Source organism: Scomber scombrus, chromosome 1, assembly GCF_963691925.1.
Source record: "Scomber scombrus chromosome 1, fScoSco1.1, whole genome shotgun sequence".
NCBI classification, from domain to species: domain Eukaryota; kingdom Metazoa; phylum Chordata; class Actinopteri; order Scombriformes; family Scombridae; genus Scomber; species Scomber scombrus.
This window is the reverse complement of record NC_084970.1, coordinates 14,213,499-14,357,677: the sequence shown is the minus strand read 5'-3', so window position 1 is coordinate 14,357,677 and position 144,179 is coordinate 14,213,499. Positions and strand designations below refer to the sequence as shown.

The 144,179-nt window shown below is 38.9% G+C and overlaps 6 protein-coding genes and 1 non-coding gene across 9 annotated transcripts in view; 5 read left to right on the top strand and 2 right to left on the bottom strand.

The window, feature by feature from the left end:
- Window positions 1-10,385: 10,385 nt before the first annotated feature.
- Window positions 10,386-36,247, top strand: LOC134004351 (ras-specific guanine nucleotide-releasing factor 1-like). 3 transcript variants are annotated; one of them, XM_062443786.1, is made up of 27 exons: window positions 10,386-10,661; window positions 16,725-16,831; window positions 18,298-18,445; window positions 19,269-19,361; window positions 20,759-21,012; window positions 21,129-21,208; window positions 21,390-21,583; window positions 22,372-22,481; window positions 22,695-22,813; window positions 23,949-24,109; window positions 24,713-24,776; window positions 26,220-26,362; window positions 26,540-26,622; window positions 26,945-27,193; window positions 29,283-29,656; window positions 30,150-30,266; window positions 31,674-31,844; window positions 32,571-32,677; window positions 32,866-32,978; window positions 33,689-33,749; window positions 33,921-34,027; window positions 34,290-34,374; window positions 34,538-34,735; window positions 35,259-35,338; window positions 35,446-35,563; window positions 35,767-35,835; window positions 36,155-36,247. In XM_062443786.1, exons 1-27 carry the CDS (start codon window positions 10,386-10,388, stop codon window positions 36,245-36,247), a joined length of 3,774 nt encoding a protein of 1,257 aa, XP_062299770.1. The 3 variants fall into 3 exon arrangements, with proteins under 3 accessions (XP_062299770.1, XP_062299605.1, XP_062299687.1); XM_062443621.1 differs by having other exon boundaries at window positions 26,909-27,193; XM_062443703.1 differs by having other exon boundaries at window positions 23,949-24,116; window positions 24,699-24,776.
- Window positions 36,248-38,241: 1,994 nt separating this feature from the next.
- Window positions 38,242-42,214, top strand: LOC133979737 (pro-cathepsin H-like). Its single transcript, XM_062418327.1, has 12 exons — window positions 38,242-38,317; window positions 38,754-38,785; window positions 38,888-38,993; window positions 39,121-39,191; window positions 39,282-39,386; window positions 39,997-40,083; window positions 40,262-40,317; window positions 40,408-40,489; window positions 40,579-40,647; window positions 40,973-41,079; window positions 41,917-42,045; window positions 42,139-42,214. Exons 1-12 carry the CDS (start codon window positions 38,242-38,244, stop codon window positions 42,212-42,214), a joined length of 996 nt encoding a protein of 331 aa, XP_062274311.1.
- Window positions 42,215-43,814: 1,600 nt separating this feature from the next.
- On the top strand, window positions 43,815-49,058 carry wdr76 (WD repeat domain 76). The gene is made up of 14 exons (XM_062418537.1): window positions 43,815-43,934; window positions 44,025-44,111; window positions 44,348-44,440; window positions 45,102-45,160; window positions 46,004-46,121; window positions 46,271-46,372; window positions 46,727-46,767; window positions 46,922-47,075; window positions 47,459-47,617; window positions 47,760-47,875; window positions 48,035-48,133; window positions 48,238-48,390; window positions 48,488-48,541; window positions 48,780-49,058. The coding sequence occupies exons 1-14, from the start codon at window positions 43,827-43,829 to the stop codon at window positions 49,033-49,035; spliced, it is 1,599 nt and encodes a 532-aa protein (XP_062274521.1). The 5' UTR covers window positions 43,815-43,826; the 3' UTR covers window positions 49,036-49,058.
- A 4,636-nt stretch (window positions 49,059-53,694) lies between these two features.
- Window positions 53,695-128,578, bottom strand: LOC133977933 (FERM domain-containing protein 5-like). Its single transcript, XM_062416236.1, has 14 exons — window positions 128,477-128,578; window positions 71,461-71,565; window positions 69,752-69,794; window positions 69,498-69,576; window positions 65,158-65,255; window positions 62,810-62,933; window positions 59,478-59,565; window positions 59,144-59,232; window positions 58,443-58,506; window positions 57,940-58,031; window positions 57,765-57,839; window positions 57,537-57,605; window positions 57,283-57,389; window positions 53,695-54,281 (listed from the first exon to the last, which is right to left on the bottom strand). The coding sequence occupies exons 1-14, from the start codon at window positions 128,576-128,578 to the stop codon at window positions 53,695-53,697; spliced, it is 1,722 nt and encodes a 573-aa protein (XP_062272220.1).
- A 1,949-nt stretch (window positions 128,579-130,527) lies between these two features.
- Window positions 130,528-130,599, bottom strand: trnah-gug (transfer RNA histidin (anticodon GUG)). Its single transcript has one exon. It is a non-coding gene; the product is annotated as a tRNA-His (tRNA).
- Window positions 130,600-131,072: 473 nt separating this feature from the next.
- Window positions 131,073-134,823, top strand: cry5 (cryptochrome circadian regulator 5). Its single transcript, XM_062421165.1, has 11 exons — window positions 131,073-131,155; window positions 131,745-131,960; window positions 132,106-132,300; window positions 132,418-132,536; window positions 132,640-132,794; window positions 132,939-133,079; window positions 133,255-133,422; window positions 133,512-133,652; window positions 133,741-133,892; window positions 133,976-134,196; window positions 134,312-134,823. The coding sequence occupies exons 2-11, from the start codon at window positions 131,746-131,748 to the stop codon at window positions 134,371-134,373; spliced, it is 1,569 nt and encodes a 522-aa protein (XP_062277149.1). The 5' UTR covers window positions 131,073-131,155; window position 131,745; the 3' UTR covers window positions 134,374-134,823.
- Window positions 134,824-139,967: 5,144 nt separating this feature from the next.
- LOC133979730 (alpha-protein kinase 3-like) overlaps window positions 139,968-144,179 on the top strand; it is an 11,028-nt gene continuing 6,816 nt past the window's right edge. The window contains exons 1-4 of the mRNA XM_062418315.1: window positions 139,968-140,119; window positions 141,837-141,958; window positions 142,283-142,400; window positions 142,619-143,858. Coding sequence (XP_062274299.1) covers window positions 139,968-140,119; window positions 141,837-141,958; window positions 142,283-142,400; window positions 142,619-143,858 — 1,632 coding nt within the window. The remainder of the gene's footprint in view (window positions 140,120-141,836; window positions 141,959-142,282; window positions 142,401-142,618; window positions 143,859-144,179) is intronic.

Below are 144,179 nucleotides of genomic sequence, written 5' to 3'. Positions count from 1 at the left end.
AAATAACTTGACTCAATATGTGGATACATCAATCACAAGTAAAAAATAAAATAAAAAAATCTATAATTGAGCATGCAGTCCTGTAGCTGGATAGAGTTAAAGAAATGATACCCGTGTTACTTTTCAGATACTATATTAAGTGGAGTTGTGTTTGATTTTCATTGTTAGAGGAAATGTATAAGAGTCACTGTATATCTTTCTTGTCATTTCTAGATGGACCAGAGAGCACTCAGTTGCCATGGCCACACAGATCACATGAAGTTTGAGTTATGTGTCCTTGATAACACACTACAGCTTTCTGTTTGTGTGTGTACCTTTTTGAGACATGTAGCGTGGTGGTTTGTTGGAACTTCAAAACCCACTGGCATTTTCTGATGCAACATCTTGGGCAGAGATACTGTGTGTACTCTCTGTGAGGTCATGTTGAAGTGTGACCCAAATGCCTCCACTAAAAAAAAAAGTAGAGATTGGAGATCAGTTCATTTACAAATATGCAGGTTGTACTGCATATTTGACTTATATTCCTTTTCTGGTCACATTCAGTCTTTGAGAATTCTTTAGATCTCGTGGGGTGTAAAGTGATCTAGTCATATTAAGTGTATACTGAATATACACAAAGCTTTCAAAACACGTAAAAAAGTGATGTTAGATTAAGAATTGAGAATTCAACAGTTTGAGTGTAAATAAATATTTTTTAAATGAAGGTTACTTCAATGTGTGCAACTGACATTTTTTTCTAAATCTAAAATTAAAGTCTCCAAATAACGGATTATCACTCCTCATTCTGAAATAACAACTCTATATTTATGTAATACAAATTTGTGTAAGAATCCAAGTAATATCATTATATTACTGTGTGGGAGAAACAACACATTAGAAGCTCTAGTTTTAAGCATGTAGAAAGTAATCTGTAACTGATAGACTTTGAGAGCAAGCCTATCAACCTCGCTGGGACCTGAACAAACGAGAAGCAACACGGTGGAGCTTCCAGAGCTGCTGCTGTTGTTGTGCTGTGCTACACCCCTGCTGCTCACTGAAGGGTGAAATGTGATCATGGAGGGCTGCCAGCACACATCAGGACCTGGCAGTTGAAATGGCAAACTCAGCGAACTGAGCTCTAACGCGTCTTTACTGTCACTGTCTGCTTCTGAGCACTAGAGGGCGAGCACAGCATTCACTACTATTACTGTCAGTGTCACTGGCAGAGAGGATACTGCGATACAGTCAAAACATGAAAATATGACACAGAGAAAACAATACAACATAGTAATACATGAAAAACTGGAACTAAAAACTCAATCAGTAATATCCAGCTCTTTAAAGCCTAGAGTGTAAGAAATTAAAGGTTTTTAGATGACGGTCAACAAAAGTCAACATGAAGGGACAGACTGGTTGCCCAGCAGGAGACACTTACCATGTTGAGTGTTTGAATCTGGCCAACAGTCTTTGTTCTCTATCACTGTCTCCCATCTCTGTCTAAAACCATGTCTGAAAAACAAAAATACATTTAGTAGGCCTATAATAATTCTAGAAAGATCACAGATTGATTTACTGTGTATTAAAATTGCAGACAGAGAGACTGATGCAGTCCCATCATTGCTATGGTGCAACACAGAGGAGTGGATTTCAAACCTGATTTGAGTTATTGACTTGTGGCTTGATAATTTTTAATAAATTATAGCTTAAGCACATGCAGACTGAGCACAACTGTTACGTTTTGAGAGCAAACACGTTTTTCATTTATATTAGGGCTAACAGTTGTTTATTCATGTTTGAGAAAATCATAGCAAAAAACAAAATGAAATCCTCTATACTCAACATGTCTTTCTGCATCCTCTGATTTATGAATTGTGAATCAGTCCGTCTGACAAACTGAGGATAAGAGTCTAATGAGTCTCTCTTGCTGGCTTTGAGAGTGACTGAGGCACTTTTAAATGTCCTCTATTTGATGACACATTTGGGTCACACTAATGTGAGCAACATCTACATAATATCACACATGGTAAACAAAATTCAGTCCACTTAACCTTACCCAACACATTTAAAGCCTCCGTTTTTTCAGCGGTTTTAACTTGAACCCCAGACACAGTGACCTCTTGTGGCAGTTGGGTAATCTCTAGGATGCTGCTGAATTGAGTATAAATCGCAGTAGCTGCATATTAAACTACAGCTTAAACAAGGCCTTCTGACTTGTTCATCACAACACAGGTTACCACTGATCTGCAGCTCTATCCACAGTGCTGCAGGACAACAGCCTAGTTGTTTTCCAGACATAGTTGTGCTACACCTGACCAGCGGTATGAAGGCATTTTTTGATTCATGCTGCTCTCGTGTTACTTTACATCAACCTGTAGTGACTTGTTGATATGATGAGACTATATGCTGATCCTTCATAATTTGTCAGTTTAAAAAAGAAGCGACATGAATTGCCTGCAACTAGCTGTCTTTACTTGTGTAACTTGTTTGACATGGATGTGTATTCCAGCTAAGATAATATATCCTGTCAAAGGAAGGTTATTGCTTGCCAGTGACTGCTGAAATACAATGCCCCTCCTTAGCATAATGAAGAAAATGGATTGCACTGCTCCATATACAGTAGCATATTAAATTCATCTTGACAATAGAAAAAAATGACCCTGAAGGAAAAGAGTGATATGAAAGATTAATTTCAACATGCCCTCAGAAATAATCTAATTATAGATCCAAATGAGTTGCCTCATGCAATGTTAAAAAACTATTTAAACTACTACTCTTAAGCATATTATTAATTATATAGGGGAAACAGGAGATCATAATGTTCTTAATAGCCATGCTTTTTGCTCAGAGATCATACTTTATATTAAAAAAGAATATTGTGTCTTTCAGGGATGGTTTCTACATGAGTTTTTAGGATTTGGGTAATTTCTCTTTCTTGGGCTCAAATTCAATGACTGACAAAAAAGGGGGTTCGTATATAAGTTGAATGAAACAGCATGTTCTTTTTAACACGGATCAGACATCTATTCCTTCAGTTACGTTGACCCTCAGCACTGTGCCTATTCCAGTTTATCAGTATCTTCATGCACTGTTGTGCACTGCAGGCGGTGAGTGCCAGTTCTGCTGCAGTTTTGAAACTAAGCGAGGTATACTCTGGGAGGTTTATTAGTCCCCCCTCTCTCCTCAGGGCATGGCAAAGGCAACTGTGGAGAGACACTGCCACAAATAAACTCTCTAAATATGGAGGGCTTCAGTCAAGAGAAAACGCATGATCGAATTTTTGGCCTCTTCACCAAACATACTCCATGAAAGGAACAAGAAAAAAAGCGAGGCTGAATGCTTGATACTTTCCACTGAATGTGTGTGTTTTGAATGTTTGTTGCTGTGTTTTAACATGCCAGCTCACACCTCCATATATAGCTACAGTAAATGTGCAATCATCAGTACTTGTGAAGCTAGCTTTGTCTTTGTAAAATTTGTTTAGATGACATTTTCTTAGTTTGCACACATGTTTTTATTTGATGCTCCACTGTATTAGTGTTAGTTCTAACAACAAATAACTCACTGGTTTTGCCTTCATCCAAATTATAAGAAGCTCTCACATTTTCACAGGTGATGATCATTTGCAAATCTATAAACTAGTGGTCAAATAAATTGCTTATACTGTACCAAAAGGGCAATGTTTTTTTTTTCTTTTGGTTTTTACTAATATCTGAACTATTCAACTTGAGACAGAAGTCTGTCAGCATCCAAATAATTCAATTTGTAATTTCCCACTGAGAAATGGAGAATTTAAAAGTTGGCAGATGGATGGATCTAACTTAAGGGTGTCCCAGGCTGGCACCCATACAGGGTCCAAAATCAACATTAACAGATGCAAAGATCAATTCAGTAACAGAGCACATAACAAAAAGATCTCAAACTGATATAATTGATTGATAAAAGGACTATAAAGGGCAGATGTCTAACTGGGTGGTTTTGTACATATCCAAGGTCAGTACTTTGGTCTCTACCAGTATTACAAAAGTTTTTATATTCTCAGTTATAAAAGAAAAGTCTTGCACTTAATGAAATAATGGGGAATGTACACTCAGCAGGACCACAAAGACTCATCATGTGTCACAAAACGTCATTGTTACAGGTTTGGACCCTTGAGATTCCACACACTGTGGCTCATAAAGTTCTGACTGTAATTAGAGCTGAGAGGATTGTGGGCGATAACGCTTCGTCAAATTGGGCCCAACTGAACATTTCAAGCTTAATTTTTTTTCCACACTCTGCTTTAAATCAGTGTTACAGATTTCCAGAAAGTGTGGCTGGAAAACAGTTTCACCATACATGACCCCTGGACACTTAGTGACATTTTAACTGTAATAGACACATGTGCCAAAGTGGGTGAGAACCTTCTTCCTCTTGGTTCCTCTCACACTGCAATGGGCTATATTGCCCTGCAGTTGACCCTATGCTCCTACTCTGTGTTTGGCACATTGTGGGCAGTGAGGAACAAGCACCAGGAAGTATTTTGTGTACTGGGGAACTGATAACCTTGTGGACAACACTTCACATTAGGGAACAGTGAGACAGTGTGAATCTACCACTCAGTCACATTTTTTTCTGACCCAAAATATGATCAGCTAAAGATGCTTCCACACTGACTATATTATAATAATGAACACATGCCTTCATGAGTCAGCCTCCTTCATCCCACAGCTAGGACTGTGTGTGTGCGTGTTTCAGTGGACAGTGTCTGTAAGGGCAACTATGTGATTGTGTGCTCGTTGATGAGCACATGCAACGCCGTGTGTGTGTCTGTGTGGCCACGTGTCACAGCAGATGTTGCCTAAAGCATCAGCAGTGTCTCCAGTGATGCTACCCACTGACCTTCAGTAACATTTGAAGATGCGGCGGCCTGTTTGTCAAGGATAGTGCACTTCACTGGCTGATTATTATGCTTTGCTTTCATTAACATGCCTCACCTCCAGATTGGTTATATGGCATTTGCATGACATTAACATATATCTTTTGGCCAGCAGTTTTTTGCCGCAGTGAGCAGAGCTTGTGGGAATGACACCTGTTAGACAGAGAGGCAGATGCCAGTCTGGCAGGGGAAGTCTGTGTAGGTTTTGGTAGAGGGGTTGAAAGTGGGAGACAGTTCTTTGGGCTGGTAACAACTTTTAAGGCATTTCAACAATATCTATATATATTCATTGTTATTTCTATTTTTATTGTCTCTGAGTCATAACCAAAAATATTTTGAGCTTTATGATTTGGGGGCAGTTTTCTTCAATAGAGGAACCTAAGGAAAATCTTTTCTGGAGTTCAACAGTTCGAAAAAACAGTTTTTACCTGCATTATTCCATGTGTCCAGGTGTAATATGCACCTGACTGCAACATCCACTGGCTGTCATCACCATTTCCTGGGGTTTTGGATCTGGTTCCCCACCCTGCAGGAGTTCAGGCTCACCTCATTTCTCTTTCTCTGAATGATGCCTTTATCCCTTTCTCTCTCTCTCCTGTGTGAATGATGTCTTTTCTTGTCTCTTCTCCCATGTATGTGAAGGGTGTTGGTGGAGGTTGCATGGCTCAGGTCCTATTGTAGTGGCACCTGGAAGCTGCTTAGCATCCGCTTCATTTCATTCTTTATACATATTATTAATCCATTGTAATTTTTTTCACCCTTTTCAATGTTGTATTCTGTAATTGTTTGTGTTCTGTTCTGTACACACAACATCTATTGCACATCTGTCTGTCCTGGGAGAGGGATCCCTCCCGTATTACTCTCCCTGAGATTTCTTCAGTTGTTTGTTGTTAAAGGGTTTTTTAAGGCAGTTTTTCCTTATTTGAATCAAGGGTGTAAGGACAGATGATGTTGTATTTGAGTATAAGCCCACTGGGTCAAATTGGTGAATTTTGATATTGGGCTATACAAATAAAACTGACTTAACATGGTCTAACAGCAGTAGGACTGACCAACTTTTTTTCATTTTCGAAATTAAATAGTTCGATGTGGATGTGTAAAAATAATTTTTCGTTCAATCTAAAACTTGGAAGAAATATATTAAAATGTTGTCAAAGTTGTGTTGATAGTAGCTTACATTGTATAATATAAAAACTCAGATGGGGATGTGTCATTAAAGAGGAATATTTACAACTCAAAATTGCAGAATGTCATAAGATCTTTTGGTCACCATTCTGAAAGATATATTTGCAATTGTGCTGATAGTATTTAATCTGAAGGCTGCTGAACTACATAGCAAAATTCCCTCAAATGATGCCTGGCTGGCAAAATAAATATTTAGTGCCAGAACATTATGACACTCTCAAGGATAACAAAAATCAAGGACAACATCTTTTACTCCATTTTAGTTGTGTTGCACTTACAAGGTCTGAGTTATAATTTGACTTTGTCACTCCACACATTGAGTTTGTATTTGTTGGGATGGAAAGATAATAGGTGCGAGAGTTGTGGTTGTGTTTGTAGTGTCTTAGACTCAGGCTTTTGGTCAGTTATAATGTTGCTCAGCCTGACGATGCTGCAGCCGGGTGGTGACCCTGCATGCAGTACCTGGCACACAGCAGAGTGGGTAGAGCGGCCAAATCCCAGAGTCTGCCCACACTGGCCAATCTGCCACCCAGGAGAGTGAGCTGTGGACACTGTCGCTGATACAAACATTTCAACAGGAATATAAAAAGCACACCTTTAATGTGTCATAATGAGGCATCATGATTTTTAATTTGTGTATTTTTTGTGAAAGGATTCGAATTGTAAGTCTGAAAAATTTTACTTCCAAGTCCTTTGAATAATCTGTCATTTTCACAAAACAGGATATTTCTGACTGACATTGTACTGGTACTGATCTAAATAAGCACACACTGGTATAGTAAATTATATTTTATATGGACAAATGTCATCATGTCAGTGTCAACAAGTCATTAACCCTTAAAAACTGACAAGGCCCGCATTTGGATGTGACATCAGATAATCATTGTGATTTAATGGATGCAGGCCTGAGTAGATTCCTGGTGTTCAGTCTCCAAATGGGCTCTCAGAAAGATTACAAGAGCTTGACAAGAAACAAATATGTGCACCCTCTGTCAGTATTCATAGGTCAGTTTACATATAAATCAAATAAACATTTAGCATTATTTTGCTAGATAAAGACCATTGTTAATCATCATCTAGAAAACACTGATGATTTAAGGCATTAAAACATCTAGTCCTGGAATCTTGTGTAAACTTTTATCAGCTACAGCAGACTGAATGAAATAATATAAATGATCAATTCTGAGAACTGAAACTGCAGCATATGAACATGCAATACATAATCAGTTTTGGAGCTGTAATTTAACAATCAACAATCGAACATGAAACAGATACACAGAACCTTTAAAAACTAATATAACTAATATAAAATATAACAGGCTCTACATGCAAATCAATTCAGTCAATTTTATATAGTGCTAAATCATAACAGGAATGATCTCAGGGCACTTTTCACAAAGAGCAGGTCAACTCTTTAACTCTTAAACGGCAAAAGCTCTGACAAACCTTCTGCATAATGTCTGCCCAACACTGAACATCAAACAAAGTGACTAGCTGGTGAGGAAAGTTGAATATTTTTCTCAGGTGTGGGTGGAGACCAAAGCAGACCTACACGGGGATTGAATAATGCACTTATATTTGTCAGGAGGCCAGAAATATGACTCCAAGTTACCAATGTTCTATGTCAGCTGTATGTACAATTAAAACTGTTTGGAAATCCAAAATGCTACAGCAGCTTTATAAGGTGATAATATGTTGTAGCTGTTAGCTTTTTATGTCGTTAAGGTGTTTCTCTGTCCCCAAGTGTTTAAAAAAACATGCAGATTCACTAATTAATGTGATAACCTGAGCCTTCTATTAGCCCCCTTTTATCTTAACTTTGTCAATTCACAGCAGTGATTTATAGATAGCTTGATGTTTTATACACAGCAACCCAGACACCCAGAAAGGTTGCCTCAAAATCCTGTTGCACAATATGACTAAATCACCTCCAGCTGTGGGCTCGGCCCACTGAAAGCTGCTTTCTTTTAGGCCACAGTTTTGTGGTTTTGAATCCCTTTCATGACCTTTTTTGAAATCAATCACTACGTCTCTCCAATCTTCTGTGTCACTTTCAATTTTACACCATCTGTAATAGGAAGCCATAAATATAATCTTTACAGTCGGTGCCAGTCAGAGATGAGAATCACCACTTCATTAGCACCCATGTCTGAGGGGCTGCTTATGGGATGGAAGGAGGCCGACAACAGAACTGAGCCTGGGGCATCTTGATGGCTCAGTCTGCTAATGGCTGCATGGGGTTGAATTACAGCTCATTCCACACTGTTGCATTATTTTCCACCACTTTCTTGCCACTTTTCACCATACCTGTAACAAAAATTAAAAAAACAAAAGCAAAAAGAAATGAAAAACTTGAGAAAAGGCAGATTGTCCTCGCTCCTTTTCAATAAAAGCTGTTTGAATCTAGCAATGAGAGCAGTCGAATCTCACTCAATTATGCCCTGTTACCTCCCTCTATCCTTTTAATGATCCCACACAGACAAAGCACTGTGATCCCTCTGTGAAACACCCTGTGATGAAATAAACCATTGTGTGTGTCCTCGCCCCAATATGCTAATCCAGGATTAATTATGGGCCAACCCTAATGAGTATCTCTCTCGCCCTCTTAGATATGTAAATGCACCAGCAGTGGACAGCGTTGAGAGGCATTTGTTAACTCTGTGCTCTCTGTGTTCTATAAAAGAGACAGAACAGGACGGGGAGAGACAGGGACAAAGGTTTAGTGGCTAAAGATTATTTCAAATTATATCATTGCTGGAATAAAACAAAGTCTATTCTCACTGGGTCAAGCAAGTAAATGAGTATTGATGCCTATAAATCAGTGCAAACTCAGGGTGAAATCCGACTTAAACCTGTGGGGCTCCAGTAAGAGCAGATTACTATAAACAGAATGCGCAAGTTATACACAACTCTGCAAAACACAAACTGACCAACACCCGTTTAACATGTCTGTTCCCAGATTATTGCCGTACCAGTCACAATCAATTGGTACCTGTCTCCCTGAAAGCATGGGTGGTGAATTGTTTTTCAGCCTAATAATTACACCGGAAGTGTGAACATGGTCAGAGCCAGAGGATGTATGGTCTTATAACGCTTTCATCCTCTTTACTTGAAAGGTGACAGACGAAAAGAAAAAAAGAGAGAGATTTGCAGTGGCAGCATGGAAAGATTTTCAGCTTTATAGCTTACCACAAAGAAGAAAATATGCTGTTTCAAGTTCAGGAGATGCTGGCAATCAGACTCTTATGCAATTTTAAAGGGGTCATTATAGATGTATTTCAACAAGGCATAGTCTGCCACTGTTTGGAGCTGATGTAGGGTCAGTTAAATATTATGCTTAGATACATGTTGTACATGTCACAGTCATTTTCTGACACCACTTTTATAGCAAAAATAAGCATTAGCGAAAGTCAAGTACATTATCCCCAAGCCAGAGCTGGTGAAACTTCCTGGGAAAAAGATTCAAAGGACAGTAAAAGTATAATAGTGTTAACTGATGTTAATCAACGCCACCACTGTCACTGTAGTTTTTTCAGTTTGTCTTATACATTTACAACACTGTGTCAGAAAGGAATACGTGAATATCAATTGTCTGCTTTTGACTTTTCAAAAAAAAGAAAAGAAGAAATAGTCAAGGGATATTATCATATACCTCAATTTAGAATGATTTAGAATAAGTAAGTAAGTGAATTGCGTACCATACACAATTTCACAATTTAGTGCTGGTGATTTTAAGGGTACAACGACCAGTTTGACAATGTCAGACTCTTTCCAGACTTGTGTGTGTTTGTGTTGTCTGTGTGTGTTTTTTTTTGTTTGTTTGTTTTGTTGGGCGGGTGCTGAAATCCGCTGCTCTGGGGACAGGACACATGACTGCGCTTCCTCCTTCTGAGAGAACAGGGATACTGTGTTTGTGTGTGTGTGCATGCGTGCGCGTGCGCGTGCCTGCATGTGCGCATGCCAGCATGCGCGCACGCGTGTGTGGGCTATGCACGGACACTTCAATCCTCATCATGAGCGGTCGGTTCACTAGGATGGCTTTCTGTAAGACGGACTACAGACGGTTGCTGTAGTCTGCTCGCAGCATGGAATCCGTGCAGTTGAATGCGTATCTGTGACTCTTTGCGTGCATCCTTTTTCTTTTTTTCTTTCGCCGTTGCAAACATTTGTGTGGCAAATGTGGATGGGCACACAAGAGTGGGCTGCTGCCCACCAAGTCTGACTGTGTTTCAGAGGTGCTGAGGAGAAGAACATGTAAGAATCCGCAGGCATCCCCCCTCCAGATCCTTTCGGATTCACAGCCAAAATGCAGAAAGGGATGAGACTCAATGATGGCCATATCACCTATCTAGCTCTTTTGGCGAAGAAGGATGGGACCAGGCGAGGCTGCCTGAGTAAGAAAAGCTCAGACAACACAAAATGGCATTCAAAGTGGTTCGCTTTGTTGCAGAATATGCTGTTTTATTTCGAAAACGACTCCAGCTCACGCCCCTCCGGACTGTACCTGTTGGAGGGCTGTGTTTGTGACAGGGCACCGTCACCAAAGCCATCTCTCTCAGCAAAGGAATGCTTAGAGAAGCAGGTGAGATATTGATCACACGGAGAGCTCGCAGAAGTCTGACTGACTCACACTATCAGGACGCACGCATTCATTAATGCTGCTTTGTTGTGTTTCTCTTTTTGAGACAAACTTGCTTTTAGCAATTTGGCTTCGAGTTAAAGCAACAAGAATCAGAAGGGGGCGTTTCATAGAATGCAGCAAGATGCAAACGACACAGTTTCTGTCTTTATTTATCCCAATATCTATTTATCACGCAAACAATTTCCCAGAGATGCTTTTGCATTATAGTTCACTTGACGTTCAGTGTTACGTAATGGCGTCATTCTAACTGATTTATTGTCTCGATTCTGCACTAAAATAGCCTCACAGCCTACCCCAAAGGCATCCCATCAAATGCACTAGATAAAAACAAACAAACAAACAAACAAACAAAACAAAAGAAACAAACAAACAAAACAAAAAAACCCTCTGATTTAATAAGATAAAATACAATGCAGAAAAAACTCCAAACAGAAGAACTGTTTTACTTTCCTCTTGTTCTTTTCTTGTGATAATCTATTTGTTGCATCATCCATATTTAAGATACTTTTTTTAGGTGTCTGAGATGTTCAGGGAATGCAGCACATATGAGAGAAGAAAACTTAAACTGCATCCAAACTTTGCAGGTTGCCATCTTGCGGAGGAGCGCTGCCCCTTCCCTGTCGTTTTGACGTATTGATTTAATTCCTTGTCTTGATATTAATAGCATCCTACCTTGGCAACTGCGTCTCTCCGGTTTATAGCGGCTTGGTTCATTTGATTGCTCCCTCATTATCATGGGGTTGTTAACGACAGACATGAATGAAAACCAAATGATGTTCCAGGCATGCATTTGTTTCCCAGTACATCCCCCATTCGTTTTTAATTCCTCGGGCATTTAGTGCCACGGATTAACGTGAGGGGTGAACATTGTCCACTGTTTCGTTTTTATGCCAGTGTGACACAGTCAGAAAGAATACCGGGAAAACGCATGGCTGTTTTGAGAGGCAAGGGAGGCTGCTTCTGGAAGAAGTGAACCTTGTGGCATAGAAGGAGATATAAAAGCCAGATAAGTGGTCAAGCTGCTGTGGGCTATGACTGCAGTCACCTTCTGAAATCTGCTCTGCCAGCTGCAGTCTCCTCTGCTTTCCCTGCAGCAGAGGTACTAAATAACACAAGTCAAAAGTCAAACTGATTGGTCGTTTTATCTGTTCAGTAATCCCAATCTTTGTTTGTGTTGTTCTTGGCTTTTACCCAAGTGTCGCAAACATGGCAACTGTACCAGTGAAAACCTGTCTCCTTTTTAATGTACAGTATGTATAAATGTCTCACTCCACAGTGGTGGTATACATTTAATCAAAGTTCTATCCTAGAATATTTCCATTTAATGCTACTTTTTAATTAAAGTCCACTACATTTCAGAGGGAAGTGTTGTATGTTTTACTTCATTACATTTCATTTCACAGCTATACAGTAGTTACTAGCTTGATAGTGAATCAGTCAGTTATAAAATACCTAAAAGTCATTAAAATAGCTCTAATTTGACAACATGAAAATGCTGATTATATTATGCTATATGTAAGTATATGTATATGTAGGTACATTTTGCGTTCGCTTGTGGTGGAGTACTTTTTTCATTGTGGGATTGCTTGTTTAACTTTAGTAAAAGACGCCAGTACCTCCTCCACCACCTAAACACAAACACCAAAGACACATTTTCCTGTTAAATGTAAAAAGCAATTTGGACGATTAGGGATTTACAGAAATGTTACACTTCTGCTTCATTATCTGCCATATTACTTCAAAATCATAAGCAAGAAAATTTCACTTAGCAAGAAACTTCACTCACGATAATTGGTGGAAAGACTCATTTGAGTGCCCTAGATTCTCTAGTTTTGTGTTTCAGATGTTTAAAGTAACTGCAGGCTTTTAATATTCTTATATGAGAAACTGTTGGATACTATAAGTTATCTGCTTACGAACAGTGTTTTAAAAAAATCCTGTAATACAATATTTGTATTTTACTGTGTAACCGTTAAGGAAGGGTTTACTGACACATAAAGTATACATGAAAGGTGAATCCATTATGAGTGACTATTACACTGTCTTCAGTTCCTGGATTTGCCTGGTCCATCAGCTGGTATGGTGTCGCTGTCTGTGGTGCTGAACTTTGCTGTCATGTCATGTTCCTCAGACACTTGCCCTCTGCTTTCTGTTGGCAGAGCTGTCATGATTAGTATCAGTGTCACTATGAGGGTGCTATACAGATGTGCCAGCAGAATTTGAACAATTAAGATATGTATGCCAATATTATTTTAACCAAGATAGCAGAAAAAACAACTCAGATCATTTGATCATAACATGACTTATTGTAGGTGTTTCTGTCTGTCCTGATTTTTTTTTTTCATTTTCTTTAATGATAATCTTTCCATAGCTATATTTTAAAGTAAATGTAAACTAGACTGTAACCAAAGGGGTGACAGATAGTAAACAAATATGATTAAAAGGGTTGTATTGGGAGACACTGCTAAACAAGCTACTTTCTATGATATGGGGACTAGTTGGTCACTCGCATGGCCTAGACTATTTAACTTTGTTGACTGTGAAGCCTGTTTCTTAGGAATCATGTCAGTACATGACACATGCATTAATCTGGGGAAGAGATATGGACTGAGTGACATCTACGATGACAGCTGTTCATGCAGGCTGCTCCAGTCAATTTATTTCAACAGTGAATTAAATGAATTTGAAAGCCTTCAATTAGCATAACACAGTCTTCTGTTCAGCACGTGTCCCTTTATACAATAAGTGTCAGGAAAAAATTGTCTCAGTTTTGCATTATTTGTGTAGGGGCTTGAATTTTGGTGGATTAAATGTGAACATGTATGTGAACTTCGGATGTGTGCAGTTTCATGTGTGACAATTGTACACGTTGTAGTGTGCAATAAATCATTGCTTGTTTACATGTATTTATGTGCCCATGTCTGTACATCTTGTATTACTGTGTGCACACCTTGAATTCTATATTTGTCTCACTGTGTCCTCCTGCTTAAGCTGATGTCGATCTATAAAACTGAGCAGCTCCACGGAAAGGTGAAATGAGGACAGAAAGAGTAATCAATGCTCCAGGTGTCTGAGGGCATACAGATTTCCTTTTCACTTTCCCTACTCTGGAAAAATAAAGAATGACACTCAAGGCAATGAGCAGACTGCAGAGGTCATCTGAGGCAATGCTACTGCACATTTCTGACTTCAACCTGTTACATAGCAGATCATAGCAGATTCCAGATATTTGTTGAGCGTGTTAGTGGTTAGTGGTGTGTGTGTGTGTGTGTGTGTGTGTTTGTGTGTCAGAGCTGCAAAGGGAATGGCTGGGCGAGTGCTGGATCTTATCTGTGTGCGATAAGGAGAGGGACAATGCAGCGAATAGATGCCAAGCCAAACTGCCACCTAGCAGGGCTACAGTGCTTTTTATAGCCTCACTCCTCAAAAAGGCAAAGATCTTTCGCTCCCTCCCTCGTCGTCTAGATCTCTCTGTTCTTATTGTATTCTTTGGAGTGTTCTACTTTTTAAATGTTCTTATTCCCCATTTAGAAGGCGAGCTACGTTTAAGCCCACAGTTACTATGGCAACCCCTATTTGCATCTGAAAAAGTGCATTTGAAGGGGCCAACAAAATGTGCAACAACATGCCTCGGCATTGTGCTTCTCTTATCAAGTACAGCAAATATGGGCATATGAGAATTATGAGGTGGGCCGCCTGAGATTCCGAAGTGGAAATACTTGATTGATGATGTATTTTTGGTATTACTGTCTTATTTGTTTAATTTCTATTTATATAGGCTTAAAAAACAAGAGAAAAGGATCATGATGCAACAATGGGATACAGAACAAAGATCCACTCCAGCATCATCTCCTGTATTCCCAATGATTTCTCACTGTCTGCATCACACTACATCTAGGCCAAGTGAAGAACTTCATTTCATTAACCTTTTTGTAGAAACTCCTAATTGTTTGTATTTTCTATAAAGCTACAGTGAATCCTCTGTCTATCCAGAAAAGAGGAATCCTCTTTGCATCCAGAAATATATGTAATGCCATTACATACATGTATATCTCTGGATTCAAGGTTATAGGCTATAATATTGAAGTAGCCTTGGCTTGACAAGATAACGTTAATACTGTATGTCTGAAAGATTAAAAACATATCTTTTAGGAATTAGGGGGGCCCATACAGCAGATACTATCAATATTTCAATATTTCTGGCAGAGAGTTGGATGTACTACTCTCATATCTTTGCGTTAAATATAAGGCTACAACTAGCTGCAGCTTAGCATGATAGCTCAGTTATTTAATCTATTCAAACGCCAAATAGTAAAACGACAAATTGTCATTTTATTTGTCCCACCCTTTCTTGATTTGGAGCAGTTGTCAGGCAACCAGCGGGGACTCTCCATGAAGTGAACTGCTTCCAGAGATTTTCTGGCACATAATTATAATAATAATAATTGCCATTTTTGAAACAATTGAGACATACATTGTTATTTGTGAGCTTTACAGGTGCGGACAGGCAGGTTTTTTTTTAACTTAAGTCAGAGCCGGACTGTCTGTTTCCATTGCTTTCCGTTCGTTATGGTGTGCTAAGTTAAGCTAACCATTGCTTAGCTTTGAGCGTGTTATTTTACCCATTTTTAACTTAGATTTTACTTGCATCATGTTTCATTTACTGCATTTGGTTGAAATCATGCATGAACAAACTGTACTATAAGTCATCTACTTATTTCCTGTTAAAAGGGAGTATGTGTGGATATATTCTGTAAAGTATAGACTTACATTCATTATACTATCTTCAAAAAGCGAAAGATATATTTTAATGACTTTTTAAAAAATCCAACAAAAGCTTTTAGGGTTTTTTAAAAGTAGGGAAAATGACGGTGAAATAACTGGCTAATTGCCAATTTAATCTCTACTAGATTTTTTTATATTTTATTTTATTGAATAAAACCAAATCAAAAACACTTTTTAAGATAAAATTGCTCTGCTGTTTAGTAATTGAAAGCCACTCTTATCATCATTGCATAAGTAAATGTGTCTAATCTTTTCTATTTTTCCCCCATTCAGATTCAGAAATTAAATAGTTTTTATACATAGATTTTAAACAAGGATTTACTACAGGCTATGTTGTCTCACTTACAGAGAGATAATGTCTCTGTGTCAAAAAATGTAGTGACGTCAAGCTAAATATAGCTGCCTAAAAGGCTTGACACACCAGCTCACAGGAAGCGGGAGATGGAAAGCACATTATTGACAAAGGCCTGTTCTGCTGCTCATCAGGAAATATGGAACATTACTCCCCTTCACAAATGATTTGCTCTTGGCATTTCGGAGGGATGAAAAATCCAATATATTGGATTTGTAGGGGTCTATTTACAATGCATCAGTGTTATATAATTTGATGTGTTTCTACCACAAATAGGCTGTCTGTACTATTGTTGCAATGACCACCACTTTGTTGATTTGAGGAGTTTATCTGATAAGCCTATTAGAAAACAATTTGACATGAATTTGCCATAATTGCCATAACTGAACGTGTAAGGCTGTGGGGTCACTGGAGATAATTGGTAAGAGTGTGTAAAGGGGTGAGGACCCAGAGGTGTTTGTGTTACTAAAATGCAGCCAAATCATTGGGACAAAGCAAAACAAAACATGGCGTCAACAGAGAGGCTTCCACCAATTCAGAGGTGAGTTGCCAGGTTACAGACAGAATGCACAGAGTCTTTATAATGAATCTCTCAAGACTTTCCCCTTAGGATCACTCTCTTTCCCACTCATTCATACACATGGGTAAGCATTTGCGTACATACAACTGCAGTTTCATCCAAATGTAAGATTAAAAGCTGGTCAATGATGACCAACGTGTGAGATTTACCCTTGTTCTCCCTTTTTTTTAATCTAATCTAGGAAACATTCATTATCATTCACTTTGAAACCCTGTTATATATTCCCATTGTCTCATTATAAGTCCGACAAATACTTGACTCTCTCTCTTATGTTGTCATTTTCCAGTATTACTTCACTGTCACTTTCAATCATGACAACCAGAAGGCTTTGGAACTGCGCACAGAGGACGTCAAGGACTGTGATGAGTGGGTGGCTGCCATCACACAGGCCAGGTACCTCTGACACATGACCACTCACCTACATATACATTCAGCTAAGGATATAGTGAGGATGTGTTATGGAAAGTCAATAATCTTTTGTCATAGATTTAGTAGATGTAGTGTTAATCAGTATAAGATAGGCATAAACTCCTAGCTCACCATAAGACAACACCAAATCATGGTTTTTGGGTGAAAGCTGTCTCTTTACTGTTTGCTTTTTAGGAGCTAAGAAAGGGGCTTTGAGAAGAGTTATTACATGTTTAGCCGCTTGCAAAAATGCATCAGCCTACAGAGGAGCAACTCACTTCAATTTATTTGACAGCATTAAAATGACCAAAACTGGAAGGTTTTGACTTGACAACATCAAAGGTGTCAATTAGTAGTAATCATGGTTTATTACATTTTGTAAAGCAAGGCACAAAATGTAATAAGCCATGATTTGTATTCTTACAAGACTAAGAGTTGACAACCATGCTACTGACTCTGTGAGACTGTACTTATGCACAGTGGTGCTTTGAAACATCCTCACAATTGTCATTGTAACATGCAGATGTTTAGTAGGAATATAAATTTTATTTAGCACATTAGCATGCTAATATTTACAGATTACCACTAAAAACTAAGTGCAGCTGAAAGTGATGGGATTGCTGTTAGTTATCCACATCCTAGATAAGGTGAAAATTTTGACCTGACCTGACCTAGAGGGTATGTCAGGGATCATCAAAGTCATTAGGATTCATCCTATTGGAACCGCCTCTTAATTTGTTATGTGCAGTCCTTAGATGTACTGTATAATGAGGGAAATTCCCCATTAAAAATAAAAGATGAAAGACGGTCATGAAAGCCCAACAATGCAATCACTCTAAATGTCAGCAGCCAGCATTTGTATAGTGAAAGGTCAATTGATTGGACTCATTGAAGATTACATTGATTAGTGCCCACTCAAGGCAGTTGCACTTACTGTACAGGAGTAAGTTAGCCTGTAAACATGTAATACACAGCAGGGCAATGAAGATCTGTTTTTACATATCACAATAACACTGTGTTTAGCAGTCTCTGCTATTCTAATGCTTTGTATCTCCTTTTTACCATTTATTTATTGCAGCACATTTTCACGCTTTCAAACAATCTTTTCATGCGAGGAAGAATCAAAATAGTTGGAGGCCTGATTCACATTAGCTTGAAGGAGTTGGCTGTACTGATTTCAAACCCTGCTTAGCATGCACATATAAAGTGTTGAAGTCGGTAATGTACGGAATTACTGCTCATGCAGAAGCAGCTTTTACACATGGTTTACTAAGCCCACAAATATTTGAAGAATTGGTTGCGTAAGTGCCTCTGCTTTGTGCGCACAGAAGGTCTGTGTTTCAAACATATGCTGATCAGAGGTCTGCTGTTTCTTTGATAAATCTATGGAGAGTCCGTGAAACATGCGTTAATGAGGTCCTTACAGTGTCTGTCTGTGTGTGTCTGTGTAGTTATAGGAACCTGGCTACAGAGCATGAGACCCTCATGCAGAAGTATCTCCATCTACTCCAAATAGTGGAGACTGAGAAAACGGTTGCCAAGCAACTTCGACAACAGATAGAGGATGGGGAAATCGAGATAGAGCGGCTAAAATCAGAGGTAACTTGCCTTGTAATTCTATGCTAGTAATACCTGTTTGTGTGAGTGTGTCTTACTGTCTTAGTGGATAGTACACAGAGGAGACCAAGCTAGGAAAAGATGGAAGTTAGAGTAGCACTGAGAATAAAGGCAAAAAGAGTTCATGGGACAAAGGTCACTACCCAGATTCTAAACCACGATACTGTGAGTTTGATGGTGAGCGCTGTAGCTTGCAGCACCCCCACATGGCCTTGTTACAGACTCTGCAATACTGTTGAGTGTTTTGTATCCTAATTATTCAGTCTAAACTAGATCAAATGCATCTCTCTTTAATGTGCTAATGGATAGCACCAATTGAACAGAATGTTTTCAATATGCATGAATCAGCTTCTATTGTACCCGATACAGCAGTCTGTGCCAAAAAATCTACTGTCTCACTTTTAATGCTAAAACGTGTTTAGTAGTAATGGATTTTGGGTTGTTTTGTTTCATTTATTTCCTTTATTAAAAGCTGGATATCTGGAGTCTATTCTTATTTGTAGGCTATGTCATTGTGATGGGAGTAAATGAAATAGGATTGAATATGATAAAATAGGTGCAATTTTGATGCAGCTGGCAAAATTTGTCATTCATATATAAGACTCTTTGAATCCGGCTAATGGATGGTAACATATTTGAACAAAAAAGCTAATAAAAACATTGAATACAACTTTCATTACCATAATAAAACAGAGAGGGAGAGACAATATGACACAGCAAAGACCATGATTTTAAACAGTGTGAGGTTTTCATTTTAGTTCCCTGAGTCAGCACAATAATTGGTTTGGTTTGTGTTGAATTTTAGATTGCTGGACTGCTCAAGGACAACGAGAAGATCCAGTCCAATCCAGAGGTACCTCCCAGTGATGATGACACAGAGATCAAGAAGATCAAAAAGGTGAGCTATGAATGCATTAATGGTGTGTAGTTTAAGGTTCAGATTATGCTTGACTCACTGTGTAGTTTTCTTTAACGAAAATTACTAAAGAAGTGCAAAGAGGTGCATGTAGGAAAGGCAAAGGTGAGGAGGACGGAAAAGTTTGATGTGTTCCAGCAGATATACATATGCTTTCTGAGAACACTACATCATCTCCAGGCATCTGAACATTTTATTTTTAACCTTAATTTTACGCAGGGAAGGTTCAAACTGGCATTTAGGCCACAGAGCTCTTAACCCACTACAACAAACTGCGTATACTGCACTTATCATGACTTTTAAGAATGGAAAAAATGATTATGTGTAATGAGAAAGATTTTGCACATCGTGGTGATGAACTTAAAGATAATCGTTTCCTAGCTCTGGTGTTCATCTCAGGTCTACACAGTATTTTAGTGTCATTCAGCTCATAGTTTTGGTTTTCTGCCCTGTACCTTTACTATTTTGGCTCACTGTGACCTCTCTTATCGACCTTGTTTCCATCAGTGGTAGGCAGCTGTTTTCACACTATTTGCCCAGCACCAAACAGCAAAAAAAGTTAGTCACTAGCTGCTAAACTTAAGGTTTAACAAGTAAAGAGCTAGATATTTCCCTCAAGAGTTGGGAAAGACCAACCGAGAACTAGAGGGAGTGTGGAGATTGGACTTAAATGCATCAGGTCAGCAGAAAGATGACTCTAAATGAATGCTAATGTTCGTTCATAACTGCTGGAAGTATAAGCAGGAAACTGTTTTGCTACTGTAACACTATATCTCTACTTTACTGTTCTCTATAAAAGCTTACTAAGATAACAATATGTCAGTGTTGTGTTTAAATTTCACTGCACCATCCCCCAAGTGGCCCAAAAATCAATTAAGACGTTTTCCTGCAGTTGTCAACATGTGACGTTCTGAACCAAAGCACATCTTTTTGGGGCTGACAGACACAACTATAGCTTCGAGATATTCAGGCAGATCGTTGCTTTTTTTCCTACCAGGAAGTTGCACTCAGATGGCTGACACAGTTATGAGTGCCAGTACTGAGTTTTCACTTCTCTATAGTAATAATAATAATTATAACAGCCAACAAACAATGGAGTTTGTGTATGTCTTCCATTTTCTACATTTTGCAGGGGCTTTTTCATTGTTCCACATCATGTGACATTTTATCAGTGAAGTGTGACAGATTGACATTTTCTAAATAGATCTCCACATCTCTCGTACATTTTATAATAAGCTGAAGGACAACATAGTCTTTTGTATAGTAAAATGCATTCTACTTCAAAAAACCTGTTGGACTATCTCATCCTGTCACAAATACATGCACACACATACACACTGGTCAACTTAACTCATGAGCGCTAATACTTTTCATCACAGGTTCAGAGTTTCCTGCGAGGTTGGATTTGCCGAAGGAAGTGGAAAACCATCATCCAGGACTACATTCGTTCACCTCACGCCGAAAGCATGAGGAAGAGGAACCAGGTGGTGTTCAGTATGCTGGAGGCTGAGGCAGAATATGTCCAGCAGCTCCACATCCTGGTAAACAACTTCCTGCGGCCGCTCCGCATGGCTGCTAGCTCCAAGAAGCCGCCCATCACCCATGATGATGTCAGCAGCATCTTCCTTAACAGGTGGTTGGTGGTGAGACTGGTTGTGACAGTGGTGTGACTTGGCACAGTGGGAACTGCCAACACCTTATGAAAAAACAATAGCTCATGACCACCCTTCTGCTTTTTCATTTTATCAGTGAGACCATCATGTTCCTCCATCAGATCTTCTACCAGGGCCTGAAGGCCAGAATAGCCAGCTGGCCAACACTGGTGCTGGGTAAGGAGGACAATGATCCCTAAGTCACCCACACAGTTCAATATTATTATTATGTTATTTTTTGGAAGATTTGTTCAAGTAGTAGTTCACCAAAAACATTTTTACCACTTACCCCTTAACCTAATTTAATGAATTCAACAGAACATATCACATCCATCAAGATTTCTGCCTCTCTTTACAGCTGACCTGTTTGACATCTTGCTGCCGATGCTGAACATCTACCAGGAATTTGTGAGGAACCATCAGTACAGCCTGCAGATCTTGGCTCACTGCAAACAGAACAGAGACTTCGACAAGCTGCTGAAGCAGTATGAGGCAAAGCCCGACTGTGAAGAGAGGACACTGGAGACCTTCCTCACTTACCCCATGTTTCAAGTAAGATTGCAGGGATACCAACTCCTCCAACACACTCCCCTATTTATTTTTTTATTACAAAGTATACTGTTTCATGTTCCAAAACAAAACAAAAAACCCTGTAGCAGCATTAGCTTTTTATTTCCCACAAAACAACTCACATGTCAGGTCTTATTGCACCAATGTTTTCATAAAAAAATACATTAAAAGTGTGATCATAAATGAGGCCCTTCAGATTTGGTGTAAACTTTCTAGAAGATGGCATCAAGTATAAATATGTTGACTATTACTGTTAATTATGGCTCCCATATCAGGACAGCAGCTGTAAAATTTCGTTTTTATAATAATCAGATAATTTTTTTAGGTTTTGAAGTGTGGAAACACCAAAGATTAGACCATTGTGATATTTTATATAGTGTAACCAGTCTGTGTTTCCTAAACTTCAGTAATAACATAATAGTATCTTTTGAGGTGGAAATGATAGCTGAGGTCTTATACAACACTCTTTAAATAAGGACTGAGATTCTCAGAGAGCCATCACAAGCAGGCAATGAAGCAAATACTCTCCGTGCTTAAAGTGAAGACGTAGAAGTGGATCTTGTTTTTTTTATTTTAAAGATGATCTCTCTGCCTTTCAGTCAGATGTCACTGGACCAAGTAATTACTAGTCCAAAGCTAGTAAATATGCTTGACACTGCTTTTTCAAAAAGTGAATCAATATGTGCAAAACCTTTAACTTGTTTGAATTTTGAGCTTAAAGTGTACATTTCAACAGGAAAAGATAAATATTTTTTCTCTCTCTCTCTCAGATTCCACGTTACATACTGACCCTTCATGAGTTACTGGCTCACACTCCCCATGAGCACGTGGAGAGAAACAGTTTGGATTACGCCAAGTCAAAACTTGAGGAACTTTCTAGGTACATAGTATGTCAAAAAACAACTGAAAATGTATTTGTTACAACTTAAAGAAACCTATAGGGATATTTATCAGATTCATACAGTGATTTTGTAGTCAGTCCTTTCAGATTAAGTGAGGGGATGGTGGTCCAAACACAAGAAAATTAGCAATACAGAAATACTGTATTGTTTATTTTCATTTTCACGTCTCATGAGTACTTATTATATTTCAGAATCATGCATGATGAGGTGAGTGAGACGGAGAACATCAGGAAGAACCTGGCTATTGAGCGGATGATAGTCGAGGGTTGTGAAGTGCTGCTGGACACCAGCCAGACATTTGTAAGACAAGGTAAGTTTGTTTCATTGTCAGATTGCATCACTGACATTGAAAAGACAAAATCCCAATGATTATGAATTCATAAACATTCATTTCTATGTTTTATTTTAGGAAATGAATACCTCAAATCCAGTAATTTTCTCAAGGCAACACATTTGTTTGCAAAAACTTTTTTTTGGAATAAATTAATTTGAGAAGTAATCAAGGAATACACTATGTTGTACTACAATCCATCAAGTTGAAGAGCAGTAACCAAGTCTTTGCTCTTGTGATAGATTTATTAAATTCTACACAACAGAACCCGGCTGATATACAGTATCAGAGGATATTAGCTCATTGCAGATATATTGGATAATATATGATAATACAATAATATAAGATAAGATAAATCACAAGAAACTGAACTACAGTCACCATTTTATAGTTTGTCCACAACAGAGATGTGACACATTTATTTTATTTAGGAAAAATGTCATGCCCAGCACATTTCTTGGTACCAACTGTTAAAAAGGCCAAATATAAGGTAACCTTATCAAAAATGTTTTTGTATGAGTTGTATAAAGAAAATGTATATTGTATTGTATTATATTGTGTTGTGTATATCATAATCTGATTTTTGAAAATCTCTAATCTTGTAGCGGTGTACATCGTTAAATGTGCAAAACACTGTTTCCTAGGAGCAGGTGTCACACTGACACATCAGTGTACTAATATATTACATTCTTCATCATAAATTACTAAATATCATCCTCACTCATTTCTTTTGCAGCCTTTACAGTTTGACGCATCACATGTATTCTCACCCAGATGTTTAACACCTTCCTCTATCTCTGCAGCATTTATCACTGACACAAAAACACATGACTATTATACTGAATATTATTTTGTAACTGCAAACTACAAACAACATCAGAACTTAAGATTTACAGATATGGTAGAAGTTCACATTTTGTGCATTTGTCTTTTAACCAAAAAAATGCTAATATAAAGGTGTAGACCTTATGTTTGAGCTGAAAGAGTGTTAGTTAATTAATCCTGTACAAAGCTGTCAAAGACCAAGGCCAAAGTCAGACCATTTTTACAATTGGAGAGAAATATGCATGTGTTTATTGTACACACAACATACATGTGTGCTGACACTCCACAGGTTCTCTGATCCAGGTGCCAATGAGTGAGAAAGGGAAGATCACAAGAGGCCGATTGGGCTCTCTGTCTCTGAAGAAGGAAGGCGAGAGACAATGTTTCCTCTTCTCCAAACATCTTATAATCTGCACCCGAGGCTCTGGGGGAAAACTACACATCACTAAGGTACAGCAGGAATATAATCAAGACTGGTCCTTAAAAATAACAACCATGTCAAATTGTATTTATAGCTCTTATAAAGCAGACCAAACCTTTCTGCAAATCAGTCCATTGCTGTGTGAGAAATGTGTATCTTGCATCATAAAACATGTACTGTTTATATCCTGAAATAGTGAGCAAACACTTTCACCACGTCAGTGATGTATGGACTGACCTTTGGTGTAATCTCGGTTTTTACTAATTGGACAGTGACTTTAGAAATGTTTGTACATATCTCAAATAGCATTGTGTATAAGAGCACCAATGTATTTTTAATACAGGTAGTTTTTGTCATTTCATTTTTATTAGTCACAAATGTTATAGCTGTACATTAATTTATTCCATATTTAAGAACTGCAAGTCAAAACATTTGACCCCAAGAAGACTGACTTGATGTTCTTATGGTACAGGTGAAAATAATGTACTTTACTGCATTGTTTAAATGTAGTAAACTAAATCCGTACTGTTTTGTTAGAATTTTGTTAATATTGGTGAAACAAAATACATTGAATTGTTTGTTAGTGAGTAATCTGCTCTATGCATCCTCGTTGCCTTTCAAACCCCTCACAGAACGGAGTGGTCTCTCTCATAGACTGCACACTGATGGAGGAGCCAGAGGGAACAGATGATGAGTGTAAGTTACCACATACAGTTTATTCAAAAATGAATGTAAGTGTAATGTTTAACTGTAACTTTTATGTTTAACAGTTACCAGTTACTTATAGTTACCTAACAAAATATAATATAGTCAAAACATATAGTTATGCAGTTTTCTGTTAATATAGCTCCAGAACATCTTCTCTGAATAACTGCAAACTTTGCAAAATAAAAATGTGTATATTTGTATATGTACTGGTTATATATATTTTTAGTTTAGGGTTTAGATGTTAGTGGAAGACAGGAAAAGAGAGCAGAAGAGAGAGAAGTGGGTACAAAATGCAACATAGGTCCCTTGCCAGATTCGAACGTTGCATATATATGTGTAACCACTCAGCTACCAGGGCGGCATTAAACTGAATTCTAGTTTTGGCACCAACTTTTTCCTTTTTTCTCACAGTAACTGGTGTGTTGGGGGCAGGGTTAGGGTTTACTTAGTGTGTGGTTAAATAAAATAAATTTACTGAAAGTACAATTAAGTTGCATTTCATATTATTCTTCTGGTAAATTAAGTCGTTTGTTCGCACCTTTGGAATGGAAAAACTGGCATGACTATCCAGAGAGCGGAGTGGATTTTTTTCTAGAAAGATATTGTTGCTTGCCTCAGTCAACACCATCAAATTTAACTAAAACAATCACAGTCAAAGTCATTGTTGACTTGTTGACTGGTTTTGGTTGTGTATGATTTAATCAAGGGAGTCACAATGGATCATCATGCGTAATAGTGCTGTGCTTTCACAACACACTTTTCAAATTAGAGGCTGCAGACTGAAAACACATATCTGTGCTGCTGCCTTCAGATGACTGCAGGGATTTAATCCTCTGAATGAGAAGGCTTTTATGCAGTTTAAAGGCTGTTTCCTGTATCAGATACTGGCATAAACAGTCATCTTTAGCTTAGTATTTAGAGCATGTATTTTTAATGTTGATCTCAGTATGTCACTCTTTTGGAGAGTGACTACAATGTGGCTCAGTACTGTCAAGGCCATCCTAAAAGCTGCAGCCAGGCTGCATATTAAATAGCTCCTTGATCATTTTCTACCCTTTACCTCACCATGGAAAGACCCTGGTAAGATAGGATGATTCTTCATTTTCAGTCCTTGGTTTTTTCCAATACAAATTAATTTAATTAATGATTTAATTTTTTCCAGTTCAGTTGTGACCGAGACACATGTTGATTTAGTGCTAAATGTTCCTGGGTGTTTAAATCCATATTACCTGAGAACTATACTGTACATGCCACAGAATTAGATTTAAAATTGTATTATGCTTTGTCAGAGCTTTGTGCTATACTAACTAATAGGTAAAAATGATTTCTCCTTCTAAGGGTAACTATTATACAGTTTGCTGTGTATATTTTTACCCAGATACAGTAAAAAATTAATAAATAAATTAAGGTTGTTGAATTTGTGCCTTACAGCCAAAGGGGAGCGGAGTGGCCAGGACACAGAGAACCTGGACTTCAAAGTAATGGTGGAGCCTAAAGATGTCCAGCCTTACACCGTCATCCTGGTGGCTTCGTCTCGACAGGAAAAGTCTGCGTGGACAAGCGACATCAGCCAGGTTCAGACTGAATATTCTTCAAATGAACCCCTGGGGGACTGTGAAGAGCTGATGTTACTTATGAGAGAGAGAGACTACACTTAAAATTTGAGCTAAAACTGTGGGAGTGGAAATACATACAGTATCAATAATTACCCTAACCCTAACCCTTTCTCTGTTTGTCTGTCTGCCCTACAGTGCATTGATAACATCCGCTGCAATGGTCTGATGATGAACGCCTTCGAGGAAAACAGTAAAGTCACCGTGCCACAGATGATTAAGTGAGAGTCGGACACCACAACATGCATTATACATGCACAAACAGAGATTAGCTTTAGCATCAGACAAATACATTCATGAACAAATGTGCACAAAGTCACACTTGCACATGTTTTTACTTCCATACTTGTGAAGGCCCTCAATAACATAACACATCCCCTGACCCCTAACCTCAACCACCATGAGAACATATCAAACCCCGACCCTTATCACCCCTACCTCAAATATAATCATACATGAATATAGCTAAAGAAATTGTTTCCTTCTGTGTGAATGTATGTTCTGTAGGGCAATATTCCCATCTTCTCTCCCCCTCCAATGCAGGTCAGACACCAGCTTGTACTGTGATGATGTTGACATCCGCTTCAGTAAGATGATGAACTCCTGCAAGGTGCTGCAGATCCGCTATGCCAGCGTGGAGCGCCTACTGGAGAGGCTGACCGACTTGCGTTTCCTCTCCATCGATTTCCTGAACACCTTCCTTCATTCCTACCGTGTCTTCACCAGCGCGGCCGTAGTGCTGGACAAGCTCATCACCATCTATAAGAAGCCTATCAGTGCCATCCCTGCACGGTGAGTGATTGATTTCAAGAGTTTTAATATTGGAATTTGTGAGCTCACTTGTATGAAATTGTCTTCAGTTGCCATATTAAATATAATAATAAAAAATATAAATTGCTGACTAACAGAGAAAGTTTGAAGATGGCACCTTCCTGTGAGACCAAAGCAAATGTTATCAAACTTTATGTGTATCAAACAAAGAAACTGTATAATTATTTAATTTGTAAAGATAAAAGCCATCACAGAAAAAGTACCAATCTACCATCAGAAACTGCAGATCTTCATCTGGAACTAACCTGCAGAGGACCTGTGTACGGGTTGCTCCTGTAGATTTGTAGAGGTGCAGTTGTAATTACAGTAAGTTTCTTCAGAGTAAGTCCTCTTCCTGAAGCATTACTATAATTTTGTCTATGTCTGCACATTTCAGCATTTAAGTGAACAGCTTTAGACAGCGGAGCTAAAATGGTTTGTTACACTAAATTCCTCCAAGCACCTCTCTGCAAGGCCAATCCCTGCAGCTTATGACAACTGAAGAAGGAACAAAGTTTGAGATTTCCACATATTTTCTCTTAAGGATGCAGCAACAGTGCTGTAACGGTGCAGTGAAAAGGTGTCTGGGTTTGTCTTTGCTCTTGTGTGGACTGTCTGAAAGCAGCCTATCAGGATATCCCACCAGGTTATCCTGTCCAGGTGAGAAGGGACTACAGGAAAGGCAGTGATAGGTCACACCAACATATCCACTCCTCTGTCTTCTGTCTTCCACCATTACAGATAATTGGGTCCTGTGTCCACCCACCTTTCCCTAACACCCCCCCTGCCTCTTTCATTCCTATCTTTACCTTTATCCATCCTCTCTCTTTCATTTTTCTTTCCACAAGTCTGACCATCCCTCTCTCCGCTGCGCTGTCACCATGGCAACCCTTCACTCTGCTGCAGGACCCCACCCTCTCCTCTCCTTGTCTTCTCCCTCCCTCTCCCTCCCTCTCTCTCTCTCTCTCTCTTTCTCTCTCTGTCCCTCTCTCTCTCTCTCTCTCTCTCTCTCTCTCTCTCTCTCTCTCTCTCTCTCTCTCTCTCTCTCTCCCTTTCTCCCATCATCTGCAGCGGCTCTATGGTATTAAATATTGATGGTGCTGTTTTGCACCCAGACCCTCCTCTCCTCTCCTCTCCTCTCCTCTCCTCTCCTCTCCTCTCCTCTCCTCTCTTGCTTAATTATCTCCTTTTGTCTTTCTCCTCTTTCATGCTTTACTTGTGTCCTCTCTTGACTCCTGTTTGCTGTTTGTCCTTTGCCTTTTTTCATTTTCTTTTTGCCTCCCTCTGCTCTCCTCGCCCCTGCTCACCATCCCTCCCCTGTACTACCTCTTTTTTCTCCCTCATCCCCAGGTTTGCTCCTATCATCTCCTTTCTTTTTACTGTTTAGCAAATTTAGTCAAGGAGACACAACATGGCTGCATATAACACCATACAGGGCTGGAGGCTTCCCATTCGCCCACTCCAAGCCAGCAGCCTTCGCTGTGGTGGAATCCATATCCACTATGGTGCTCTCTCGCTCCCTCCTTTCTGTCTCACTGTTTTCGCCCCTGCTTTTTTTTGTTTTTTTTGTAGTGCACCTCTGTCTCTTTCTCCCACTTTCCCTCTGTCTCTATCTCGCTCCCCTTTTCCCTTTTCTCTCTGTTTCTCTCTCCCCATGTCTCTGTGGGCCTCCCCTGGGCTGGTTGCTGTTGGCAGCACCCGTGCCTCCCACACTGTCACTTGACATGCTATTTATAGGCCTTCAGAGGGGGTGGCTCTCAGTGCAAGGAGGATGCTGTCTTAAACAATGTAGCTTAAATAAAAGAGGCAGGAGCTCCCAAAGAGCCCTGTGGTTAATGTGTTCCCTTTCTGCTTCTGTGTACAGAAACCAAGTGTATCATGCACCCCCCATTATTACAACTTCTCCCCTTTCCACTCACTCCTATTCAAGTTACAGGATTTCTTTTTACCCAAAATGCAAAAGGTGTCTTTTTCAGTGTTGAAAGATGCTGTTGATGATTCTCATCCTGCTTTCTTTTTCATCATTCCTTCCTTTTTCTCTCTCTCTCTTTCACTAAATCCTTTCCTGTAGTTCTTTGGAGCTTTTCTTTGCTAGTACCCAGAACAGCAAATTCCTGTATGGCGAGCCACCCACGTCGCCACGTGCCAGCCGCAAGTTCTCCTCCCCTCCTCCTCTTTCCATCACCAAGACGTCCTCGCCCAACCGTCGTCGCAAGCTTTCACTCAACATCCCCATCATCACAGGGGGCAAAGCCCTGGACTTGGCTGCACTCAGCTGTTCCCCTAATGGCTATGCAAGCATGCATTCCACCATGTCACCCTTCAGTAAGACCACCCTTGACATCAACAAGCTCTATGTGTCCAGCACCATGGCCAGCAAAATCTCAGATGAGGGAGAACCCAAAGCCGAAGGCAAAGCTGAGGAGTCTGTCCTCAACAAGCAAGGTCAGAATCACTGTCCGACGGATTTTGCTCAGTTTTAATGAGTGTACTGTTGGTACCAGTTTTATAAGCCCACTGTCATGCTTGTATTTTGTAAGCATTCTCTATTCATATAGAGTAACTTTAATTGTCTTTTCCATTTAAGTTGTAAAGTGGTACTGATGTATATTTTGGGTATATTACAAGTATAAAGGGAAAAATAACAATGTCCTTTAAACAGTATCCTTTTGGATTGACCAGCAATAGAGCAGCTGTCTCAAATGGGGCATATGGATGTACATATGGAATCAATCGCAAAACATATATTTTTCAAACTTAAATCCAATTGGTATTTTTGTGATAATTTTGTTATCAAATTTAGCAGACCATGGTTATCAATCATAATGGTTTTAAAATGTATGCTGTTTTAGCCTCAACCCAATAATTGTGTCTTTGAATTTCTTGCTTATCTCCTTCTTTGCTGCATTTCCTGATTATGAAAACTGTTTCTGTCCAGATCTGTCGGTTAGAGAGGAAGGTGATGAAGACCCAAGTCAGAGTGACGAGACAGAAGCAGAAATGTCTCCTCCCAAGTCACCATCAACACCCAAGAATGTCAAGTCAAAAAACTCTGGTACAACTCTGTCCGTCATTTTCTAAGCTGTTCTATGTCAGAGGCTTGTTAGAACATCTTGTGATCTACTTTTAAATCCCAACCCACCAGTTAAAAAACAAATGAGCTGGCAGGAATGTTAAATAATTTGGCACAACTGTGAGAGTTGGCAAGCATGTAACTACAGTAGCTTAGAGTTTATCACTAGTGACATACAGTACTTGCCAGCCGAGTATTTTGGAGAATGAAAATATAATAATATAAGATAAATGATAATAGATCTTGTCAATAACAAGCACCAACATGAAACACATTTATCATGGGCTGCTTTTCCTCTTTGACCACTGGATTGAATAGTTCTAACTAACAGATTACATGACTAAAGTTGTCAGAAACCAAGAGAATTTGAAATGAAAAAATTAAACTGAAATGAGATGAAATTAAATGAGTACAACTGTCCAATGGAGCTGCACCAAAAAGACCTGTAGCAAATGCAGCATCAGTTGGCCTTTACATAACGTAGTTAGGCAAGAGTGTCAGTTGTCGCTTCACAAAAGTATCTAGCTTCATGTATTTGAAATATTTAACTTTCCATCAAGGTTTTGGATCTTAAAGATGTCCATAAGGCAGAGCACACCAAGTATTTGTTGCATGTTAATAATAACAAATGCTGCATAAAGTGTCAGTGTAACTTTTTACCATCCAGTCAAGATCCAAAAAAGTACAACAGAGTTAATTTGTGCATGTGAGCAGTATAAGGAATTACAGCCTCAGTAGACATACAGCAAACTTTTTATTTAGAAAATGACAAGTGTAAGTATAGCCAAATAAGGCCTTGATAAAAACCACCCACAGCCTCCTGGCCCTCCCCATACTGCACAGAGAGGGAGCATCCACCCTGTAGATAGTCAGGCACAATTCATCCCCAGTGTGTTCTCTTCCCACGGTGCTGGATAGAAGGGAAGCCAGTGCCGTGTGTGAGTAGGTGGAAGGAAACCTTGTACCTTAGCAACGATGTGCGTGTTCTTCTATACCGCCCCCGGCTGAACGGAGGAAGGCAGGGAGGAAGGGAGGGAATGAAGGAGGGAGGCAGCGAGGCAAACACAGTGGAGTGTACACCGTCACTGGCACGAGTTGCAGGACACACTATGCTGGGTCTGTTTTAGCTCTCTGTTGCCCTCCAATGGTCAACAATATAGTTTGGCAATACACATAAAGTAATAGGCTATATCTCAAAAGCACTTTATGCAGACAATCAAATTATCTATAATCACATAACCAGTGAGGCACCAGCAATTTTCATTTCTATTGCAAACTAAAAGTGTTGACAGTTGCCAAAAAATATGAACCGTTTTTAAATTAGCTGAACAGTTCCATAACAATAATGAAGGGTTTAACTTTAAATCTCTATGTCCCCCCCCCCAACAGAGTTTTCACTGTTTTCCTTCAACAATGGCATGGTGGTGTCATCTTGCCGGGAGCTGGATAATAACCGCAGTGCCCTTTCTGCCGCCTCGGCCTTCGCCATTGCCACCGCTGGTGCCAATGAGGGCACACCAACCAAGGAAAAGTACCGTCGTATGTCGCTTGCCAGCACAGGTCAGTAAAATATGGGGGATGGGCTGTTGATGGTTAGAGAGGCTTGTTGAGGACTGCCTTACCGTCATTGCTATTCTGGCAATTATATTTGTAATCTACTGTCTACTATCTATCACATCACAAAAACAATAGCTAAAATCCATGATAATCAACGCCCAAAATACATTGATCAGATGACTAGATGATCTAATCGCACTTCTGGGGAAAATACATTTAGATTACGCCATAGATTAACCATCATTTGTCCAGTTGTGCATGAGCACATCATAGTGCTGGATGGCCACCAGGAGGCTTCAAAAACAAAATTACATTGGTTTTACAAAATTACAAAATTGTTACACTGACAAAATGTAAGCACCCTTTTCAGTAATGTTATCTTTTGAATTGTTTTTATAATCACACTTTTATTAAGAATGAAACAAAATGATCATTATTTTGTCTTTATTTGTATGTTATATTGTTATACAAATATAATTCAGGTTAGGGCTTCAAACTTTAAACACTTAACACGCTGTGTTACATTTATACTTCTTGAATAATATTTGACTAGTTGTTAACACTGATTAAGTGTCTTTAAATATTCAAATAAACTGCTTTTCTCTATATCTGAAAGCATAATAAAACACAAAGGAAAGAATCACTACGTTGATAAAAGCAATGATGTTATATCACACAGCTGATTGCTATGTTGGGTAAGAATTATGTTTAAATGTAACTTTGTTCCAGGTTTTCCCACAGACCAGAGGAATGGGGACAAAGAATTTGTTATCAGAAGAGCTGCCACAAACAGAGTCCTGAATGTGCTGCGTCACTGGGTTTCCAAACACTCCCAGGTACAATTCACCTCTCTCTTTCTTTCTTTCTTTCTTTCTTTCTTTCTTTCTTTCTTTCGTTCTTTCTTTCTTTCTTTCTTTCTTTCTTTCTTTCTTTCTTTCTTTCTTTCTTTCTTTCTTTCTTTCTTTCCTCCCGAAAAACAACACTTCTGTAATGACACTCTTGCTCTTCCTGTGTTGGTCCTCAGGACTTTGAGCTGAATACAGACCTGAAAATGCGGGTAATTGGCTTCCTGGAGGAGGTGATGCATGACCCGGAACTCCTGACACAGGAAAGGAAGGCAGCTGCTAACATTATTAGGTTGGTCTCCCGCTATCATTGCTTGATTGCACACAGTCATATAAGACACATCTGTTTACCAAAATTCTGTAAAAAGTTTCTGCAAGAGAATTTCTGTAGTCAGTCATGTAAAAACAGGAACTGAAGACACAGTGCATCAATCAAGATCCTGTCCAATATCGAAACCCTTGGGAATAAAAAGGAGTATTTTTGACCTGCTCAAAATGTATAGACACTTACAGTGGAGTACAGTCCAAAGTTTTTGACACACTTTCTCTTTCAAGTGAATGGGAAGGTGAGACAGGGGCCAGGATCAACAGTCCCATGTGCAACAGCACCTGTGCCATATCTATGATTTCAAACACACATGATGATCTGCACTGTCCTTGGTAGCCCCAACCAAGCTCTCTGGAGTTGTTAGAAGACGGACAGCTAGCCACATAGTTAGCAAACTGTTTACCCTTTCTTCTTGGCAGCTGGTCCTGAATATCCCTGAAGTGTTTTCTGTTTCCATGGGGGAAGACAGAACACAATTTTACGTCTGATAATGGAGCTGGAACATGCCAAAATTGGAATGAAAAGTGCAGGGTTGTGTGTGATCTAACCAAGCTGTTAGCATGCAGTATTTCTGCTAAACACTGTCAAGCTTTGGGGCCTGTGATCCAAACTGAACAAATGGCAATTTTGGACAAAACCTTGTAATAATGTTACTTTTATCTTTTTGCATGCAGGACTCTGACCCAGGAGGACCCTGGAGACAACCAAGTCACCCTGGAAGAAATCATACAGACGGTGAGAGAAAAGAACCTCTTCCTTCTTTAAATTGCTGGGTTATTTATGATTTGGTTGTGATAATGCTTTTCACTGTGTATGTGTTTATGTCTCTGTGTGTGTGTGTGTGTGTGTGTGTGTGTGCGTGTGTGCGTGTGCGTGTGTGTGTGTGTGTGTGTGTGTGTGTGTCAGGCGATGGACGATTGTAAGACCGAACCATTTGAGAGCCACTCTGCCCTCGAGATAGCTGAGCAACTCACACTACTGGACCACCTGGTCTTCAAGGTCATTCCGTACGAGTGAGTACATACAATACATGTACATGTTTACTTGCATGCACGAACACACACACACACACACACACACACACACACACACACACACACACACACACACACACACACACACACACACACACATACAAAAACACACTCTTGGTCTATAAGATAAAAATGATAGAGTGAGTGGGAGGAGAGGGAAGTAGGCTACATAAATACACACAGAAAATGTTGCTGGATTTTTTCATTATCATTGATTTAAAAACCTTTTTTTTTTCTACAGGGAGTTCTTTGGTCAAGGCTGGATGAAGACTGACAAGAATGAGAGAACTCCATACATTATGAAAACAACCAAGCACTTCAACGATGTATGTGTAGATCGATAGATAGATAGATAGATAGATAGATAGATAGATAGATAGATAGATAGATAGATAGATAGATAGATAGATAGATAGATAGATAGATAGATAGATAGATAGATAGATAGATAGATAGATTTCACCATGCATTTTTCTTTTTTTCTTTTAGATCAGTAACAGGATCGCCACAGAGATCCTGCAATGGGATGATGTCAACATGCGAGTAGGTGTGATAGAGAAATGGGTAGCAGTGGCTGACATCTGCCGGTGTCTCCACAACTACAACGCTGTGCTAGAGATCACATCTTCTCTCAATCGCAGCTCCGTCTTCCGTCTCAAGAAGACATGGCTCAAAGTCTCTAAACAGGTACAGTATCAGTTATTTCTTATGTATTTTCACATGAATTAAAGCGAATCTTACCTTTCTTGCATTTCACACAGCACTTTGAAAAAACTTCAACAGCAACAACCCCTCCTCACTCCTATGTCCCACCCCCGCACTCCAATCATATCATTCGGACCAAATGATATGATTGGTCAGAGTTTTCACAGAATATTATGAGAATGGAATAATGATTAGTTTCTATGCCTGGTGGATCTCTCTAACATTTTAGAGTGCCATTACCTTATTAATAGCATTTTAACCTAAACAAAAAAATGTGTAAAAATGTAACAAAGGTAAGGGTAGCTTTAAGCCAAGTGTTATTCCACATAGGTATAACATTTTCAGGTTTTAGTGTAGTTTTTCTGGTAACCAAAGTTTAAAGGCAAGATAGATATAATTACCGTCATTGCCTTCATTTTATTAAACAGTTATATTAAACAGAAAAATATATGGTTGCATGTCTGGAGTCTGGCAATAAGATATTTTCTTTGATCCATTTTTTTAGACTAAGACGGTGATTGACAAGTTACAGAAGCTGGTGTCATCAGAGGGACGATTTAAAAACCTGAGAGAAGCTCTGAAGAAGTAAGTTATAAAGGTTTTTTAGTTTACCATAAGGTGCTCACACATCCTGTTTGTGTCTGTGTATCTGGACAGTTGCTGTCTTTTTCTGACCTGTGGCCTGTTCTCAGCTGTGACCCTCCCTGCGTACCCTACCTTGGTATGTACCTGACTGACCTGGCCTTCATTGAGGAGGGAACACCCAACTACACAGAGGACAACCTGGTCAACTTCTCCAAGATGAGAATGGTAAAGAGCAACAACAAGGTGCATGAAAAGTGCATTGACATGCACTTTTCATTGTTTTCTGTTTTGAATTTAGATTCTCATTTCTGTTTCAGCAATCCTGTTGTGCTTCCCTTTAAAACAAGAGAACTGAAAAGTGACTTTTTTCCTGAATATAACTCCTTCAAGGTGGAAATTCATGTCATTTTCCTCTCATTTTTCTCCAGATTTCTCACATTATCAGAGAGATACGGCAGTTTCAGCAAACTGCATACAAGATTGATTATCAACCAAAGGTGAGATTATTGTTTTGTCTGTAGTGTACTTATTGTGTACTTAATACATTTCAGGAGCCTTCAGACTTTGATTACTTTGTGAACCAAATCATGTACGCTCAACAGGCCTTGAGACTTACCACAGTGTTTATAAAAGGAAAAATTAAATTAAGCAAAGCTATATAAAAGAGTGAATAAAGGCTGTTTTCTTTTAAAAGTGTAACTTAGACATAACCAACAGCAGATATACAATACATGCTGAAATTTAACATATATTCTAAATGGTAGCCTGAAAAAACCCCTCAAAAAACTGCTTTGTCTGTGTTCTTTATTGCCTCAGGTGGCAAAGTACTTGCTGGACTGCAGTAACGCACTGGACGAGGAGAGCCTGTATGATGCATCTCTGAGAATCGAGCCCAAAACTTCATCATGAAGAGGATCTCTCTCACTCTCTCCCACCATAAACCCTCATATGGAGTGTACAGGAACATTATATCATAATGTACATATACTATTATTTGTAATAGACACAGTAGGCTGTGCCCTTCTAGTATGTGCTCCCCAATGGACTTGTTGTGTATAATCGTTATTAGAGACTAGAAGCCCGGAGAGGTTTTATTTATATAGTTACAGAGTATTTATATGTTATTTATCGTCTTAAATACCATTTTATGATGAAGTTATTTTCAACCACTGAATACACAGATGACAGAGTATAAAGACATGATATTAAGTTATATCCTAAAGGGAATATGCAGTATAGAAAGGCTCTCATGCATGAGAGATGGTGGTCACATTTGACACATGATGATCAACTCCCACTTTTCTGCTCAGATGTCAAAACGTCAAGAGAGAGCTGCATATAACTGCAGTAATCTCAACTGCAGTAAAGTCCCCATACAAACATTTTGCTTTATAAGTACAGCAGCTGCTTCTTCTGCCTATTTTGTCTAAGTGTAATTTTAAAAAAAATATAATTAATACAGATATGTGCTAATCCACTAGCTGCATGATCATTCATTTAAAGATGCAATACTTAAGATTTCAGTCAGGTTGAATTGAATCCAGCAAAGGAATAATGTCCTCTACCACTAATAATGAAAACTACCATAGAGAGAAATAATTTCTGAATGTAAGTTGAATGGCTATTGCAGAAACCAATTTGGGTTTAATTTCATGAATAAGTTTAGTTTTTAAATTCAGGCTCTGCGGAATAAGAGGTGAAAAGTGGGACTGCTGTCGTGGCTAAAGTTGAATCATGTGCTCTGATGTTTCATGTAGCCACTGAATGACAAGAGATTAGGGGAGACTGGAAATGTTAGAGTCAGACTGACACAAAACCATGTGCTGATTTCTGATTGAGCTGGGACACATTTTTTCCGTTTGGAGAAATGGGTTTTTATGCTTAGCTTATTATCACCTTATTCCCCTGGTGGGCAACATGATGTATATACAGTATAAGCACCGGGCAATGTATGTAGCAGATGTAACCAATATTGAGCCACTTCAGGAAGTTAAATTCCCAGCTTCTACACTGTATGAAAGTGACAGCATAGTTTTTATGGTTAATCCTCTTTGGCCGGTGGATTATGGTTTTGCCTTAATCATAAAATGGATTATATACCACAAACGTATGTAAACTATTTTGATCTACAATTTGCCAATGAAGCAGAAATACTTGCTGTGTACAATATAGTGTACAGGCAGTCTGATGCATTTCCTAATGTGCAATGTGTTAAAAACATATCCCTCGAAATGTGTTATCCTTATGATCGTTCAACTCTGTAATAACTTTTCTGTGTATGATACTTTAAAACAAATGTTGAAAACAACTTATAAGTGTAACACATTCTGTATCCTGTCTATTCCGATGTTTTAGCAGGAACTATAGTAATATTGTGCTTATTCTAGGAATATTTGTATGTATTTTTTACAGGCTTTGTATAGAAAAACACCTAAAGCTTAAGTGGCAGGCATGTACCACTTTCACGTGTTCAAATCTGTATCTAGAACAGTATGTGTACTGTATTTAAACCCCACCCTTGCACATGAATCTTTACCCCCTCTAACAGGCACATCAAATGTTTGCAGTGAGCAATACCCAGTGGTATGAGAATTATCTTTCAGTCTATTTCAACAGCTTGAGTAGTATTTCCAGTTTTGTATAAAAGTGTATTCTTTCCTGATTACCTCTTGTTAATAAATCTATTCTTTCTCAGGGGGAGAAGTGTCTTGAAAGCTATTGTATGTTTGTGTATGAGGCTCATACTAAGGGCTCATGAACCTTGTGGTTATACTGTAGCTTTGCCACGCGGACATCAAAGGGTGTCAAAGGAAGGGGGTGTTAAGGGAGTGAAAATAAGTCATTATAAAAAGAAGCCAGGTCATGTGACGCTCACAACGCCGACTGGAGCCTGTGGGGGAAGTATGGCGCTCAGTCTTGCATGGTTCATCATAGCCGTTTTAGGTTTTGTTAATTTAACACCATTAATTTCACTGGAAGGTAAGTAGCCATTATGAAGTCCATGTTTTCCCCTAAATTCAAAATGTTAGTCACATATCTTGCTGGCGTGAATTTGCAGGCAGCATTTTACTGTTTTTGGTTGATGTTGATTAAATTTAACAATTGTATATGCTGTTGTTGTTTAATTTTGAATAGTCTATCATATCTAACTGTAGGGCTGGGTAATATTTCAGTGTTAGATTGTCTTAGATTTTGAATAATATCATAACACAGCATAAGTGTTGTCTTTTCCTGGTTCTAAATTCCTGGTAAATTGGAACTATAAGCCTAAAAAGGAAAGTAAAAGTACCTCGAATTTGTACTAAGTATAGTACTTGAGTAAATCAACGTAAGGGCTGAATTTGAAAGATTGAATAACAGTGTGTATGTTGCTTATTAGCTTAGTAACTGAACACCTCTTTCTGTCTTTTCTCAGAGGAGTATCAGTTCAAACAGTGGATATCACAGGTATTTGCATAACAAAGCAACTGGCTTGTTTGATTTTGCATACTTAAAAAACAGTCTTTTTAGATTCCATTATGTTATTATATTTATCTTTTTGACCTGCAGTACAGCAAAGTTTATGACACTGAGGAGTATTACCATCGGCTGCACATATTCACTGAGAATAAGAGGATCATCGATCACCATAATGCTGGGAATCACTCCTTCACAAGTACTGTAAACTGTTGCACTAACTCCTGTCTTATATGTGTAATGCACTGATTATTACCACACAGGATGAACTGTCAGCTCTTTTCGAAAAATTTAAAAGTATGTATTTTATAATTGTTCAAATCTAGTGGGCCTGAATCAATTCTCAGACGTGACATTTGAAGAATTCAGGAAATCCCTTCTTTTGAGAGTGCCTCAGGTAAAATAGATCTTACAGTGCAACACATTTTATGCAGCTGGTGCTTTTATACACAATGATTAGGATTTTTATTATTCTTGTCACTTGTAGAACTGCTCAGCCACTAAGGGGAATCACGTCAGCAAGACTGGTCCTTATCCTGAGTTTGTAGACTGGAGGATGAAAGGCAACTTTGTGACTCCCGTGAAGAACCAGGTATCCTAATATGATACTTAACTCTATAGAGGTACCATCACACTTGAGATGAGGAACAGACATTAATTACTACTTGTTACTTGCTGTACATTTCTCCCTTTCTCCCTGATAGTTCAAGTTGTCTTAAAAGCTTTAAAAACTCTATGTCTTCTATTGGAATGTAATATATGTTATAATAATGTATTTTATTATGCTTTTTTTTCTGGTCTATAAGTTAAGCGACAGCGGAAAATCTGATGCCTTATGTGTGCCCTATTATTAGTAGAGTTAATTAGCCATCGTAATGGCTGCAATAAGCAGGATAGAAACATTGATTGTTCCCTAAAGTACTTTGATTTAACTGTGAACACTGAAAAATGTAAAAGCAAGTTACTGTGAAAGTAATGTTTTGTATCATCAAACATGTAGTTCCATTATTCATATTTATGGCTTGACTAATTTGAGAATAAATGACAAAAACTTAAAAAAATAACAGCATAATGCCACACAATCAACATCCTGCAATAGAAATGTGCTTGTTAGCCTAATGAATGTAATAAATGATGAGTTCAAATCATATGTACAGCACCTGACCCTGTATACTTCAGTTATGTTGTGTTTGCTTCTTGAGGGTCACTGTGGAAGCTGCTGGACGTTTTCTACCACTGGTTGTCTGGAGTCAGTAAACGCTATCGCCACTGGGAAGCTAATACCTCTGGTGAGATCTCTCTGAGTCTTATTTAGTAACTCTGAACTTATAATAATTATGATAAACAAAACGATTTAGAAGATGTACTTGCAGAGGGAGTTCACAGTTTGACCTAGGTAGTTTGTCCGGTTCTTTTTATAAGTAAAAATAGTCATATGAACTGTATAATCAATTACTTCTATTTCAGTCAGAGCAGCAGTTGATCGACTGTTCCAAAGACTTCAACAATTATGGATGTCTGGGGTGAGCAATATTTTTTTAATTAGAAGTTTTTTTATGGTTAAAGTCATTAAATTGTAGTAATTATAAGAATACATGTGTATAATGTTTCAGTGGGCTCCCCAGCCAGGCTTTTGAGTACATCAAATACAACAATGGACTTATGATGGAGGTCGACTATCCCTATAAAGGCCATGTATGACTTTTCTGTAGCAGTGTATCACTATACTCATTTTTTATTATAAAAATAATCTTAGTAAAATGTATGTTTTCTTCCTGTTTCAGGATGACACTTGCCATTTTGAGCCCACACTTGCAGCTGCTTTTGTCCTAGATGTTGTCAACATAACAAGTGTGAGTCTTTGTGACTTTGTTTATTCCAATGTATTGTAGTGGTAAATGTACTTTAAGAAACTACTGCTGTGTCACAAAGTCACAAATCAGTTACCATGAACCATGTCATTATTGGTAACAGAGAGGAGGAGACAAAAGGCATTTTAGAATGTTTTTTTTACTATTAAATGAAAATATTCTGTTGTGTGACACTGTAGCAGCATCGTGGATACGTTGTAAGACTAACTATATAAGTAACATAATAAATGAACATAACATAACTTCCTTCCTTCTCACAGAAATTTAATTCACTGATCGAAATGTTTGTATTTTTGTCCATCCACAGTATGATGAAAAGGCCATGGTTGATGCTGTGGCCCGGCTCAACCCTGTGACCTTCAGCTTTCAGGTCACAGCTGACTTTGTGCACTATAAAGAAGGTGTTTACACCAGGTGAGGCAGTTACCTCAATACCTCAACAAGCGCTCACTGTAAGTTTGTGCTGCTGATGTCCATGAATAAAATGTGGTTAGAAATGTTCAGAGTAGTTGATTACTCTGGATTGTGGCTGCGTTGTTTCTGTCCCTTTTATTCTGTCCCAAATATTTAGAATATTTATGTCGGGTAATCCCGGTAATATTTACATTTTTGTCGAGTAATCCGCCATCACAGAAGTCATTTATTCATGGAAGAGGATTAGTGGACTAACAAGACTGCCAGTGAAATATGCAGTAAGCAACATCCTTGATGGCTGTTGGTCAGAGGTAACATGCTCATAGTTACACCAGAGCAAACGTTTAGACTTTTGTCTTTTTGTCTCCTCAAAAGTAGGTTTAAGTAAGGATGAGATTGTGTAGCATCCTGTTACTTTTGTCAGTTTTAGTATGGAATACTACTTTACCTATCCTGGTTGTTTCAACATTGGTGTCAGATGAGTGTGAACACCAGGCTAAATATATCAAGTAGTGTGATACCAAGCCTTTCATCACACAGTTTACAGCTTGCTGGCTTTGAACATGTCCATCCCTAATAAGTAGCTATTCATAAGTTTGCCACAGTGATGGTCAGATGGCTCATTTGTTATGTTGCTAGAGTTATGAGTGCTTGGGGGTCACTTTATACAACTGTCTGTCCCTTCTAGCCATGTGTAATGTTTTGGAACTGATAGAGACAAATGAGCCTCCTTGTACACATCCTTGTATAGGCAGGATGATGTTGAAGGAGGTTGGACTTACCCCACAAAAAAACATGCAATCTATTAATCTAAATACATAAGTGTTGTCTGTTTAGCACCCAGTGTAAGAACACAGAGGACATGGTGAATCATGCGGTCCTGGCTGTGGGGTACAGTGCTGAAGACAATGGCATGCTGTACTGGATTGTAAAGAACTCTTGGGGCACAGCTTGGGGAAAGGACGGGTAAATATAGTCTGTGTACGTATGTGTGTGTATATTATTGTGATGTGTTGTACTTTCAAGGATCATGGACACCTGTCTTCTTTATTCCCTCAGATACTTTTTGATTGAGCGAGGAAAAAACATGTGTGGACTGGCTGCATGCTCTTCCTACCCTCTTCCTTCCGTTTAAGATGTGACATGATACAACTGTCACCCAAATTCAAAGTTTGTATTTTTATGTTGCCTGAATTGTCATATGAGTTGGACTTTTGGGTATTCATTCTTTCCTAGAACTTAAACCATGGAATGAAAAGATAGTGGTAACAAGCTGCATCAGGTCTGTGTTCTTACATGATGTATGTTACATATTTGTATAAAATGTGTTACAAGTACTAAAATAAGAGTTTTTCATACTTTCTACATTACCATTCTGGGTTTGTATTTCTGTTGATGTTACTATGGGTGTACTGGTGAAGTCATCTGTCAGCTGTGATTTTACCTCATAGATGATGAGAAACCAAACCATGAGGATGCTGGACAGTAGTTAGATTAGTGAGCATATGTAAAACAGTGCCTGCTTTGACATTTAACAGATGTAAAAATACGAAGATGGAATGGGCCCTCAATCAGAGTCAGAGGTGTGGTACCAACATGAGTCGAGCACAGCTTTCCCAAGGCCCAGTTATTGCACGCTGACTTTGACCTCCAGTGCGGGAAACTCTCTGAAGATACTTAGTGACTCAACTTGGTCACCTCTGAAGGTGTAAAGGACGGCCAGACATCCATGGGAGCCTAGTTGATCTCTCATCGATTTCATATTTTTCAAGTCTATTCATAGACTTCGGAACTGGTGACATCATATGTAAGGTCATAGGAGAGGTTAAAGCATACAATTCAGTATGAACTGTGACTTGATCTTGATCTGTGAGGTTCCTTCATGTTTCTAGATACAAAATCAAATGCCAAGCAATTTATACATGTTTTGCTAATAAACCATTTTGTCCTATGTTTCTGTCTTTTCCACTGTGTTATTATCTTTATTGGTAAATTATGTGATGACATTTCTCTGTGTTTGCATGGTATGTTTGTGATCTGAGAACTGACTACTTTCTGTCTCTTATTCTGAAATATGCTTTGAGTGTGTTGGTCACATAATTACTGTTCATATTAATTTATTTTCTTTTGCATAAATGACCTTAAATTATCTACAATGCCTTGGTTATTCAATCTTCCTGTCGGTCGTGCCATGACTTGCCAAAGGGTGGCAATATTATCACCTGCTGTGGAAACCAGAGGGGCAAGAGATTTGACGTCATCAAATCTATAGCGCCTATTGGCTGTTGGTCGCTCATAAACGCCCCCTATTTGAATGTCGTGTATGAAAGCCAATGAGCTCCTGGAGTTCTCTTTCACAACACAGAGAGGAGGTGCAAGTTACAAAACATTTGTAGCATGTGGCGCCAATTCTTCTTTTAGATAATCATCACAGTCACCGGCTGGGAAGTGTAGATGTCTCTCAGGTCTCTCAAACAAACATACGTATTGCTAACAGAGCATTGAAATGTCGACCAGACGAATGAAGTGCGAAGCTGTCGTGAAGGTACAGTTGTTAGTCTTGAGCTGGTGAAGTTTTTAATGTTGTTTCGTCATTTTAACCTATCATTTATCTTAACTAGTTGCTGAATAAAGAACATTAGCATGCGCAGGTTCGTTAGCTAAACGGGCTCAAATGATTTTGTTAGAAAGGTATAGCATGCTTTGAGGCGGTTACAGTGAAAAGTGATATTAATGTTAATAATGAAATGCAGGAAATGACTCCTGAGCAGCCCCGAAAGTCATCTCGGAATACCCTTGGACCTAAACGCCTTCAATACTCTCCTGAAGACACAATTGAAAAACTCAAGAGCAAGGTGAGACACCGTTTATTAAAAGAAAAACTATTTTATTACGGCTAATTATAGTTTTTGTTTTGTGTTAATATGCTCATATTCTCTTGTCAGAGAACCAAAAGGCATGATGAAAGGAAAAGAAAGGACCCAAAGGAGGAGGACTCAGATGTTGAAAATAGTGATGTGGAGCGTACATCTGTAAGTATGAAGACCTTCATGTAGCCTGCATTCAACTCTCATTTACTACATGTATGGATCGTATTATTTTGGAAAGATAAATAGTTATTTCATCAAGTCAAATCATCTAAGATTCCTGGCTACGTGTGTAGTAGAAAAGCATTTGCTGGCCAATAGACAACAGTATTCATAACTCCTAGTTGGTTTATGTAGAGATGTTCAAGGTTTCTACAGTGCTGTATCTTTGTGTAACACAGGCTGGACATGGACGACTGTCGGCATATGAACTAGAGCGTCTGGAGAACATCAAACAGAACCAAGCATTCCTGTCTTCTATCAATTTACTCCAGGTAGGTACACAAGTAGACTGGTCACAGATACATGGGTCGATCTTCCCTGTAAACCCACGAACACCTGGTTTCACAGAAGGATGATACTGAATTACTGGCACTGTGAATTTCCCACTAATAGTACATTTTTATTTCCAGCTCTATTTTTAATAAATATATGGTCTGAATTCCATTTAACCTGAAAATGGCTACAACAACCAATGACCTCTAATAACACATTTAACCATCCAAAAAGTCATAATATTGAACTGATCATACTGTAATCAATCCAGACAAACATAGACAAATAAAGAAAATATGTTCCAATTAATGTAACCTTCGTTGTTGTTATATTGGTTTACTGCAACAAGCATTTTTAGATTATATTGCCCAGCTCTATTTATTTTCTGTGTTATAGTTATGTTGTAATAAAAGAAGCCTTGTATCAGCCAACAGTACTAAGAGTGAAATACTGTAAATAGTCTATAGCCTCAATACTACCTTTACACAACCTCAACTGTCCTGTCTGAATTAACTGCATCCTTTTTCGCGCGTGAAAAGTGAGAATGTAGGTCAGAATTGTTTTGTATGGGTGCATTGGGCACAAAAATGAATGTGTGTATGAACTCACTTCACTATGGCTGTCATTTGGTGTTAACTCTGTTGTTTTCTTTTTCCAAAGGCAACTGAGGAGTTCAAACAGTCAACACGGCCAAAGCCATCACAGAGGGGTCTTATGAGGTACAGTCGACTGACAAACTGTTGCTGCTGGTTGGAAAGATCTGAATAAGTGAGGTGTAGAACTGAAGTGTGAGAACAAAACAATAACAAATGTTCAATGTCTTGTTATTTTGTGTATATATGCAACATCCTCATAGCAACTGCATAAACCCCGATATACGAGAACATCATGCATCATATTGTCACTTATTACTTAACGTGTGTTTAGGAACATACTAGTTTGTGAATTAAAATTGAACAAAAATGTAGGAAAGAATCAGCAATACAGTTTGTAATGCTGAAACCATTCATTGTTTTGATTGGTAAAATGTTTAAATATGGTAAAGGTATGATTAAGAAAAGATATTATATTACATTTTCACTTTAGTGATTACTTGGGTTTTTTGACTGTCCGACAAACACGTTGTTTGAGGGCATCACTTCAGACTGTTAGTTTCAGCCCTAAAAATAAGCTTTCAATGGTCAAACCACTGTCCAGTAATGGCTACCTGAGCAGTGAATGAAGTCATTCTCTCTCTGTGTGTGTTGTTATCTGAGTTTTTCTGTTCTTTGCCAGTCTGGCTGCACGTGCATATTAGTGCATGTAAGTTGCTCCTTGTCCTCCACGTCTGTTTCCAAGATGGTAGCCGCATCACAAACCTCCTGATATTACAGCTGAACAGTATACTAAAATATGTTTCTGAAAACATTTGAGGCGAGAAATAGGCAATTCAGTAATAGAATCTTCATCCATATTTGATCAGCACATTTGTTTTGGTCTGAGATGTTGGTTGGTTTAGTGTGACATCTAATCGCTGAATGTTATGTATTGCAACTATAATGATCAGTTTTTTGCGGTGGCAGGTCACAGGCTGGTGTAAGAGAAGTGCTGCCATCTCGCAAATCCCTACGTCTTCAAAATAAAGAGGCAGAGGTCTTGACACTTCCCCCTGAACCAAGAGGGGTGCTGATAGATCAACAGGTAGCTACATATAAAAATCCTAATATATGTGTCACGTCGCTTCGTCCCACTTCCCTGCTGCATATAATACTGTCTAGTTTTTCTTTTTCTCATTGTTCGTTCTTTTCATGCTTTTGTTACTCACTTCAGTTATTGTACTTGCATTAAAGTTTTCACGGCAAAAGAAATCTCCTGGTCCTCTGCCAATGGATCCAGTAAACATGGATGAAGGAAGCAAGCTACCGTCACAGCTTCTTGAGCTCTGCTCTGAGGTAGGAGGGCTGTCTCCATATTACATGTTCTCATTTCATCCCAAAAATATAGTTCTCCCATTTGATTACCATGCTGGCTTTCGAGATACATTACACATCTTCTCCTCTCCCAACAACCAAGGTCTAAACTAAAAGCGCTTTGTAACTTTATTAGAAGAGGTACAAAAATAAAGTGTAGTGTAATTTCCTCTCACAATAGTAAATACAAACAGTGCTGTTAAACTGTTGACTTCTAGCAGAATAATAGTTAAATGTTTTGAGGAGGACTTTGTTGAGGTTGAACCTGTTTTTTTTTTTTACTCATGCAGCTTCATAATCAATTATGAATTCATAAAATTGCTTTTCTCTTCATAGGATTCAACAGAGGAAAGAAAGGTGGAACTTAATCTGAAAGAGTAAGATTTTAAGTTTTGATTTAACTTATAAAGAAGTGACTCAAGGTTTTACTGAAAATTAGCTGATGTTTGACTGTTGCATTGTCATATTTTTTTCAAGCAGCTGAAAATGTTTATACAGGTGGGAATAATCTACACTATTGTCCTCATACAGGCACTGCTCTGCTCTTACAAACATGAGGATAACTGAGGACAGAGTGGCCAAAGTGGTGAAAGACTGCATCTTCTCTGCTGCCTTCCACCCCTGCACCACCAGCTTGCTAATGGCTGCAGGCGATAAGTGGGGGAAAGTCGGACTTTGGAATTTGGTATGTTTTCCTTGCTTTGATCATAATGCTGTTTTAAAGGGGTTTTTGACAACTAGATGGCTGAAAGCGTGCCAAAACAACACACATTAACTTGGAGGTCTCACACATTACTTAATCATCATCAGGAGTTGTAGCTGTAGTAATGTGAGGCTAATATCCACTAGTGTTTTAGAATTACTTCTGAAAGTCTCTGACTTGCTACATATTAGACTTTCCTCAGCATTTAATCAATTACTTTGTCTCCCTTCCACTTCTGGAATCAAAACACGAATCATTGGACAAACAGAAATACTGTTTAAATGTCAGAACTGTTCCATATCATTATAAAACATCTACATTGAGAATCCATAATCGGTTTCTTTATAATGTGCAAATTCGTTCAGGGTGCAGATTGGGGAGATGATGGTGTGTTACTCTTTGAGCCCCACACTCGTCCAGTAGGCTGCTTGGCGTTTTCCAGGGCTCATCCCACACATTTGCTGAGCCTCAGCTATGACGGATCTCTACGCTGCATGGATGTAGAGAAGAGTGTCTTTGATGATGTGAGATACCTATTGTTCTATAAAATGTACATTTTAAGGTAAACTACCTGAATGCAAACTCAAGTTTTCAAAACACACCAGCACAGAACCAACCAAGTTCATGATCCCGTCTTGAGGTCAATCTGTTTGCACTTCGTTCTAGGTGTATGACATTGACGATGGCCTGAAAACGTTTGACTTCATGTCACATGACTGTATGACTCTATTGGTTGGGAACTGGTATGGAGAAGTTGCCATCGTCGATAGGCGCACCCCAGGGTAACGTATTGTTGTCTTAACTGACTGACATTGATTATGTTTAGAAATAATGTGTTGTTGTTGAAGAGTAACCGTATGTGTGAACAATATGAACTGTTTATCACATAATGATCATTTTCATAAGCATACGTGCTACACTTACCTTCAACTTTCCTGCAGAAACTCCCATGAGTCCCTGCACTCATTTGACCCCAAGACCCTGCGTTGTGTGAACGTCCACCCTTTACAAAAGCAGTACTTTGTTGTGGCAGAAAACAGGTATGACTATTCATTTCTTCATACAAATCTATTTGATTACAGTTCTCTATCTTGTGTCAGTTTGTCTTTTTGATAATATTTAAATGTTTTGATTGTGTCTGCAGGGTTGTGAGTATTTATGACAGCCGGTGCCTAAAGAAGACTAAAAGCCAGGCAGTCTCCCAGCTACATGGCCACTCTTTAAGCATATCCAGTGCTTATTTCTCTCCTTGTACAGGAAACAGAGTTCTCACTTCCTGCATGGATAACCACATAAGGTGAAGCCAGCTCAGCACTTTCAGTAACTGTTGGACTTATTGTTGTTGTTTTTCAATCCCAGATCAATTTGTATCTTACTTTACTTTTTATTCACAGGATATATGACACATCTGCAATGACCACAAACGCTCCCTTGCTGACATCCATCAGGTACAACCACTCAATTTGACTTCAACTTGTAATCGGATCAGTCTTTATTTCACTGACATAGAAGATAGACAACACAGCACTTCAACTTTAGTTGAATAGAACATACAGAAAGTTAATGATTTATTGATCAGTGTTCATGAATAGTGGAATTAGATCTTTATTTGTGGAAAAGTTTTTATATTCTGCTTTTCTGTTAAGTCTCCTACTCACAACGTGTCCTTTAATTCTTCATTTTCAGACATGACATGCAAACTGGCCGCTGGCTGAGTAAACTGTCAGCAGTGTGGGACCCTAAACGGGAAGACTGCTTCATGGTGGGAAGCATGTCGAGGCCTCGGAAGGTGCAGGTGTTCCACGAAAGCGGCAAGCCCCAATACTCCTTCACAGATGATGAGAACCTGAACACTGTGCTGTCTGTCACTGCTTTCCACCCCACTAGGAATGCCTTACTCGGCGGCAATGCGTCAGGACGCCTGCATGTCTTCTCTGACTAAGATGAAGACCAAAAGACTCCTGGTCCTGAGGTATCACGAAATTAGGGCATTAGAATTTTGTTCCTCGCTGTTACAAAAAAAACAAAAACAATAATTGCTACATTGAACAGGTTATGTTAAGGCGCAGGTGTATTTGAGGGATGTCCAGTTGTGCCGCATCTTAGATCACAGCAGATAGATATACAGTGAAACACATAACAGCCTTTAGAATATGAAATGTAAGAGAATTTGACTAAGTTTTCCCTTGGAGTCTTTCACATTATGTTGTTTGACAATATCAAATCAGTGAATTTTATGTTTTCTCAATAGCCTCTGTTGCCAAAGTTAAGACATGTTGCTACAAATTAATCTAAAGTACAAATGTAGAAGGACTGAATGTCTGGTCTAAGTCAGTTTTGCACAGCAGTGTTTGCTTGTAATGCCAGATTGAACTGAGGTCTGTACTGTGACTGGGCTGCTCCAGAATAATAATGTTGTTTTGAAGCCACTTCTGTGAAAATTTGGCTTGATGTTTGGGTTTGTTGTCTTTACCTTGCATTCTGTAGCATTCATTATACCCTCGACCTTTACAAGCTCTAGAGGCCCTGCTGCAGAAAAAACATATCCACAGCCTTCATGGTGGAGCTGCTGTGTCTTCAATGTGTTTTGCTTTATTTACACCAAAGGTAGTATGATTGCCAACAAGCTCAGTTTTGGTCACAGATACTGGCCAACTTTTGGCAGTTTTATAGCTGTCATACTTAATCCTCTTTTCAATAATTGACCTCACTTCAGTCTAGTGTGAAGGACCATCTGATATAGCTATGCATTAAAAGTGATAACGCGTAAGTGATCTATCACTCAGCTAATGTGACTTCTGTCCTTTGTTATAGTAAATGGGAGGAATAGTCCTGCATCTGTTAGGTTTGTTTTACAATTAAATGTAATTTAACTCAGTATCCGGAAGCTTGTTCACCTAGACATGATAAATATTTTTTCTGTTAATCATCAAGAATTTGTAGAGGCACTGGAGGCAGAAAATAATCTTCAGAACATGGCTGCTGGAAAGTTTGTGTTGTTGACTGCTGTATACTTTTCCGTTCTCATAGTCGCAATTTTATTTTACTTCAGGTGTTTTTCAGAACCAAAGCTTTTTGGAAAATAGGCTCCATCTCTATTGTTTGTAGTGCAAAAGTGTTTTGACTGTAAAGAAAAGCAGCTTTTGTAAAGTTTATTATGTTCATTACATGTTCTTTTATTTTTCATTTGTGGTTGCTGAAACTAATAGAATAAATATGGAGACATTTTATATTAAACATTCCAAATGTGAATAGTACTCATTTCAGCTGGTATTATTATCACCTCAAGATGGCAGTATTGTAACATAAAAACGATGTGTGTTAGCATAAACCAGTGTGTGGTTTCCAAGCTGGGACACATTGGACAACTTTCTGCTGATCATTTCTCAAAGCAATGCCTTTTTTTAATTCTCTGAATTCAACTTGTAGCCAGACTAGCTGCCAGATGTCAAGAATATATTATATTTATTCATAAATAGATTACACCAGTCCTCAGTCAGTGATTGGAAATAAGCAGTCTTGTTTGGAGGTAATAAATGCAGAACACATGCTTACAGAGACATGTCCATGTGCAGGGCCATGGTACAGGAAGGAAGCTTACAGTAAGACCACATCTGTAGCCATATTCCTGTGTACATAATTCAAAAATGAATACAAGAGATGCCTGTCAATGGAACTGTGATCCCCATTTGTCGCTGACAGTTAGTGAGCTGAAACAAATTTATGCAATAAAAAAATCCATATATTTAACCCTGCATTGCACAAAACAAGTTCCAGGAAGTCAGGTAGATGAATATGCTACTTCTGCTGTTTTTAAATTGGCAAATAAATGCAACCTGTTCCACGTCTGTTGTGGTAAAAACCTGCACCGAAGTCCAAAGAGGAACTGGGTCTATTGTCAGGTGTTCAGTTCATTTACAGATACTTTCACAAGATAACTTGCATCTACTGTTTCTATGAATTGAGTCAAGAAGAGCAGTCTAGTTTTAGGCAACAAGCAAACATGATTTACATAAAACCCCCATTTTTTGACAATAGATATTATGGATGAGGATCTTCGATACTGCAGAGTAGTACCACAGTGCGTAACTCACCATTCCTTTCACACATGCATCTATAGGCTGTTTTCTTTATCGCCTTCTGAGAGGATTCAAAACATTTTGCATGTCTAGCAGACGGAGACAAACATTATTTTGCAGTTCATGGTTAATAATAATCATTACATTATTCGTAATTTATTGCTCAAATTATGTTGTAAAGTTTCTCATACACATAAACAAAATGAGCCTTGTTACACATTTGAGGAGGTAAAAAGTGAACTTTCAGCCTTGACTTTTTCTTTTTTGTACATGATCACCTCTCACCAAAAACCATTAAGCACCTTCTGAATTAAAGCAAATACACCAGTGATGTTTCTCATCTGGAAACAAACCAAAAAATATTTGTTATTCTACTAGATATAAATAAATATTTCAGTCAATATTTCTGTCACTCTAACTCATACAACTCTTAACTCAGAGAAATGAGAGAATGAGAATCATTAACTCATTTCACTCTTTCTGAATTTTAAAATGGGACTGTTAAAAAATAAAATCAACATTTATAGCCTGTCATTTAGGATCCCTTCATATTTTAATACTACAGGGAGTTTCAATTAACAGGTTTTGTCAACCTGTCAAGATTTGAATATGAATACAGTAGCTTTCCAAATTGCCTTTATGTGCCTGAATATCCAAAATATCACTATACTAGACCATTTCTCTGGTTGCATAAACAATACATCCACTCTATGTATGTATGTATGTATGTATGTATGTATGTATATATATATAACCCTAACCCGCTTATGCTGTCCATGCTGCTCTGGGCTGTAAAGACACACTGTGGGCTAACCTGTGAAATAACATACAATAAGGCTGGAGAAGGACAGCAGATTATCAGAGTTTCCATCTGTTGACGCAAACTGATGCTCTGCCAGAAATATCAGACAACAGACGTTTCTTTGGTAGGTGTGATGATGAAGATTGCAGAAGGACGTAAACATGATTTATCTTAGGTTCTCTTGTAAGCGAGCGCAAGGCTGTAAAACTACATATCCACTGCAAAAACAAAGTCCATTAAAAGTCACTGAGGAAATCTGTGTGTTAACGAAACATCAGTGTGTACAAAAATGGAAAAAAAATGATTAACATATTCAGCCTTAACAGATAAATGCATAAATTTGAACACAGCAGGACTAAATAAAGTTAACTGACCTTCACTCAACATGGGTCTGGAACTAAAAACAAGTACATTAATTCTCTTAATTTTATACCGTGGGAAAATAGCAGGAATTCTTGCACTTTACAAAGATAGAACAATGTCAAATTTCTCATTATGGAAAGGATCTTGTTTTTTATATATATTAACAGTATTGCACATCAAGATAAACTCCTTCTACAGAGCGTGGGAGTCAAAGAGCTAACCAAACACTTCACTATCACTACAGCGCTAGCGCACATAGATCCATCACCTTTACAACTAGGTTTGTAATACTGTAAAAGTAACTACATCAAAGTGACAACTGTTCCTTATACACAGAAGTTGATTGTAGTTATCAGCCTCAGGTGGCTACTATTTTATAAAACCGGTAAACCTACCACCTCCATTACTTCTATCCTTACAAAGGCTTAATTTGTAGTCATAGGACGATTAAAATAACTTAATTGGCGCTCTAGTGGTTAGACAAAAAATGGTAATGTGAGCACAGCAACGTAACATCTGACCATAAACTAAATCACACTTACTAGAAAAAATAATCACTCAAGCCTTGCAACAGGGCAGCACACACATCGCACCTGGGTCAAAGAGCTACTGCAACTAATTCTCAGCATTTGTTAAAATTGAATTTACCCAATGTGGAAAATTCCACATATGCCTAAAATTGTATAAAGCCAACTATAATGTTTGTAAATACTGTTTGGCTCAGGACTGATCTACATTCAGTATGTGCTGCTTAGTTTTCCATTTCACACTTTCTCTTACCCACCCAGGTACAATTCCAAACCAGTTTTCCATCTAATATTGTTGGTTTTGAAATGACAAACTTAGATGAGTTAAACTGGCTCCCATATCCTCTTTTCTCAAAACTTTACTCAAACTCTCAATTACAGTCATGTTACACAACACACACCTCGACACTTCAGCTCATTCTGTCTCACAATAATGTCACAACGTATAAATTAATACAAAAATAAAGGCAACTATTATCTGTGGTTGGATAAGTGAAGTCTGTCAGACTTTATTGTCCCTTTCAATTTTTAAATTAAACCCTGTTATTGTGACTTTGTGTAAAAATAAAATACCTTGAAATGACCTGAATTTCCAAAAGTGACGTGATTTCCTCTCCTCGCAGTGATGGTGGAAAAAAACTAAATAAACAAGGCTCTTCAGGAGACAGTCCGTGGCTTGTGGGAGAAGCTGAGTTAATACTGAGAATAGGGCTGCCTTTTTTTTCCTTTTCCCTCCTCCTACCTCTCTCCTGACCCGTCTGTTGTACAGTATGTGTCCAAACTCCTTCAGTGGAGACCTGTGTTGTGTCGTTCAGTCTCTCTATCTTGCCTCACTTGCTGATGAGGAAACCTCCCATCCATCGTAACTTACAGGCGAACCAGCGCCGCAGTGGGCAGAAGTATTCAAAGTGGAATTGCTGGAATTCAGGTGTCTTGCGAATGTCTCTCAGGAAGGCAATGTCCAGGTCTGACTCTGTCAGCATGATGAGCAGCAGCAACAGGGCGAACAGCAGTCCGATGGTGACCAGGAACAAACGTAAAACACTCAGGATGAACTTGTTCAGCTCTTCTACGTCACTAGGTGGTGACGGCCTGCTTCTTACCATACGCAATGCTCTCTTGCCGGGCCTGAACTCTGCTGCCTTCCCCTCCATCGATGCCCCTGCCTCCGATTCCTTGTCTTCATCAACACTGCAGGTAGCGCCGTTGAGGTGGCGCGCCACGGGCATCTCCATCCCATGCTCGGCCACGGGTGTAGGCAGCACACTGTCTGAGGGGCTGTAGGCCTCGTCTGAGATGACTGCTGATGTGCTCGCCTCGCTGCCATCCATAATGTGGCCTCGAGAAGACATGAACTCGCCATGAGAGACAGAGCGCACAGGCGTGGAGTGGGCGCTGTCTCGTAGGGACTCCAGACCTAATAACAAACAGAGGCAGTTCATAAGGGAAATTCAATAACTGGGCTGTATTGTTGCAACTAACATTTAAAGAGAAATTCTGATCTGACATAATTACACTTTACACCTCATAAAAAGACTCATGACAATGTAGTACTTAAGAGATTGGACAAGTTATTTTGTCTAAAAAAGCAAAAGGCTTGTCCTCTCTCTCTTTACAAAAACTGAAACATCAAAACAAAAGAAATCTGATTATGTTTGTGAAAAATAGTTTCTAAAGGAAACACTTTATTAATTAAACACGTTCCAGACTCTGAACTTTACAGCAACTTAAGGTTTTTCTTTTATAGCAGCCAAACTAGTTATAAATCTGTCACAAAATAGTCAGTCCAAGCCTCACAAGTAGTTGGAAATAGAACTGCAATGATAAGTCAATTAATTGATCGCAGCTATTTTGATAACTAATAAGTAATTTTTTTCAAGCATTTGTTCTTTGATTCCAGCTTCTCAAATATGAAGATTTGTTGTTTTTCTTTGTTATATTTGAGTAAATTTATTATTGTGGGTTTTAACATTTCATCAACTAAAGGATGAATCGAGAAAACGATAATACCTATGAGCAGAATAATTGATGAAATGAAAGTAATTGTTAGTTGCAGCTCCAGTTGGAAACCATACCAGACAATATGTATGGCATTGTACTTTTTGTGTGTTCTGATGATGACAAATGTCCTGTAAGAAACATGGTCTAATTCAAATAAGAGATATAAACAATCTATTAAGATCATTGGTTTTTCTGCATTCCTGTAAAGAGCAAACTACCAGAGAATACATTTTAATTGGTCCGTCAAAGATCAGACTCTTTACAGGAACAGTATTTTCTATTCTGTTCTGTTCTGTAAACATCTGAATCATGAAGAACAGGAGTCCTATTAAAAGTGACTAGAGTGGAGAAATACTGCTGTGGCAGTGATAAATGGTAAATCACTATATCAGTCTATCTTGTAAAGTATACAATACATTACTTATTTGCCAACAAGCCAAGCTGCTTTAAAAACTTGCTTTATATTAGATGATTCAAATGTATGACTATGTTGAATCTGTTCCTATTTTTGAGGCACTTAGAAGAGGAGGTCTAGGGGGAAATAATGTTCAGTTGAATTATAATGAGTCCTAGAGTAGAGCCTCTCAGCCTCGCTTGTGGGTCTGCCAGAATATTCAAGTATGTGATGCTCTGTTGGACACTGTGCCAACATTTATTATTCTAATATGACCAGAGGAGAAGCATGATTTGTTTTTTACGGTCAGATTGTCATTTCCATGCTCAAGAAATGGATCCAGTCATCTTGTCATTTAATCCATATCTACTTAAAAGTAGCAACTCTAAGTCCTAAAGTTAAACACAAGAACAACGTCCTCTCTCAAGAGCTCTACTTATCTCCCCCTTAATCCTCATGACTTCCAAAGCAATTTTCTCAAAGCTAAACTAAACACAATGAACTCTGATTTACTGCATTAGACTTCAACAACATATTATTGGATGATTCCATATTTTATAGTAATATTAATTTGGGATTTAAAGCTTATCTTCAAGAGAACGCCGTCCAACTTGAAAACTTTGAGAGCTGCACCCACCCTAATAGCCGTCAGCGTTCAAGAACCACAAATAGCACTCTAAACCCTCATTAAAAAGACAGCCTGTTTTTTACCTGCACTGCCTGCTGGTGGGCTGCAGCCATGGAGTTGGGGAGGGACAGCTAGCCTGGAAGGAGTTCTGGAGCTCTGTCCTGACCCAGAACCTCCAGGGAGGGTGGGAAAGAGCGGCAGGACCCCAAGGGCCTTACCTAGCAGCCTGGGTCCCAGAGACAACACACGCACCTTCACATCTCGATAACAATGGTTGATCATGCGCAAGTGCACATTCACCTTGGTCTTGATTCGAATCAGACACTTCACCATGGTTCAAGAAGAGCTAAAATCACTGGGCTAACCTGGGCTTAACTGTGTTCCAACACACTTCTACTCCTCCCTCTATTTTCTTTATCTTTCTTTATTTAAACTTCCTCTCCTCCCTCTATCTTCCAGCTGTCTGTCTTTGTCTCCTACTGCGGCCGGCGAGCTAAGCAGCACTCTTTACTCCGAAGCGAGCTCCCACATGCTGGCAGGCAGGCTGACAGCGACGGAAACAGAAAGACAGAGAGTGAAACACAAGGCCCAGGAATCTGGTCCACTTGTGTCACAATCCACCTCATCCACCACTGCTGTCAGCTGTGACATGCACTGCATGGCCCCTGACAGTAGGAGCTATTTTCAGACTGAGATATTATTACAAGTGGAAATAGCAGCGCAGACAGAGCAACAGGACAAAACACAGGGGGTTTGTTTCAGTGTTGCAACTGTGGGGTGCAATTTCAGCGCTTGTCAGGGTCAAGAGGGGGGCTAGTCTGACAAAAGACCTATTTGTTGTAAACAGACTATATTATAAGTTGATTTAGTTTTATCCAGGCTGGTCAGAAGCAAACTAACTCACAGTGGCAGTATTTGCAAAAGGTTAATAGCCTGTAAAGAAAGGAGGGGATAGTAAATGACCTTTAAAAACTGACAAGAGGACTTCCTCATGTCAAAATAATGCCTGAGGCCACTGGCTGATGGGTGCTCCTTGAGTGAGTATGTGTGTGTTTCAGAAAGCACACATCTAAGAGAAAAAGCAAAATATATTCCACAGAGGGCAGAGGAAGTGACTGACACTGACAAGTGGGAGGTTGGTCACATGGGAAATCACTTTGGTTACTTTGTTCTGGATATACCGTGCCATAGGTGTGAAATCCAAAGCTGCAGCAGGTGTCATGTATTGCATGACCAACATTAGCTTCACAACAACATTATTGTTACATAAATTATTATTGTTGTGTTATTATTATCATCATTATATTTAGCATTCCGTGTATGTGTATGTGTGTGTGTGTGTGTGTGTGTGTGTGTGTGTGTGTGTGTGTGTGTGTGTGTGAGTTTGTGTTTTACCCTCCATGATGGAAATGTGTACAGCTCTCCGTCGGGTCCTGGGCACGCTGGTCAAACGAGGACCATGGGTGATGGATGGACAGCTCCTACTTGGCACCATGCCAGCTCTGGACAAACACACATACATGCATGCATGATATGCACAAACTCATACATAACATTTATGAATAATTCATAACAAATCAGTTCAAACAGTAAATGGTACTATTATTTGTCCTCAACTGCAGGATGCAACCTTTTGTACAAATTCTGACCTGTGGATCTCAGGGGGGTCCCTCTTAATTTTGGCACTTTGTTCCATTACCTCTTTTGCAACCTTTCCACTGAAAAAAGCATAGAAAAAAATCTAAATGTAAGCACTGAAAAATACATTTCTTTTTAAATCTTATTCCTTCATTATATAGCAACAATGAATAGATACAACAGTTTCCCATTCGTAACTTGTAAATCTCTAAAGTGATTTTAAAAAAATCATTCATTACCTGTATCTAAAGCGACTACCCTTGAAGAAGAGGTTACTACTGGATACAGTGCGGACTTGACTCGACTTCTCCAACCTGCGAGTGAACCCAGAGAAAAAAAATTATGAACAGAATTACAAACACAAGTGGAGCAATGTCCTACCTGCAGTCCATTTTGTTCAGTCCTGTGACTCACTTATAGAAGGCCTGATTTTCGACTCCACACTTCCACAGATGCTTACAGGCCTCAGGCGTCGGTGCAAAGTATGTTAGTATGATCTTCTTATCCTGTGACAAATCCAGCACATTATCACATAAATACAATATATTTATACAGAATGTAAGAAGAATATGAATTGCACTTTTACTGGCTGACACCAATCACAATTTGTATTATTGATTTACTCATAGGCTTGTTCAAACACTATGAAAAATGAGCCAAAGAAATCCCTCAACAATTGTTTCCTCTGGACCTGAAGAACATATATTAACCGAATGTGTGTCTTTACAGTGTTCTATGTCTCCTAAATAACATGGCAAAAACACATTTTTGCCAATAATTTCCCATTTACTTCCATATTAAGGACAGATTACACTGGCACTGCTGTGGCAAAGTCTCTATGCATAAAACAAGGCTACACTCATTTCACTTGAGCTCTAAAGGCTAGAAAAGACAGGATTTTAATAATGCATACATACCTCCTTCTGATTTGCATATATATGGAATGTCTTTGCTTCAAACTTGAGTTTGGTCACCTCATCCCTGAGTTTCAGACACAGAACAAGGGAAATACAAAAACAGAGAGAGACAGAAGAGGAAGAAAGAAAGAAAGGACAGAAACGGAAAATAGTGATAAAATATTAATTGTGGTTGGAGGCAAATTAATGAGGCCAGCAGTGTTTCATTTCTGTGTAGAAAAGTCTAGACCCTTTGATTCTAGACAAAAAGACAAGAATAAAGCAGCAATAAATTAAAGAAACAGATGTCTACAACAACAAGAAATGTTCTGTTATTTTGAAAAAGAGTGTAGCTAAGCGGTTGTAGATCACTAGCTGTGTATTATGTGGACATAAAAATGTAAAAGTTTGGACTTGAATGTCAGGCAGCTTTTTGAGTTGACTTGCACTCGACCTTTTAGAAACTCTTAATACAGAGACAATGTCTTATACAAGTATGTTAATTTTTGAATTGAAAAAATTGAAGTAAAGATGAAAAACTATATATTTATGCCTGTTTCCTTCCTTCCACAGAAGCAGGTTTTTATTGACCTTTTGAAATGCACCTTTACAAATACAATTTCAATGTCTTCCTCACTCATGTGGGCCTGCATTCTATGACCTTTCATTTGAATATATTTTTTATGTTTATTTAGTACAATCATGTCCGAATTTGTTCTCACCATTTGAGGAAATGAACCCTCCTGTTTCCTTGCAGCACAGTGAATCCAAAAGGAGTAAAAGCCAGAAAAGCTGGGTTGCCAGATACATCCTGAAATGCAAATGGGAAAAAAAAGGATTACATTAAATAAAATACATAAATAGTCTTTTTTAGTAGTGTAATAAATATATTTCATTTATATTATTTACTTGATAGTTATGTCCCAACATTTTATAAAACACATATTTAGCAAATTATAATAATTGTATGCACTACATTAAACAGTATATGAAATAAACATAATTTATATATAAAAACACACATTTATAATTACATAATAGTTTTGTAAATACCACCTTGCATGGATGTGGGTCCACTCCATATGTCTCCAGCATCTGAGCCTTCTGGAGGAAGTTGAGCTCTGATGTTTCAGGACTCTGACCTCTGGGAGAAAAGCAATAAGTCAGTCTACTGGCTTCTGTCACAACCATCTGTCAACTCAGAGAAAGTTTGTGTTCATTACTGATAAATAGGGAAATCAAAGACTATTTAATATGGATAAAATTAAATAGTTTGGACCCTTGACATCACAAGCATAAAGCATGCGGCTTGTTGATTAGAGCACTCAAAGGATTTAGTAGTTCATTTGTATAAACCACCCATCTGTCATCTTTTTTTCAATAAGATATAGAGTAACCCAGGGGGAAAAAAACTGGGTGAAATGATGAAGATGAGAATAATGAGGAGACCCTGGGAAGTTTTTATGTGTTACAGAAAATGACTCTTGCAAAGGAAGCATGGGACCATCCACTTACTCCACATCAGTATTAATTCATGGGGCCTCTACAAAAAGACTCTTGATGCATTATTAGTGTATCTAAAAATTGTTTTGTTAGAATCACTGTCTTCATCCAGCACTCAAGCAGAGACTACTTTCACCCACACCTACAGTATGTTTAGCTACCGAGAGCAAATTTGATCTTCTACTGATAAAGGATGCATGATCAAATATGATCACTGTTTCTAAAGAATGAAGCTAAACCTCATGCTGGTTGTTCCTTTATTTGTCCCTGATCAAAGCCCAAAGGACTGCCTGATGTTCTGTTGTACCCAGAGCCTTGGTGCTGAGCAAAGAAAATAAAGCATTATAAAATTGCTGTGCTGTTTATACTTTTTCTGTTATTAATCATTACTGAGACTGATGAATGAGTCAAAAATTAGTCTTAAAACAGCCTGGCTCAAGTGGAAAATATTGTAACCCCTTAATTTTAACTCTGGTATTGTACCTTTTCCCTTTGGCACAACTGCATCCTGAAAAATGTATATCTGGTAAACATAAAAGCAAATTGTTGCAAGTATGTTTTGTGTAACTTTATCACCCATCTACTCAATAATTTTGAATTCTGAGAGGAAAAAAATCTCCCCACATTTTTTACCCTAAAATGGTTTCAGTTACAACTTTTTCCTGTGCTGCCACACTACTACAAAGAAAGTGCATCTGACTATATTCAAAACAGCTGTCAAACAAAAAAGTGGAAATGAGCAATAGAGGGCAGTGTAGGATCAAATCTATAAGCAGTGTTGTGTCCACCCGTTGTAAGTGTGTGTGTGTGTGTTTTTGTGTGTGTGTGTGTGTGTGTGTGTGTGTGTGTGTGTGTGTGTGTGTGTGTTGAGGTGCATTAAACACAGAGATAAATCGAAGACAAGAGAAAAAAAAAATACACATATTACCTTTGCTGAGCACAGTTAGATTTACAACAACACTGATGAGCTTGCCGACTTACCAATGTGCACTCAAATTTGCATGTACAAGTTCAGCCAAAAAAAAAACCCTACCATCCCTTTTCAGTATATTAGCTGCTGTATGCTAACCATCATCCAAGAGGTCAACAACTGGAGGAGAGGCACGATGACAAGGTTAGAGTTTTCTGTATGTGCTCACGGTGTGTAACCTTTATTTTATTTCACTCTTTGTCCTTGCCAGGGCAAAAGGGGGAACAACTAGATGCTTACACTGATGGTTGTTTTTCCCATCACTTTTCCACTTTAAGGCCGGCAAGGCAAAGTAATGCTGAAACGGATTTGCTGCCACACATTCATTTAAGTCCCCAGGCATGACGCAAACACCTCAGGGAGCATTAAATCCCTGCCATCCAGGACACACATTTTCCAAGAGGATCTCAACATTTACCATCACCACCAATATTAGGGACTAACAAGCAGGTATAGCTGCATTTGCTAGTTATACAAACCTCTCACACACTAATCCCTACAAACAGATATCTGCATATGAATGCAGAATTTGTAGTCAAGGGACAACATTTTGGGATATGAAACATTCTGGTTTCTGTTTCTGTTCTAACTAATTCTACCTATGGATATCTGCTTGCTACACCTGAACCCCCAAAATATTGTCCATTACCCCCAGAGTCTAAATCATTGTCAGATGATAGCTGATGGGTTTTTGAGATTTCTTGTACACCAACACCTCTTTGAAAGTACAAAAACCTGGACCTATGGGGTGCACTGTCCCCCTCCAATTTATACGTGAGGGACATAGTGTGATGTACCATGCTGCCCAAGGTGCTCAAAGAGTGTACAGACTTATCATCCTGCAAGAAACAGAGTAAAATAATCAAACAAAAAAGGGAAGGCCTTTTCTCCACAGACCTCATTTTTTATTTTTTTATTTTTTTTTTATTTTTACAATTGAATTAACTCATCACCACCAAGGGGAAGACAACCATATTCACTAGACCATAATGGCTGCTTTAGCATTGGCTTCCAGTGTATTGCATAGCTTGCCTGATGTAGGGGCCCCCAAAACAGAAAGAAAGTGATTGTAATCTTCTATAAGACCTGCAGACTAAAGACAGCTACTGCTGTTGAATTTTAGGGGGCACCCTGCAGGAAAAATGCTGCAGACTATCATGTTAAATTCCAGAGATCTGAAATCATACATGAAAATTTCACTATGTTGGGTTGGGTAGGGAATCCTAAAGAGCCGCTTGGAGGCAAAGTCGGTAAGACAGTATGACAAAGAAACCACGCATGCGCGCACACACACACACGCACACACACACACACACACACACACACACACACACACACACACACACACACACACACACACACACACACACACACACAAGTACACAAACCAAATGAACGGAAGTGAATACTCAGCACATTAGTAGCTACAGCATGAAATTACAAACCTAGGCTCTGCATATCTTCTCAGAATATGTACTTTCATACCAAATGTGAGATGTCCTTTTTTGGTTGGACTAAGTAAAACAAAAAACTGACTTAAGTGAAGTGAAGTATTATCCCTAGGTGATATTTTTAAGGTAGTCTTTGCAAAGTATTCCATCTCAACCTAGTGGTTCTTCTTCGTCACAGCTTGTCATTCAGGACTTTAAATCACATTATAATTTAACATGTCCTCTAGGTGCTATTGCTATAACCACCTTAAAATGCAGGTAACATGAGTAGACCTAAAATCATAATCATCATAGCAGTGGTTCATTTTAGTTTCCCTTGAGAAACCCATGAGTTTAAGAACTACTGCAGATGATGAGGCATTCAGTGTGTAGGACCAACAGATAGGTGTGCTTCTGTGACGCGTACACTCTGGCTGCTATGGAAGTGAAGGAGTATACAGGGACCTGGACAGGTGTCACCTTACATCAGTTCAGTCTTGTGGATGTCAGCAATCCGCCGCTCAAGCTTCTCTGAGTGCTTAGGGAAGAACTGGAACTTGGAGCTGTAACCCTCTGGATGTTTCCCAGGGTCATAGTCACCGATTTCAGCTAGAAAATGGGGGAAAAGACAACCAAGACATGTTAACGTCTGTGTTTGAGGATTATTTCTTGTTGGTACAAAAGCCCAACAACAAACTAAGAAAGAGAATCAACTAATAATACCAACAAAATTGTTTATGCATGTGTTTTTACACCAGACTGCTTTCTTACACTCTCCTGTCTAACACTCTAACACCGGTAAACCACGTCAACCACCATCTCCAAAGGTCCACTGCTGGGTGCGGGTTGTCAATATGTCCTTAATGAAATCCTGTGCTTTGTGCATGTGTATAAGGTGAATTTAGAAAGTTTTAAGAATTGTGTCCTCCTGTTCAGCACTCCTCTTAACAGCACTGCTGAGCATGTACACCACATATCTACTGACCCCGGAACAGGGTCTCTGTTTTGGTTATTCTCCAGTCATCACACTGTATTTGTCATTAGCTGCACAGAAGGGGTAAAAATGCACTCAATGAACATTTCTGTTATAGGCATAATCACAGCTGCAGTGAACAAATGTTACAATAACGAAAGTATGTTAGTCATTTCTTATGATCACATTTAATACAATTTTATCTTTGTAAATTACTTAATGTATTGTTGGGACTCTGACATTGATCATTTTTCACAAAGACACAGCTAGGACTGCTGAAACTATGAAAATGAAAATGTATTTCCCATTGATAGGATAATCTTTTTGTAAGCAGTCACAACTAAAATGTGTTTGGTCAAATGCTCTTTTCTATAAATCAGTTTTTAATCTTATCTCCATGCATTATTCAGTTATATGGAGGACACATTGGTATCATCAAAACACCTTCCAGTGTTCAATACATCACTGCAGCAGCCTGGTTAACTCTCACCTGACATCAGATTACAGTTGGTGGATGTTATTTTCTGCTCTCTGGGCAGCCATTGTTGTTGAAAACAGTGGATTTTAAGGACGTCCATAAAACCTTCCAGTTTATACTTGTAGCAGACATTATGGATTCACAATTTCTGAAATGTTGCCAGAGTCAAAGAGTGCTTATAAACCAGACACCTGATGAATATACCCAACACAGAGAGGGGTAGGCTCAGGCATCCACGGATTTGGCAAGGCAAAACAATAAAGACTGAATCAAAAATAAGAAATAGAGGAAATTCACCTAGTACAGCCACCTTGCCCCAGTCATTCTCACACACTAAAACAATATTATTTGGTCATATAAACGTATCCCTCTGTTTATCCTAGCAGTTCATTTCCATTCTATTAGCAGTTAATGGTGTTTTAGACCTTTGGACCACTGTCCAACCAACATCAAACGAAAAATATACACATACAGGTAGCCAGTATGATCAACTGTCTTCCACTTGATATTCTGTCTTGTGGTAGGTAGGGCCACAGAGACACCAGGGACATTTAGATTCTAGGATTAGTTGAGAAAGAAAAGGCTGACAGGATGGCTGGTTGGCAGGGTGTGAGACAGGGGAACTGCTCCTTAATGCATCAGCCCTCTCTGCATGTTGATGAGCTTGACACCCAAAGGAGCCCAAGCAGTCAACTTTTTGCAAACCTTTCAAGATTCTTTCAATGGGAAATATGCCAAGTTTTTTCATTAATTTCTCTTGAATTTTTAAGCAATAAAATTTTGCCCCCATCAAGCAAAAGTGGAAGTAGTATGAGCCTTTAACCTCTGACCAGATACTGCTATCAAATTTGCACATACATGTACATGTATGGCAGATTGTGACCTCACAAACACAAAACTGGCAATAACAGCTGGCAACTGTTCATGAACAAGCCAGAGTTTGTATGAAAATCACACCAAAGCTACAGATGATCACGGTCATTATGGACATATTTGAATATTATATATACTGTATACTAACATACAGTTAACATTTGTCAGAGAAAAACATGGTAATTCATGTACAGTTGTGATTTGTTGTGACGACTGTAATAAGTTCCAACATGAGGATATGCCAACATTAAAACTGAATCAATTTCATCACAGTGAAAATAATTTTTCCAATCAAAGCAGTGTGTGTAGGGATAACACACAATCATCTAAACTACACCAAGCAAAGAACAGTATTTCACTGCTTGGTTTTCTGGCCAAGGATGCCATGTTTCCATAGAACAAGGATATTTATGCTTGTTGTATTAAAACAAAACAAAAAAGTTACAGTAGTCTGGTTGCAGGCTTTGCATCATTATACTTATAAGACAGAACAACCCATTTAGTCATACCTTGCAATATGTAGGCAGCCAACAGAGCAGCATCTGATGTCTTGCACAGGAGACGACCATGGTAGAGATCTCTCTTAACCTGCAGGAAGACGAGATATCTGTGGAGTGGAGCACAGAAAAACTGATTTGGGTCATTATTTAGATAGGATCAATACTTTATGTCAACAGTGGTTTCCATTTCTTGACAACACACACAGTGGCTGTTTGCAAGTTAACAATAATGTGTAACAATAAAATGTATTATGCCGTATAACAGAGAATGTAAGTGTGGCTAAGAGATTGTAATGAGAAGAAATACTTATGATACTTTGTAAGTGAGTCTGACTGACTTTGCTGTGTGTGTGTGTGTGTGTGTGTGTGTGTGTGTGTGTGTGTGTGTGTGTGTGTGTGTGTGTGTGTTTGTGTGTGTGTGTGTGTGTGTGTGCGTGTGTGTGTGTGTGTGTGTGTGTGTGTGTGTGTGTGTGTGTGTGTGTGTGTGTGTGTGTGTGTGTGTGTGGGTGTGGGTATGACTTAAGTCACTTTAACGGACACAAACCAGAGTTACGACCAGTTGATTGAGGACAGCTTGTTCAAAAGCCAGGGACAAACGTCATGTCTCCAATTGGTAAAACACTGAGTTTTGGGTCAGTGGTTATGGTTAAGGTTAGGGTAAGGATTAGGTTTAGACAAATAGTGGTTACGGTTAGGATAAATCTCCAGCAAATGAATATAAGTCTATGGAAATACCCCAAAAGTGAATTGGGTAAACAGGTGTGTGTTAGTGTATGTATGTCTCTGTGTGTATTTCCATACAGTACGAATTTGTATTAGATGCCTTACTTGTAACAATTGTATAACAGTTCAAAAAGATTAAAAAGTGATGATGATAAGCTAAAAGAAATCTTGAGCATACAAGTAGAGGAATTACTTGGAATGTCGTTTGATGGAATGATAGCTTGTGAGGCATGTGGCCTGTGTTGCCTATCTGCTTAAGATGTTGTTTGTGGTTATTAACCATAAGCTACTATACCTGGGCAGTGCCGCACAGTCAAATGTAAAATAAACATAGCTAGAGACAACTCCATTACTCACAACCCATTTATCATTAATGTATAATTAAATTTTAGGAAAAATTAAATGAATGCATGATTGGCAATCTAAAGTTATGGGTTGGAACATAAGGCGCGGGACATTCAGCACACCTCGAGGCATCACTCCGGCTAAAACATAATGATTCTGAGAATTGACAATAATTTCAAATATGATTGCTGGTTCACACTGACATCCACTGGGAGCGACTCAATCTTGTAGCCTCGTCCACAACATCCAGAGATTACTCATATGTCTGTTTTTCCTACCCAGTATTCATTTCATACACCTGTGATTGAGCTTCTCTCCAAGCAGCAAAGCAATAAATAGTATAGTACAAGCATCACTATGAAAAATGTTGGTAGGTACACTGAGCCTTTTTGTGTTACACAAAGTTATTGCCTGATGATGACATTAGCTGATGGCCATGGAGGTATGTTTTATGCAAGTTACACAATTTGGTAATTTGTATGTAATCGTCTCAAGTTGATCAGAGTTTATGGTCAGCTAAACATTCTGCAGTCGACACTCAAGCTGAACAATTAGGAGCAATTCAGTCAAAGATAGTCCCTTTCAAATATGGATTTTTCTGGTCAATTGGTCAAACTTGTCTAGTCACTAATCAATCAATCTAAAGCTAACACAACAACAGGATTGCTGTGAAAGTATATGTAACAACAACTGGTAGCTAAAAACAACAAACAAATCTACGTTAAATTTGGTTACCTTCCAACTTTTTGCTTATCTACTCCATATTTGTTAGTCTGTGAAACCCTCCAGTCAGAACAGATGTAGGAGGACGGAGGAGCTCTCTCTCTCTCTCTGCTGCATCAAGACAAGCTGGATTGCAAATGAGAGATTTCATCGTGTGTCAACCAGTCGAGGGACGTGATTTATAGGGATATGTGAACTCAGTCGCTCTCTGGCTCACTCCTCACAGCAGTTTGTTCAGCTGTCAGGGATGCCACATACAGCAGCGTGGTGAGGAGCTTCATGACACTGCAGCTTATAAAAAGGGAAACACTGCTGCAAATGGGCTCACTGTTGAGGATTTGATACTGCTGTGAAATTAAACTTCTGGACTTTGTTTTGTACTTGCACCACAGCATGCCACTTCAGTGTGTAAGATAAATTGACGTAAAACACTTATTTATTATTTTATAAGTTGGTTATTTCACTCAATAATAAAGATGGCAAGCTGAAGACTTTTCCACAAACAATTTCAGTATTTTGTAAGGCTACAGACCTAAAAACAATTACGGAATGTGGAAAAATACATAGATACATAGATACATAGATACATAGATACATAGATACATACATACATACATACATACATACATACATACATACATACATACATACATACATACATACATACATACATACATACATACATCCGCAAATGTGATTACATGTACACGCACATATGCATTTACAGTATTTTAAATATGCAAGCTCTAGCCCCAAATGGGACATTCTGAAAGCATCATCAATTCATATACAAGCACATATTATTTTTTAAAACCTCTACTTAGCTATAGTGTTTGTAAAATTATATAAAATCAGGCCGCAGAAGCATACAATAATACAACAAATGCATTAGCCTTGATAGAAGACAGGGCTGTAAACAGCAAGGCAGTTGGATTGAGATATCCCTCATGGTTTAATAAAATGAGTCTCTATGTGCTATGATAATTTTATATCTTCCATTTATTAAGTTTGCTAATGCCAGCATCTTTACACTATGTTGACTTCACAAAAATAACAATTTTCGAGCAGGACCCTGAGCCAGAGGCCTAGTAAGGAACAGGTTAATCATGTGACATTATGCGATTGTCACAACTCTTTGTCACACTCCACTTTTATAGTTTAATCTATTTCTGGAGTCTTTAAAATGTGGGCAGTCCAATAAAAACTAAATACAAGTGATGTCTGACTTAATGTGCAAAAATGCATCTCTTTGAGTTTTGTCTTCTGCCCTGTGTTTTGGACAAAGTCTGAATTTTCCAGCAAGACAAACTACTCTATATGCAAGACAGTGTTTGGGCTTGTAAAAGGCCATATTAAATGAGTGCAATCAGGACATATGCACACTGACATGGCAAATTAATGACTTCCATTAAGAATTTCTCAACCCTTACTGCCATTTGTACAATTTGCATGTTGTAAGTGAATGATTTAACTCAGCTGCAAACAAACAACTGAAGATGCTTCAACATGTCACTACTCTCAGGTTTAAAAGTTTATTGATGGGAGAGAGAGTCATGACATGCAAGGATACACCTCAAGTCTCTTAATTGCATCGATGTTTCCTTCACTTGCATCTTTTCCTTTTGTCTTAATCCCTCCAACTGAGGCTCACAGCTGCACTGTGCTAATACTAATAAAGGTGCACAGTTATCACTGACAGAGCAGCAGTGTTACCTGTTTAAAAAACACCTTCACATGAATAAAAACCTGCATTCTGTATTTATACTGTGTACTGTGTTCTGCTCAGAGGCACATGAACTATCTCTACTGACAGAATGTGTTTATATTATGTATTTATTGATATTCTGATTGTGAATTAATTATTGAATAACCCAGAATATGATCAGGGTGTCTTTTGAACACTGGAAATGATTTATTATGCTAAATGTTTCAGGCAAAATAGAAATTTTCATATCAAACCCAACACAACCATTTCAGCCACACATTAGACTGAATAAAAATGACAATAAATTATGTAAAATATAAATGTGTTTTAAAACATCTGAATCTTCATCTGAAAGACAGGTTTTAAATTACTTTAATTTTATCCATTATAAAAGTTAATGGCGAAAATAACAATTCGTGAAAAGTTTTTTTATGGTTCTTTTGTTAATCAGAGACTAAATAGTGAATCAGAAAATAAGCAAAATATAAAACTTTGCAGTGATACACTTAAGTTGAATTTGTAATCTGTCTCAACACATGATATATCAGAGCAGTCTGATCAGCTGACTTCAATAACTGATATCCAATAAGGGGGTGTGTCACCAAATAAAGGCTGCTCTCATGTATCCTTGCTCATGGCTCCTCAGAGATCCTCATCGCTCCTCAGTCCTTGCTCCTCATAGCAGACATAAGACCTTGGAGATGGCCTTCAAAATGGCTGATCAGAACGACTTCCAGTTCAGGCGAGGAGCGAGGAAAGATCAAATAACAGACTTCAGATGTACCTGTAGTGATCCTGAGACCTAACTCCACACTACCAAGGTGCAGCCAACGGCGCTATCTCAAAAACTTACCTGGTGATTTCCTCTCTCAGGGCAGCAGGGTCAGGTGGGTAAAACTTGACACGCAAACACATGGTGAATGGAGGCTGGGCTGTAAAAAAAAAGAAGATTTCAAATCTTGTATTGTCATATTTCTAATGTGTTTCATCTATATATTTAGCAATTTTTTCCTTTCTCTATTTTTGGTAAAATTTTGACAACTTGGAAGTTGATTCAACCAAAAGAATTGGCACAAACTGATCAATCACGTTAAACAAAATACTTACATTTCATTTGTTTGGCAATTGACTTTGTAAACTCCAACCAATGCTGAAAGGGAGAGAAAGAGAAGTGAAGACCTGAATGTTTAGCTGCTAACTGTCAGTCAGGGGTCTGATTGCTCAGTGTCTTAGCATGACTTATAATCTATAGCTAGAAGGCACACTGGAATTACTCCCATCTCCTTCCCTTCTGTTTATTTAGACTCTCTCCAACGCAGTCACCATGCAGAGAGGAGATGAAAGAAAGCTGTAAGATAATCAAGAGAAGGCTGTTCTCTGTAAACATCATGAGTTGAAAACTGGCTCTAATCAACGAGAAGATGACATGCTGATAATAACGTGTGCACAATACAGCTTTCATTACCTTATAATAATGAACTTTTTCAGCAACTGTGTTAACTTTCTCAAGAAATGACCACTAAGTAGCTGCACTAAGGAAGTGAAGATTTATTGAGCGAGACAGTGTGGATCAATTAGACATATTCAAAATCTTAAAAATTGATCGAAATAGAGTGATAACAGAAACTGTGACATTGTGGCTAAAGTCTTCATTATCTACAACTTAAATGAATAATGAAAACTTTTGTCTCACAGAGCAGTCACCTTCAGTCATCTGCTAAGAGGAAGAACACAAGCTGGTAGCTGGTTTCACTACTATAACAAAGAGAATCTGCAAAAACCTTTAAAGCCTCAACAGCATGTGTAACCCTGTTCAAGAATGCGTGATTAACAAACACTCAGTTCAGCTTACCTGCAAGCTTACCTACCTGCCTGTATATTTATATAGTAGAAATATGACAAATTAGACCAGTTAGACCTGGAATTTACATTAAAGAGCTTCTGAGAAAAGTGTCCGTCAATGCAGAGCTTTTTATTGAGAGTGGCCACAGATGGTTTCATGTCCTTACATCATCTTCACATCTCGTTTCCTTGGACATTTTAAAATTTGCTTTTGGGTAATGTTATCATCTTCAAAATTGAGTATAACCCATTAAATACAATTCTGTATTGCCATTGGCATATCTAAAATGTATTTTATGGGATGTGAACATGTTTCTGTTTTGTTCATTAGTGTGCAGAAATGATAAGCTAATTCAAGGTAACAAATTAAGTAGTTTGTGTGCACCAGGTATTAATTCTAGGGAACAAATTAGTCATTTGTGTTCGCAAATACTAAAAAAAAAAGGTAAATTAAAGCTACTTTCCAAATACTAAAAGCTGATCTCTTTTTTCTCATATTTTTTTATTGGAGTGAGCAAGGATACAAATACATAACTTTTCAACATATTTGTCATTTCTTATAGAAACTAAATTACACACATTTGATCTGCTTAGTTTTAGTTTGCTTGACCAAAAGCTGATCTGAACTGTTGATGTTGACTGTGTAGCTTTACTATGTAACCTTATGAAATCTACATTACAAACAACTGTTTTTATTATAACACTTCAGTGTTTAACAAAGCAGTTTCCCCTTTTAATTTAGTTTCATAGTCAATAGAAAAACAGAGAAGAATGGGGGAAGATAGACAAGGACAGAGAGGCTGTGAGTCAGGATTCAATGTAATGGCTGTGCACAAGGTTAGTTGAATAAATGAAAAAAAGGAAAGAGAACAGAAGAAAGGAGAAGAGACCAAATCATGAATCATCATGTAGCACAGAGACACCACTGGATTCAACTACAATTTAGTTATGTATCATTATAAATGAATACTTACCCTCTGCTTGTCTGGGTCAACATATCTAATGCCAAAGTAATCTTTCTCCAGCAGGTTGAGATGGTGGCAGATGAGGTCAAACAGGTACTGTCCCTTGGCATCCCGCTGAAAGAGACAGAACATGACAAACTAAGTATAATGCGCTTGCTATTGAAAGACATTAAAAAGGGAAGGAATGAAAAATGGCAACTTTACTCTTTTTCACAGGAGTCTGCAGCCACCTCATTCTGTCCCACGTAACATTTGCATATTCACACAGAGTTAATGAATACCCAGCAGATGAATGGTGCATAAATGAGAACACCATGCTTAGGAAAAACAGCAAGCAATGTTACATTATCAAATGAATTTCAAAATGACATTTGAAAACATGTAGACAGTGTCACATCAAAACATTGTTTTTCCATTCTCATTAGGGAGTCCATTTTTTGGGAACTGAGAAGTCAAAACGGCCACCAGAAAGTGTTTTAATATTTCACTACCCTCAAGGGAGATATATGAGGGCTATCAAATATTCATATTGAGGCAGCAGCCATCTGTGAAAGCTTTGAGAAATTTCTGCTGCAGAAAAGGACCTGGAAAAGCAGCAAGACAAGGTGTAGGCAAAGGAAGAGGCAAGCTCAAAATGAGAAGTCCTTGTCATGCAATGCAGTACAAAAGAATCATCTTTTTTGTATCATCAAAGTACCTGGAAATACAATGTTTACATTTTAGGTTAGGTAATTGTTTAATAAAATAACTAAAATAATATGAGTTGTTCAGCTAAATTAAAATGTACTGTAGTCTTAATCAGGTGTGGCAGTGAGTGTGAGAGGAGCAGGCCTGCTGTTCTGGCAGTAGCTAACTGAGAATTAGCAGAGCCCTTACATAAAGCTGCATCTACCCCAGAAGACTCATTAAAATATATTTTTAATAGAGTCATAATTTTGGCTTTGCTGCAACAATAAGGTAGATAGCAACAAGGCAACCAATGAACACATAACAAAACATGAGCCAGTAATTCTTTAGTTGTTATTCCAAAGCTAGCCAAATTTAACTCTCAACTATGACACTGTGTAATATAACAGTTACAGTCACCTACAGTGTAGTCATACACCAAAGGTGAGTAGGCACAGATCCATGCTGCAGACTACCGCTCAGCTAAGTCATCTAAGCCAAAAACTGTATCAAACAGGTTCAGAGTGGACTAAGACATGAGCTGAACACAGTCAATCTAAAATAGGCACATAATCATTGGGGGAAAGGTTGAATGTGATTTTAAACCTACTGGATAACTGACACAAGGCCAGAAGTAGCTGAGCCAATATTCAGGTGTCCCATACACAGCAAAGACAGACAAGAATACTGTAATACTCACTGAGCACTTTGTTAGGAACACCATACTAACACTTGGTAGACCATCCCTTTGCTCTCAAAGAAGATTCAATTCTTTGTGGCATGATTTTTGAAACATTCCTTTGAGATTCTGGTCCATGTTGACAAGATTGTATCACATAATTTTTGCACATCTTATGCTGAATTTCCCATTCTACCACATTGTAAATGTGTTTTACTGGATTCAGATCTGGTTACGTGGGAGACCACTGAAGTACACTAAACGCATTGTCATGCTCATGAATCCAGTTTGAAGCGATTTTTTTGCCTTGTGACATTGTGTTTTATAATTCTGGAAGTAGCCATTAGAAAACTGGTATATTGCCATAAAGGCCATAAAGGGATGCACAAGGTCAGTAATAATACTGTGACCCTGACCCTATACCATCTGCGGGTCTCAGCAAAAATTGAGATTCATCAGATGAGGCTACCTTTTTTCCAGTCTACAGCTGTTCAGTTTTGGTGAGCCTGTGCCCACTGTAGCCTCAGATTTCAGTTCTTGGCTGACAAGAGTGGAAACCCTGAGGTCTTCTACTGTTGTAGCCTCAAGATTCGACATGCTGTGCATTTTGAGATGCTTTTCCGTAATCGGAGTTACCATAGCCTTCCTGTCAGCTCAAGCCAGTCTGGCAATTTTCCTCTGACCTCTCTCATCAAGGCATTTTTGTCTGCAGAACTGCTGCTCATGGGATGTTTGTTGTTTTTCGCTCTACAGTAAGCTTCTAACCTGTATTTGCATGATTTTATGCAATTCGCTGCTGCCACATGATTGGCTGATCGGACAATTACTTGAATAAGCAGGTGTTAGATGTTCCTTTCTTCAATAAAGTGGGTGTATATCTTTGTGTTATAAAAATTCCAGCACAAAGGGTAAGTTGCATGTTCATTCGTTCAAACTTATTTAAGTCTCGAAAATCATTGAGGTTTCTCTCATTTGCAATGATGTTGAGATACACAGTTAAACACAAAATAAGTAGGGTTAAATAGATCAGAAGAGAACAATACTTCATGAAAACAATTGCGCAATGAGGTTAAGTAATTTGAGATCATAGTCCTGAATTGTCCAGGGGTAGTGAGAGTGTTGAAGGACGAGGATATGTTCAGTTCAGAATGTATAGCTTATAGCTTAGTTCTGTAGAAAAGCATATATCATGAATTAAAGGAGGCATAACAAATTCAGTTCATTAAGGCCCAAGGGTTCAGCTGTGTTAAGAGAATGGATCCAGTATGTCTTCTTGCGATTCAGTGAGTTCACTGTATCACCACTTCTAGGAGAACATGAAGGTTTTTTTAAGTTATGCAGAACTTTAATGAGGCTGTAGAGCTATGGTTCGCCTGTGCATAATATTGGGCCATAGCATAATCCATGAATGTTTATTCTCTCTGAAGTTTGCCTCTGATCTGTGTAGCATCTGATTCAGCTACACATTGCAAGAAGATGTGCAGAGAACCACTTTTACACCTCTTATAAAGTAAACGTATGTGTGTGCAATGGAATTGTACATGCTAACATTAAATTCCCCATCCCGTTGAATATATATTTTGTTTATTGTTATAGTGAGCTCATCCGCTGTGATTGTTACAGTAATGGAGGACACTATATAGTACTTGAATATTAAAGCTTTTCTTCCTATAGTGGCAAAGGGCACTATACAATATCCTACACTGCCATTAAGAAGAGACACTGCATAAGTCACATAAGTGACACAAAACTGCACAGTCAGAGAAAGTCAAAGGCAGATATATGAGAGCAGAAGGGGGGAAAGAGAAGGGAGGGACAAAACTAGATAACAAAGAGAGAGAGAAAACCGAGAGAGGATAGAGAGAGAGAATAAGCCTGAACAGTAAGACACTGATGAATCTGCCCCAGTACAACAACCAAAAAGAAGACATGGAAATAGCTGCATTCAGATGTCGGTCCATGTAAGAGCAATTGTGAGATCCAAAGCCTGCTCATTTGTATCATTAAAAACAACATAAGAATCTCTGTGTTGAAGGCTGTCTGCACTTCTATTTCACTATCACAAAAAAATCTTAACACCCTTTAGGTTATGTTACTATTGTCAGGGCACTTGAGAATAAGATCATCACCTCTGTTTGGATTGGATTAAACCTTTCCCAAGTTCATAACTCAAGAGCACGCCCCAGGAGTTGAATTTATTTCGATGATTGCGAGTTGAAAAATGATGGCAGATTTGAAGTTATCCAACTACAGGAGAGGCTTTCAACAATGTGCATAACCAACAACTGGCCAAGCAGAGGAAATGGCCTGAGGTAAAATGATTGAGATTAATATTGCACTGTCCTTGGTAGGACTACTTACTAAATTGCTGATTGCAGCTCTTCAAATGTGAGAATTTCAAGGTTTTATGTGTCATACATAACAGTAAACTGAATTTATTTGGATATTGGACTATTGATTGAATAAATCAAAACTTTTGAAGACATCACCTTGGGCTCTAAGAAACTATCATGGGCATTTTTCCACTATTTGGAAATGAATGAAGATAATCATTTGTTGCAGTGCCTGGGCTGAATTAAGCTTTTTCACTTTGTAATAGTTTAAACTAACATACAATATATCTAGTATTATTAATATTCACCTGTAAGACTATTCAAAGTTAGATCATAAACAATCAACACAGTTGAAAGCACTTCAATGAATCTGCAGTATAATCTCACACAGATCTTTGAAAAAAAAAATGCTGTTTGCACAACATGAATCTGTCAAAACATCTGAATAATAATTGAAAAGATTATACATCTTTGACTGAAGCAAGACAACTGAAGACAATTCATTAATGATAAACATCTAAATCTAGTCTTTACAATAGAATCTTTGAAGCAGAGTCCAGCCCACATCAAACCACAAATTAAACTTATCCTATTAGGTCCAGTTGTGTCAAGTTGTGCACTGGCCAGACGTTTCCCAGGATGCACAGGGCTGAACCTCTATTTCCTCTGTCAGTGTGTCTGTATGTCACTGTCACAACATACACCCTGACTCACCAGGACAGGCCTGCTGACTAGGCCAGCAGCAAAATTGGAAGCACACACATCCATGAACATGCGCAGACACACACAGTGAGCCTCAATCCTTCTTGCTCTATTATATATGTCTGTGGTACACCTGAGAAATCTCCAGATAAACAACATTTCAGAGTCTGTGCCTCCCACTCCCTCCATCTGCTGTGCACTGTGGTGTAAACTACTGCGATGCCCAAAAAAGCCATCCCAATTAATCATGTTGTTTCTGTGTGTTTCCTCCTATGCGTCCTGTGTGTTTCTATTGGCCATTCCGAAGTGTGTGCGTTTGTCTGTCTGTCTGTATTCCCATGTAGTGTGTGTGTGTGTGTGTGTGTGTGTGTGTGTGTGTGTGTGTGTGTGTAAGATGTTACTGATGATCCATGTCGAAGTTAGTAGTTATGAAACAACAACAGATAGGCAAGGCGATTTATCTCAGTCCAACACAAATAAAAGAAATGGAATGAAATGAATTAGCTGAAACCATTCATGAAGAATGCTGGAACACACAAACAAGCTGAAGTACTTTTAACAGCAACAGCACAATGTAAGAATTCATAGTTTTTACAGTATACTGGAGTCATGAACAACAGATTTTAGGCTTGATTTAATAAAGAGCTTCTGATCTAGAGTCTTTTATTGTGCATTACAATGAGTGGAGATTATCATATTGCTCCTGGTAATTTACCTGAGTCTGCACTCTGATGCAGTTTGTAACGACTAGATAGAAGCACACTAACTTTGTTCTGTGCTAATTATCTGCCTGGACTAAACAGCAAAAGAACAAAGCAGCAGAAGTCTCTTGCCCATAGGCAGCTGATCAAACTCTTATAATGTATACAGTATGTGGTGTTGTGTTGCATACTGATGAGACACACTGAACTTCAGTAAGCTGACCAGGGCTCCACTGGGACACATAGGCGAGCTCTGAGGCCGAAACATTATTGATCTGAAGTTAAGTGTTCTTCAGGAGCCTTATGAGATTTAAACCCAGAGCCAAGCTGCAATACACTAGTGGCTGCAGGGAGGAAATGCTATACGTTGGTATTTAAAGCACTATTTTATTGTTTTTGAGTAGGTAAACTGCAGATCTATTATGTGGTTTATGGTCATGTGATTTCAGTGTGGGAATTGCTTCTTTCACAGTTTTCTCTCCCTCAGGTGTTATTGCTGTGGGGGAAATAATGAGATCCCTGCTGACGTTGGATTAACACTTTTTATTACAAAGCAAATCAGTATATCTGGAAATGAAATAACCTGCTATAGAGATTAGTGGCCATACAGTACAAAATGTATATGCTAGGTTTTACATTGGAATACATGTTTTGTATTCAACACAGGGACTTTAAACGGTTTAGCAAATTCATTATGTTGCACCTCATTGTGTATTATACTGTGTCACTTGCATTTACCTGGCCAGACTGTTTCCAGTAAGGTGTGTTTTGTGTTGAATTTTTTTGTTAAAAAGACAGAAAAGTCTCAAAAAAGAGGCATAGATTTCATGTGACAGCCATACTGAGTACTACAATGCGGCCATAATTTTTGTTAATATTTATTTTGTATATCTGTTTATTTCTGGCAAAAAATGTGCTAGCTAAATTGTTTTCATGTTTCTCTACAAGTCAAGCATCTACAGTATGTCCATACTGAACCACAGGTCTCTTTAGGCCCTCTGAAGGCATGTAAGATTAGTTAAGATTAGATTAGAAACTGCGTTCACCAACTGCTTTTCATACTCATACAGTGTGCAGCTTCCTCAGCTGTAGTATGTATAGATACACATATCACACTTTGCAAATGTTGTCTAATTAGTAAAAGTATACTATCATCCTGGTCTCACAATCTGCATACAAATAACACAACTTTACACTTTCAAATTGCGTGCAGAGCATACGCCAAAGTAACATTTTGCATGCAGGTGATAAACCAATTTAACACCACATTTTTTACTTTTGCATGTGTCATTTAACACCATTGGTTGGGTTAAGGCGCAAACCACTTTTGGTTAGGTTTACGCACATAAAAACGACTTGGATAGCGTTAGCGAAAGATCATAGTTTGATTTAAAACTCTAAAATTCTGTAAAAATGTCAAAAAATGCTAGACATGACATTAAAATTCTCTATTAAAATGCCTGCACTTGATGATAAAAATGTCCAGTCATTGGTGTCAAACAGTGCTCTCCTGCTGCTTTGTAGCTTTTTTCCAGCTGATCATCTAGCCATCCACCCAAAGCCCTTCTAATAAGTCAAAATTATAAATTATTATAAAAGGAAAATCATATTATATGATGTCACTTTCCTGGGAAGGATTAGTCCATCACCTGCATGCAAAATTGGACTTTGGCGTATGCACTAAATGCCATTTAGGCTGATATAATATTACTGACGTTGACTTTCTTTTATCTTGAACTGTCTTTCATGAGCATGAAGTATTCATTTAGCAGATTATTTAAATTATATCAACCATGCTGGGACCTTTGACAAAAATAAATGAGCTGGGGCCATGATGATTACCTTGTCAGCTTCCATTCAGTTCATGGGGAAATCATTAAACTCTGCTATTTGATTTTGCTGGTCCTCCCTGATCAAGACAAATGGCTGACCTGGAGGCCTTGTTTTCTTCATGTTGTGTATGTGTGCTTGTGCAGGTCCTGGACATGTGCAAGTAGATTACAGGCCAAGGGCTAAATAACTGCACAGTCTGCTAAATAACAGATGGGGTTTCTCCAAGAATACAGTCTTAACATGTTCTGGATACAACTGAACTGAGGGATGTAGACAAAAGGATCCTAGGTTTTTGGAACAGTCACAAACACTGATTTAAAGGTGGGACATATTGAAGAAGGTGTCAGTATAGGTCATGGGGTCAGGGGATTCAAGAATCAGCAGAACGATATTTGCAGGCCAAAAAAAAGACTGCAGCTTTTGAGGTTACAGAAGCAGAGACGCACTCTAAATTGACCTCAAAGAGGTTCTGGCAACTTTATTACAACTCAGCAAGAGGAGGCAAGGCTTTTCCCAGGTACCTCTGGCTCCTAACTTTTAGAAAGATGACTGGGGAGGTGCTCTGGTGACCAGTCTCCCTGAGAAACCTTATAATAGGTTAAGGTTGTAAAATATAACATTCAGGAAGAACAATGCACAAAGATAATTAGTTGTATGTATGTGACAAGAGGATTGTTGCAGTCATGCATGTATTGTAGTGGACACCTGTGGTGAGGAGGGAGCTGAACCTGAATTGGAAACTTTTTTCAATCTACATTCCAATCCTCACCAATATTCATGAACTCTGGGTACTATGGGTGGGTTGCAACCTGTCTGGGCTCAGATATGACCACAATGCTCAAAACTCCATCCCACTCCATGTGGGATGAGATATTGGGGTAGACCCGGACAATGACATATTTAGTAAAGGGCCTTCCCATCTGGCCATAGGAAGAAATGGAGGATGTGAATGGGAGAAGGATACTCTGCTTAACTTAATGAAATTACCAAGATATAAAACAGAAAATCGAAGGTTGCATCAATGGATTATAACAAAGTTCTCGTGTCAAGTTGGGGAAAGTTGAGTCAGTAGATAGTGAAATTGTTTTGGCAGTAGCAGTAGCAGTAAAGGTGGTTGGTGGTTGTCACAGTAGACATACCGGTAGCAGTCACAGTGTTCATGTATGTAATATGTTTATTCTGTGTGTAAGATGTGTTAAAGAGTACTGATAGTACGGGGTGTGTGCAGCGGGCAGCCATGATACTAACCACAGTGACTCATGGGTAAATGTGATTAGTGCTGGCCTGTCAGTGAGAGAGGAATATATTAAACAAGCAGAGGCCCATAAGTGCTTTATGGAAGCACGCGCTGCGTTTCATCACAGCTATAATAAAAGTGATAAACGGAGGAATGGAAAATAACCCAGACTGGGGCCAAATGATCACTGCGGTCCTTACTGGAGCGTCAGCAGCAGCACGCCGATCTCTGCCTGGCCAGGCCTTGCGTCAGATTAATTATTGAGAGGGGTTCCATATCAGCTTGGGAAACACCACATCAATAAATGATGGTGTCATTTTAAGCTAGAGGATGGAAATGCAACAACAAAGCAAATGGTCTTGAAAGACTACTTGTTTCTAGTGCAGCTTCTGCGAACACTGGTGCTCAACAATGTATGCTTTAGTTTAGTATTTACATACAAGTTCGAGCTCCTGGGTAGCGGGTGATTAAGTGGCAGAATGGTTCATGGTGGTCTTACACACCGCCTGCTTTTTTGGGGCTCAACCGCAGTGCTGCGAGTTAGCATATCTCAGTCAACACTGCATGATATCTTCGCTGATTGTCACTGCTAGTAAAGTTTCTGCTGCCAAGGCTGAAAGCAGCAAAGCCAGTAAATGGCTTACTATAATCTTATGATATGGTAATGTGTACTTTCTGCAGTCTGGAAAGCAGGCACAGAAGTAGGAGATGCTTCTGTCAGTCAGCAGCTAAGTAGTAGTAGATTTATGCTCAACATGCCTTCCCTGGCAGTCTGATCGAAGCAATAAATCAGTTATATCAAAATGTTGTGTGCAGATGGGTCAACTAGTTACTTAGGTATATTGTATATGCATTGTGATTGCACAAGTGTGTTCCAGTTTCAAGTGTTGCAGTGTATGCTGCATGAATGTGGACAGAAAGCCTCAGGAACACGCTTAATTTTTGTTCTGAAAGACACATGAAAGAAATGCTAATTAAGAGGTTACATTAAGTTACAGGAGCTACTGGGACAGAAGGTATCCCAGATGTGAAATCAGTTTCTTTAATGATAAGCTGTAAATCCTGTGGATAGTATTACATCCTTCATTTAATGGGTTGTGTTTTACCTCTATCATGTTAGTCACATAGACAGGTCAATGATGAATCTTAAGGTAATGGCCTCTCCAAAACAACAACAACTGAAAGGATTGCTAAGAATACACTTCACCTCATGAAGCTTAGTGAAAACATTACTATGAGTGAGTTTTTTTGTTTTTTATAATATAAATTCAGCACCCTGACCAAGAGGAGCACAGAGCAAGCTGTTGTTGCACAAGTGACACCAGATAAGTACAACTGGTCTGAAAACATGAGGCCACATGTTGGTACAAAATGCTGACAGTGGGAGAAAACAAACTGTGAATAAAACTACTCCCTGGTACCTTTAAGGGGATGACTCATTCCACTGCTTATGGATAACACTATCTTCTCTCCATGTAATTCTCCCAAACTGTATTAAATTGGGTCTTTATTGAGCTCCACAGCCATTACTTTACATTTGGCTGTATGCTGGTGATTTATTCTTGATGAACACCACAGTGGCACTTATTTAAATTGCTCAACCAATATTACTCGTCCTCAACATAACTCAAGAAACAAAACTGTGTGTAAAATAATGCTGTGTCTGTTTTTGTCTGCTGTATTTACAGCACACAACATCCTGTTAGAAGTGTTGGTAGATGTATTTTTGGACTACATATTTTCCCCCTATGTTTGTCTTTATGCTAAGCTAGGCTAACTGCCTCCTGGCTCTAGTGCTATACTTCTCATAAAGATATGAGAGATCTTCTTACCTAACTTCCAGGAAGAAAGTGAATATGTTTTTTTATTCTTACTTCGTACATGAGCTTTTTTTATAAGCGAACATTACTGTGGGGCGGTTCCAGACACATTTTTGTGTGAGAAATGTATGTTTTTGTTTCTTTGTTACTTTTATCAAGCTGATACATGCAAATGTGCTTGACTAATGCATAATTGAAGAACATAAAGAATAGTGCCACAGTCTTGAAACCCTAGTCTAGTGGTTTGGCTTGCTGCAGTCAATCCATAGTCCTTGTTCCTTCCAAAAATGTATACTGAAGTTTATCTGAAGTTAACATTAGAGTAATCTGAGGTAGTAAAATCAAGTGGGCATCTTCCGAGTTTACTGTCAAGTCAAGTCCATTTTATTTGTATGGCAAAAAATCACAAATTTGCCTGTATTGCTTTACAATATGCGCAGAAATACAACACCCCTTATCATTAGACCCCTGATATGAATAAGGAAAAAACTTCTTTAATAGTACTTCTTTTTTAGTTAAATATTTCCACAGACAGTGTTTCAATGATGAGCTGTAGTGGAGGAATGGTAACATAAAGAGGGAAGTTTGAGATAAAAAATACTTTCTCAGTCTGCCAAAGACTCATATTAACGTATCTGGTGAAACACTGAATCACCCACCAACAGTCACAATCACTTTGTGCTGTGGATTTTATTTTGCAGTTTTCAACCTCAAAGACAGAATCTCCTTCATCCTTCAAACCAAATAGCTCCTTAATGTACGATGCAGTTACCAGCGTGACTACACAGTCAGTGTAATACACCTACATCATCTCCTTTTTATGTTTACGCACATACCCCAAAAAAAACCCTCAGCTGCAAGAAGGAAAGACAGCGATCCTCTTAAAAAGATGTTCACTGTCAGCAGCCTGCCATCTTATTGCCCTTGAAGTGGCCCAGTGGGACTCAGCGATGCTGGCACTGCGTTCACAATCAGTGCTCAGTTGTGTAAATCCTTTCTTGTTTAGATAGAAGCTCAGGCTCCTGGGGGCTCCATTACAGAGATGCCACAGTGGAGAAGTGGTCCTGAGAGCAGGAAACCCATAAGGGAAGACCATACTCTGAGCTCTAACAGCTGAATCACACTGGTAAAGATGTTTTTGGAGAGGAGAGGAAATGAGAGCATCATACAGAGGAGGTAATAAATAAGGGAAAATAGTAATAAATAGTGCATACAGCAACAGTACAAAAAGAAAGACAACACTCACAATGTTTTGTTGTCCTAGTTCATAAGACACTCAGGCTTTTTTTCATGAAATGGGCAATGATATACATCACATAAAAAAAACAAAACAAAAACAACTGAGCATCTGTTCTCTCTGTCCTTAGTTTAACCCTCCAGCCTGAGGGACTGGGCAGTTCACTTACAGTAAGTCTTTGCAGAAATAAACTAAAATCTTAAAGATTTAGGTATAATTCAGTCTAGATCCTATTTATCATCTTTCTTCAACCTGAATTTTTAAAACTTTTTTTCATCTGACCAGATCTATGGTCTTTTTTGATGGTTGATTGTTGGATTGTTTCCAATCAACCAAATTGTGAGTACCTTCATCTTCACCTTCAGACTATTGATAGCCATATCCAACAGCTCAAATAGGTATGTACAGTAAGTTTCTGGATGTATTATGTTTTACATATACTCTTTGAGCTAGTTGTTTAGCTATTGGATGTCATGTTACAGTCTCTGGACTCTGTTGCACTGATAACATTAAATGAACTGCAACCTTGAGCTGCAGTTACTGTGACTGCCTCAAACACTGTTGACAGTCCATCAAAATCCTCTGACAACATGTTGAATTCACACAACCATAAACTGTGTCATCTCTCACCATCTCGAAACACTTTTTAAACGTGCAGACACATCTAAGCCTCTCCATCAAGGTACAATAGCAAAGGTTGCTGGTAGAAAAAAATATCCATAGAGAGCTGCTATATCAATTGACTGCAAACATGAAATATACAACAAACTGGTATAAAGTAATACAAAAGATTAAAATTCAGAGCAGGAAATGTTTTAAAGTCAACTGGGAGTGCAGCTGAATCTTTGCTCCCTTTAAAGAAAGGTAAGAACCAGTGTCATGTCTGGCATTTCAACACTCTGCAGCAATGTATGCCCAGTCAACATTTTCACTGCATCCATCTAGTCTAATCTTAGTAAAAAAATGTCAAAATAGGTTAGAATATGTATTTCAAACAAGGGAGTATGTATAGAAATGTGAGGAATGTTTTATTTGAATAAAAATGATATGTTTAAAATTTAAATGTGGGACAGCTATTCACCACATCAGAGGCATCGCAGACGCAGACATCAGAGGGAGTCCATTGTTTCTTTGTGGTTTTAGATACATAAACTGCACACATTACAGGTGGTGATACTTACATCTTGATACTGAAGTTCACAAGGGGCAAATATATAGCTTCTTATATTATGTGGATCACATTTTATATACTTATGCAGTGTCAGCTATATATGAGAGTGATGTTTTTGCCCAAACATCCTATCACTGTTATTTAGTAGAACATGACTGATATGACATTATACACCAAGGACAGAATATACAGAATCAATACAGCTGGGAAATCAAGGTATATCATGCCATCTCCTCCAGCAGAGATAACACACATACATTCACACACAGGAAACTGCAGAAACTATATATGAAATGGAGAGAAATGTGCTTTACATTTTTTCACATATTTTAAGCATATTTACAAGTTATAGACTAAAATATGTTTCAAAATTGGTGTGAAAGGAAGAAGGAGGGAGAATTGATTACTTCCTCTACCTCTGAATGAAGACCAGAAACAATATAAAATGTTCCTGTGTGTCAAACATATGACTTCATGTTTATTACTGATAAACAGTGATGTCATTCTCAGCTCCAGAAAGCACTGGAGATGACACCAGCCTCGAGACTTATAATTTGTGTCATGTCTCACTATTACCGTCATTCTGAATTGAGCCTTTTAAGAATGAGAGGACATTCTAAATTGGATTCACTAAACTGTGCCAAAAATCTAGAACATTGGTCCTGAACACAGGAGACATTCCACAAATAGAAAAGTAATGTCCTCCACACTTTCAATTATTAGTATGAGGTTTTACCTGACTTTAGTCTTGGAGCTTTTCAAGATATATAACTGCAAAATTGGATTGTGGTGAGAGCAAAATAGTGTGAAATAATAGAATTTTGGTCTTAGAAACTTAAATTCTTAGTAGGATGGTTTAAAAATGAACTGTTTGTGTTGATTGTTTTGTTCCATTTTCAGATCAAATATTAAGATACAAATTAAGCATAGAGTATACTTTTGACCACTTTTATTTACAAAAGGATAATGTAATAACATGCCATATTTTGTCATTGTATCAATTTTGTTCACTGAGATGCAGCTCAAGCATCACTGCGGACTCACTCCTGTGTTATCTATGTTACCTGTACCATCTGGCATCTGTCAGGGTATGAAACTATGCTAGTAAACTCACTGTCTTTTAGACATGCAACAATAGAAAGCTCATTACTGCAGAGAATGTTGAAGGCTCATACTCAAACAAAAATCAGGTAAACAAAAAAATAACCCATTAATCACTTTCAGTCCAATTAAGCAGTTTAATATTGTGTTGCTATTTAATGATTTTAAACAGTTTTTTCCTGGAGCCTGTATAATCAAGACAAATATGACACAATAAGTGCTCACAACACAACAAACTAACATGAACTTTGCAGCCAAAGCTGTTACACTTAGTGGCAAGGTTTGTTGTGAAAGCCAGTGATTTTCTGAAATGCATAAATAGGCATGTGATATCACCTAAATTTTTAGCCATGAAGTTCTCCTATCCAACCCTAAGAGGAAGCAGAGTTGTAATAAGAAAAACAATAATACACAAATATATATACAGTTTAACTGTGAGTGCTTATGGCACATCCAGGAGGAGTAGGAGAAAGCTCCAGGGGGGAAAAAAGATGTTCGGGCTACTACTAACAGAATGGTATAGCTGTAGGTGATAAATCAGAAAAAATAAATTAAATAAAACAGACCCAAATACTGAGGCATAGCCTACCAAAAAAATAAAACCCATATGTCAAAAAATAATAGCTTAAAAAATTTGTATCAGTACTATTTATGATATAATGTCACATAAATCTTTGCTGCAGATTAAGAAACAACACCAAAAACATAATAGGGATTAAACAGAACCAATTTGTTTAAAACTAAACACAGTCAATGAAGCAAAACTATTGCTTTTCTGTAGGATAGTGTAAATCTTACAGAATATCACAATCTAATATTTAAAAATATGTAATAAAACCTCCATACAATCATTTAGGGAATGCATTATTAAGCACTTTTTTCTGACACTTTAAGACCATTAAGCTACAGTCTTGTTAGGCAAGAAGCTGGGGTTTAATGAAGATAGATTTGGAGCAATGCTCTTTAAAAAGGTCATATTATGCCCCTTTCCCAGTTTAATATTTCCATTTTCGTGGTCTATTAACATTTGCCTGTTTTAATGGTCAAAAATCACCAAGTAACAGTTGTATAAGCTATAGATGCAATCCCTTTGTCTGACTCATCCTGAAATGAGCGGTTTTGCGCCTGCTCTGTACCCCGCTCTTCTGATTGGCTGTTTTCTGAGTGACACATGCCCAGGACAATCGCAGGTAATTGATTGTAGCCTACTGTAGCTAGGTAAAACCAGGGCTCTGGGTAAAAGTCACTGGTCAAGTGCAATCACCACAATTGAGGACAATGTTATCCAACCTTTGGAAGGCTGTTCAATGACATCCAACAACTGCTCCGCGACTGTCTCTCCTCATCTCCACTGTGTGTGTATGTGTGAGCCCTGCCCTTGGTGAAACACAGAGAACAGAGGAAAAGAGAGACACTAGCATGACTATAAATGACAGCAAAATGCAGTGGCAGCTCTCAAACTGAGCTGAAATTAAACAATTGAACGTGTATAAACGTGTATTTCTTTTTTATCAAGAGGGGCGGGGGGGGGGGTCCCCATGGAGGGTTGTGCTGCCCCTCCAAGGCAACGATAGGGAAACACTGTCCATATAGTTATGACATGAAAATGTTTAAAGACACAGTTTCTGAATACGAGCTGTGTGTTTTGATACCATCACAGTATTTATATTGCACCTAGAATTGCTTTATAATCAAAAAAGAAAAGAAAGTCTCCCTTTAAGAAATGTAACATGCTTTCAAAAACAATGTCAAGATCAATAACATCAACCACTGTGCTTTTCTTTGAAATAATAAATTAGAAGTGACAAGGGATCTAGCAAAAGCCATGGCTTGCTTTGTAGCATGTTGAGGTCGTGAGTATTCAAATGTCAATTTGACTTGCATCTAAAAGCAGTGCATGCTGCAGTAACTCCAACACTCCAGAAACCTGGTGCAGATCCGAATGATTGGAACAACTTTCGTCCTATCTCAAACCTGCCATTTCTCTCCAAAATACTAGAAGGAACTGTTGCAGCTCAGGTCCACACCCATCTGTCTGACAACATTCTTAATGAATAATTTCAGTCTGGTTTCCGTCCCCTCCACAGCACTGAGACAGCCCTGGTGAAATTCACCAATGACCCCCTGATTGTATCTGACTCTGGGCTTCTCTTCATACTTGCTCTCCTCGACCTGAGCGCAGCTTTCAACACCGTTTCTCATGACATCCTCCTGGACAGGTTAGCCTCCATTGGAATCACTGGTATCCCTCTTGCTTGGTTCAGATCATATCTCTCTGGTCGCACACACTTTGTTTAATTCAAGAACCTGAGATCCGGCTCCTCTCCAGTCTCCAGTGGTGTTCCCCAGGGCTCACTCCTTGGACTGAGCCCTGGGTGGACGGAGACATCAGTCGTCTCCGTCCACCAACCTGCACCGCTTTCCTTGTAAATATCCTGATTACATCTCGTCTCCACTATTGTAATTCTCTCCTCTTTGGTCTTCCTCGGAAATCTCTTCATAAACTCCAACTGGTACAGAATGCAGCCACTCGTATCTTCACTAGAACTCCCTCTATTGAACACATCACTCCTGTCCTGCAGCAACTTCATTGTCTTCCTATCAAATCCTCCATTGACTCTAAGATTATGCTCCTCACTTTCAAGATCCTTCACAACCTAGTCCCATCATATCTCTCTGAACTGATTCACATCTACACACCTTCCCGCACTCTCCGATCCTCTACTGCCAACCAGCTCTTTGCCCCATCTGCCAACTTAACTACCATGGTGTCAAGAGCCTTCAGCCGATCCCCCCCCCCCACCTTTGGAACTCTCTCCCACCAAACATTTGCACTTCTGATTCTGTCTCCACCTTTAAATCCCGCCTGAAAACGCACTTATTCCTAGTTGCATACTCTGTGTCACACTAACTATGTAATCACATTCTTGTTCTTACATTGTACTATTGTACTATGTAGCCACAGCCATATTTATTTATTTATCTTTGTAAAATTATACTAACTTCCACATCAACGTTTGCTGATTTATATTGTACGGTTGTTTGTTTGTTTTATGTGTGTCTTGTAAGGTGTCCTTGAGTGCTTTGAAAGGTGCCTTTAAATAAAATGCATCATCATCATCATCATCATCATCATCATCATCATCATCATCATCATCATCATCATCATCATCATCATCATCATCATCATCATACCTCATGTGACACTTGTTATATGGTGATGCTGTAAAAAAAATGGTTGGAAGCCATAAATAATAATAATATAAAAGTGAATTTGTTCAGTACAGTAGAAATAAGTGACATCTCTATCCGTACGCAAATTCCAGCGCACACTACAGCATTCATTAAAATTCTTCCCTCTATTTTCAGCTCTAGGATTAGTTAAAGCTTGACTCTATATTGGTGATGGCTTCTATGTTTTTCATTCCTGCAAAGTGGCAGAAATAAGTGGTTTAAGTAGGTTAACTGCAGTAAATGCCTGGAGATCACTTTACCCAACAATTACTCCGCTTCCTAGGCCCTATAATGGCAGTCCATTTAAGAGATTAACTGAAGGAGCACTGCTAATACATAGGTGGTTTTATTTGGCTGAGCAACCATTTGGCTCGCTGTGAAAAGGTAAACGATAACATTTGCTGCATGAGATTGTGGTTGAATTGGTGAGTGAACAACCTATAAAATACATCCTTAAACAAAAACCTTTCAGTAACAAACTCTATATGGAATGCAAGAACACTTAAAAAAAGCCACACAAAAATTTCACTTGCACCACCAAACACATCCTTATAAACTGTGAAAATACCTTGCTGAGTAGCACCTAAGAGTGGGACTGTAACAAAAGGCTTTGAGCTCTGACACCATAGACAGCGCTTTGTTCTGTAAAAAGTGCTAACAGCCGATACTGTTGACCTGACCGAGCAGTCAGCAGGTCAAACGTGTTAGTGATCATGGCCCCTGATAGAAGGAGGCGCCCTGCATCTGCTGCGCTTGCATCCAGACAAGGATTCAGAAGGACACTGTGAACTCACACACCAGGCATCTAGGCTCAGTTATCCTAAAACCCTGTTCACACATGCACATGTATACATTCAGGCACACACACACACACACACACACACACACACACACACACACACACACACACACACACACACACACACACACACACACAAGGTTTACCATTCTCTTATTTCATCAAAGTACCAGATGGTGTGCGCACAGACTCTCAGACACAGTGTAATGTCAATGTATCCTCCACTCAAAAGGTTTTTCATTATCTCTCCTCAGAATGTACCATGAGCACACTTGTACATTGGATCAATTGGTTTATTTCCTTTGGGGACAATGTGACCATTAGTGTGCTGTCATAACACTCGGGATACTGCCAGAATGGTTTTTGTGAATGGAAAACTGAGCCAGAGCAGCAGTAAAACTGTTTTCCTCTAGTACTGATCTGTTGATAAAGGGATCTGGACATAGCACTGAAGGAAGCAGGGAAACCTGAGAGACATCATTTAGAAGCCATTAGTGGATCCCAAAATACTTCACACACAATATAGCGAGGGGTTGAGCTTAACATCCAGGTACCTACCTACAATAGAGCACAATAAACCTACACAAAACATGAAACCACTTTTTTAGGCAATATGGCCATTTTGACTGAAGAGACTTCAAACCAGCTGAACTCACGCAGAGCCATCTCAGCTATTTAGCTCGCAGTCGCGTCCACTGGCGTGGGTGGACGTGATGAGTAAAAGGTCAGAGAGGACAGAAACCTCAGCACCCACTAAGAAAATAGTACATCATGTGGGGTAAAGTCTTGAACTTTTGCAAGACAAGACACAACTACAAAAAGACAAACTGTGTGAATCATGTTGGCTGCTAATATGAAAGTGTTGTGTGCTCACCCCTGTATCTAACAGAGGCTGATCCTGACCTCCACATACACTTCGTCACGGATCACGTGACACACTGCTGAATTTTTCAAACAATTCGAATTTCTACTTGTGTTCTTCTATCTTTATGTTTAAACTTACTGTTGTTAACAATTGCTAAACATAATCTCCAAGGAGAGGTAAAGAACCATTTTACATTCAAACATCATCATTTACAAATCTGCATAAACTGTCTACTCTGGAGAACCATAAATTGATGTTTACTCCTTGGATACTCATTTCCACAGAGTTACGGATTGTTTCCATCATTCAGAAGATTTTAAAAACAATCTAAATGCCTGCTGAGAGTAATTTTCAATTGGCTTAATTGCAGTCACACTAGTTATACTAGAGAAAATAACTACCTTGCAGGCAAATCATTTTAACACATTTACATTAGAGATGATGTATTTGTGAGTATACTAGCGTTACATTTTATACAGTAAGGTGAGAATGTACTTAATTGTAGATCAGAAGATCTTCTTTGTGCAGAGTGTTACACTGTGCATTTGTATATAAATACTCTTTTTCTTAAACACATTTATATCAGATCTTTCTTTTGAAAATCTGATGCTTTGTCTATAAATGATCTCCTTTTCTAACCCTGTTGTAAACACAATACTACACTATTGTATTTCCAGTGTTCTAACCTGCAGGCATGCACAACCCTCTGTTGTTTTCATCTCATCCATATAACCTCAGCACATGAGCAGTGATTAACCACCCACACGGGACCTTTAACACTGCATACACACAAATGTGAAAACGCAGCTTGGAAGTGTATTGTTCGATATGAGCTTCTGAATCTCATGGAGGTGTGTGCTGAAATAAGAAAGTCAGTGGTACACACAGCAGAGAATAACAAGATGATAGTAAATCATCCAAGAAAGCTGTCAGTATGTTGTACATGATAAACAATTTGCGTTCATGAAACCATTTATACAAAAAAAAGGGTTTATAAACAAAATAGTCCAATGATTTACTGAGCTGTTACAGAGACACTGGCAGTTTATTCTACATAAGTCACTTAAAACAATCATTTTGAGTTAAAAAGTATGAACAAATTAAGAAGGTAGAAATGTTGTTGCATTAGGCCTAATGGGAGGAACAGACACAAATAGTTGTAAAAGAAAGAAGATAGATCATTTTTCTTGTTTTTTCTTTCTTTTGTTTTATCCTATATTAAGATTTACTTAAACTAACATTTAAGCTCTTGCTGCAACTAATTAAACAAGAGAGCGATGGTTCTACAGAATGGGAGCAAATTGCAAGGACCATTGCAAAGTGCCAGGTCATGTTCACAAGGACAATGAGGGCGCATCCAAGCACACCTGCTATTTTCATTCATACACGCACAGCCCAGGAATACAAATAAGTGTGTGGAATGATAAATCATTTTCATTTCAGTCAAGTAACAGGCAAAAATGGTTCAACTGATGGAGAGACAATATTAGGTTGTGGAAAGCCCAGTTACCTTGTCATCCAACCGTAATAATGTGTTGTTAATTACAATATCATTTGCACAATAAAACATTCTACATTATTTTGTTAGTTTGTGTTGTGAAAACTGTGATTAAATGATTGAGATTTAAGATTTACACAGTTTTAACAATAATCATGATTACATACAGTAATGCAAGTAAAACATAACTTCTTTGCCAGATTGTTTGCATGTATAATCTGGTAGAATACCAACAATATCAAGCAGTTTGAGTGTTTGTTTTGCAGCAGCCTGGTTGTGCATGACTTCATCAAGGTAAAGACAATGACTCATTTGCATAACAGCATTCTGTTTTGGTGCAGCAGCTTTCAAATTAGAGGCTGTAGATGGAACAGACATATCTGTGCTGCCTTCAGACCCCTATACAATCTTAAGGAGAAGGTTTCCAAACAATCTACAGCAGTTGTATATCACAAATTAATCTTAAGAATCATTCAGTACAGATTGAATTGGTGGCATTCTTGCTATAATCACTACATGTTCCTGTGTTTACTGGTCACCCAATCACCCTATGACTCATTTATGTATTATTATTATTATGCAATAAGTGCACTGTTCTGTGCACTTTCCTGTGGTGGTGGTGGTGTAGGGGACATTTCTCTGCAGTTATGGGGCTCACTGTGGGCCAAATCTGCCTAGCTGAAATTACATTTTTATTGTTTCCTTAAATATTTTGAATAAAGTTTATGTGTCTCAATTGTAGCAAAAAATAAAAAGCCAGACTCAGACCACATCTGCATCTTGTGCTGTAGTGATGAGCCTCCATCACTGACAAGAGGTCCTCGTTTTATACAGAAAACAGCAACAGTGGGGGCACTGTGGCTTGTTTGTGCTGTCATTGATTCTACATTCTAAGTACCCCTGCCACTCTATTTGGCTGCTGGGAGTTTTAAAAGCTAACAGCCTATATATCTGTGAATGTGCCATGTTGTTGCACACTGTCAAGTTAATAATCAAGATGATGTGTTTTTTAATCTAACTAGGCGGTAAAATGGAGAGAAAGTACAAATCGGGTGAATTAAAATGCAAGGAGTGAGAGTGTAAGAAAAGTTGAATTGCATCCTGTGCTTCTCTTCACATTTTGCTCATCCTTTCAACACAACTGTGATGATGATGGAACATATAATAAAGCTAACTGCTAGCACTGCTAGCCTGCTCATGGCCAGACTATCCAACCCCACTCTGCTGTGTATTGAGTGGGAAATAAACATTGACAAAGACAAAGTGGTTGGCAGATTTGCCAACATGAAAAAGGGTAGGATTAAGTTTTAAGAAGGACCATGATAAGTATGTTATTATTTCTATATTATTTTGTTATATGGAGGATGGTGGAAAACACAAAGGGAATACAATAAACTGCAGGCTGAGCAGGGACAACACTTAGCGAGTGAATCATAACTTCCATAACTTATGGAAATTATGGATGACAAGCCTGATGAGGCTTTGAATGAGGTGAATTTCCCCCAATTTATAAGTGGTTCAGTCACCAGCTGACTGTGTGTGGTTTGAGAGTGAGCATGTTCAGAAGCTCTATCTGCTTATTGCTTGTGGGAAATCATTCATGCATAAAGAAAACGAGTGAGTAAGACATGTATTTGATACATTTTATTTATTTGCCATCCTAGATTTTTCTAATTGAATGCAATGGATTTTTATTGTATAACACCACTATGAAAAAATGTTTTAACTGTTTGGATCAAATAACATGTTATCCATCTTGGCTTCTGACTACATCACTGTCACGTCACTGCTGTTATAAGCTTACATGTCTAAGTTTATGTTATTTCCGTGTTAAAGACATGGTACTGAGACAGCACATCTGACCTGTTGCTGTCTATCTGCAGTGCACTGAACTGTTCATCAATCAATGAATGTAGAGCGCTGTGTGTTGTCCTTGGTGCATGAACACAACTGGCAACCTGTCTTGAGAGTGTAAATTGCCCCTGCACACATGGACAAAAGTATCAAAACTATACAAATATATATTGTAATGACAAAAAAAATAAAATTTTACATTTTAACATTTTAATTGCAGAACTGATTTAATAGAAAGCCTTTGGCAAATAAAAAGTTTACAATTCTACAAACGGCATGCATGATGATCAGCTCAGAGAGTGTGTAGGAAGATCTGCTTGTTCTATTCACAAAATATTTGACTAAATAATTTGACCAGGGACAGAAATTGATTTTGATAGAAAACCTCCTTTACCTACAACCTGAGAGTGAGTGTGTTTAAAAAAAAAAAGAAGTAGTCTCCCTGACTGAAATGGACTCAACAAGTTCAGGTAAGAACAGAGATATTTAAAAACTTTTTTTCAAAGTTAAAAGCATTGATACAAAAGGACACAAACTGTAGAAGAATAAAGCTCCAGTGTCAAAGCGGCTGTCTACAGGATAAAGAATCGTTATCAAAGCCTCTCCTTCCTCCTGGTGAGCGGTTATCCACATCTCCAACCTCTCGGCTCTGAAGTCTATTCAGCCTGCTGAAGGGCAGCACTGTGAAAGTACAACCTTTCCAACTCGGCTTTTAGGATTTGTCAAATGATCTATTTTAAGATTGTATGTGTACTTTATTCTTGTAAAGCATCAGATTTATTACATTCATTGTCTGTTTGAACAACACATAAAAGGGCACTGTCCTACTCAGGTCTTTACTGGTATCTGAAACATTTAACTGTGGGAAATGTTAACACCATAAGTGCAGGGAGGAAGAGAAGAGAAATGACAAAACTCACTGTACATGAGTTTCAGGATCAGAGTAATGGCAGGCCAGGGCATAAATGCAGACAGCAGGACCAGTGCATAACAAGCCTTGGGAGATGGAGAAGTATATAGCTTCTGCCTCGCATATTCTAACTGAAGACTGGAGAAAAGGGCATTTTAGGGGGATTGAGGCACATTTGTTATGCTTTTCCTTCTGAATCAAATCAGCCCAACAGAGACCCAGCCAGCTGTCTTTTATCCAACACCTCATGGTACAATTACATCTGTGTAGACTTATATGGACCCTATCACACTCAAACCCATATTAGCATTTCCCAGATTTACACAAGTGCCCTGAGATGACTTCAGTAGTCTTTTATTGCCTTTCTTTGGCACTCTTGCTGTCCTCCAGCTCTGTCACTTCACATCCCTGACACAATAATCAAATATCTCTGATGACAAGAGTTAGTGTAAACCAACTCATTTAACTATATGAAAGTCTAGTCACATCACGTCAATATTCAGCCTGCTGGATTCCATTAGTGGGAAAGCATTTGAGGAGCATTCACAGTGTCTGCCTTGGAAAATTAGCACAAGTTTAGAAATTTGTTTAACTTTTTAAAAGGGGTATATGAGCAGATCTATGAGCCCGGGTTGAACCTGACATAGAAATAAATAATTATAGTATCTGCAATGGCTGCATATCTTACTATATGAAAATGAAAATGAAAATGAAAATGAAAGACTTTGGCTGTTCATATAGGAAGAAGACAGAAATGTACTGTATATGCAGTGTACCAAATTGCTGTAAAATCAATGTTTAAGGGTGTGTTGCTGAATCATTATTAGTGTGCAACAGTCGCAGGTTTGGTCAGCTGCAAATTTGAGATGAAACACTAATGTACAGCTTCAGGGACATCAGATGTGCCAAATCAGATAATGATTGAAAAGACCACAAGCAGCAGAATTATCAACACTGATGCACATTAAGCAAATGTTGCCAATGTCACATTCATAGTCTATGGACATTACATATAGCATATTTGTGTGTAAAAATGTGTTTCAGATTACAGTTAAACTTTGAGGGCAAGCTTGAGGAACATTGATATAACAATATACAAAATTACCAAGTTCATTTATTGGAAATGTTTTTGGTTAAAATTCAGTTAGTAACCAAAAAGCATCCAGTCATCAGACAGATTCAACATTTTGATGCATGATAAAATACTTTACTTTCATACTGGCAGTAATCTTGAAGTATGATGTTATTTTAGGAAATAAATTCCAAAGTTCTGACATTGCTGTCTTCATTGTTGTCAGTCTTTTGGACAGCAGCAGACATCTCATCCCCTCAAGAACACACACTAATTGCACTCAATCATAGCAGCTCTCCAAAGCAGCGAACATGTCAGTGAAGCCCATTTAAACAAAAACTTCAAAGATTCAGTGCTAGCAGAGGCAGTAGCCTGCACATTTCAAGTGGGATGCAAAGGAAGCCAGAACATGGGTTTTGCTGAGTCATTAAAATGCAACTCAGTTGCAACATAGCAAATGTGCCAGACAGAAAAAAACACAAGCACATACAGCAGTCTTCAGCAGACTTGAGGCCCAATGCACAAAAACAATTTAAAAAGACCAGCATATTATAGCTGTCAATTACATGACTATGACTGCTTTTCAGCTTTACAGTGAAGGACTCAAAATGTCATCTGCTAATAGTTAGTGGGTCTTATTTTCCCTTTAGACTGGAAAATAACAAGAGAGACGGATAGAACAATTATTGAAAGTTAAAATGATGTATTCCCTCTGCATATTTTGCAGTAACATGTGCATAAAGCCCGATTTCCACCGGGTCCGTCAGCGGCACGTTACGGCTGCGCCGCAGCCACCGGAGCTGATAGGTACCACTATAATCAATGAGAGTATTTCCACCAGGAGCGTCTCAGCAACGTCCCAGCAGCGGCTCTCCGCGCCGCAGCGCTATCAATCCGGGGCATTTCTATTTTTCACAGACACGTTTCTAACTCGCGACAAGCTCAACAGAGCAGAATGCACCAGACAAGAAGTCAGACACAGAATCGGCATAATAAAACTTCCATCCCCTTTCAAAATAAAACACAATGCGCAGATCACAACCTCACATCCACATTATGTCATAAACAGTGGCCCCAGGTCAGCAGTCAATCGATCACAGGGTCTCGGAGAATTGGTCCGAGTAGCAAAGTAACCAGTTGTTTCTTGTTGTTGACTTTATACACCCAGTTCACGGGATCTCGCGATCTCGCGGTCTCGCGCGAATACTGCTGGATCGCAAGGCACCGCTCCGCTGCTGTAACGCTCCCGTTGTGAGTTGACACTGGGCAGAGGACGGAGCTAAACGGTGGCGCAGCCATAACGTGCCGCTGACGGACCCGGTGGAAATCTGGCTTAAGAAGGTGAATGCATACAATCATTTCATCTGACAGGTAGGGCTACCTGCTTGTCTTCTGAATTAAACTGAGAATTCAACATGACAGTCTGAACATGACCAAACTAGGTTTGGTAGTAATTTGCTTGAAATATTCTTGAATCTCCAGACTTTTCCTTATTTAATCAGCACTTGAACATAACGTTGCTGTTTTTTCTCTTTTGACAACACTGTGGTCAAGAAAGAATCACACTTGGCAGGCAAGAGGTCTGAGATGGACTGCAACATATCCACAATCACTATGCCAATCAATGGGGCTGCTCAGTTCGGGGGTGCAAGGATAATATGGATAAAACTGATCTCATTTAATGACAGTATGGCTGGAGAGCCCTCTGGGGCAAGGGCTCATACACACACACACATACACACACTGAAATGCAGAAACCTAAATATGGAAGTACTCACAAAGACACACACACAAACACACACACACACACACACACACACACACACACACACACACACACACACACACACACACACACACACACACACACACAAGGACATAAATGCAAATGAGCAATTCAGCACAAACGTAAAGTAAACTGGCACTTACGAGAAAGTCCTGGTATTAGAGGAAGATAATAAGTAAGCCCTCTAATTACTGACACTGGGTTTTCTGGACGTTATTAGGGGGTTTCATTGGTTTCATTTCTCAGAAAAACACTTCAAGCAGATATTTAGATAAAAATCTAATGTTTGAATTCTTAAAAGTACTACATTAGATGCCATTCAAATAGGTGAGGCAACACCTCCTCCATTGCTGCAAAAGGCAAACGGCCGCCAGTGACAGGAACAACATTGCTGCAGCATTCAGAATGCCGACACACAGCAGCGGAGACAATTAGCTGCAGAGCTGCAGAGATTCACTCGTCCCTGAGAGGACAACCAGGAGTAATTCTTATTCCTGTCACACAGCCCTCAGCTCAGCAACACACTCCTCACACACAAACCACACTAGCAGGAAAGGGAAAAAGCTTGAGCCATGATGCAGATTGTTTATGTCTGGGCCTGACATCATGTCTGACAAGACAGACAGGTCAAGGAGGGGATGCCTTCACAGAGAACAGCGGCAGCACTTAGAAGAGGTTTTGACTGTTTCAAGATTCATGCTGTTTTTTGTCTTCCTGCTATGAAAGCTTAGCCCCTAACCTTGTAAAGTTTTGTATTTGCTATTCCACTAAAATTGACTGACTGACACTTTATAAGACTGCCAAAGTAAGTCTGAAGCTTAAAGTGCAGCCTGATACAGGAGGTCAGCCTGAGAAGAACTGCAAGTCAGCCTGGGGCAGCACCGAAAGACACAATCCCACAGAGGGCCAAACTGGCTCATATCAGAGGACTGCCTGCTGCCCCAGTGTGAGTTAGCCTCTTTTCAGGGCACATGCCCACATAAACCCAGCAGCCATGCCAGCTTCCTCTTGCGGGGCATTGTAAGCAATGCTACCATGGCCAAACAGCACAGCACAGGCAACCTCTGCCAAAACTGTTCACCACAACAGATTTGTCTTTATTAACATACAGTTTGAAGTGGATTTTTTTTTTAAAAATATGGCGTGAAATAGAAATAGCGTGACAAAAAAGTGACACAGAAGATGAATAAGATATAGACATACAGACAATAATATGAAACAGTTATGATGATATATGTGATGATACGATACAGTCCGGAAGTAGAGATTAAATTAAGTAGGGTATGTGTAAGAAATATCTGTGTGTTGGTATGGAGACAGGTTGGTATGGAGTATAGCATGTGTGGCGAAGATGTGTCATAGTGAAGAGGAGTGCTGTAGAAGTCAGAGTTGTGCCAAAAAGGAATCTATGTATGAATGTAGAATTAAAAATCTGAATAACTTTCCACCAAGCTGTCAGGGCTGTGGAGATTGCAGGTTTTTTTTTATAGCAGGGATGTTGTTTGATGGCTGTGTTGAAGAGCTAAATCTAAGAGTGAGATGTTTTGCAATATAGTTGTTCAAAGTCTATCTGTGGGTTATTGTGGTTGGTTTGATTAATCTATTTAGCAAGGTATTGTATTTGATATGCCAGGTAGTGGAAGTTTGGAGCCTCTGGCCTGCCTTAAGATTGGCTTTTAGAGCTGGTAGTCATCTTCTATTGTTTTTAACAAGAATAAGAAGAGTGGAGTGCAGTTATGATGAAATAACTCTGACAGCTTGGGGCAAATGTCAATACCCATAGATGTTACCAGTGCGAAGTGGGAGTGATGAGTTCTGTTTTGCAGAGAGTGGGAGTATAGTAGACTTGTTCTAGTTTATTGTGTGATTAGACACTTAAAAGAAAGTGTTAATAAGATTAAAGGTTTCCTCTTGTGAAGGTAAGGGATCCTCTAACTACAATAAAATATCATCTGCATAGAGGTTCATTTTATGTTGAGTTTTATGGTGTGGACTCTTGTAATGGCATTGATATGACATACGACTGCAGCAAGTGGATCTATGAAGAAAGAAAATAATGAAGAAGAGAGTGGGCATCCTTGCGTAGTGCCTTAATGAAGTGTGAAACTCTTTGACTTGACTCTGGTTTTGTGTGACGGGTATGGTGTACTGTGTGGTGTATTGTGTCTACACAAATTTGGGCTTTTTAGTATGTTTGAAGTGGATTTGAGCGATAGAAAGTTTGACTAGAATTTACTTCTGTATATGAATATTTGTTTAATGTATTTTACAGGTGGTGTGACTTTGACCATGATCACACACCATTTGTGCATTATTGCAGTGGTTCCCAACCTTTTTAACTTGTGGACCCTTACAATGAAGCTCTGTCTACCTTGGATCAAACTTGTCAAGAGTATGAGCAGATCAACCAAAGAGTGATTTTTTTTTCTCCTGCTCTCCTGAGAATGGAGGGCAGAGTTGCAACTGAGCTCATGTACCTGTCTAAGAAGGGAGAGTGAAAATCCCATTGAGACGACACTTAATTTAGGACAGATACTTCCAGTTGAAGTCTTTCAATTAAATGCTACAGTACCCCAGACAATTGTATCACTCTCACTGTGCAATATGGAGAAGAGGAAGGGAGGCTTAAATGGCAGCTGACTGCAGCTGAGCTCTGTACGATCATGCGTTACCAAGCCTCTTTCCTCTGCATGCACTGCATTACGGAGAAAACTGACAGGTAAAGAAGCCTTGGTTAAGTCTGATATCCAGAGCATAAATTTCTGCATGTGCATTAATGTTCCATCTGAAGGAGAAGGGCTAATATATGCAGGAATTAGCTGTCCAGCATGTGCATCCTTGGGTGCACTCAGATGTCCTGTGAAGTCCTTAAATAATAATAATAATAATAATAATAATAACTTCAATTTATATAGCGCCTTTCAAGATACCCAAGGTCGCTTTACAAGAGTGGGAGTAGGGGGGTAGGGGCAGGGTGGGGGTTAAGGGAGGGTAGGCAAGAGAGAAGAGGTGTGTTTTGAGGTGCTTTTGGAACTGTGTCAGAGAAGTAGCGGAACGGATAGGAGGGGGCAGGGTGTTCCAAAGGGTAGGGGCAATTGCACAGAAAGCCCTGTCACCAAAGGTCTTGAGTCTGGTGCGGGGAGTGGAGAGTAAGTCCTTGCTGGTGGAGCGCAGGGACCGTGACTGGGTGTACGGGTGGAGGAGGTCAGTGATGTACTTGGGTGCCAGTGAGTGAAGTGATTTGTAGGTGAGTAGGAGGATTTTGTAGCTGATGCGTTGTTTGATTGGCAGCCAGTGGAGTTTCTTGAGGATGGGGGTGATGTGCTGCCAGGGCTTGGTGTGGGTTAACACCCTGGCAGCTGAGTTCTGGACATACTGCAATCTGTCTAGGGCTTTGTTGGGCAGCCCAGACAGGACACCATTGCAGTAGTCCAGACGGGAGGTGACAAAAGCATGAATGAGGGTTTCGGTGACTGAGTCGGTGAGTGACGGCCGGAGTCTTGAAATGTTACGGAGGTGAAAGAAGGCAGATTTGGTGATGCTCTGGATGTGGAAATTGAATGAGAGTGTGGGGTCCAGGATGACGCCCAGGTTCCGCACTTTGGGAGATGGGGAGGTGGGACAGCCGTCGATGACCAGGGTGAGGTCTCCAACCTTCCTGAGCAGTGGTGCTGGGGCCACCACCATGAGCTCTGTCTTGTTGGTGTTGAGTTTCAGAAGGTTGTTGGTCATCCAGGTTTTGATATCGTGCAGACAGTTGTTGAGTTGTATTGGTGGGAGTTGTGAGGAGGGCTTGGTGCTGACGTACAGTTGGGTGTCGTCTGCATAACAGTGGAAACTGAGTCCATGGTTGCGGATGATCTGACCGAGGGGGAGCAAGTAGATGGTAAAGAGGAGGGGGCCAAGGACAGATCCCTGGGGGACGCCATGGTTAACTGTTGCAGTGGTGGAGTAGGAGCCTTGCAGAGTGATGTATTGTTTACGGTTGGAGAGGTAAGACTGGAACCAGGAGAGAGCAGTGTTGCAGTGTTTTCTTAGTAATAGTCTGAGTTGGTAAGCATTCATTTTTGCTCCACTGCTGCAATATTGAATAAAATGTCACATGAACAAATGATGTGATGTTTGGAATGAAACCGCCCACTGAACTAGGAGTAAGCCTGCTCAACAAAACATAGATTAATTGAGAGAAAATTGGGTTTTGAGGCCTCTGTGTCATTATTAGACTGTTCTCTGTAACGGACAGAGCAATTATTGATCCTTTGAGTTGGTAATTGACTTTTAGATCCTTTCTAAATGTCTTTAGCCTGGTTGGCTATGGAGGGGAGAGGTAGCATGACTGACATACAGATTGTCCTAATACACAGGAAACACATAAACTAATGTCTGTGCAATGCTTAAAATCATTGCAAAATGTTCTATCTAAATAAAGTTTCAAACCAGCTATAGGCTACTGCTTAGTAGGAAAGTGATTCAACAAACTAACCCCAAAACAAACACTACACTGCAAAACAGTTTTAAGCAACTTTTCCTACTTTGCGAAAGAGACTAGAGTGTTGTTTGGAGCAGCAACAAATAGTTGACAAATCAATTAGTTGATCGACAGAAAATTAATCACCCAACATAAGTAAGAGTAATTATAAAGACAAAGTGCTAAAATTCTCTGGTTCTGGTTTTAAATGTGAATATTTTCTGATTTTCATCTTCTATAATGGGAAACTGAATGTCTTTTGTGGGCTGTGGCCTATTGGTAGGGACACAATTGGATATTTAAGGTTGCATCTTGGACTGCTCTAGTTTTGGCATAGGCCACTTTTTTTTTTACTAAAAACTCCAAATCTCCACTGGCCTCCTCGCAGTCAATGACATTAGGAGTGCAATATGATGTTTCATCACACATTCACAACATTTGTCCATTCTGGGCTATTGTAGTAACGTGGCAATGCAAAATGGCAAGCTCCGAGGAAGAGATATGTAGATATAAAGGGTTCATTCCAAGGTAACGAAAACACAACACTTCTTATTTTCAGGTGATTATACATTTATACACTCTACTTTCCTTTTCTGCCAAGTCTGTTCCGCTTGATGCCACTAAATTCTACCCACTGCATCTTAAAAGAGCAATCTGACAGTCTTCTCCAACTAGTGCTGCACGATTAATCTAATTGCAATCGCAACGTCAGCCTGTGCAAGTATAAAACCGCAAAAGGGACTTTTAACCGCAGAAAAAGAGACATTTAATTGAATTCAATTTAAATGTGCACGTGAAAACGTTTGGACATCTATGCACCATGAGCGGAGATACTTTACAGACTGCACTGAGTCTCTGTGTAGTCAGTGAATGTGTGCAGTGCATGGTCACATGACTTGCCGGTGTGCAGACCACAAACCAGGTGGATGGATGGTAACGAGCAGCTGACACTAACTGGCCAAAAAAACAAAAAACTTGACCTATGTTATATGGCAATATTTTGGATTCAAGCCCAGAGACATCCAGCAGAAAGAGGTACTCTGTAAAACATCTGAAATGAAAGTCTCTACGTCATGCAGCAACACAACAAATTTATATCAGCACCTTAAACAGCACAAAGAAAAATATGAATGCATCGCAGTGCAAGCACTAACTAATAAAGAGATGACACCTTAAGGCTGAGGCCTGTAAACAAAACAAAACACAAACCGACTCCATAACGTACTGTTTGGCAAAAGACATTATGCCCCTATACTCGGTTAGCAAAGAGGTATTTCAGAAAATGATCCGGACCTGAGGATCACAAGGGTGACAACACAGCCCTGGGCTTGCAAGAGGCATTGGCTGCATGTGTGAGGAGCGTCAGGTCATTATCACAACAGATAACTGCATTAACATTATGAAAGCGGTGGAGCTTAATCAATGGACATAAACTTCACCTTGCTATTGGTGAGTCAGATTCTCTAAATCATCAATAATTATACACTCATGATACCATTTTGTTTATCATTTCGCAATATTTTCCACAATAATTGCAATATGACTTTTTCACCAAATGGTGCAGCCCTATCTCCAACATATCCAGAATTCATAAGTACTTTTATGGTGGATTATTCCCACAAGAGCAAATTAATGATCTACCAAAGTACTGGTTGAACTGTAGGAAACTGGGGTCATGCATTTCTGCAAAGTCAGATGAGATACTGAACTTACTGACTACTTAATGAGTGACAACAGCTGAGCCATACTAATACAGTACTGATGCAGGTTCAGGGGAAATGTAAATGATGTACATGCAACCATTTGACAATATGGGAATTTAAACACTTCAGTTGCAGAATCCTTCTTCACTGGGAAGCTTGAATTTGGTAACTTGACTAAAATAAATGTCACCCATTCATCAATGAGCACCAAACTTCAAGTAAACATGCCTCAAGTTAACAGGAGAAATACTTTTCAGAATTACATTTTAGAAAATGAAATCCTACCACAAATCAGTAAGCCTCTGTTGCTCTAAAAAATTACAGTTGTTTCTTTACACTCTTCTTTGTTTGGATGTATTTTCTTATTCACGCGGATGGGAAGGTATGTCCAAACCTTTGAGTGGTACTGTATACATAGCCAGATGATGAGTAATCAGTCAAATGTGATGTGTGCCAGAACAAATGAGACAGCAAACAATGAAAGATTAACAATTTCAGAGCAGCAGATTGATTTGAGTTTTCAATACTGTCTCTATCTCCTTTCCATTAAGCACGAAGGTTAATTTCCTTTTTGTTCCTGTTTTAACTTACTTTCCCCCTCTTGGTCTGCATGGTTTTAAAATAGTTCTCTGACCTTCAAATTGGCAGTTTCTAATATTAATTAATACGATACACATTAATTTAAGAATACCAAGTTTGGTGATGTGTTAATTTATGGAATCATTCTGGATTCTGACATCACTGCTCGTTTATCTGGTTTGAGGTGAATGTCTTTGCAAATTGATGTCAAATGGGCGACATTTCAGTAACTGAATAAAAGCCACCTTTAACCATAGTTAACACCCTGGCCCTAACATCCCTTCCAGCTACGGGGAAGTGTGAACAGTCTGCTAATTTTTTTAAAAGTGAAACTGACAACATTCATATGAAAACTGAAAGTGTGGTGATGGTTAAATATCAAAACTACACACACATATTCTATCATTGCAGGGAAATTAATGAATCATGAATTTCCTATAAGTCACAAAAGAAAAGGTTTGGTACCAGGGCAGCTGTTGCTTAGGAGGTAGAGCTGGTCATCCACTAATTAGAAGATTGGCAATTTGATTCCTGGCTCCTCCAGTCCCCATGTCAAAGTGTCCTTGGGAAAGATACTAAAACCCAAATTGCTCTGTGAAAGTGTGTGAATGGTTAGATCCTTCTGATGAGCAGGCACCTTGCATGGCCCCTGCAATCAGCATATGAATTTGTAAATGGGTAAATATAGTGTAAAAGTGCTTTGAGTGGTCGGAAGTCTAGAAAGGTGCTGTGTCCAGACCATTTACGTTCCTGCATTGTGGGAACATGCAACACAAATATCCAAAATAAACATCACACTGTTTAAAGCAGGGGGTAAATGAGTCCCATCATCTCAAAGATGATGTTTTGGAAAACAGGAAACTGATTTTTTTATCAAATAATCTGAGCCAACTTTGCTCCAGATTCATTATTTTCTTATTGTAAAAATCCCATCATTCAAAATGAAATGTCTTACATAGTATGCTTCTGTAATACAGTGATGAATCATATTTAAGCAATAGTGGCAACCACATATCGCACTCATGACATAAATGATCTGGAAAACATGCCCAGAGTGTATTTCAACAGCAGGTCAACAGCATTCGAGCACTTCTACTCTGGGTTAACTAGGTATCATAGTGTCGCTAGATTATGTTTCAATTACACCAGAGGACTAGTATCGCCCCTTGTGACAAATCATATACAAGTGCAAAGTGCACAAACATTGGGGAAATGCACTCCCATTACAGAAATTCATAAGTAAACATACAAACAATAAGAAATGAAATCCAGTATCAAAACTCAACAACAGAAATGTGCAGAAAGAGGAAAGATATTTGATTGTATGAATACCTAAATTCCTAGATGTGTCAATAAGATACGATTCATATAATACATATTCATAGCTTAGTGGGGTAGTTGGTCACAAGCAAAATACCTTCATTTGATTTGACACTAGGCAGAGTGGTGTGGTTTAGTCCTACATGTGATTCTCTTTGCAATGATCAGAATAACACATTTTCTGGACTCATTGGTGTCTTTAAAGAGGATAACAAGGTGTTCTCACATTGTGCCTGTGTACAGCCTTGACACAAATGATATGTTTTCTATATCTATGATTGAGGTGTAACAGATGGGGTAGCAGTGAGGTTCAAAAGATGCAGAGTAGCAAAGTTACAAACTGTATGGAATCAAAGCAGAGCAAAAGTTAAATGTATGTAATGTATGTACCCGAATGCTGATGGAAATTATGCTAACATTAAATAGGTGAGCCATGTACTCTTATTTAAGGTCAGGTACAACTCAGTCACTCAACAGAAACAGTTCATCAGGCTGGACATGTTCTTCAACAATGAATTATAAAATGTTGTGCTTATTTCACCCTTTCTTTACTTTTGCCTTCCCTTCTTTCCTATCTCTGCCTGCTCTGCATCACCCAAGTCACATCTGTCTGGACCTCACCTCTCATTCTGCTGCATTATCATCCACCTTCTCACAATTTATACATTTTTAATCCTCACCACCCATGACTATTCTGCAGATATACGGTATGTGCTGACATCATAATTCTTATTTTAGATTTGCTCTAAAATGTATTTGAATTATGTAAGAACTGGACAAGCAAGGGCAAGAGGATAACGCCTAACATTCATGAAAAGACAAGATATCATTTTCTAAGCTTTTTAAACCTACTTTTCAAATGCCTGGGTGTATCAAATACATGTATGCTTCTTATCTGTGCTTTAAATCATCAAAGCTTCCAACTTTAATCCAGAAAAATTACAAAAATGAAGTAGACTGCACCACAGCCAGCCAGGTGGGACTCACCTGGAGCTTTCTATCACCCCTGTTTCCTCTTTTCCACCTTCGTCTATTCTCTCATTCCAGTCACAGCTCACCTGATATTCATCTTGTCTTCCTTCAACTCTCCCTTCTTAGCAAGACCCCAGGGCCTACAGCAAGCAGCATACACATAAAAGTTCAGTGGTTGCGAGAACACAGACAGAGCAGAGAGAGTTCAGTCAGGCGGCAAGGTCACTTTAACCTTTGCTGAAGCAGGAAGTACACAGGGCCTTCTGGGATACACTGTCCTGTCTACGGAAGTAATGGCGACTTGATGAATGATGTAGCTGAAGGACAGAGTGGATTTCTCAACCTTCTTGTACTTCAAACAACCTGTCCTGATGGGGACAGGGGTTAAGAACAGTGAGCCAGCTGTGTTGAAGCTGCACAAATGACAAGCCTGATGCTGTTTTTGTACCAATCACAACCCATCCCCTGCATGTGCATATCACAAACCAGCTGTAGGTAAGTGGCTTTCACATGGCCATCTATCACAGGCATCCACAGGGACCCAACCCACTGAAAATTGGGTTAACAGAGACTGTTAACCCCGTTTAAACAGTGCCAAACATTTTAAGGACTAACCTTCCCCAAGGCAAAAACCAAACTGGGGTAAAGGAGGCTACAAGTGGAGGAGACAGCTGAGTCTCAGAAGTGCAGAGTAAAGACATTTCCAGTTTATGGTCATCTTGTATTTCTTCCCTTAAAATTGTGTAGTTAGCATATACAAGTACACTATACATGTATTTATGCAGGGGATCATCTTAGCTCCTTGAATTCTCCTGTTATTGTTTTTTCCCCTTCCTTTGCTACCTGTTTTCTTTCTGGACTTCTTTATATACTTATTTTCATTATCAAATAATGTTCTGATTATTTTCTTGAATACTTGGTTAAAATTAGAAAATTGTTCAAAACAGCCATTGCAAGTTCCTGGAGGGTCTTCAAACTGCCTTTTTTTAAATCAGATCAACAGCCCAAAATCCAAAGACAGTCATTCCAGTAAGACAAAGAAAATCAGGAAAAGTACTGTATCTTAAAACCTGGAACCATCGAATGTTTAGTATTTTTTTGTCTAAATCATTTAATTTTTTTCTCTGTTGAAAATGTGAGATTAGCGTCTCAAAATCCTATGGCAGTGCAAGTTAGTGGCTCAAACCCACACACATTCACAGAGCCTAAAGGGGGCCTATTATGCACATCTACATCTCTATTTTTTATTCTGGGGCTCTATTGTACTTGAATATCTTTGCATGATTCACAGTTCAAAAATGCCTTATCTGACCCTTTATGCAGCCCGTCAGTAGTTCAGCCTCTGTCTGAAATAAGCTGTTTTAGCGTCTGCCTCTTTAAGGCCCCAATCGGATAGAGCACTTGGCAGCCTGGAGCAGTTTTTTGTATTGTTTTCAATGAGTGTGAAGCATTTTGCTTGCTTCTTGTGCCCTGAATGCCTCGAGTTAAGAAGTGCCTGATGTAATATCTGTTTTTTTCCATTGTCCAATCAGATGAATTGAGAGGTGGGCCTTCTGTGGTGGTGACAACCACAAGCAGAGATACCAGTCTGATCTGGGATAAACTACTGGTGGCTGTTGCTGGATACTGTTACTATATGATTTTACCAAGCATAGTTGCCATGATCTGGACAGAAAACAGCAGGCCTAGAAGCAAATCAGTCAGTGCCTAAGATTTCAGGTAAGTTTGGTTGTTGCATAGCAATAATATTTTTTTTAGGCAGTAGAATGCACCTCACATTTTGCAACCTGCAAAAAGTGCTCTGTCTGATCAGGGGCTAAGGCCTCCCTCCAAATGGGCCAACTCTATTCTGATTGGTCAGCTTCAGGAAGCTGCATCATGGTTGGCTTCCAGCCACTCGGGGGGTTATGTCAACAAACTGTAGTAGTAGGATTTCCCTACTTTTTCTCTTCTTTACTAATGATGGAAATAATATTTTATTGATACCAATGCCATTATCGATTCTGCTTATCTGTCTTATACTTTATCGATTCACTTATCAATTCCTGATCAATCAAAGGTATTTTTTAGTCCTCAAATCAATACATGCTTGCAATTGCTGCCATTTTTGAAGATGAACTACAACATAGCTGAAGATAACTTTAGCGCGTGCACACTGTAGACAGTCTTCTTTCTGTTGATAAGCACAGAAGCATACGATTGCGATGGATTGGACAATTTGGAACTGGTTCTAAACTGGAAACGATTGATTGATTCCCATCCCTGTACTTTACTCAAATGTCACCTTCTCAAATACATCTGTACATATTCAAGCCAGAATCTAATCTGAAATATGAAAGTGATCAACGCAAACACAGAGAAAAACCTTAGCAACAACCTTAGTACCCAAGACTACCGAACAGCCGGCCGTTTATGAGCAGGCACAATGATTTGACATCAGCTCAGCGCAAGATAGAGAAAAATATTACAAATGAGCAAGCTAAAGCTGTGGCTTTTGACTTGCAGGCAGCATTTCTACATATGTTAACCTCAAGTTTTGGGACTTTGACCATGTTTAACATAGATATCTAATGTTATACCAGTATATAAATATCAGAAACATTTTAAAAATATAGTAGGTCCCCTTTAAGGTAAATGGCGATCTGCCTTTAAACACACATTTTTTTCTTTCCTTTAGTTAAAAAATACACATTTTAGCTATAGGCACAGTAAGTCCTACATGGAAATAAACAGCTACTATCAAAATCTTGATACATTTAGACATATGGTCATGATCCTCTAACTGGAAGAGTTCAGAGTGAGGGTTCTGGCATGCGCAGCAGTGTGTGTGTGAGTGTGATGAGTGTATGGAGTCACTGTTGGGCTGCCGCAGAGCTTGGCCAAACACCAGCTTGACGACAGCAGCTGGAGAGTGGTGATGTAATAATCTTGTTGCCATGGAGACCTGTGGTTCCCCAGCATCTCCAAAAATCCAAGGGCGGTGGAAAGTCACTGGGCTGGCTGGCTGGCTGGGACACAGTACTGCTGTGACAAGATGATACACATCTACTAACATAAATAAGAGTAACTGACTATGCGCCAACTGTACTAACTGTGTTAATGGTAACTTGTTACAATGCACAAAAGCTGTTTTTAAAAACAATAATAAAAGAATGATGGAAACCAAAAAAGCAACCAGATGAATAAGCAATAAATGCCCAATACCCTTACTGCATGTAGGCATGCATATATTTTTGCCTGCAATCAATAACTGAGGGAGATAGAAAGAAAAGACACAGTAATGAGGAGAGGGATTTTCATGTAAGAAAGTTAGGCTCTCAAGCTTAATCACCATGACTTTGTCAGCTTTGGCCATGTTGACCGAACAGCTGTGTTGGGATTGCCAAAATCCTCGGCAAGTATATTCAATAAGTAAATCTTCCAATCAAATAGCTGCTTGAAACTTTGTTCATGGAGAGTGGCTAGGAAAATAGAAAACCTGCATTTCAAATGAGTCTCTGCTGTCTGTCATCACATTAGCCATGTAGAGCAAATGTAAATGGAGGAAGGTTTTCACAGTGAACTCAAAACAGCAACCTGTCTATTATGTGCTCATCAAGAGTCAATATTTATCCCTAATTGAGGAGGAAAATCATTTCATCCTTTTGGTATTCATAAATTGAGTGCTGGAGAGAGACAGGAATAAAGGACTGAAAAATTGGCTGAGACAGTATGTGAAAGAAAGCAACAGTAAACAAAGAAAAGGAGCTTGCAGCTTGCCTGCATCTCATCATCAGTTAAAGCCTTGGGATTGTTTAAAAAAAATGGAAATTAAGAGGTGCCTCTGCCTTGATGTCTTATAGGACCAGAAACCAAACTCAGGATGTCTGTTTATATTAGAAGTAAGTAAGACCATCTATGGTGACAAAAAAGCTCTGAAGTGTTTTTTTCTTCTTCACATTTTCAGTTCACATTCACACAACAGAAAGTACTTTGATGCAGTGAGTCAACAGTTAGCAAAGCATAATATACAGCATTAAGTGAAGTTTAACTGCTGCTATGAATTCAGAAGCCTTTTGGGGTTTATTTCACTTAATTCTTGACCTGAAGAGTCAAACTGCCCAGCTATAATTTTCTGGAGTAAAAATTTTCTTGCCTGGATCATGTTTTTCTCCCTCAGCAATATGTGTCTCCTCATCTACTTTGACAGCTATGCACTCATGCAAATGCAAGCCTTCACAGAACACATTAACTCAGTGGATATCAAGTTCACACAAGAGGATGTGAGGAATAACAGCTTGGCATTTTTGGACTGTGCCATACACAATGAAGAGGACAGGGGCCTCCACATTGGGGTATACAGGAAACACATCGACCAACCCTTATTCTTTGACTCTCACCACCCACTGGAGCAGAAGCTGGTAGTTATCAGAACCATGCACCACCAAGCTGATAATATACCATCAAATGCCCAGGTCCAAGTGAAGGAGCACAAACACCTGAAAGAGGCACTTAAAACTTGCAGATATTGCAACTAGACCTTTGTGAAAACAGCCACGAGATACGGGATGAAAAAGAACTCTGTGAGTGGTGAAGAAAAGAAGAATAAACACAACATCCGTTAGTGTTCATCTTCATTCCTTACATGCTTAGAGTATTATTGAGAAACTCAGGAGGATTTTCAACAAACATTGTATCCCTGTGTTGTTTTTTTCGCATCCAGCAACACACTAATGGCGCTTTTCCACTATACAGTTCTAGCACTACTCGGCTCGACTCGACTCGACTGTTTTTTTTGCTTTTCCACTAGGGATAGTACCTGGTACCTGGTACCTTTTTAGTACCTGCTCTGGTGAGGTTCCAAGCGAGCCGAGCCGATACTAAATGTGACGTCAACAGACTGCCGGCCACTGATTGGTCAGAGAGTCTTCACTGGGGGAGTCATGAGCTGTCCCACACAAGAATCAAACCCGGCATTTTTAAATATAGGAAACAGCGTTACAGCCATACGGCTCAATTTTCTTGCTTTGTGTGTGACAAAAAGCCACATACAGCAGCAAGTACACCATGTCCTCCATTGTTTATGTGTTTTGTGTTGCGTATAAAACAAAGTCACGGAAGTTTCGTGCAGCCGTGCTATGACAACCCTGCCCACGTTGAGTAGGTACTATTGTAATGGAAAAAGTTGTTCCTGGTACCAAACCGAGTCGAGTCGAGCCGAGTAGTGCTAGAACTGTATAGTGAAAAAGCGCCATAAAACAGAAACTCGTCTTCCCAAAAGACCACACACCCAAACACAAGAAAAACAATCTAGTGTATGCAGTGAGGAATGACAGACTTGTGTATAAGGGAAACTATACAACCATCAAGCAGTTTATCTACACCTGAAAGATAAGGGACACTATTTCAAGAACAACAATGTGCATATTTTGGATAGGGTTAATAGATGAATTGAAAGAGGAGTGAGGGAGGTTATCTATGTCAAGGTAGAGACATCGTCTCTCAACAGGGGAGTAGGTGTTCAACACTACTTTTCACACATCTACAATGCTGTCTTTTAATCTCTTCCCAGGAGACTAAACAACCATTTACATTTGGCCTCGTGAAAATTCCGACGACTATCGTTTACTGCACACCGACTCTAACAGCTGCAACAGCCAGGAGCACTAACAAACAAAGTGGTATCAATGAGTTTGATAACGACCTCAACAAAGTTAATACCTGGGACTCTCCACCAGTCACTTAGAACTGAAGAAGCCCCTTGGATGAAAAGCGAAATGTTTTCAAGTGTCTTAAACCAAGTCCAGCTGCATTCAACCAAGCTTGAATAACTATGACTTGGATCACAGAGAATCTTCACAGACATAGAAAAAGATGTATTATCACCTAAGAAGAAGAAGTGATGGTGTGGGAGGATATGCACTTTGATCATGCATGAATGATATCCACTACAAAAATAAATATTGTCTGAATGGGCTTTAAGTTAGCCTGCATACATAAATAAAAATCAAAGAGTGCAATGGCAAGCACACCAGGAGACACAAAACTGATGTGTTTGTTATTGTATAACTACTATATAAGTATTCCCTTAATTAATGAAAAGCCAATACTCTATCATAATCAGATGTTGGAGGTGGTGGCAGACGAACACCCACCAGGTATGGTGAATCAGATTCCAGTGCCAACCTGATCCTGTCAAGTATCTGCCTGTGACAAAGACTTGCATGCAGCACATTTAGGGTGACACCAACAGATACATTTGAATACAGATGACAGCCAGATTTTTGGGAAATAATTATATTTTCACCATAAAAGCTCCACCGAGTAAGTCCCTAAGAGGCTGTGAGGGCAGTAATATTATTTAAACTTCTCAGACTTGATGCATACAAACCATAAACCAAAGTTCTTGGTCCATAAACATCCAAAGTAGCCATTTTATTTTAACACAGAACAGTGTGTTATACAAAAAGTCAGCAGCTATATGTAGAGAATGCAGAATGCTGAATATCTGCCTGGGAGATCAATCCTTCTCGGTGAGTCATTCTCATACTGTCCATCTCTCTGAGAGCCAAGAAGAAAGGAGGAGAGAAGAAGAAAGAGCTCCTACAGGGCAGGCAGACCTCTGCTGCCTCTTCCTTCTTGTAGATTTTGAAAGTGCACACACTCAGCAAAAGAAAACAGTTCGCCCATGTGTATCCATACAGCAGCTCTCTGAGACGTCATGAGATTACAAAGTAGTCTGTTACCCAGTCTGCTCACTGCTTAGCATGCCAAAGAAAGGTTGAAGAAACTAAGCTCAGCAAACAGACAAAGAGAATATTAGAGGGATGATGAAAGGCGGATGAGAAAAACAGAGATATAGGGGAAGAGAGAGCAGACTATTTATGTATTTGTGCATGGATGAGTGCAAGAGGAAAAGTGAGAGGGCCACGAGGAAAAAAGCGAGAGCTCTTTGGCTGGCACTTGACTGAAGTGTGCACTGTTCTGCGTATGGAAGTGAGCCGATGATGATTACAGTTGCCCACTATCCAACAGTGGATGACTGAGAGTGAGTTAGGGTGCTTAATATTCCATGCACATACAGTAACTCCACTATAGCAAGAGTTTAAAAATAGACTGCAGAAGACTTGTGGACTGAGGAGCTGAGCTAAAAACAGTGGTGTGTACGAAAAGGGGGATCCAGACTGGTCTGGATGATGGGAAGGGGATGAGCGCTGTGGTAAAACAAGACGTCATCTGCTATGATTCACTATAATCCTGTGGGTTTTATGTGATGGATGGTACAAGTGTAAAAAACACTTTTGCACACTACTAGCTACAGTTATTCTTGCAACATAGATCCAAACAAAATGTAAATCCCTGACATATTCTGTTATTCCAGACAAATGTTAATTTCAAACCAGCTGAGGCCTGTAATTATGTGGATTACTTGGTTTCTACATGCTCCTATAACTTTTTGTCTTTCACAGCTATGATTGCAAAATCTAATTTATTTCTAATTCTCATTCAAGTTTTATCTTTCATAAATGAATTACAATCAGATGGGCATGGAGAGATTGTCTTATTTAAACTTTAATATTTCAACGTTTTGGAAAACTTGCTTATTCACTTTCTTGCTGAGAGTTCAGTGAGACGATAGATGGCACTCTCATGTCTACTGTATACTGTATATGTTGTACATTAAGCTGAAACAGGAGAAAACAGCTAAGCCTGACTCTGTACGAATATGACAAAATATGTCTGCCAGCACCTTTTAAAGCTCACTAATTGTATATGTTATAATATTATCTCTTGTTTGCCATGTCTTGACTGGAAGTAGTGACTCCCTTACGTTTTGTTATTATTGTGGCATGAGGTTACCAAACAATCAGCTGAGATTCCAGAAAGTCACTGCTCCTGGCCAAGAAATAGTCCACCACATAACCCCCCCATAAAATCACAACCTGACATTTTTGCACCGTAACAAATTAAAAATAATGTGGAGTGTCATAAGTGAGGAGACAAGAGACGGAGATGCGTCGAGTCAGCTTTACTTTCCACTTCATATATTTCAACACTACTACAACACAGTACAGCGAGTGAGGTGAAACTGCAACAACAACGTAAACACCGGAACTAGTAGTACCCCATCAACGTCTCCCTTAAAGCTACAGTCCCTTGGTGAATGTCCCTCTCAGTGTTTATGGTGAACGTCTCCTTCAGTGTTCATTGTGGGTCACCACACAGGCCCCTCCAGAATTCACCCATAATAACAGGGCCAGACCAAACAGGTACCCCAAATAGAACCGACATTAGCCGCACCGCTAGCAGCGGCCGGCGCTGCAGCAGCATTGTCACCACTGTCGTTGTGTGACATAATTTAGCAGTATCCAACTCGCGTCGGGTTCACCAATGTGGAGTGTGATAAATGAGGTAGCAAGAGACAGAGATGCGTCGAGTCAGCTTTATTCTCCACTTCATATATTTCAACAACACAGTGTGAGGTGAAACTGCAACAACAACGTAAACACCAAAACTAGCACCCCGTCAACGTCTCCCTTAAAGGTACAGTCCCTTGGTGAATGTTCCTCTCAGTGTTTATGGTGAATGTCTCCTTCAGTGTTCATTGTGGGTCACCACAATAACATATTAATTAGTGAGTTTTACGGGTGCTGGTAGGTGGATTTTGCTGGCACAAGGCATTACTACATGCTCTACAATGGCCTGCTGAATACAATAAACACATTTTGATCTTTGTTTGATGCCTATTAAAGAAAAAGTAACACTTGTTGTATTAAGCAGTCAGATTAGACACAGTTATGACTATGCTGAAAATTACTACACACACACTTTACACTTAACTTCATTTCACTGCACACCTGGCACAGTGCACACACACATACACATATATAGGAAGACAGACTGACACACACACACACACACACACACACACACACTGACACTCTTGGTGTGATTGACCAAAATGAAATATTCTGGAATTAAAGATCATATATTTGAGACTTTTCTCCTTTTTGGAAAGTATAAACAGTCAGTTTTGACCTATGAAACTACAGATGTAACAATAATGCTCATTCTAACTTATATATATATCTTACACATTTTTTTATTTTAATATATTTGCCTGTTCTGTTCCTCAGAAGCAATAAAATAGATAAATTGTGCCTATTTTAAACTAAAAATGTGTTCATTGTGGTCTAGGTAGATAAATAATCAAAATAAGTACAGGTCAGTGCTTGTTAATGAATTCAAACCCAGGTCAAATTTGACCCATAAACTCTAAGGGTGTAAGCCCTTTTCCAACACAATGGTAGGGTTACGTTTCTGTGCTGTTTTTGAAGATACATTATGGCATGATGAAAAAGTGCTATAACAGCATGCTTCTCAAAGAGGTCAGCTAGTGAGAACTTGTCATCAACACAAAGTGAACTTGAGGGGTAAGTAAGGCAACTTTCATTATGAACCCAATAAATCTACATTATAACAAGGACATAGGCACTCCTTTGTAACCAAGTAAACCTGTGAAAAATTGGTAGGCCTGGATGCAATTTACATGAGTGCAAACTGCAAGCCACTGCAAGTTCTGCTCATGTCCCAGCTGAACTCTTGAAGGTAAAACTTGATCCAGTCATGTGAAAGAGTGAAAGGCTCTGTTTCTATATTTCATACATTCACAATACTTGAGCTAAAGTTATGCTAACATGTCCTAGCAGATGAGTTTAAATCTGCTAAAATTCTATTTTATTTAATGGACAAACTGATTAATCCTTCTAAATCTACTACTCATGAGTTTCTGCTGCCAATAAAATATATATGTGCTCATATGGCTAGTTTAATTGCCTTTGCTTCTGTTTTTTTCTCCTGTGTGCACTCATTCTTCTCTCTCAGGCAGCTTGACTGATCAGGTTGTGTGCCTTTGCACTACTCAGAACCCAGAAGCCCCACCCTGCTGTAATGTGACAGTGTTTATATCAAACATAAATGGAAGAATAGTTGTTAGAAAAGTAACAAAAAGACAGACAGAGGTCCTTTCCTTTATAGTTAAATAAATAAAAATTTCGCACCAATACATTTGGCCCCTTGTCACTCTCACACCAAGTTACTGCTATGAGCTCCATGTCTACATTCTCACCTGTAAACTCCAGAAATCTAGAGGAAGTAATTCAGTGCCTAAAGCCTTGCACCCGTTCTCTTGTTTCAATCCCTAAGAAATTGTTCAAAACTCTTTTTCATTGCTTTATAAATGACAGTAAACATTATTAGTAGCTCCCTGCAGACTGGTATTTTCCCTGCTTCTCTCAAGCATGCTGTAATCTCACCTATGTTGAAGAAAAACAACCCCGATCAATTTGTAATTAATAATTACAGACCAATCTTCAATCTCCCTTTTCAAAATAAAATACTGGAAGAGGTTGTATACAAACCATGGGATGAATATATTTCAGTTCACTGTATGGTACATACCAGTCAATTCAGAGCAAATCATAATACTGATACAACTCTAATAAGAGTAATCAATGACCTTAAGATCAACACTGACAAATGATTTCCATTTTAGTATTGCTTGATCTCACTGCTGTCTTTGACACTGTTGATCATGACATTTTAAGGCTTTGCGATTCAGTCCGCTTAGTGGATCCTGTTCTTAACTGGTTTTCATTCAATATAAAGGACAGAAGCTTTTATATTTCAATCGGTAGTTTTAAATCCATAGAAACAAACAAGGGTCAGTCTCTGCTCTTTAATTTATAAATGCTCCTTGGTATCATCGTAAAGAAACAGTGGTCTTAATATCACCATGACAGCATTTATCATAAAAAAAAAGAAATCAAATCTAGAGCCTGTTGAATACTGGATTTGTGGGACTGATGCCTGATATGAGGAAGTAAAAAAAATTCTGATGGCAGTATACCAGCCTACATACAAATAATGAATGGTCTATAATGCACTTAATGGTTGGCTCCTCTGTTCATCTCTGACTGGCTCACTGATCATTACTGATCATCATTGAGGTTTGGTGTGTGTGTGTGTGTGTGTGTGTGTGTGTGTGTGTGTGTGTGTGTGTGTGAGAGAGAGAAAGAGAGAGAGAGAGAGAGAGAGATAGGGCATACATTTCTATTCGATAGTGTTGATGTTTTTGTGTTTGTTATTGCTGTGTGGGATGTCAGTTAATCAATGACTGAAATGTGCAACATAAATAAAATTGCCATGGCCATTACAGAATAAAAACACTAATACTTGGTGTTATTGTTTAGCTGTGGCTGCAGTACCAGGTTTTACTGCTTTCATCCCTAACTCTTAAACTAGCTCTCTGGATTCAGCTGGAAGCCCACAATACAGTGCAAACAGCCGCACATTCCCGAGAGAGGACAAACAAGACAACCACAACATAAACACACACACACACCACAGACCACAACATGTGGACTAGACTGGCCACACAGACAGAGGCATTCTACATAGTGAGCACATTGTATAAACTGCACAGACACAATCTTTAAGAGTCCATAAAAGACCACTTTCCAAAAAGCCACATTATTGCTGTATAGCACACCGCAACTGACCTATGGGTCAATGTTTTCTCTGCTCACATCACAAAAAACCTATTGCAAATCACAACATTGCAGAATTGTAACAAATATTTTACTAATCATAACAAATAGTGTGTTGTAAAAACTACAGCACTGCATTGGAAGGTTTTATAACATTAGTGCATTTGCATTTTGTCACTCTGCCGCAGAGTAATTAGCAGACAGTGTGTTACCCTTGTGAGAGTCCTGGAATCATTACAGTCATATTTATGGTGTAATGTGTAATGCCTCTTTTGCTTTTTTCCATTTCGTCTTGTCCAATGTAAGCCTTCCTTCACACATACATACACACACACACATACACACACACACACACACACACACACACACACACACACACACACACACACACACAGAGGATACTGTTGTCCGTAATGTGCCGAGCCAGCAGGCAGCACAATAGGACGTCAGCATCCGTGTGTAATTAAAGCCTTTTGCCTTCCCTTTACAGAACACCCAACTCATACCCCTGTGGACACATGACAGAAGAGATGAATTTACACAAAACATGCAAATGAACCATTTCTTGAACCCTGACACACAGAAATGCTGTACACAAAGCTCAGGCAAACACACAAGTAAAGATGAGAAATACACGCACCAATAAACAAGAACATCTCAGTGAAAACATCATTAGTATTGTGATTAAATATCAACCATTTGAGCCGAAGGAAATGGGTCATGAATAACCAATGAGGCCCATGTCTGAGAAAAAATCACAACACACAGATTTTCAAGTCCCGACATGAGTCTGCACAGAAACACTACTGTGTGTGAACTCATCCTCTTGAGTGATGTCGTCAACTGCACAGCAAGGCTCTGCCTTCCCAAATAAGCCTTGGCTCCCTCTTTCAAGTTTGACATAAAAGAAGAGGAGACAGAAGAGAGAAAGAGGAGCAGTGGAGAACACTCCGGTGAGAACAAGAAACCACTCTCATTTCGGTAAAGTCTTAAAGATTTCCCTGCTGTGAAGCCTGTGCTCGGGTGGGAGGGATTTCTCTACCCGTCTAATATCAACCAATGTTGAGAGGCTAATACACATTCATTCTCCTAATCTTAAGAGCTTCACAGCCGCTCTTTCAAGACATGCTGAACCTTACTGCAACTGGGCTGTTGTGGTTGAAATAGTGACTGAATGTACAAACTGAGAGATTTGTGAAAAGATGAATCAAATCAAAAGAGTGTTTTAGGAAATAACTAGAAGATCCCTTTCCAGAGTTTTTCTTTAGAGCCTCTTCAGTCCATTAGTAGTCATACAATCCCAGAAGTGTAACTGCTCCCATACATGCAGTCGGGTGATTTACTTTAGCTGGCTACAGTCTGGCTGCTACTCAGTTCACTACATGAAACCATAATCTCCTTGATTCCTTCCAAATATGACAGGAAAATTACTTAATTATGCTTCAGCTACAGAATTCAAACCAGCCAAATGGGGACTTACATTCAGACTACAGGGCACAAATCTACAACACTGATTGTAACCATTTTAATTAAACTGATGAAGCTCAGCTTGATGGTGTGTGCCCTTGACCTACTCTTCTGCAATCACATCTTCATTTCCTTATGAGTTTGTTTGGACTAAAGCACCCCAGTATTTCAGCAGGTGGCAGACAGATTCGCCTTCAGTTCTTCTTTACAGTGAACAGTTTTCTATGCTCGTTTCTCCCATTTTATCACTAAAAGCATCAAACGCAACTGCAAAGACATGTTGCCTCCCTGAGAGATGTAATTCATCACTGTGAAAAAGAGGCAGAGAATGAATATATTGTGCATTACCTTTTGGCTTCCATTCGTCTCCTTACTTTGGTGTGAGAGAAAAATAAGGTTGGTCTGGTTAAAGCAATGCTAAAAGGAATTGAGAGATGGGCAACTGGGCTGACTGTACAATATGTTTGTATGTAAAAGTGACTACTGTCAACTACTACTACTAGTGCAAATGACATGACAAATTACAATACATTTACTTAGTTGCATACTTACAACCCTTTGATTGTATAACCATGGCTAGACTGCATATAACCTTCCATGAAATGTCTCACTGCTGTGTCATGTATAGTATGTCTTTGCTGTGTCGTCTACCGGTGTCAGGTTCAGTCAGGGCAAGCTCATTAATCTACTCAGCTGCAGTGCTACTGGCTGAGAGAGGAGAGGGACAAAGACAGAGAGAAGGGGAAAAATGAAAGTGAAAAGGAACAAAGGGAGGATTCTCTGGAATTCAGGGGTCAGCCAGGAGAAAAAAAGACAAAAATAAAATTTAAAAAAGGGATATCAATGAAAGAGATAGAGAGATGAAGAGTGAGAAGTAATAAGAGAAATGAAAAGACAGTAGCAGAAAGAAGAATAAGCTTCACTATAATCTCTGGCTACTTTGGATGCTGTTGTATAGCAAATCCAGTGACATTTAAGTGAACACATAGGGTATCCTCATCATACACCTTGAGAAACATGTGCATCAGAGATAACCAGCATTTAATATTAACTCTTGCCAAAAATACACTCTGTAAAGCCAACAGTTCCACAACTTAATACAATACAAACCGCCTTCAACATCACTATTTCTGATCCTTTGACACAACACAGAGGCACTCCAATGTTAAATACATCCCATTCACATCTGTAAATACCATGCAGATTAAGATAAATTAAGATTTTTAAGAATCTACAGTAAAAAAGATGCAATTCATATTAGAACATATTCTATTCAGAAAAGGATTTAATGTTTTTCTGCCAAAGACTTGAAAAGTGTGTTTTGACTGTTTTTGGGAAGTGACTGGTGTAGACATATAATATTAATGATGTCATATTAATGCATGGCCTAAGGTCTTAGAGAAATGTATAGTCCATCGAATATGTATCTTTTGAGTATGTGTTTCATACTGAAAAGATTCATATTCGATGGATATTCGATTGATACATATGATATATGATATACAATATATGAATATTTTATGGAAATGACATTATTTTAAAATTAAAGCCTTTAAGTTGGCTGTTGATACAGATTCAGAATCCACAGTATGGCAAGCTGGGGTCTGTCAATAGTCAAGTCTACTGATTATACTAAGAATAATACATCAATAAGCGCTACACTATCTTAAAAGTAATTGGAATCGGGATCAACTGAAATAATCCTCACTCATTGCTTACCATGAAATAATCAAAGTAATGTAATGTATTGGCTTCTATGAACTAAGACAACCGAATTTGGATCTGGATATTTCATCAGATGTGAGATAAAATACTTTTAACAACCCATCTGTACAACACTACACCTACTACAGTGGTGTATCTGCATACTATAGTCCTCAGTTGGTGGTGTGAGCAATCATGGCCAACGGCCTGATGTCTTATCTGAAAGCACACCAAAGCCTTGAAAGCTTATCTCACCATTTCTCACATCATGGATTAACATGTCTCGTGCAGATTTTAGCAGGGTGGCACATAGCTGGCAGCGAAGCTCTGTCTAAAGCACATCCTACTTTTATTCTATATTAAGCCTTTACTGGTTAGAAATAAATCTACTTAGGGGACCAGCACTCCCAGTCTGTGGATTATTATGGGTAAAAAGATCTCCCAGAATTCTGTGCTTGTGAGCCTGAATGTATGGATGTCAGGTGAAAATTATATCCAATGGGTCCATACTGAATACTCTATATGCAGAACCTTTATTGAGAAAGGCTGACTGAGCATGTATGCTCTGCCTTTAGTACCACTGTTCAAACAATTCAGGGTGCTACAATATGTTTCGCACCTTTGACTGTGTGCTGTGAGAAAACTACTATCAACAGTCTGGCTAATTATGTCATGGTTAGGATGTCTAAAAATACACGTACAGCACCTTTTTTTTCTTCTTTTAAATAGTTTCCATTTAGCTCCTTTAGCTTACACCTGGGAGCTTCCCAATCCAAGCAGAATTCTGTTATCAAGCCACTGATTAAAGATTTTGACAGCAGTTGCTGAATGAAGTGAGAGCATTCATGCATATCTCAGCTGATCCAAGATTCAAACATGTGTACAGAATGCATAGACGAATCGCAGGCTTGTTGGTAGTGTATTAACTGCATAAGGTCTCATTTTGGCTGCCACTATCTATTGATTATTTGCTTGACTTATCACACACTGAATCAATAAAATGCCATGAATATTGCCAAGAGGCCAACTTGATGCCAATGTGATCTGACCATCAGTTACAAAACCCAAAAATCATACAAAGATAAAAAAGAGACCACATATTCATTTGAGAAGCTGTAGCCAACATTTATTGGTATTTAACTTGATGAATTAATTAAATTATTTTTTAATGAACACAATTATCATCCATTTTTTAATCATGACACAACATAAACCATTAATAATGAGTCACAGGCAGGGATAGAATCATCATGTCCTATAAAAACCACTTCATTAGCCAAAAGTGAGGAAGTGCATTGTAATACGTGATGGATGAATCGAGGACTATTTATGTACTTGCCAGCCTCAGTACAGAACAATAAATCTACCTTTTAACACTTTTTTGTGTTAATCTAAATGTTCCAGCAATTCCTGGGGGTTGCTTTGAGCACATTTCCGTGACTAAAGCTATGGCCTTATTGAGGGGTGAGATGTTGCAAAATTTAGTCATTATCATTATTTCAGTGAGGAGGTGAAGGCAAAGCAGGCAGAAGAACAGGCTCTTGCATGTATGCAAACAATATGTAACAACTGCTATTCCAGTTTTAGCAGTGCACAAGAAGGAAACAATATGAGTGCAGAGAGACCACTTAGGAGACAAGAGCAACCTATTTCAATAATGCATTCACAATGCAAAACAAGAGGGGCCCCTTCCAAGTTCTGCATTTGGCTTCAGAAGAACAGCCCTAATTTCATTAGCGGGCTATACGGGATCTGAGCCGGTGCCAGGTGACTGAACCACTCACTCACAGTGATGAGGTATGTCTCTGTGGATCGATGCTATTCTGTCATTCATCTTGCTTTCAGTCTCTGATATATATATCTTTCGGTTCATGGAAGGAATATTAATTTAGAGCAAATGGCCCACAGCATTTGGCTCTAAAAAATAACTCCCTGACTGTTGGGTCTGGTTGTTTTTCAAATGATGAGCTTACACAGTATGTTATGTTGAGATATGAGTGCTATTAATCTTTTTTTTAAACTCTCAGGCTATGAATGGATGTGGATTTGAGTCACATGCAGCAGCTTGTATGTTCCTTTAATGAACTCATTAAATGTATTGTTTAGTAGGATTATGTTAATTTATACATTTAATTTATTTCATTTTATTTTTCATTTCAATTGTGGAACAGTGTAGTATTTACTTACTCCTCTGTGTTATCTAATGAGATATTGCTGATTAACAAGACAATAGCTGTTTAACCACAGTCTACAACTACACAATTCAAAGCTGTCCAGGGTACAACTGCCATCTAAATAAGCTCTGTATATACTCAGCTCTTTATTTCAGCGACATTCATTTGAAAGTAAGAAATATGCACTAGAAACACACAGTAAATAGTTTCCAGAACAAAAATAATACAACAGATATTAACTTGAGTATTTATTTTGAGATCAGGGAGCAAATATGGAGTAAACCTTTTTTTTCTCCTGACTCATCTCATTGACATGGAGAAGCCTGTGGCCTCTCTCCCCAATACTGACTGCTCGTTCGTCACCTGCCTATTAATGACTCCCCATTTGGTCACTGGTGACTAAGTGTATACATCAGCAGTGTTTTCCCCTCTGTTTTTGCCAGATCATCTATGTTGCAAAGGTGTGGTTCCTGCCTGCATGTTGTTCATTCTACATGTCCACTGATTCTCATGTTGTTTATTCAACTGATTGTTCCTGCTTTCCAGTTTTAAAAATGTTAATACATGTAGAGTGATTGAGATAGCATGAGAGCGGTGACTGACGACTTGAGGGCCATCATCACCACAGGACAGTAGTTCACCTGCTGGCTCTCTACTTGTTTCCCCTTCAATTAACCCTTTGTTTGAGTTTTCTCCTACAAGTTTGTAAAGGGGGTGGGGGGATTGGTGTTTAATCTGTGTAGGTGCATGAACACACACACACACACACACACACACACACACACACACACACACACACACACACACACACACACACACACAGATCCAATAACCTCTGACCTCAAGGCATAAAAATGCCAGAAGAAAACACTCTACAGAACTGAAAACCCAGCATTTGCCCTTTCTACCTGCCATGTGAGGAAAATGGACAGTTGGAGTTAATTTTATTTTTTCTTCTCAGATACAGACTGCACAGCTGTGGAGTTCCCTGCACCCCACTGATGAACTGATGAACTCACTCACTCATTCACAGAGTATGGGAAATTCAAACTCAAAATGTGTTCATTATAAGTCACAGATATTATTGAATTTGATTTTTTTAAATATACTATAATATCAAGTAATATTATACTAATATATACTAGTGTAGGTGTATTATTTAGCTATGGTCCAGGATAACGTTTTCTTAATAGATGTAATTACAGATTAGAAAATGAAGGTTTATTGTCTTTATTCTATATTTTGTATGGCTAACCAATATTACAAAACGTGTTTTTTTCTACTGGTTCATGATGTGTTGATGGCATTGATGACAGATATGAGTGAGTATTCAGTTGCAAGTGCATATTCAGGTATTCGTTAGGAATAAAATTATCTTCCTTTTATTTGAAAACCAGTGTTCTCTTCACACAAAGGAGTTAATTAGTAACCCAATGAATTTCCCAGAAAGAGTGCTAAGGATTCTTTTTTTTCTGCTTGTATGCTAACCTATGCTGCAGTGTCTTCTGTTTTTTCTTTAAGCCTTGACAGCTGTTATGGCCGTGTTGCATTTCGGACACTGTCTTTTTCATTTGTTCCTGCCCAATTATGTAGTATAATGTAATGTAATCTCTTATTTTTATCACATAGTTAAACTTTTTAATGACTTTTTCAAGGACCCCTTTTAGAAGTTAGAGCCCAGCTTCAGAATGTATCAAGACTGAAAAGACACAACCCTACAGCATGTTTATGATGTGGCCTCAGCTAGTTTGAGCCCTTCTCCAGTCAAATTGGTCAAATGGAAGGCTGAACTGTGAATTGTCTACTAATTACCTTATAGGTAACTACAACAGGAGCTCCCTTCAAGTGGGAATACAGCTTAAACCTTTCCATCAAAAAATACAGTGTATGTACTTGGGTCCAGTAATCTGTACCAGCTACCAAAACAGTTAACTGATCTAGCCAGTCATAAACCCTGCAGACAATTCTGCACTCTGATTCGTTTAGTACAGTGATATGGGGGAAAAGAGGTCATCAACCAACTCAAATGTTCAGTTGGAAGATTCAAACTCTACAGGTAGCTCTACATTTATTGCCAGGTCATGTTCAGTGGGCAGCAAGAGGTAGCACTCTCTCTCTCACTGTATGGCTGGTATCTTCAAAATCCTGGCTTACAAATCTGCTTTGAGGATTGGCTGACATCACCACCCACATCAAATGGCTGAACAGTTTTGATCCTGCCTCTCCTAAGCCTATTTTACTTCCCAAGTGCTGTAGCACCTTTTTTTTTTTTTCTTAGAGCAGCCCACCATCTGCAAAGCACAGCACAGTCTAGATCACCTGCTAGCCCTCTGCTTGTTTTCCCCAACAATTAACTCTCTGTCCTAGTCTCTGCCAACGGGAACAGTGCTGTGTATCCGTCCTGGACTCAGGCTGTAAGAGATTGTAATGACTGTAGTGACAGTGAATATCCTGAGGGCTTAAATGGTGTAGAACAAAACGGAAAAATAAATGAATGTGTGTCTCCCATGCTTCAGGGTCATGATGTAATCAGCAAAAATGTCATCAGTATGGGAGAGAGACAAGCATAAAGCATGCGTAAGGTGAATGGGTAGTGGTAGTAGAATCTAAATTGGCTGGCCAATCCAAACTGACGGGCACAGGGTGAAAATTGCTCAGGGTGTACACTGGTTTAAAAAATAATACTTGTTTGTATTATCTTTTACTGGCTGCCCCACAAACAGTGATCCTCCCTATGACTTTCCATGCTTTATTTCCATTTATGAAGGTCATATCTACCGTTATCCCCACATGATGGAATTTCAGTGTAACAGCAGCAGTTCGAGGTGTAGGCTAATTGAGCTAAATGGAGAGTGTGACCATTGTTGAGCCCCATGAGGGGCCTTTCTGGGCCACATCTCTAAGGTGTGCTGAAAAGGACAGCAGCCATCCGCTCTCATTTTCACTGTTCCAACAATGTTGTCATACTCCATAGGGGTCACTGTAATGTCCTTTAAGCAGATGATAAACAATGTATTAAGTGATTATTAAGCTTTATTTTAGCTTCAGAGATGCTTTATGTAAAGCATAATTAACACAGCTCCCTAAATGTGTTCACACATAAATAAATGTTGATGTTGTTGTTGTTGTAAACAATAGACGATTGATTAAGCCGATGATCCTATTCGTGTTTCCATTTAGACCATTTGTGCTTCATCAAGAGCCCCATAGTGTGAAATAATGGCATGTTTCATTATTTCCCATGGTGGAAAGAATGAAATATGCCAATAAAGAGCTAATCCTTCTCAATAGATTCTCCACTAGAAAATTAAGCATTCAATCCCTGCTGTGTGCTTTGAGTTGCTAAAATGGTGGGATCAGCATATCTTAACAGCCAAACACTTTGATTCAGGACTGGGTGAAGGAGCGGCTCATAAGTCAAGGTAGAGGTGCTGGCTGTTCTTTGAAAAACACAACTCATCAGAAAACACTAAAATAACCATATCTTCTCCAGATCAGTGAGAAGGTTAGAACAAAAAAAAATACTTTGATGAGAGATACTGCAACACTAAAAAGTAAAGATGGGAAGTTAAAGATTTTTTTGTCTAAAAGGTTCCACAAACTTCAAAGCATTTATTTTTCTCTTGAGATGTAAAGTGGTTCAAAGCTAACAGGAAGGCTTAAAAGTCACTACCACAATTATATGACAGCGTGACCCAACAGGTCACATTAAAAACAAAATCTAATGTAGAAAATCTGACGGAAAAACAATCATGTCTCTCACACATTTTGGTCGATATGTATTATTTGGTTACAGACAGGATGAGGGCAAGCAGGGAAAAGACCTACGGCTGATGTAAAAACTCCCATTTCATCTGTCCTTAGAGCACTGCCACTTTAAGTTGTTGGAAGTTGAAAGGCTTGTTTTGCCTTTGCCGTCAGATCCTAGAAATGAGCAGGTGGTGATCGTCTTTGTGTGCTGTCATCAGTAATTCAGCAGCAACGAAATCCCTTCAAGTACTGTGCATCAAGAGCAGCTCCAGCAACTCAAACGAACAGGTCGGATGATGCACACATCAGACTTCTCAATGATGCAGCTACACAAAAGACATTACAGGGATGTTCACTCACATACACTTGATTTACAAAGGAGGTAATACACATTAATCACTCACTCTTACTCCACTGCTCTCTCGCTTAGGAACACACAGTCTGTTTACTGACTGTAGTCATGTCTCTCCTTCATTCATGTCAATATAACTATTGATTTTTGAGACAACTCAAGGAGTAAGAGAAAGGTTTCAAACAAGTCAACAAGGGACTGAGTGAGTTAGTGAGTGACTGTGCAGAATTAATTGGTATTAGCAGAACGCATGGCAGCCTTTGGATAAACCCATTGAAAGGAATGAAGGACATTTATCAAAACCAAGTAACCAGAAATTTTAAAAAAACAAACACATTTACAAGGCAAATTCTACCTCACGCCATCTGACACAACAGTTCCACATCCTCAATAATGACTGTAGAGTACAATCAATGCTTTTTTTCACACTGTGAGTGCAACAAATAAAAATCAATGATTGGCTGATATTATAGCTGAAACAACCACAAGACACAGTGTGAAAAGGGAAGTAAGACTTAGTTGAGACCACAGCATTGGATCAAATAACCTAAATTACTTGAAAGCTACTTTGTTTAAAAGCTAAACACTTACAACATTCAGCTTTACTAAATTCTGGATTCTGAAGTACATATTAAAAAACAATGTTTTCTCACACAGCACTACTTTGTCTTTGGTAATGCAACAGAGATACGCTGCTGCAATAAATGACAAAAATATTGTCTTATGTATGTGCTCTATGTGCATATTCTGTCTTGCAGCAGGTAGGTTCCATCTTCACAAATATTACCTATGTAATGAGTATATGTCATTTAGGTTATCTTATGATATCACACTGATACACCTTGGTCAAACTAAGGGTCAGTTTGAAGGGCAAATAACCATGACACCTGCTTTGTTAATATAAATTATTGGGAGAATGCAGCCTTCTCTTAACAAGATTGAAACTCTTGTGATTATAGACAACAACCTATAGTGATTCTGCCTGTCTCATGAAGCCAGAACATCCCAAAATCGTCATTGAGCTGCACAGACATAATTCAAAATCAGATTATCAAGATTAGTTTAATAATGCATTCATATCACTGCATGCATGGAGCTGCTGAAATAGCAATTGATAGAGATTTTTATTTTGCTTTTTTAAATATCACCCATTGGTAATGCATGCACACAATGCCAATTGACTATCTTGATTCTGCTGCGCAATCCATGCACCACATGCAGTCATGATAGGATATCCACACAGGTAACGTCTCTGACGAAAGCAGCATCTGCAGCCCCTAGATAACAGCCTTTTGATCATAATCTCACAACAACATCTTAATATACTGAGATGGAGTTTAGGTAGATGACAATTCCTTTAATCTGTTTTTTTAATGTTACAGCTACCAGCAGCAGATTAGGGGAGACATGTTCAGGGTGCCACTGTCATTTTACCTGATCACCAAACCATTACGTGTCAGTGGCAATCACGAGGTGATTTCTGAACCAGGAAATGTAAGTCCCCACTGACCTGAATCGTGCAGGTGTACTCCGAATCGTCTAGCAGTCTCACGGTGCAGTTGCATTCCCTGTCCAGACTCCTGATGCTGCTGCTCATCAGTCGGCTCAGCATCTTCTCGGTCGTCTACGTGCGGGACCAGGGAGACGGGGACACACACAGCACATACATATAAGTTTATCTTCTGTCACGTTAACGACGTCCGTGTTCTTTGGTCCAACACCTGGTCAGCGGCAGCGAGTGTGTGGAGCTGCGGCGGTGGTGCATCGTTTTGTCAGTGTGTGAGAGCTGACTGGCCGAGACACGCTGCGTTTCTTCAGTCAGTGAGGAATGGAAATAGTGCTGCTGCTGCTGCTGCTGCTGCTGCTGCTGCTACTCTCTCTGGTCCGGTTAAACTGTCACCTCTCACCACACCTTCTCCCCCAGTCTCCTTGCAGTTGCCATGCCGTTCTCAATGCTGCTGGGCGGGCTGAGGCTGGTGAATGGCGAGTCCTCCAGCCAACAGAGCGGTGACTGAAGTGCTGCCTTCACAGAGTTAACCAGAGGAGCTGAAATTCCGATAGGTTGTTATACGTCGTGACTATAGCCACATGGTCGAGAATAATAATAACACAGTGGGGCCTGTACTTTCAGAAGTCAAACAGCAGAAATGCTGCAGAAGTTGAAATGAACTGATTATTGACACTTAACATTGCTCTTTTATAAAAATGTATCATAAAGCAACAATTGGCTTTTTAAACAAATGTAAAATCAGAAATGCATAGGCCTACCAAAAACAGATGTCAGCGTTACTTTAATACATACCATGTAATGTCTTATAAATGAGCTTAAAGGGCAACACCTTATTGAAACAGGTCCATGCTCTCAGTCACTTAAACGTCACATCTCAGTAGCCAATCATACATCAGATGTTCCCATTTACTGCTTGAGTTCCTGGTATAATCGCGATACTTCCGACAGAACTTGAAGGCAGCAGCAGAATTAAACGTTCCTTCGTTTCATTTTCCACAAATAAAATGCTTCCTGCCTCTCTCACATGGTTAACACGACTGCGCAATAATGTACAGCCGAGTAAAGCCAGGACAAACATTGTTACCATATGGCTACTGTTATGGATCACAGAAGCAGGAATGCCTCTGCCAGATGTAAACTTAAATTGTGAAAGAACTGTGTTTTCCAGCACCAGTCTCATTTATATTCATGCATCCACTTTACAGTGTTCTCAGCTTTTTTATGAGAGCAATTGCTGTGACGAATAGCCTACTATTTTAGCATCCCAATTGCAGAAACCAGTCTGCTGAGTTTAATTCAAACTGTTAACCTATTCTTTAACAGTGTCTCTCTCTAGTGGCGCTTTATGGACAATGAAGTATTGGAAAATGGAGCCACCCCCAAACTTGCTCCAGCACATACTACTGAAGTGCTTTAATCACGCAGAAAAGTACCGCACAACACTCGCCCTCGAGGTCTTTTTATGCTTTCAGTCCCAAATGTCCTTACGGAAATTGGAGAAATTTGGGTGTTTGTATATTCTGCACCCTCAGCATGGTATACGTTACAGAATGACAAATTAATCTCATTTAACGCATTTCAATCCAAAATGAAGGAATTAGAGGCTGATTCTCGAGGATGTTAATGGTTGTATTTTACCTAGTGACAACGAATTCCTAGAAATTTCCTTTTTGAAATATCAGTTTCTTATCAGTTATGCTTGTTTTTACTTTCTTTTTTAAAATATTTCTCCTTTTGTGTTTTCTGTCTATACTTATGTCGTTTTTATTTATGATACTACCTGTCTTGGCCATTTCTTCCTTGAAAAAGAGATTATTTATCTCAAAGGGACCCTCTTCGTTAAATAAAGGTTAAATAGATGGAGGGGAAAAAACGCAGGCTGCTGATAGCGACTGCCGTTTTGTGAAATATAAATCTAATACAAGTAGGCTAGTCTATAAGAAAAAGGTATTTCGTGGTAGATCAGACACTGTTTTGATATCAAATGTTTAATATTAGTAGCAAGTTAACAAAGTCAAAAGGAACTCATCTGCCGTGACATTGTACCACAATGCCGTGACCCGGATTCGAACCGGGGTTGCTGCGGCCACAACGCAGAGTACTAACCACTATACGATCACGGCGAGCTACGATGAGCTGACGTACACTATGCGGCAGAAACATAGGGTCATTGATAGCACTACACTTAGGCAGTACTGTCCTCTTGAATTTAGGCAGAATACTTGTTCTTTCTGTTTCTGCTCCCGAAATGATCAAAGACAAGAAAGGGTATAGCCTATTCTCAATTAAAACTTTGCTTACAAGTCACCATATTTTAAAGAATCTTAACGGACGTAAAAACGTAAGCTCATTTAAACGTTTGAATTTCCTCTGGGGCTGTTACACCACGACAAATCATAAACTCTCTTTGACAATAGCGATGAATAAAAGAAGTGTACAACAATATTTTGTCTTTTTTAGTTACTCTTCCTCCAGTTTGGGCCGTTACAATAATGACATCTGGTGGATACAGTGTTGCATGTGTGGCTTCATCAGCTGCATTCTGATTGGCTATTTTTTTCTGGTGACGTAGCAGCGCTTCCTGTTTTGTAACCCAAATCAATGTGCATGTTACAAAACACGAAATTCAGTGTAAACACGGTGTGGACCGAACAGGATTTTCACAAAAGCGCCATAAAGGTAAAGTTACGCGCAGCGACTGTGCTTGCAACTTTTCTTTCACTATGCTGCTACATTTTCTCCAATTTCTGTTTGTATGAATTTGTATGTGTTGACAAATAACATTTTAAGTAAGGAAAAGTGCACGAGTCGATGCGCATAGTTTCTTACCCTTTTGTGGACTTGAATGCAACTTTTACAAACACCATAATGAATTTTGCAACACATTGGCATGTACAAATGCGACAACCGGTTTTATAGTTTATTATTATTATGTATTTATTGGACATTTTATGCCTGTAGGAAGAACTCCTAGTTATGGTAAATCTATTGTTCAGTCAGGCCAGTGAATGCATCCGTTTAATTATAAACAAAAGTTTCTATACATTATTTGTGCTACTCAATTTGAACATGCGTATGTAGAATTTGACCTTCTGCATATATGATGTCTGTGCTGTGTGTGTTTACAGGTTTGTAGTCACCAGAAATAATGGCATGTTTCATTATTTCCCATGGTGGAAAGAGTGAAATATGCCAATAGATTCTTCACTAGAAATTAAGCATTCAGTTCCACGAAGGTTCCACAAACTTCAAAGCATTTATTTTTCAGCATGGCTCACACATGTATCCACTGGTTCCGCAAGGGACTCAGGTTGCATGACAACCCAGCACTGATGGCTGCTCTGAGGGACTGTAAGGAGATCTACCCTGTGTTCATCCTAGACCCATACCTCCATAACAACACATGTGTGGGCATCAACCGCTGGAGGTTCCTTATAGGAGCACTGAAAGACCTGGACTGTAGCCTCAAGAAACTAAACTCAAGGTAGACACATGGACATGATATCTAGGAATATTGAATATATAAAAAACATGATAGTATTTATAAGGTGATCTTAAGATTTAATAGTGAGACTGGATGTGCTGCTGTTATTGTACATACGATTATGTGGTGTGTTTAACTGCTTCAGGCTGTTCGTCCTGAGAGGCAAGCCAGAGGATGTGTTCCCCAAGCTGTTCAATGAGTGGAAAATCACAAAGTTGACCTATGAGTACGATTCAGAGCCCTACAGTCTGAGCCGTGACAAAAGGGTGACCACACTGGCCAAAGAACATGATGTTGAAGTCATCTATAAAATCTCCCACACACTTTATGACATAGAGAGGTATTGTACTCAAAGTTTGAAGTTTTTGTTCACCTTTTTTAAGTTTTAAATGCTACACAAGTATTATGGGATATCTGTTATGTAAGATAACATTTATGGTCCATTGTGTCTTCATAGGATAATTGAGGAAAACAATGGGAAGGCTCCCCTTACATATAACCGCATGCAGGCACTATTGAAGACTCTTGGCCCCCCTAAGAGACCAATCTCTGCTCCAACCATGGAAAACATGGAAGGTACCCAATTATCAGCAGTTCTGGATAATGTCAGTGAATGATCATATTGTTTTCATAGACACCATGTTAATCTACAGTAAATTTAAAATCTTCTCTGTCAAAGATGTGAAGACTCCTTATTCTGAAAACCATGAAAAGAAATACGGGATCCCTACACTGGATGAACTTGGCCAGGACGCTACAGCGCTTGGAGAGGAGATGTTCCCAGGTGGAGAACAGGAGGCTTTGAGGAGACTAGATGAACATATGACAAGAACGGTACTTCAGTTTCACATAAATTTATTCTTTTTCTCTGCATGACTGAAAAATCATCTGCAGTGGAGAATCTCAATATACAAACATCCAAATCAGCATTTAAAGCAAGTGTAATATCCACATGTTCCATCTGTCTTCTTAAATCAGGGATGGATTTGTAGCTTTGAGAAACCTCAGACCTCTCCAAACTCTCTGAGCCCCAGTACCACTGTTCTCAGCCCATATGTCACCTTTGGCTGCCTGTCTGCGCGCACCTTCTGGTGGAGGCTGACGGAGGTCTACCGGGGGGTGAGTGTCACCACCAGAGTACATTTTTTGTGGGTATTATGCTATGGTATCATGCATAATTGGTGGTCTACAATGGTAATGTAAGCTTGAGTTTTCTCTATTTGTTATATTTACATTTGAGTAATGCAAATTAAAGCTTGACTTTGTCAGACTGTTATTTATGTGGTGTTTGCAGAGGAAGCACTCGGATCCTCCGGTTTCCCTGCACGGCCAATTACTGTGGAGAGAGTTCTTCTACACAGCTAGTTTGGGTATCCCCAACTTTAACAAGATGGAGGGCAACCCTGTATGCACTCAGGTGGACTGGGACACTAACCCTGAATATCTGGCTGCATGGAGAGAGGTAAATCAATTACAGAAAAATTGAAGGGAAACAAAATAATCTCTTAACCATTAATAATTCCTGTCAACTCAACCTGCATTTCCCTCAAGGCTCGGACTGGTTTCCCATTTATTGATGCAATCATGACTCAGTTGAGACAGGAGGGTTGGATCCACCACCTAGCGAGACATGCTGTTGCTTGTTTTCTTACCAGGGGAGACCTATGGATCAACTGGGAAGAGGGGCAGAAGGTGTGTAAATTAGCTTGCCCTGCTGTAAACTAAGGTTAAGCAAAAGGTATTTCAGGTTATGTCAACATTTTTCTCACTGCTCTTGAAGGTGTTTGAGGAGCTTTTACTGGATGGCGACTGGGCTCTGAATGCTGGGAACTGGCAGTGGCTCTCTGCAAGCACCTTTTTCCACCAGTTCTTCAGGGTCTACTCCCCTGTTGCTTTTGGCAAGAAGACAGACAAAAATGGAGACTACATCAAGTAAGTATCAACATTAAAAGCTCAAGTTATCACATATGTTATGTGGAATGTATCAAATTATTTCACCTCTACTATCTTTGCAGGAAGTACCTTCCTCTTCTAAAGAAGTTCCCAGCTCAGTACATCTATGAGCCTTGGAAAGCTCCACCCAGCATCCAGCAGGCAGCTGGGTGTATTGTGGGTAAAGACTATCCACGTCCTATTGTGGAACATGAAGTGATCAGTAAAAAGAACATCCAGAAGATGAAGTTAGCTTATGCCAAGAGACCCAAAAGCACAGCTGAGTCACCCAGCAAAAAGCAAGGTATTGAAATAAACATACTTTTATAAAGGATTTATCTCCTTTGATGATTGTGTTCTACTGTAACTGCATGTTCATATATAAAATCCTCAGTATTTCTTGTCTGTTCTTCCTCCAGGTGTAAAGCGCAAAGCACCATCTGTTGTCGACATGCTGAAGAAGAAAAGTAAAGTAAAATAATGTTATGCAAAGTAATGCAAACAGTAAAGTTACTGTCTAATCATCACAAATAACTGTTTATACTGGCTTTGTCCTTCTACTATCTCAGACCTGTCTCATGTACAGTATGCAAGCAAGCAGACCATGACTGTATTTTAGATTTTTTTTTACAGCACCCTTCATTTGTTACTGTTTTATTTTTTAAGTACTGTTTTAATGTTTCCTTTTTTAAAATATCTATTTTGGTGTTTATGAGAATTGCTACTTGTTAGATTAGAACTAAACTAGAAGAATAAATGTGTGTGTGTTACATGGGGATTTGCTTAAGATTTGTGGTCTTATTTTATTTAAATGCTACAGTTTATATGTAACTGAAGTGGTAACTTGCCTTACTGTTACAATCTGGAGCTGTACGTTGTATGACTGCTCAGATGTTTGTACCCACTTCAAATAAAATTTGTACAAATAATATATCAAATGAGAAGACCATACTAATTCATCCACTTTATTGACAAATAGTGACTGTTGCATGACCTGATGTACATTTTCAGCAGTTTTTCTTTATTTAGATTGAATGTCTGTTTGCTTCTCAGTACAGCAAATTGCTAGTTCAGTGGTGGCATTTCAGAGCCTCTCACATATCCACCAGAGGTCACTGTAACTCTACTTGCACAAAAATCTGGCACACAAGTTTCTTTTTATATTGCCCATTACTTATTTGATAAATTGATGAATGAATGGTGTTAAGAGTTTTAATCTATCAGACATATTTAGTTTTGGGACATGATCAGTGGAAAAATATCTGTTTTAAGATTTGGAGCTTTATAAGCAACATTTTTTTATACTCTAAACACAAAATAATACAAGGCCGTAAAAGTGTAATGAAACTAATATTTTATATCTTAAATTTAAAACCATTTTACTTTAAGTGATGATTAATTAAATAAAAAACAGAATGCTATTAATTTGTTTTTATAAGAAATTCATTTTGACTTTTTCTTCAAGCAGACCAGATTTATCCCAAGCAAGCATCATAATGATCATCAGCTTCTGTCAAATCAGGAAAATGCTGCTCAGGCAATATTAGCAAAGGCCCAATAGTCAATAAAGAACAGCATTTTTACAATCTTTGCATGTGATTGGTTCAGCAGTGCAGTGCTACGTAAATCCAGGATGCGTGTGTGCAAGAGAGTGTGTGGGGCACACAGCTGTCCTTGGGGGTCAAGTCTTCTCCTGTTTCTGCTTCCTTGGAGCTGACATTGGTGTGAATATCCAGAAGATGATGTCATAACCTCAGCAGCAGGCCAGACAGCCGTACAAAGCCAAGCTCAGTTTCCACAGAGACCTGTCAAACATCAAAACAATCTGTTATCCAACTGTGCTTGTGTATGGTAGGGTGTTTCAGGGTATACTTTGCATCTGGGCCACCAGCAAATAAACTCTCCCGTCACACAACAGGTCTGGCAGAACTGAAATTGCATTGATTCCTCATGTTCAAACCAGATTTATTCAAGATTTTTCTTTAACATTTTAGGAGAGACAATCAACTGTTTTACAATATACAATTATATGTTCAGTAAGTAATTTATGTAGTTTTTTTCTTATAAACATGCAAAGTTTTCCCAGTAGCAGACACTGTAGTTACATTAATCTGTGATCAAAATCACATTTATAAATACCCCTCCCCTGTTTGTCCACTGGCATCCCCCTCTCCCCGTCTGTCTGTGTCGACACCTCGCCACTCAAAACATCTTGGATCTGGGTGCTGTAATACCCCAGTTGGATTAGAACAGTGTGTTCCCATGCAGCTGGCGTTTCATGTAGCTTTAATAGTAGTGATTTATCTCAGGAGTTTATTTGCTCCACAGCAGCAACAACAAACAGTTAATTCTAACTTTTTACATATCAAATGTGTTGGTGTGAAAAATACGAGATGACCCAGCCAGCAATTTATAAAGCAATAAGCCTTTATTTTCTATAAATATTGCTTTAATGATGGGGCAAGGGCTGTTTTAAGACCATTACAGGTGCATCATTTTAGGGTTAATGTTTCTCATCAACTGAAAACTAATATGATGCACTCAGCCACTTGATTGTCCATGTTCCAATTAAAACAAGGGGAAGCAGCCAACATTGCCCAGCACACACTCAAGTAGGAGCTGGTTACCATTGGCTTCAAGTGGGTCAGTCCAAGTTTACGTCACTCCATACAACATTTTCTAACTATTACCTTAACACCAGTGGACATGTCCATTTCATCTGCTCTAATTTCTTTTTCTTCAATGTTAGACGACGGATAATAGAGGTTAGAACTCTTTCAGTGGCAAATCTGTTATTCAACACAAAAGTACCCCTGTGTGAGGCAACTTCACCTGTTGAGAAGTCACAGACAGCACCTGTTCATAGAAAAAATACTGCAACTGCTTAATTGCACAGAAAATAAAACCCTGCAGACCCTCATTTCAGCTAACATTGTGCATGAGTCAAGGGCATCATGGTTTACTGAAGGCTGAAGGCTAGTGTGACTAAAACAAAAAAAAACGGAAGACAATTTCTGCATAGACTTCACAATTGTTTCTTTCAGTCACGCTAATGGCATTATAAGAGGAGAAAGAGCGAGGGACAAGAGGAAGTTGTGAGTCAAAAGTTCATGATCATATGCTGAAAGGTCACTATTTATTGGATTTCCATGGAGCTGGCAATTAAATGCCACAGCGAAACTGAGGCGCTGACAGTTGTCCAACCTGATTCATACCTTTTGGTCTTTCTGTGTTTTTACTGGTACACACCTTTGCACACATTCCAAACAACAGTGCTCTAAACACGGGCTTGTCCATTACCACTCTGGTTCTAAAAAACTAATTATAACAATTAACGTATGCCCCACAGTAACCTCCTACTTCTGATAGTGTACAATCATGTTTGCAAAAGATAAATAATGGTATAAACAAAGCTAGAGGTAGTGATGTCAGTAAGCATCATTGGTAGCCTCCCATAAATCTGCCAGACTAAACCACAACAGGATTTTGAGAAGAGCTATACACAGAAAAGCATGAGGCAATGGGTATGCAATGTTGAAATTGTGCACTCCAAAGACCCCTCTGAATTCAAATTTGGAGCAGTTGTTACAACATTGACGTGGTGGTTTGTTTTAGGGAAAAGGGGCATTATTTGATGAGGATGGCAAATAAACTCGGAAACAAAACTTCATGGAACTTTACAACTGCATGTGTATAAAAATCAAAGAATTATCATTTATTTAGTTGCATCCCATTGTTGAGCACAGAGATAGATGTTCCTTCCTGGTTTTACCTTGCCTACAACATAGTTGGGCATTAATACTAATCTTCATATAAATAGGAAATCCTTTTCCGATCACCAGCAGTTTACCCCATGCTTAAGGGGATACACTGTCAGACAGAGTCACCTGACAGTTTCCCAGCCTCTGTAGTGTTTCTACACCCAGTCGTGCTTTGATCTCTCTGTACACACCCCGTCCAGAATATCCAGACCATGCTGAGGCAACTGTGTTTTCCAGCTCCTTCCCAGAAGATTGGCAGCCAGTTGCGCACGAGTCTCTCCAGCCCATACATGTCTATCACCATAGTGTGTGTGTGTGTGTGTGTGTGTGTGCGTGTGTTGTATGGGAGTAACTGATGGGATCCATTCCCTAATTATGTAATGTGTGTCCATTTTTTTGGTGGGGAGTGGGGGATGGTTCCTCATTTTTAAGTCTGTTATGTTAATAGTTATAATATTCATCAGAATATTTACATGTGATTTTGTTTGAACTTTTCTTATAGCAGGTATTTAGAAAATAAAATCTCCTCGGTTAATTTGTGCCATTAAACTGAGTCTTTGTATCATGTCCCTGGCAATAAAAGTGGAAAGTGTAGTAGATACAGAAAAATATTATGGATGGATGGAAAAAAAAGAAACAGGAGGCACACAGGCATGTGTAATATGATGAGCTTATGTGGTAACATGAAAGAAAATTGGGATTGATATCTTTGAACTTGATTTAGGGAGAACCAACTCAGGAAGCTGTAATTCATAGTAGCACCAGTGCCAGTTGATATCAGTTCAAAGCAGTGTTGATGGCTTCGCAGTTTGTTTACTGTGCAAGAAAGACATTAGGTTGAAGGTGAAAAATAAGCCTTTTTGAAGGTAAATTTAACAGCGTTCAGATGTCAACCCAACAACGTAATTTAATTTTGTACTTAATTTGGATTTATTTGATGAAAAACAAAAATGTCAATAGGGTATTTATTTTCAGACTGAGTCAAATGTGTGTGTGAATGCAGTTTAACAAAACAGTACATCACATAAAGTACCTGATAGAACACAAATGCAAATTGAATTTCTGCTATAAACTCTGCATGTGTATGTGTGTGTACGTGCATGCATGCTTGTGTAAAGATAAGAGCCCATAGCTGTTTGGCAGTCAGTAGGATGTGCCTATATAAGGCTGTTCTATTCCTACTGCTTTTCCTCTGGGGATTCTTAGCAATTGTCAATCCTATGACAATGCATGCCAGATAACTTGATGGGCTTCTCGATTGTATATTATTATACTTTTTTAACTTAAAGAAGAAATACTTCTAAAGGGCTTTAGGAATTACTTATATATGTGTAAACAAGTCATTTGGTACAAAGAGGTCAACAGAACTGCACACAAAGTAACCTCGTGAGACCAGATGACTGAGAGAATGTACCGCTCATATTAATGGACTTAAAAATGAAGGCGTCATTGTACTGATTGACAGTCTCATATGATTTTTTATTACAGTCTGTATCCAGAGGTAAACAGGCAGTTTGAGGAGAAGAGCAGCAACTACCGACCCAACAAATGTTCCTTCTCTTCTCTGAGCTCATGCTATTCATAACAGAGTAGAAAAAACGCTTCACCCTGTTTTTTTAAAATCTTCTCCTCCTATTTGGAGAACTACCAATTCTGGGATGACCTTGTATTTGACTTGGAATTACTGTGAATCTTTCTTGTTGTTTCTACTCAAACATTTCATCCTGTAACTTTTAATTATTTTAGTGCTTGTGTCTTGTTTTTTTTTTATATATAAAAGTGTCCAAAGGCAATTTTTGGAAAGTGTGATGTGCTCTTGTGCCTATTTGCAGGCCAACTATAAATAGTCCAGCAGCCTACGCATGCTCATGTTTGATTGGAAATCGCAGTGCCTTAAGTCAGTGCTGTGGGGTATCTTTCAAAGGAGGGAAAGAAACTTGTGAATGGTGAGTTAACTCTATAAAATCAATTGTTTGCTTAGTATTTTCCATGGAAACAGATAAGACATGTAAATGAGGTATAGTATATTTAAAGAGCATCTAATGCTGATTTTTAATTGTGTTTTAATTGTAATTAATGGGGGGGAAAAGTTTTTAAATCTAAATACTTATTACAATCTTATGTAATATTACTTAATGTTGTCTTGTCTGATAGAATGTTATCAGAATTAATGTTCTCCTTCTCTGTTCTCTTTTAGCTCCTATCATCTTTCCGGAAAGTAAAAATTGAGTGGCAACAACAACAACAGTTACTTTTTTCTTGGAGGACTTTTTTTTTGTTTGTTTTTAATTTCTCTGAGTATAACTGACGGAAAATGGGTTCACGGAGGACAATGATAAACTCCTCTTTTGGCAATGGAAGATCCAGCAATGGGGTTGATATCAATGGGAGTAGCCGGCCTGGTGGCTGCAGCTACCTCTCAAACGTGAGGCCAGAGAACAGGTACACATTCCTGACTAACAGCATGTGTTGTCCGGTTGAGACACCTCTGAAAGGCACATGTTGTCCAGCAAGTGCACTAAAATACATTAATACTTTGTACTACTAGATTTTCCAAACTTGGGCATGTTATTTCTCTGTTTGCTGCCATGGTCACCAGGATTTGCTGGTGCTGATTGAACATCATCTCAGTTATGCACCATGGGCCCCATTTCGCAACAAGTAATAAACTAACAGCATCTTCAATTAATCAATCAATCAATATTTATTTATATAGCGCCAAATCACAACAAAGGTCATCTCGAGGCATTTTACACATAGAGCAGGTCTAGACCGTACTCTTTATTCTAATATATCTTTTGCATGGAAATATATTTTCATGGACCAAGGAGTGCTGACCATTGGGTTCAACTGCAATGATACAGAAAAGGAAAAGGCTATAGTGAGGTCTTTTAGTAAAAAAATGTTTCTAGGTTTGTGGCACAGACCAACATTTACAGCAATATTATCAAAGAAGTTACCTGTTGCCTGATAAGAGTATTTTTTTATAAGCAAACAATACTGTGAATTATTTGTCACCCCTTGTTGGCCCTTAACAAGAAAATTGTTCACATACTTCACATCAATAGTATATTATTATATAGCAGAATATGCTATAAATGTGGCTGTCTTCAGCATTAGTGTCTGGTTTTGTTTGCTTAATGATGAACAACATGCACTGAAGTGTTACAGTATCCTTTAACTGTGCACTGACCCAACACTGAAATGGATGTCAACACCAGACATGGATCAACTGCACATACAGTAATATATACATATACCACAATAATGTGCTCATCAAATGCATGCGAACCCTCGTCATTTTATATTATTATATGTGTGTGATGTTTCCTCTGCATTTCCACATGCTATCATAGCTCAATATTCTGGATTCAATACATTATATTTATGGTGATGTGTTCCATTTCTGTAATTAATGCCACGTGGCCTTATGAAGCCTCTCTAAGGAAATGGCAAATAAGCAAGCTATACTGAATTTCATTATTCAAAGAGAGAGTACCTTGGTGTCTTCTTAATGTGCTCTTTTTAAAAAAAGAAATGAATATGAAAGATACACCTCTGTTTTGGTTGACTCATCTGCCTCACTTGATAGGAACCCAGAAAAAAACAAAAGAAAAAGAAAAAAACAAACTCTTAGATATTTAAGACAATGGACTTTTAATGACGTCAGCACATGTCCAGGGAAATGGTTGGCATGGTGCTTGTTTAGGTCCCCAGATTATATGACATAATGAGAGCTCACAGTCCAAATAGTTTTATTAGTCATGTCCAAACATAACCAACCTGCTGCTGTCTGGTGACCTGCTTGCATTTGCTTCCATTCTGTATACTGTAGCTGCTCAAGTGACACCATCATTACAGGAAAAATTAAGTGCAGTGAGTTCAAATGTGTTGTGTAGCTATTTTTCTGAATGCAGTTTACTTCAGCTGGTGTACTGATATTTAGTAGTTTAGTGTTTATTTGCAAAGTGGTCTGTGGAGACTGTATGGTGGCCTGCCAGGTCAAATCACTGATTGTTAAAGTTTTATTCTCAAGTCCAGAAGATTTGTAAGCGTGGTTATATTTTTGTCTGCTCTGGGATAGTGGGGGACAGAGAGCAGGCTCCACACATTGTGACTTTTTATGTCACTTGTTTTTATTGCAGATGCAACTTAACTGACCAGCTCTCTTCTTTTTGCACAGGAGCACACTCTGCAGTGTGATGGCACAATTAAAAGAAGAAACACAGCCCTCCTTTGAAACAACTCTGAAGTCAAAAGCTGTGTCTGAGAAAAGCAATGTGAAGTTCTCTTGTGTGGTTAAAGGTAAACAGTGTCTTAGCCAGCAGGTTGCATAATATAGAAAAGCGTTGCAAGGCCTTACTCCAGATGTTACCCCATAGAAATGTATTGATTAGAAATCTGTAAGAAGCACTCTTATAAGGATGTAACAACATAACAGAGGTTTCTGGAACAAAGGCCTATTATACATCTGGTCATTTCATACATATTAAGCTTCTGAAATATTTCAAAATAGCCAACACTGCAAGCATAATGCACCCTGTCTATTCTAGCTCAAAAATGCACTGCTACTTTTTTGTATTTGATCAATGGTCCTGATATCAAGATTATTTTCTTTGTCTTTTTCAGGATACCCTGCCCCTCAAGTTATTTGGTATAAGGATGATATGCAGTTGGACAGATACTGTGGACTACCTAAATATGAAATATTCCGCAACGGACAAAACCATTCCCTGCACATTTACAAGTATGATGATATCACGTGACATCTAACATCTAACTGCACTTTTCCTACTAAGATCAACTTTGTGTTGGCAGTGAAAACTTTCTACGAAGATATTTAGATTAAAGCTATCAATAATTTGGCAGACGCACAGCAAAAGGGCACTCCTCAATGTCTACTGTTGTATTTGTTAAATATAGTCTGATTTAAGTTAAGTTAACCAGTTTTTTTTTTCTTTGCAGTTGCACTGTGGAGGATGCAGCTATATACCAGGCATCAGCCAGCAACAATAAAGGTATTGTGTCTTGTTCTGGGGTTCTGGAGGTTGGTGAAATGAATGAGTTCAAGATCCACCAGCGCTACTTTGCCAAGCTGAAACAAAAGGCTGAAAACAAACGCAAGGAAGTAGAAGGTAAAGAAAACCAGGAGCCATTACGAACCATCAGTCCAGACCGCTCACAGAGGAAACGTCGTTCGACAATGGAGGCCTTTTTGAGCATACCAAGCTCCATGGAGGATGAGGGCAATGAGGAGAGCCAGCAGACTGTAGCATTGGAGTCCGAGACCACTGCTGTCGAGGAGGTGGAAGAAAGGCCAGTCCCTGTCACTAATGGAACAGTCTCTGCTATAACTAATGGACAGGTCATCAATGAAAATGGTACTAAGGGTGGGACTTATACATATGACTCTGCCCAGAATATTTTCACTTTGCACCAACCAAAAACTCCCTTTGTCAAGAAGAAGATTAAAATTTCCAACAGTTCAAAAGTCGCAAAAGCTGATACTCAAGGAGAAAGGGCGTCTGACGAGAGAAGAGAAAAAGAGGAGCCCCCCACCTCTCTGGCTCTGACTTGCACAGAGTCTGGACATTCGAAGGGAAATTTAGTGGAGGATATGGAAGTAGAGAATATTGTTAGTTCTTCAGTTTTGGATTCAGACTCCAGAAATGTGGCACAACATAATCTGAAATCATCAATGGAGGAAGCATTGTTTGTTTCAAAGGATGAAAATGTTTGTGCTGTGCCCTCACAGAAAGAACAGCTCACTGCCTCAGTATCTCTTGCTGCTTACACATCCACAAAAAACATAGCCTCAGGAACTGAAGGTAAATTAGCTGCAAAGCATAAGAAGGAAAATGAGCACAAAGATACAGAAGAACATTTGGAAATGCAGAACCAAAATCCTCACATGATGTCAACACAACTACAGACGAGTGCTGTACCAGCTCCCCAACAAGCCCAAATCATAAAGCACATTACCATCACAGATGATGTTACAGTTATGGATGTTCATAGTAAGTCAAATACTTCCACTGATGGAACTTTGTTGAACAGAGACTTTGAGTCAGTGGACACATCATGTGAACGCAGGATTGCTTTGCCTCAGCGTCCGTGTGAACAGACTGGAGATCAGCTGTCTGAGAAGGAAACAACCCCCTGCCAAAAGAATGTGTCTGTGCCTCAGCAAGTGCTGCTGAGCGAGGTGAGTGAGCCCATTCGCATGAGCTCATGAGTGCTTTGTGCTGCCAACACAAGTCTCATCAGTAACACAAGCATCCAGAAGTTATTTATAGCTTTTTACAAGTATGCCCCACTGTGTGACAAGAATTAAATGACGCACATGTTGACAGATGCAACAGGTATAATGATGCAGTGCATTTGATATAGTTAAAAGGCTGGAGAGTTGATCATTACAGCAAATAATTAAGAGCTTGATCTTGTTTTTTTTTACATTGTTAGTCATTATTATTAGTCATACATCACTCATTTGATTGAGACTTAATTGATGTTAAAAAAAAGTGCA

What these genes read in the sequence shown, in the direction of transcription:
- wdr76 (XM_062418537.1), top strand. Translation starts at nt 43,827, where the DNA reads ATGCAGGAAATGACTCCTGAGCAGCCCCGAAAGTCATCTCGGAATACC. An exon ending in GTCGATAGGCGCACCCCAGG is followed by an intron (nt 47,876 to 48,034) that starts GTAACGTATTGT and finishes ACTTTCCTGCAG; the next exon opens with AAACTCCCATGAGTCCCTGC. An exon ending in TGCATGGATAACCACATAAG is followed by an intron (nt 48,391 to 48,487) that starts GTGAAGCCAGCT and finishes TTTTATTCACAG; the next exon opens with GATATATGACACATCTGCAA.
- LOC133977933 (XM_062416236.1), bottom strand. Translation starts at nt 128,578, where the DNA reads ATGCTGAGCCGACTGATGAGCAGCAGCATCAGGAGTCTGGACAGGGAA. An exon ending in ATCCACAAGACTGAACTGAT is followed by an intron (nt 59,566 to 62,809) that starts GTAAGGTGACAC and finishes CTTTTCTCCCAG; the next exon opens with AGGTCAGAGTCCTGAAACAT. An exon ending in AGGGTTCATTTCCTCAAATG is followed by an intron (nt 58,507 to 59,143) that starts GTGAGAACAAAT and finishes TCTGAAACTCAG; the next exon opens with GGATGAGGTGACCAAACTCA.
- LOC133979737 (XM_062418327.1), top strand. Translation starts at nt 38,242, where the DNA reads ATGGCGCTCAGTCTTGCATGGTTCATCATAGCCGTTTTAGGTTTTGTT. An exon ending in ACCATTAATTTCACTGGAAG is followed by an intron (nt 38,318 to 38,753) that starts GTAAGTAGCCAT and finishes GTCTTTTCTCAG; the next exon opens with AGGAGTATCAGTTCAAACAG. An exon ending in TCAAACAGTGGATATCACAG is followed by an intron (nt 38,786 to 38,887) that starts GTATTTGCATAA and finishes TTTGACCTGCAG; the next exon opens with TACAGCAAAGTTTATGACAC.
- cry5 (XM_062421165.1), top strand. Translation starts at nt 131,746, where the DNA reads ATGGCTCACACATGTATCCACTGGTTCCGCAAGGGACTCAGGTTGCAT. An exon ending in CTCAAGAAACTAAACTCAAG is followed by an intron (nt 131,961 to 132,105) that starts GTAGACACATGG and finishes TAACTGCTTCAG; the next exon opens with GCTGTTCGTCCTGAGAGGCA. An exon ending in AAAAATGGAGACTACATCAA is followed by an intron (nt 133,893 to 133,975) that starts GTAAGTATCAAC and finishes CTATCTTTGCAG; the next exon opens with GAAGTACCTTCCTCTTCTAA.
- LOC134004351 (XM_062443621.1), top strand. Translation starts at nt 10,386, where the DNA reads ATGCAGAAAGGGATGAGACTCAATGATGGCCATATCACCTATCTAGCT. An exon ending in GGACAAGCGACATCAGCCAG is followed by an intron (nt 26,363 to 26,539) that starts GTTCAGACTGAA and finishes TCTGCCCTACAG; the next exon opens with TGCATTGATAACATCCGCTG. An exon ending in TGGAAGAAATCATACAGACG is followed by an intron (nt 33,750 to 33,920) that starts GTGAGAGAAAAG and finishes TGTGTGTGTCAG; the next exon opens with GCGATGGACGATTGTAAGAC.